General features: G+C 42.6%; 4 protein-coding genes across 5 annotated transcripts in view; 2 read left to right on the plus strand and 2 right to left on the minus strand.

The window, feature by feature from the left end:
• PARD6G (par-6 family cell polarity regulator gamma) overlaps positions 1-35109 on the plus strand; it is a 104110-nt gene extending 69001 nt beyond the window's left edge. The window contains exon 3 of the mRNA XM_030552567.1: positions 32296-35109. Within this exon, the coding sequence (XP_030408427.1) occupies positions 32296-33155 (860 nt within the window). The 3' untranslated portion in view covers positions 33156-35109. The remainder of the gene's footprint in view (positions 1-32295) is intronic.
• Positions 35110-50512: 15403 nt separating this feature from the next.
• On the plus strand, positions 50513-74339 carry BLOC1S4 (biogenesis of lysosomal organelles complex 1 subunit 4). Its single transcript, XM_030552570.1, has 5 exons — positions 50513-50786; positions 53560-53631; positions 57295-57396; positions 62679-62813; positions 73500-74339. The coding sequence occupies exons 1-5, from the start codon at positions 50598-50600 to the stop codon at positions 73599-73601; spliced, it is 600 nt and encodes a 199-aa protein (XP_030408430.1). The 5' UTR covers positions 50513-50597; the 3' UTR covers positions 73602-74339.
• Positions 74340-83714: 9375 nt separating this feature from the next.
• ADNP2 (ADNP homeobox 2) lies at positions 83715-115247 on the minus strand. 2 transcript variants are annotated; one of them, XM_030552568.1, is made up of 5 exons: positions 114960-115247; positions 113756-113901; positions 108108-108227; positions 102649-102738; positions 83715-89240 (listed from the first exon to the last, which is right to left on the minus strand). In XM_030552568.1, exons 3-5 carry the CDS (start codon positions 108213-108215, stop codon positions 86241-86243), a joined length of 3198 nt encoding a protein of 1065 aa, XP_030408428.1. In that variant the 5' UTR covers positions 108216-108227; positions 113756-113901; positions 114960-115247; the 3' UTR covers positions 83715-86240. The 2 variants fall into 2 exon arrangements, with proteins under 2 accessions (XP_030408428.1, XP_030408429.1); XM_030552569.1 differs by lacking the exon at positions 113756-113901.
• A 17597-nt stretch (positions 115248-132844) lies between these two features.
• LOC115645157 (nuclear transport factor 2-like) lies at positions 132845-136729 on the minus strand. Its single transcript, XM_030549540.1, has 5 exons — positions 136578-136729; positions 135531-135648; positions 134507-134578; positions 133300-133398; positions 132845-132998 (listed from the first exon to the last, which is right to left on the minus strand). Exons 2-5 carry the CDS (start codon positions 135627-135629, stop codon positions 132885-132887), a joined length of 384 nt encoding a protein of 127 aa, XP_030405400.1. The 5' UTR covers positions 135630-135648; positions 136578-136729; the 3' UTR covers positions 132845-132884.
• Between the last annotated feature and the right edge of the window lie 7450 nt (positions 136730-144179).

Raw genomic sequence — 144179 nt, forward strand, 5'->3', positions numbered from 1 at the left:
AAACTGACCTAATTTTCTAGTGTAAACCAGGCCTAAATCTTTAAACTTCGAAGCCATGGCAGGTCGTCCCTACGCAATTAATAGCCTAGCAATTGTTTTCTGTACAACCCATGAGGGTATCTTATTGCTAATCACAGTTTTGTTTCCTTTTTTTCTTAACAGCCCCTTTTGACTTAGCTCCATGTAGTTAGCCAATAACCTCCCTTACAGCAGTCAGACAAACATGGATCATATATAGACATCATACATTAATGCAGAGCAGCACTACGTCCTCCACCCACTGAACTCTAGTCAGGACTTCAGGTTAAGGAAGCCTATATTACATAAGGACTGCAGGACCAGACCTTTGGAATTCTTTAAGTTATTGAGTTAAGACAAGCACACTAAATATCTTACCATGTTACCACCTTTCAGGATTTGTATTCTAGAGTGACAGTAGCTGCTTATACCTATTTACAACCTTATCTACAATATATAAGGCTGACCCTAACTCGCTAACTTCCCATTATCGGCCAGACTTTCAAACTGCTTCCACCCCTAGCTTTCCCTGAAAGAAACCGATCTTTCTTAGACCTGTGCATTCTGCTTCTTATCCCACGATGATTTTCTGGGAAGATTGGTGACAATGGGACAAGGAATTTTAAATTGATGGTGTTGTGAAATGTACCTGGCTTCACTGGAGAGCTTTTCTAATTTAGGGGGACTTGTGTATCCAAAATGGCTTGGCCCGGAAATGCCACACTCTCTTGTTCTTGCTGGCTGTGCTGAGGAGAAAGCCCTTGCAGTACTGGTTGCAGGTATTAGTGGTGAAATTACATAATAAAAGGAGTTTGTGCTATCCCATGCTAAGATAGCCAGGGAAAGGGTTAGCTACAGCCTCATTGAAGCAGAGCTGTCAAAGACGCCGGAGAAATGCTTGAGGGAACAGCCCTGTGAATGGTGTGTGACTCAGCACCACTGCCTCACTGATCCACTGGATCTTTGTCCTTCGTAGCTTTTCATTAGAAGACAAAGAAGGATCCATTGCTGGAGCCACAGTCGCCAGCACTGGTTGATGAGGCAGGCTCAGGCTAGTGACTTAAGTCTTAAAGGAAGTAACTACTCTGGGACTGCTGCTTCAGCTGCTCTGCTCTCCATCCCAGTTTACACCTGACTGAGCAGGTGTGTGCAGGCGGGGCTCACCATAAAACCATCATCCTAACTAGAAAAAGATATAGGAGGAGCAAGTTCTCCCTTTAGGCTGCTTCTTGGCTTCATTGCTTGTCATGCTGGGATCAGGCAGGGGCCTGCCAGGGCTTGGGTTGCTGCTGTGCCACAGGAGGCCAGAGAAGCCAGCTGAAAGCTTGGCATAAATTCAGCCAAAAATTAAAGCTCAGTTGCAACAGAAATCTTTTTTTTTTCTTTTTTTTTTTTTAGGGTGTTTTAGTTCTTGGAGTGCCCACACCCTATGGGTGTTCGCTGTGGGTGCATATGCACTCCAGGCACCCACAGCAAAATTCTTCAATAGCAGTGTTGGTTGGTCCGTGCCCAGCTGCTGTCTCATGTAGCAAACCAAGGGCATAAATGGTGGTGTGGACCAACCGCCTCTTCAGTTCCTCTTCTACCACTCAGGCTCTGGGACAGGATTTTTCTGTTCTCCTGTATTCATATTTTCTTACTTCACTCGATGTTTACCTGTAAATAATTGTCAATGGTTATTTCATTCTTACTTTTAGATAGTTAATTAGCTTAAGTCCAGTTTGTGGATTTCAGGGGATTTTCTGGCACTTTATGCCCAAGATTCCGGCTTTCAAACCATGCCTTTCCTCGCCTGCCCCCGGGTTTTCCAAGTGAGTGACCCTCATGACACCTGCCTCTACTGGTTAGCGGTGTCACACATTTAATCTAAGTGAGGGATTTGCTGTTTTTCCCCCTCACACCAGGGAAGCTTGGGAGTTCCGGCTCTGCCAACACCTTATGGAACTAGCCATGAGACTGAGCTCAGATGAAGGCCCTCCCATTCCCTAATTCATTGGCCTGAATCACTGAAAAGTGCTACTCCAGTAAACTGAACACACAGTGAGAGTAAGGAGGAGGCACAAGAGGGCTGGGAAATCTGCTCCTAAATGCTCAAACAAGTGAGCAGCTTTGCCTCTTCCCTCAGATTAAAGTGAGACTCCATAGTCTGGACAGGGTTCATGTGGAGCTCATGGGGAGATCAAGCAAGCATTGATGGTAGCAGGAGTTTCTGTTGCTCTGAAACAGTCCTGAGTGGCACAAAGATAGTAAGGCGCACACGTCCTCTATGCCGGCAGTATCACACCACGTGCCTAAGCCTCCACTGTCGATTCTGACACAGACTCCAGGCAGCTCTCCCACAGAGAGTATGCCTGGCTCTTGGTTGGTCCCACCAAGAAATGTGCACAGCAATGACCATCTTACTAGACCTGAGCCAGGCTTTGGCGCTTCAAGTAAATCTGGGGAAGACCACCTTAACACCTACACGGACTATAGAGTTTAATGGAGCAGTTCTGGGCCCAAACCTGACCAGAGCATACTTACCACTGGACAGGTTTCTAGCCTTCAGGGACCACTATGCCCAAATCCACTTAAGACACAGTTCATTTCTGCCTGCTGCTGTTGGGACACGTGGAATCCTTAAAGAAGAAAGTCTCCTTCCCACTTAAATTTGAGCATCTCTCACATGGTGGGAAAAGGTGTGTGTGTGTGTGTGTGGGCATCTCATTCCCAGCCCCCAAAAACCCACTCACTACCCATGCATCTCTCTTAGGTTGGAGAGCACCCCTGGATGAACACATAGCATAAGGCTCATGGACTCCGCATGTGTCCCCATATCAATCTGGTTGTCTCTCCTATGGGCTGTCCAAGGCATGCAGACACTTCTACCCATCATTCAATACACTCATGTCCAGATCAGACACCATGACCACTGTTGATTATGTAAATAAGTAGGAAGGAGCAAGGTCTAGACCACTATGCAGGGAAGTGGTATGCATCCACTACAATATCACCTGCTCTGCAGTACATCTTCACTGAGTCATGAATTTCCTGGCAGACGGGCTTAGCAGGCGTTCAAGAGGACCATGATGGGAGCGCCACTCTTTGGTGGTCCAACAAATTTTATGACTATGGCGGTACCTGTCCTGGAACCTCTTTGCCATGCAAAACCCCCAAGAAATGCTGAGCTTTTTGCTCTCGCAATGGCCAGGGTCCAGACTCCAGAGGAGATGCTTTCCTGCTTCCATGATGAGAACTGTTAAGTACGCCTTCCCTCCCATTTCCCTTGGACCTCACATTCCCCAGGATATACAGAGCAACAGTAATTCTAATAATACCAAGGTGACCTTGTCAGTTCTGGTTGTACCTCTGGCGCAAGGACACCAAAATGGCAGCTGCCATAATTGGTGAAGAAGTGAGTGGGGATGACTGTGTGAAAGCTAGCAACTCCAGACTTCCACCAATCAGTTGGAGTGGGGAAGTCCACCATGGGGGTTGCAGTGATGCAAGTGTGCAGAGCCATTAATCGCCTCCTGCTATAAAGGACTGTGACTGGGCAATGCACATGAAATAGTAGATGGCTTTTAGCAATGGGATTCCCTAACTGGTGGGGCAGTAGATGGCACGGATATTGCCTTTTGGCCCCAGACCACCTTGCGACAGAGTAAATCAACAGAAAAAGCTATTTTTTCAATGGTATTGCAAGCACTGGGATACTGGGGTTGTTTCACCGACATCAGTGCAGGTGGTCAAGGAAAATGCCAACAGTGATCTTTGGAGACCCACCCTACCAATATCTCCTTTGGGTCATGAAGCCTTACACCAGCAACCTTGACTGCAACAAGGAGCGCTTCAACATGCTCAGCAGGTGCAGAATGACTGTTGAATGTGCCTTTTACTGCTTAAAGGGTCGCTGGTGCTATCTTTTTGTCAGGTTAGATCTCAGTGAGGAAAATATTTCCATGGTCAAAGTAGCCTGCAGTTCTCTGCATAACATTTGTGAAACTAAGGGGGAGATGTTTCTGCAAGGGTGGAGTGTTGAGGTGGATCCAGGTGTCTGCTGCTTTTGAGCAGCCAGATACCAGGGCTGTTAGAGGGGCTCAGTAGGGAGCTATTTGAATCAGGGAGACTTTAAAGGAGTATCTTGACAATGAGCCACAGTAATGTGGGTTTCTGTAATGCATTAAGCCAGGCATTCTTTTCTTGCATTGTAGTATGAACTTTGTAATGATTACTGTGTGTGCACTAATTTTACAATACAAATGCACCGATTACCATTGTCTATGAATTTCACCAGCAACCACCGTATGAAGGAGACAAAGATTCATTCTCTTTCCATAAGTACACTGTTATTAAACGCAGATGCAAACATTTCTATGTGTCTTCAAAACACACAAATCAAGAGCACATTGGCCAATGAGGCTCTCAGAGCTCGGGGTATGTCCAGCTGCCGTATTGAAACGCATCCCTCAGGGTGGAGTGCATGGTGTACTGCGATGGCCCGGCAACATGCAAGGAATGTGGACGGGGGTGGGTAGGGAGGGCATGGAAGGGGGCATGGAAGCCATTATGGGCTGCAGGGAGAGACGAGCACAGATGGGTTCTGCTTGAAGTTCAGACGGAGATTTCAGCATGTTTGTCTGATCCTATATCCTATATATATAACGGGCTCCTGACTATCCATTCGCAGTTTCTCATTGATAGCCTCTCTCCATGCTCTCTGCTCGCAATCTGAAGCAAAAGCGAGTTGCAGCATGTCCCAGAACATGTCTTCCTTACTCCTCTTGTTTCGTCTCCTTGTCAGCTGGTGTGCAGGAGGAGACCCTCAAGGGCACATCTACATATGCTAAAGAAACAATAGAGGCACTATTGTGAATGTACTTGCAGCCTTGATCCAAACAAGTTAGAAATACTGTACTACTTTCTCACCTTCCATTGGCAAGCATGCAACATGGCAAGAGCCTAAGCATGGTGAGTTTTGCCCAAGGGGAAAGGGGGCAAGATGGGACAAGAGGGGGTGGGGTTTCAGAAGGGTATCACTACATGTGCTTAGGGCCACTGTTCTGAATATTGGCACCATTTTCCACAGGCAGGGGTGATACCTCCTGCATGCATGTTGCTGCAGACGAGGTCCATATGCTGCTCGCCTATGGGTTCCTATAGTGCCCGTGGAAATAATTGCTGATTGGTACGGAAAAGTTTCCTACCGTGGGGAAGGAACAAGGCAGCCCTCCCAAGAAACCTGCAGCAGAGGATAGCAGAGTGCCTCCTGGAAAGTTTCTTAGAGATCTCTGTGGATGATTCCCAGGACATCTCGGTGAGCATAAACAAACTTTTCCGCAGGGCCCCCTCTGCATAGCTGCACAGGGGAATGAGAAGCAGATACAAACTGTGCCTGTGTTGGTTATTTCCATCCCTCTTCTACCCTGATTTTAAAAATGCAGGGCACTACCTCATGTCTCTCTGCACCATCGAAGCACAATGAGTACTTACCAGACCTTTCCTCTCCTGCATAAAGCGCACCAGAGCCGGAGTGCTAGGACTAGCTAGACCCCTCCAGAGGTCCTGGTGTGCCATGGCACCAGAGATCCCTGTTGTCTGTCCCCCATGCTCCTCCAACTCCACTTCCTTGTCCACCACATCATCCTCAGGGTTCACTTAACTAGCTGTTGTCTCCAGCCTCCTCTCCTCCTGAAGTGTCCATGGGGCTCTTGGTAGAGGTGGGGTTGCCATGGAGGGTGGCATGCAGCTCCTTGTAGAAGTGGCGTGCCTTTGGCAATGCACCAGAACAACTATTGGCCTCTCTTGCCTTCTGTTACACCTGCCTCGGCTCCTTGATCTTTGCACGGCTCTGCTATATGTCCCTATCGTACACTTTGTCCTCCGTTCCATGAGCAATCTGCCCGTAGGTATCAAACTTCCTATGGCTGCAATGAAGCTGTGACCTCTCCCCACAGTCCCAGCAGATCTGCCACCTCCAGTGTACTCCAGGCAAGAGCACGTTTGTGGCAGGGAGCTGGCATAGTCAGCTGGGCAGTTGCTATGTGAGCTCTCCACACGGAGCAAATAGGAAGAGGAATTTCAAAAATTCCTGGGGCTTTAAGAGGGAAGGGTGCATGCCTGTGTACCTGGCTGCAGGGCAGTGAAGTTCAAACTGGTGACCAGAATGGTAACGATGGGCGTTGTGGGACACCACCTGGAGGCTACTTTGGGTGACATAAGCAACTCAGTGTCTACACTGACAATGCGTCTCTCTAACTTCATCACAGAATGCTTGATGCCTCTCAACAAGGTGGTTTTATTATATTAGGTGGAGCAGGAGGGTTAAATTGGCAGGAGGAGCATTGCAGTGTGTTCACCTCCACAGTTAAGTCAACATAAGCAGTCTTATGTAGACTTAATTTTGTAGACAAGCCCTTAGTTCCACAGGGGAATTGGGTTTTTTTGTACATGTTTATAACATAGTCCCCCATTTGCTATGGCTTTTCTTGGCCACTCTTCCACCTTGTGTTGTTGTTAGCAGGCTTCAAATTGTTGTTGAAGGTGCAGCTGGTGCTGCATTGTTACCAATGATAATTCAAAACCTTTACCTCTCATCCTGCCAGTACATACAATGGAGTGGAGCATCACAGAGTGAATGGCGGGTTGCCAGAATGCAAGGATGGGTTTTTGGGTGGAGCTGGCTTAGTAAAGGCAAGGTGTAAGATCACAGTGTTGAGAAACTGACTCCATGTGCCAAAATGCTCAATTTAGGCATGTCCTATTACCATGTTGGATGTGTTTGACTTAGATTTTGTGTTTGGATGAAAAGGCCTCCAATAGTTAGCCAAAATGAGTCTTTAATGTTTTGCCTATATGTGTTTTGCCCTCTACTTGGGATCACCTCTTTGTGATCAAGCATGTTAAGAATCTCCAAAGAGTGGAGTGACTGCTGTGGCTTAGCCGATTGGCCTTGTTGTTTTGTTTAAACTTAGTCTCCAGCTCGTACTCTTTCTCTACTATCTTTGCACCAGTAGCTGGTTATTGACTGAGTATTCCCAGAGTTCTGTTTAAACCCTGTCTAAGGTTGTGGAGGCAAGTCATGTATAAAGCCATATAATATTAAGGTCATTCATTTCTGAGTGGCAACATAGGACTTTGCCAGTTCTTTTGTCACAGGTGGCTGGTGATAATATTCTGCACTAGGCTCAGTGAAATGGTCAGGCCCCACTCACCAGTGTGTAATGGGGTGGGGAAGGGGCGCGGGGTTGCTGTCTCCTCTATCCCAGCCTGGTTTGGAGGGGAGGTGCCAGGGGAGGAGGAGTTTGAGTGTGAGACTGCCCTGCACTCTCCCACAGCAGTGGTTCCTGTTTGGCAGGCCTAGGCCCCACTCCAGCTCGTTGGCTCTTGCCACTCACAGATTTGCTGTGGCAAGCTCCTCCGAATTGGGGGAGGGTAGGGGAGATGCGCTAGTGGTCTGACTACCCCAAGAAAACAAGGAGGAGGAGAGAAGGGTGGAAAGGGGCATACCCTCACATAACGCTCCAGAATGAAGATTGGATGCTAATACCAAGGCTATAGGGGTGAGAGGTCCTGTGGGGAAGTCCCTGGGGGAGACACAGGGGATGGGAGCAACTGAAGAAGTGGAAAGGAAGACGGTGCAGCCAGGAATTGGAGCCATTTGTGCTAATCTGTAGGGTAGATGGACTTAGGGTGCTGGAGCAGTGGAAAGGGGTGAAGGGGCAGGTTGGGGGAAGGGAAGTGGGGTTTGGGGATGGTGAGGAGTAGGGGAGGTTTTAAGAGGGGGTTAATTGGGGAATCAGGCTTGAGGAGTAGGGATGTGGGGCTCTGGGGAGTGGGAGAAGGGTTTGGAGGTTGGTATGGTCATGTTTTGTGGGATGTTTTTGGCAGGATGTGACAGGAAGTGAATTTATTTGGGAAGATGCAGGTTGGTGTGCTGGAGAGGTGGAATGGGTGGGGAGCTGTGGCATAAATTTTTGTGGGGGGCTGGGTTATGTATTTGGGGATGAAGTAACAGGAGATTGGATTTGTTTTAGTGGGAGGTGGATGAGGTGGGGCTCTGGAAGGAATGGGTTGGGGGCTATGGCAAAGGGATAGGCTGGGAGAGGTTGGTTGAGGGGCTGGGAGCTGTATTGCGGTGCCAGTGGCTGCAGCTGGATGTCTGACTCCCTCCTCTTCTCTCCAGTCCTTTCCTCCCTCTGGTCACACTTGCTGCCTCCCTCAGAGGCACTGGGGAGGGACTGACTTGCTGCTGCCGCACCAGGGATGGGGCTAGCTTACGGGGCGCTGGCCACACTCAAGACGGATTATGCCCACTGTACAGGGCCCTGTTGCCTTACTCCAGGGACTAAGTAGATCACCCTTTGTTTGATGGAACTAAGGGAAATCCACATGAAAAATAATGGACAACATTTGATTTTAATGGGAAACACCATTTCTCTCAGCATAGCATGTATTTTTCTCTTAAGTGTACATTTCTGCTGCCTTCGGGTATACAATGCAATTATCATAATCTAATGTTTAAAATGGTACTTCTGTCAGGTTTAATACAGTTCAATACATCTTAAAATAAGGGATGGGTGGTCACCTAAATCTGTGAAATAAGGGGCTGTCCCTTGGAATACCAGTCACCCTGTTTGTCCTGCCGGCCCTGATACCCCCAGAGGCAGAGCTTTGCCTGCTATGCACGAGGGCAGTGGGGTGGTTCAGATCTGGGAGGGGCTGAGTGGCTCTAGCCCTAGCACCCATGCCTTCTATAGTAATGTTTCAAGAAGGAGATCACCGCTCTTGCCTGCTTGGCAATCGTGGTAACTTACAGCTTACTGCTCCAGAGGTCACAATTGTTTTGTCTGAGGCACCTGTCAGAAAATGCTCCAGCCAAAAGCTCTGGGATCCAGTTAAAATGGTTTTGAAATAATAATTTATTGGCAATTCTACAGAAGGAATGTCATAAAATGAACTTTTATTGGAATACCGTGGAGAGCTTAACTAAACTGGCACCAAGTTTACTGACAGTGTTGAATTAGTACCTTCAGCATGGCTCCTCTTACTTGTCAGTGTCTAGTCTAGGTACCTGACCATGAGACCTTGTAAATATACAGGTGGGCCATGGGTTCCGGCAATTCAAATGTAAAGTCTAATAGCACGTGACATTATTACCTACCGGATCAAGATGACTATTTCCTTTTGTGGGAAATCCTCTTGTTAACAAGACACAAACACATTGATCTTCTAGTACCAGTTTAGGTGACTCATGTTTCTTCCTTCCTTAAATATGCCTGAATATTAAGTAATATTTTCTACCGATCCTATTCCTCTCACATTAATGGTCATTAGCGCATACTTTAATGATTCTTAACCAATTTTAGGCCGGTCTTTAACATATTTATTGGTGTAGGCATTTGATGTGTCAATCACTGTGGTATCCAGGTGCTACTTTTAGTTGGGAGGGGACTTCCAACTGAATTGCTGAGCTTAATAGTAAACAGGAATGATTTCCTCCCCCACCCCATCAACCCTACCCAACTAACAGCATGGTTTCCTCAGAGAGAAATTTATCTAGAGGAGAGATCAGGTCTCTGAGCAGCTCTGTATAATCCCTAGAACCAGAATCTGTTAACCATTTCTTGTATTGCTGGGACAGCTGTGATGGTGGTGCATGAATAGAACAGTAAATAGAAGCATTCAACTTCCAAGCTCCTTTAGACACATGGAAAGAAAAAACACGTGTCCAAGAAGAAACAGTTGATACAGTATAGATTTATTTTAGTAACTCAAAGGCCTTGCAGATAATTATAAGGGAAAAGGTCCTACTGCAGTCCTTTTAAATTAGCGCAAATTAATGGAGAAAGAGAGATAAGAAATGTTCCTTTCTTTACTCCTGTAGCACTGCCAGTATTCTACAATCTTCTACTGCTTTCGTAAATGTCATTCTTTAGCAGGACGGCTACCACTATGATTATGAAGTGTAAACACTGGTTCTGTAACCATTCCTCTGCATTGAGAATGACAGGGAGGATTTTTTGGCTCCCTGGAGAATAAAGCGTGTTTGTTAAGTGACCTGTATAGTGGGTGAGAAAGCCTAGTGTTGTACTTTGATCTATAAAGAGAGTCTGAGAGATTATTTGATCTATATATTGTGCTTGGATTGCTGCACTAGACACGTATGTCTCATTTACTTCAGATGACTTTATGGGCCACTGGAGACCTGGTGGAATTCAGATGTCACGCTATTAAGGAATCCAAACCTAACTGAAACAGTGATTTTTAGTCAGACTGTTTAATCCCCCAATTTGTTTCTACCACCTACTTAATTCAGTTCTATGACTGCTTGGGGAGAAAAGGGAGAAGTCTTTGTTAAGATTCATAAACTCTTCCACTTCAGTGGAGGGCTGAGAGAACTCCCAGTCCCCATCAGAGACCCCCAACAAATTCTCCAGCACAAGTAGGAAAGGCCAGCCCAGATATTCCTGATGTAAAAACAAACCTGGGGGTATGAGAGAGGAGTTTTTTAGAAGGGGAAGAGCATTGGGTCTCTTTTATACATCAAAGTAGTAAAAAGGGTACAAAATCCCTCTTGTCTTTGCATATCACCTTTAGGAAATCTGCTACAGGAGCTGCAGTTGTCATAGATGGGTTTTCTTTGTTAGAATGCCCAGGATTTGTGTTTATATTGCACTTTTATAATGAAGGATTCTGAAGAATTCACAAAACTGTACAAAAAATATTCAAATCCTCTCAGAATAACAGCAGCAAAGAATCCTGTGGCACCTTATAGACTAACAGACGTTTTGGAGCATGAGCTTTCGTGGGTGAATACCCACTTCCTCAGATGCATCTGAGGAAGTGGGTATTCACCCACGAAAGCTCATGCTCCAAAACGTCTGTTAGTCTATAAGGTGCCACAGGATTCTTTGCTGCTTTTACAGATCCAGACTAACACGGCTACCCTCTGATACTCAGAATAACAGATCCATCATAAATTAGCAGAGTGAAACTCAATCTAAGGACCACGTCTAATTAACAAGCCTTCTCTTAAATAACTGCTTTATAGTATTCTCATGGCTTCCAATATAACAGGAGTGACCAAATTTACGGACCCTCCGAGCCGCATACAATAATCTTCAGGAGTTCAAGAGCTGCAAGATACACACAACCTGCCCTGCGGGCTGGTACTTGATGAAGTGTAGGGCTTCTGCCCCAATGCCTCCCTGCTGGGCTAAAACCTCTCCTCTCCCCCCATTCTCACAGGGCAGAAGCCCCTAATCCCACCACTCTGCAGCGGAGCAGAAGCCCTGAGCGCCCACCCCCAGTCTTGTAGGTGGAGAACAGGGATGGGGGGAGGGTGACATGTATAGGAGGGCTCTGGGAGCCGCACACTAACTGTAAAAGAGCCACAGTTTGGCCACACCTGTAATATAATTTTGGACTTTCAGACTAACCCCACTATGCAACTGTTTTGGTTTTTGTGCTGGTCCCTTTTAACTCTTGGTTGTATTAGAGCTCCTTTAAACGGGAAACACATTTTAAGCTCAACTATTTCAGAGTTTTTTTTTCTAAGTGAAGTTTCTGCTAGTAGTTAAAATCTCCTTGTGTTTTGTACCTGCACAGCATCTTTCATCTGAGGATCTCAAAGATCTTCATAAAGATAAGAAGCTTTGCAGATGGGAAATTGAGGTACAGAGGATGAGAGACTTGCGCAAGGGTAAATAGTAAGCCTATCTCCATTGAGAATAGAACCCAAACTTTCTGACTCATAGTTCCTAGCTTTAGCTATTCTTGTACAATATGAATCTTCTTACCTGCCACCAGTTTACCCTGTTTTGCAAAGATTCTAAGGCCAGAAAGGACCATTGGGATCATCTAATCCAGGGGTTCTCAAACTTCATTGCACCATGACCCACTTCTGACAACAAAAATTACTTCACAACGCCGGGAGCCTGAGCCTGCCCAAGCCCCACTGCCCTGGGTACGGGGGCCAAAGCCCAATCCCCACTGCTGTTTGGTCCTTCCAGCCTAGAGCATAGGCTGAAGCTCAAGGGCTTCAGCTCCAGGCAGGGGGCCTGCAACCTGAGTCCTGCAGCCCAAGGCTGAAGCTCTCAGGCTTCAGCAGTGGGGCTCAGGCTTCAGCCCCGGGCCCCAGCAAGTCTTAAGACAGTCTAGGCACCTCCATTCAAAGGGGGTCGTGACCCACAGTTTAAGAACTGCTGATCTAGTCTGGTCTCCTGTATAACACAGACCATAGTACCTGCCCAAAATAGTTTCTAGAGCACATCTGTTAATTATTCAGTGTCCCATTTACTAGGATGTTCCCAGTAGCCCACTTTGATTTGCATTATATTCCGTAGATAAGAGCAACTGTTCCCAGAAAATGTCTCGGTTTACTTAGTTTGCCCTTGTATGAAGACAGTACTCGTTCCAAATCTGAATCCCACTATCACCGTCCGATATTGCTCAGCACATGAACAAGGCTCTACTGTCCCTCTCTGTATGGGGCCACTTTGGGCATGTCCTGTGTCAAGTCCCATAAATTTTCCCTTTTGGAGTAGTGTTCAATGGAGAGATTCTTTTGGTCAGCCCCTTTTGCGTGTTCCTCTAGTTGCCCAGTAACATGCCTGCCAGAGTAGACACATCAGTATCATTCTTAACACACGTCCAAGAGGAAGGATGTCTCAAGCCTAGGACCTGGGAGACCTGGTTTCATTTTCCAGCTCTGCCACAGACTTCATGTGTGAGCTTGGGCAATCCCTTAGCCCCTCTGTGCCTCAGTTCTCCATCTGTAGAAAGGGGATAATACTACTTCCCTACCTTATAGGGGTGTTGGGAGGATATTAAAGACTGTGCAGTGCTTTGAGATCTACTGATGAAAAGCACAATGTAAGAGCTAGCTATTAATATTATATTGCCATGTTTTCTGGATAACTTTAGAGTTGAGGGGTTGTTGAACTCGGACAAAGCTCTGCAGTAGTTATAAATTTGTTCCACTTAATACCTAGTATTTTCCTAAGGCATTTGCTTTCAAAGGCATTTAGATGTCTGTCCATCCAACTTCAGTGGATTTCCAGCATTCTAACCCACATATTAAGATGGAAATAACATTTGAGTTGAAGTTTCATAATCTGGTCTTTTAAGTTGTACATTTTCAATGAGCAAAACTTGTTTAAGCTGGTAAATGCAGCTGCCACTTTGCCTGTTCGTGATATTATTTTCTTCTAGACATCACCATTGGCTTGCACATTACTACCAAGGTATGTAAATTGACTCACTTGTTGTATTCATTTGCCTTCTGAAATAATGCCTCCAAAATAGCAGTCCTTATATTTTACCTCAATGGTAACGTTTGTGTCATCTGATGGTTATGATAGGAGTCTGTCCTTACTGGGAAGAGACATACCCATCTCCAGTAACTCTAGTCACCAGCCTGTGTGTGTTTTTTATATCAGATGGATTTGGCAGAGCTGGGTCTCTGTTTGGGAAACTTGCTTATTATGTTCTGTAGTATTTGGGAGGGTTTTTTTGATATCCAGCTTCTATAGAAAGCACCCATTGTGAAGGAATTATGGCTGACTCGTCAATATGACGAGTCTCCAACCCAGTATCCTCCCACGGTTTGTCAGACTAACAATGTGATGTTCATTCTGTGCATAGCACTGGAGAGGGAGTGCTGGGAGCTATTGACTAACATTATTACAAGGCTAGGAATCTCCTCCTCACTTCCTGTGGGCTGTGTAATATCGTTTTAATCAAATGCAACAATCCAAAATTAACTAAAGAGCAGAGCTCAGCTAAAATAGTTTCCCAGTCATGTGGGGAGATAGTAGATGTGAAGTCTGGCATGTTTACGTTACAGTGGCCTTTGACTGATCTAACTGGAGAAGCATAAAAACAAACAGGACTCCAGTGCTTTCCCAAGGACTGAATAGTTTTCCCCCAGAATAAATACGGTCTACCTCCCCCACAAATATTTTCAGAATCTATGCTCTGTGAAGCAGAGCCATGCAGGTGTTCAAAAAACTTCAGGAGTTCCTAAAATCAGGATTTTCCAGATTGTCTCTGTAAAACTTTCTTGTCCAGACAAGCAGATGATTCATAGCTGGAGCCTTTTATTTTTCGTTTTCTTATTTAAAAGTGCAGTATTCGTGTTTGGCATGCAAATACAGTGTTAATAGTTTAAAACGTTTCCTTTTGATTGAGCCCAGCTTTTGCACTGCCCTGGCCAAAGGCCAGACCCATTTAAAATGAACTGACGGAACAAAGAGATGCTTTTCTGTTGAAACTTTAACATGAAGCTCTAGATGCTATGATGTACCCATCCAGAAGAAAAACTGGACAGATGCAGATATTTATAGGGGGATTAGTGTATAAATAATAATAATAATAAGGATTTTATCCATAAGCAAATGGAGGCCCAGAAAACTCTTCTCCCTGTCTTTCTTTTTCCCATTGCAGCTGTCTGGATTTACATGTTGTTGGTTTCCCCCAGCCAAGAGCAAGTGTTTCGGTAGCTTTTTAAGAGACAGGTTTTACAGGTTTTTATGCTGTCTTCATCTGTTGCTCAAGATGGGAGGAAGTGCTCAGAGTAGGGCAACCTCTGCACATCTTGGAACAATCCAGTTCTTTTCTGAAAGACATCTGACACCCAAAGGGAGTGTCTACACTTCAATTTTTAGTTGCGTTTTAACATATAACTATGCTACACAGAATACTTCTTCCAGGATACACAGAAGCAAACATTTGTCTCAGGCATACTAGACTATTATCATGTTAAGTAATGTTAAAACACCACTAAAAATTGAAGCATATGTATATTAAAATATTTTAAAGAAAGAAATGAGTTGCAGAATATACTAACTTTGGTGTTTCTTAATCTCATTTTGCTGAAGATGGGTGTGTAATTAGATAAAATATCTTGCATCTGTCACCATTTGGCTTCCATTGTGGGAATTTAGTACAGAATTAGTGATGCTGCCTTATTTCATAAAGATTTTGCAATTCCTGATATTGTCAAAAAATATTTAGAAAGTGAGGTGAAGACAGACATGGCAAAGAACACTAGCTTTGTCTGAAGGGAATAAAATTTTTGTTGGTGGGTGGGTTTTTTTGTGGGGGGGTGGGAGAGGAAGGATAGAAACTTACAATTTCACAGAAGGAACCCACAGGGTAGGGCGCTGAAGAGGGAGGGGAGAAATTTAGTGGAGATCTGAAACTACCAATAGGAATTGACCTGTGGAATATATCTATATTTCAGTTAAACAGCTGTGCCTGGCCTGTGTCAGCAGACTCTCACTCTCAGGGCTTGGGTACTGTGCTGTAAAATTGTGGTGTAGACATTTGTGCTGGGCTGGAGCCCGGTCTCTGGGATCCTCCTTGGCTCATGGAGTCCCAGAGCTTAGGCTCCAGCCTGAGCCCAAACATCTACATGGCAATTTTACAATCCCGCAGCTGAAGTCCTGTGAGCCTAAGTCAGACCAGGCTGACACGGGCCAGTCATGGGTGTTTAATTGCTCTGTAGACACATGGTTAGACAAGGACATAACTGTATGCTGAAGTTTGTCTGAATTAAGTGTTGTCAATAGTGCTTAACTTTTTATAGTTTTAGATACTTTGATTGTGAGGGCTCAGGAAACAAAAATAAACTATTCAGCATAATTTGTCAATGACATTCTATATCCTCAGTACTGCATTGCCTTTAAAACCCCACAATCCTTCTCCATTGTTCAAAGCTATTGGATCTCAGACAACCACTTGTGTATTCTTCAGTTTTCAGCTAATTTATCTGTTGCAATACAAATTTAATCCCTGGTGCCCAGTACTTTTTTTTTTTTTTTAAGCGCTCGGAGATCTACGTATGCACAGTACTATGTAAAATGATTATCCCCCTGCTGTCAGCTGTGCTTCTTTCTAGTGACTCCTTACAGAGTTTACCTTAGTATAAATCATTTACTTTTCACCCAAAATCTATACATTTTGTGGTTTGGCTGGACTCTTTCCCTCCCGCACATTGTGATGAAAAGGCAATGATGTCTGCGCATAGTCTGTGAACTTACCTTGAATAGATGGATCTGTTTGTCAATGGGCATTATAGAGTCTTTGGAGATACTTTTAAGTTGTTTTATTTTTCCCTGCTAGTATGGCGATCCCAAGCATAATGAGTTATTTATAGTCAATTTTTGGCACTTAGCATTGTCTCTCTTGGGATAGGAGAGGCATGAAGACTGACACATGGAATTTCTGGTGACAGGAATTCCAGGTATGCCTGAGCCTTTGTCAAAGCCATGCAACCCTGGGATCTCCTTTTTATTCTTTCTTCATAGCTACAGTAAGCCAATGCATTGGACAAAAGGGAATATCAAATTTAGAGAGAGGATGAAGTCCAATTTCTCCATTTGGCTCAGTCAGACTATCTTAGGGTATGTCTAACTGCAAAGAAAAGCTTGCTGCTGGCCTGTGCTGGCTGACTCAGGCTTGCGGGGTTTGGGCTGCGGGGCTGTTCCATTGCAGTGTAGACTTCTGGGTTCGAGCTGGAGCCTGGGGCTCTAGAACCCTATTAGGTGGGAGGGTCCCAGAGTCCAGGCTTCAGCCCCAGCCCAGAAGTCTCCACAGCAATAAAACAGCCCCATAGCCCAAGTCGGCTGGCACGGGCCAGCCGTGGATGTCTAGTTGCTGTGTAGACATATACGCTCAATGTCTTTTGACAGACACCTAGACTCCCTTGCTTAGGGACTGTTCTTTGTTGTGGTACAGAGCCTAACTCAATGAATCCCTGACCTTTGATTGGGGATTCTAGGTACTACCTCAATAGATATAAGCAAGTGACCTAAACAATAGCAAGTAGCTTGGGGCCCCAATGGGAGGGAGAATGCACTATTGTAGAGGTACCAAGTATTGTTAGTGAATCATTGAATATATACTATGGAAACAGTTCTTAAATTGGGAGAGAGGGATGCTTTTTAAACCTATATTTTGCAACCTACCAGGACTTAGAAGCACTTGATTGGAAAACTGTCTGTGCTTTCAGGACCCATATGCTTTTTCTAAGATCCGGCTCTAGATTAACAATAGGAGACTGCATTTGTATATCTAGGAAAGGATCTGGCTGTCATACAAAATGAAGGAAAATGTACTTATAAAACTGGAGATAGGTCAGAACCCTTTCCATTAGCCTAGTGTGTTGACTCTGCAGCCTTTAGATACAGCACCGAACGTTTTCGAGAGCATCTACAGCAGGGCTTGAAAAGACCACTTGTCTGCTCATCCAGAATAAGTGGAAAATGTGAACAAGTGAGTGGTGAGCCATGTAGCCAGTGGGACTAATCTGAGAGTTGTCCAGGAGAACTGTAATCTCGCTTTTCTAAAAGTTTTCCTAAAGTATGTGGAACACTTGAAAGACGGGCAAAGAGCAGTTTAGATGGCAAGTTTTAAATGGCCTGTTGTCCCTGGGAAGATAAACTGGAAGGTTGGAGGGAATGAAGAGAAGTGCCTGGATATGCTCTAAGCACAATATATCCACAGCAGCTGTACCAAGATTAGTGAGTGTGACTGTAGCAGTTGTGGGGAGTTTGAAAAATCATAGTTTCACACGTGCAGTACTAGTCATCTGTCCTCAAAGTGCTCAGATAATACAATGGGTGCCAACATAAGCAGATAGATAAAGGGTCTGTTTTAGAAAGCATCTGCAGCATTTTTATCTCCAGTATCAAAATATTAGAGTAATCATTCAGACAATATTGGCACATCTCACCCACCTAGTTAGTATGAGATCTGATCATTCTGCTAGATTGGCACAAATTTTATGTAGAAATGGCACAAAATCCACAGAGCTGAACTGGGTCAGGTGTCAGAAAGCTCTCTGTATGTAAAAAAAAAAAAATTAAAAAATTAAAAATAATTGTAAATAATCTGAAAGGATATTGCTATTCTAATGTTTTGAAAGCAGTTAAACATTTTTAACTTTGTTCCCAGCTCCAGGGTCCAAGGGAGTGTCTGCTATAAGAGGAACACTGCTTTATTTAAAAGGTGAAAAAATTGCATTTGAGCCTTCTGTGAAACTCCCTAGGAAAAGAAGTGTTTGTGTTTCTGATGTCTCCCCCTATGCACAAGACCCCCCCATATACATCAGTTCAGATGCATCAGTTGTCATAGCAAAGGATACGAGTAGTACTTTGTAACTTGTCAGTCACATGCCATAGGAGGTGTCTCCCCATCCCTACATGTATTTATGACTTGTCACTAGCAGCTTTTGTGTGGAAATATTTTATTAAACATGTTTAAAGAAAAACAACACTTCTGAAGTAAGCATACGAGTGTATTATTCAGTTTCCTCCTATATCCAGCAGGATTTCAGTTTTACACACACACGACTAGGTTGTGTCTGGTCCCTAATGCAGGTATGCGAGAGGCACACCTGCAAGGAACAGTCCCCTGCATTGTACATGAAGTTTAGGTACAGCTGCAGTCTCTGGAGACAGACGGCCTACTGGAGCTCCCCAGTACACAGCGAGCGTGTACCTGCTGCTACATCCCTTTACTGGGTGCAGCATGCTCTCCTAAGCTGAGAGGGTGATGATGGAGGCGTCATGGCCCTGCCTCGTCATCCTCCAGTTTGAGGAAATAAGCAGAGTGCAACCCAGTGCTCCACACTGCCTCCATCACAGGGCTGTGCCTCTCCAGGAATAATTGGGCCCTGAGAAGAAAAAATGTATTTTTATACCACTGTATTTAGTCAGGAGGAGATTCATTTCTCATTAAGGAAATGAGTTCAATAGCTTTAGAATGTTTCACCAGTGAAGTCAGTCAGGACCATCTGATTTCCTCTGTTGCGTGAGGCAAAAGTTGCACCCCCCAAAAAGAAATTTCTGCCTGCGAGGAAATGAAATCCATATCCTCTTCAGGAGAGACACCCAAGAGAACTAGCCTTTGATTTGGTGGCACTAAACCCACTTACAAAAATTAAAATGTTAATGCCCCTCCTTAAACCACTTCTTTGCTTCTCTTGTGATTTAAATAAGTGGCGCATTGAGAAGCAATGGAACTTCTCTGTGGTCCTTTTACTTCGCCTAAGCAATGCTTTGAGGCACCCTCCTCTCCCCCAGGAGTCCCCCCGTTTCTTTGGGCCTCAGCATTCTTTCCTCTTCTGCTGGTTTTCCCACGCTCTACACACCTGTTTTCAAGGCACTGGATCCTACCAACTATTCTCCTAACTGCGGATGACTGGGTATGACTCCCTCTTGGAATTTATCAGTGCCACTCCTTATTCTGCCTGAGGGGTTCTTCTTGAATGATTCTGGGCACTCCCAACAGCCTTTGTAATGCTGTCATCTGGGGAACCAAGGGATTGGAAATGAAATTTGTCTCCTGTAAGTAACTGCAGTGTGTTCCTGTTCAATTATGATAAATGAGTCAAAACCTTTCTGCCAGTTTGAAGGGCAGTGCTATTTATCCTCTGGTGTGCAGGTGGAGGGGTTAGCCTGCCAGTTTTAAAAGGCCTATAGTATCCTGAACAGCAGCTGCATAGAACTGATTAGAGAGAAGATACAGCTGTGCAGACCCATTAGGCTAGAAGGTTGACCCATGACAAGTGTTTATCTTGTGACTAATTTAATTTCAGCCTGCAAAGTTTGGGAGGCTCCCAAAGGTCAGGACTTGAGAGAAGAATGCTGTAATTAATGTTTTATGCCACACTTAATTTAGAACCTTTTAATTCTGAGATAAGGGGTAGTGTGTATACATATGTGGGTTATAATCTGCCAGCTAATGGCAACAACAAGAAAAGGGCTATGTAAACAATGCAAATGTTAGCACCACATCGGAAGGAAGCAACAAAGAGTCCTGTGGCACCCATGCGTCTGACTAAGTGGGTATACGAAAGCTTATGCTCCAATATATCTGTTAGTCTATAAGGTGCCACAGGACTCTTTGTTGCTTTTTACAGATCCAGACTAACACTGCTACCCCTCTGATACTTGACATCTGAAGGAAACACCCATCTTCACACAATAGTTAAAATTGACCAAACCATTATTGGACATGTATCTGTTCTGTAGTGTTAGTATTTTTTAAAGAGAGAAAAAGAGAGAGAGAGAGAGAATAAAATGTAAAATGTGGCATTAAAGATGTCATTTACAACCACTTGAAAACGTGTCTTGTCCTAAAAAGAGGTGAGGCTTGGTTTTAGAAGCTTTAATCTTCGATGTTTAATAAGATACATTTGTTTTCCTTTTAAAGTATTTATTGATTTGTTAAATACAAATGCCCAATTTTTTAATGTATATATAGTGTTTTCTCTAAATCAGTAACCACTGAAGGAACAGGAAGCTGCCATCTTGGCTGTCTGAACTAGCTCGTGATGAATGAAGCATTACTCAGCAAAGGAATGCACCAGAGAGGCTGGCAGTTTTCCGTGCTAAGAGAAATACTGTTTACTAGAACCTCTCTCTAACACTGGTTTAGTGCGTCTGTCTCTGGTACTTATGTGGGGCCCCGCTACCATAGTTTCTGAGCACCTCACAATCCTTAATCCCCTACCTAAAAAGGTGTGAGAAGAACTATTATGTCCATTTTATGGATGGGGTGCTGAGGCACAGAGGGGCCAAGTGACTTGCCTGAAGTCACGCAGGGAGAGGACTTAATCCTGGTCTCCCATGACCTAAGTTAGTGCCCTACCCACTGGAGCAGCCTTTCTTTGCAAATATCACTTTCTACACAAACGTTACTAGTAAATAACAGAACTTTAAAACATCTGTGAAAGTCTATAACTTTTCTCATCCATTTATCTATCTATGGGTTAGCACTTTGTGACAAACTATGGAGCCCTGTCCCAAAGAGTAAAATCTACTTCAGATCGATCATGTTGCAAATGGAATTTGAGGGAGACTCACCATCTGGAAGGACTGGGCCTGATATTGGCGTGCTGCTCTTCCTCCTGGCAAGTACCACTACAATTGCAGCTCTCATTGAGATAAAGCTTTGCAGTTCTGGGAAAAGTTGAAAAGATTAAAAGAAGGGGAAAGCTCCACTTTTAACTTTCATGTAGATGTCTGTAGAAAAATTATACTGATTCATTCCAATACAGTCTCTTTGGGGCAGTTTAAACCTCTGCAGAGGACTGTAAATCCTCTTCAAATGAGCTACCTGTTTTTCCTCTCACTGCTTCCTATGTTGTCCAAGGCCCTTCTACTCCCCTTGCAAATCATCAATTGCTGCTTCAAAATCCCTCTGATATTAATAAATCCTATAATCTTGTTTTTCTCCCAGATCAGCCTTCTCCACAGAGTAAAAGTTCCCTGTTTGAGTACAAATTAAGAAAGATGCCGTCCCTTGATCATAAGAACGGCCGTATTGGGTCAGACCAAAGGTCCATCTAGCCCAGTATCTGTCTACCGATAGTGGCCAATGCCAGGTGCCCCAGAGGAAGTGAAGCTAACGGGCAATGATCAAGTAATCTCTCTTCTGCCATCCATCTCCACCCTCTGACTAACAGAGGCTAGGGACACCATTCCTTACCCATCCTGGCTAATAGCCATTTATGGACTTCACCACCATGAATTTATCCAGTTCTCTTTTAAACACTGTTATAGTCCTAGCCTTCACAACCTCCTCAGGTAAGGAGTTCCACAAGTTGACTGTGCGCTGCGTGAAGAAGATCTTCCTTTTATTTGTTTTAAACCTGCTGCCTATTAATTTCATTTGGTGACCCCTAGTTCTTGTATTATGGGAATAAGTAAATAACTTTTCCTTATCCACTTTCTCAATATCATTCATGATTTTATATACCTCTGTCATATCTCCCTTTAGTCTCCTCTTTTCCAAGCTGAAGAGACCTAGCCTCTTTAATCTCTCCTCATATGGGACCCTCTCCAAACCTCTAATCATTTTAGTTGCCCTTTTCTAAACCTTTTCTAGTGCTAGAATATCTTTTTTGAGGTGAGGAGACCACATCTGTACACAGTATTCAAGAATGATGCCAGATATCACAATTAATTATTCCAACAGTAGCCTGACAGCACCTACCATGTTTACCCATCTTGTTGTTACTTTCCAGACTTCAGAATTGTTGTTACAGGTATTTTCTGCCTTTTTTTAAACACTGGGGAAAGCAATTATATTTACTTCTCACAAAATCTTAGCCCTGGTCTACACTGCGGGGAGGGGGGGGGGATCGATCTAAGTTACGCAACTTCGAAGTCGACATACATAGATCGACTTACCATGGTGAGTTAACTGCTGCCGCTTCTCCCGTCGACTCTGCCTGTGCCTCTCACAGCACTGGAGTACAGGAGTTGATAAGAGAGCACTCGGTCAATTTTATCCCGTCTAGACTAGACGTGATAAATCAAACACTGCTGGATCAATCGCTGCCCACCGATCCAGCTGGTAGTGTAGACAATACCCTTAATTGTAGCTTTAAAACAAAATGTAAAGCAGGATGTTTTTTCACAAAAGGGACACTGACGTGTAGTTCACTGAGTCATTAATACATAGGGTTCACATTTTTGTTACGACTGGAGTTGGTTGTAGGGAACCATTAAAGTTTGATCTCTCCTTTAGCTTTGCTTCACAGCATAGTAATACCGTCCTCCCTCACTCTCTTGTTCTTCAAAAGGGTGGATTCTTATAGATATGCAGCACTTGTATGTGTCCAAATGGAAATAAAATGGTACATCTGTTGATTGGTTGATTACTTGGATGAATAAATGGCACCATACTGTATATTTGTGTTCCAGATCAAGACTCACTGGGGGACACAGAATAATTAAAGGCGGGACTAGATCAGAGCTACAGTTTCCACATTGACTGTTTACACACTGAAAAGAGATTGCACTTAATTATAGGTCTAGTGGGTATTTTTAATGCACCTTGATTTGAAAATGACTACTAGACTACCCTGCTAGACTACTCTCCCTTTAATTTCATCAGCTATATGGGATGTATTTTTCCCCCCCCCGCCCTTCTGGAATGTCAAGGGGCCGCCTGCATTCAGAGTACTATGGAATTTCATTTGTCAGGCTCTGGCCAGCTGGAGAACTGCCTGCAGCTGTGATTCTCCCTGCTCTACATCTGGTACCGGTCAGGTGTCAGCTCAGTAATGTAATGCTGCTCTTGCTAACTAGGTGATGGATTTCCCCCAAAGCAATCCGCTTGTTGCACTGGCTTTGCTGTGAATGGAGTAACAAATATGTGAAGGCTGTATTTGGAGAGGTGGGGAGAAATATAACCTTGAAACTTTTCATTCTCCGGGTAGGAATAATGCTTTTATTTAAAAAATACTTTTCTCTGCTTCAGTTGTTGCAACCTAGAGTTGTCTGACAAAATGGTCTTATGGGCTGTCTGACGGCCATAAAGAGAGAACGGTTGTTACTGCCTGTAATAAACATTTTTACAACAGCAGAGAACATAGGAGCTGCCATACTGGGTTAGACATGGGCCCATCTTGCTCAGTATCCTGTCTCTGACAGTGGCCCATACTAGAGTTTCAGGGGGAGTGTGCAGAACAGGGCAATTATGGAATGATCTGTCCTGTCATAGATTAGGGTTGGAAGAGACCTCAGAAGATCATGTAGTCCATCCAGTCCCCTGCTCAAAGCAGGACCAACACCAACTAAATCATCCTAGCCAGGGCTTTGTCAAGCTGGGCCTTAAAAACCTCCAAGGAAACAGTCTTTCACACCCGGCTTCTGGTAGTAAGAGGATTAGGGTCATTCCAAATATAGGGTTGCATCCCAGACCATCTTAGCTAATAGCTATTGATGGGCCTATCCTCTATGAACTTATCCAGTTCTTTTTTCAACCCAGTTATAGTTTTGACCATCACAACATCCCCTGGCAGTGAGTTCCACAGGTTAGTTGTGCTTTGGAAAAAGTATGTTCGCTTGTTTGTTCCCTTGTTGCCTATTAAGTTCACCAGGTGACTCCTGGTTTTGGTATTGTGGGAAAGAGTAAATAACACTTTCTCCCAACCATTCATGATTTTATAGACCTCTACCTTCCTTTAGTCATCTCTTATGTAAACTGAATAATCCTAATCTCTTGAATGTTTCCTCATATTCCATACATTTAATCATCTTTGCCCACCTCGGAAACTTTTCCAGTTCTACCATGTCCTTTTTGAGATGCGGTGACCAGAACTGGACACAGTATTCAAGGTTTGGACACACCATGGATTTTTAAAGTTGCATTAAGACTTTTTTTTAAATCCCTTTCCTAATAATTCCTAACATTCTTTTTGACCATTGCTGCTCACTGAGTGGAAGTTTTCAGAGAACTATCTATAGTGACTCCTAGATCTCCTTCTTGGATAGAAACAGCTAATTTAGACCCCATCATTGTATATGTGTAGCTGGGATTATTTTTTCCCCTGTGCATTACTTTGCACTTATCATTGAAGTGTGAAATCCAGGTCAGGGAAAGACCTCTTGCTTTGAATTCAAAATTAATAACCGCAAACTCCTCTATCTTTGCTTCATAAAAAGATAGCAAAAACTGCCAGAGGAGAAAGAAACTTAAACAGAAGCTTCTTTCTGGGCAAATATTTATCCAGTGAGAAAATGGACTGCAGAAAATCATTTTTTTTAACACAGCTGCACACCTGTGACAGCTGTGTGAGAGCACTTGTTGAGAGGAGGTATTGCATAGTGTCCACTCTACTGGCCACCTGCCTCTCCAGATAGCAAATTAAATTAGGCGTCAAATACCTCCTAGTCCTCTTGCCTAGGGAGCCCCAAACTGCTGGGCTGGAGGAGTGCTTTGCAGCCATTGGGCTCTGCAGGTAGGGAAAGCTTGAGAAGTATAAGACAACGGACCTGGCGGCGTACTTTTCATATTTCCCAAACCTCCAATTACATAGGGCAAGCTCATACAACTTATTCAGCCTGTGGCCATACTCTGAACAGACCCTGAGGAGTGGCGTGTACAGGAGCAGTCAGGGACTACACATTTGAAGAAGCACCAGGCCCTGCACGCAGCAGTAGACAAAATTATTCAGTAAGCAGAAGAGTGGCATCTGGTGGCCAGCAGCACCAACAGCAGGCAGCCCAGCCAGAACTTGTAACCAAGAGAATTCTCAAGCAGTCTTGGAAAAAATTGTGAAATTATTAATATCACAGTTGCTGCTGATGCTGGGAAAGGAAGAGAAGCCTTGAGGCTAACAGTTAGTTATATTTTGTCTTTGATAGCTTGCAGAATGATAGCCACTCTGAAGAGACTAGAATGCTTCACAGAGCTTAAATGGGATGGGGAGGGGGCAAGGGGAGGAGAAGGGAGAGACATGTACCACTTGTGGCTCTTCAGATTTTAAACTCTACAAACATGTTAAAGTCCATTTCATGTTTTGAAAGGTGAATAAATCCTTTTTAATATTGAATCGCCATAACAGATTGTCTTCAACAGAAACTGCTGTTGACCAGAATCAGCAGCAGGTAGGGTGACCAGATGTCCTGATTTTATAGAGACAATCCTGATTTTGGGGGCTTTTTCTTATATAGGCTCCTATTAGTGCGCCCCTCCCCCCCGTCCTGATATTTTTACACTTGCTGTCTGGTCACCCTAGCAGCGGGGCTACCAACCATACTGTTCAAATATAAAGTTTCCGCTTTGTGTTGTTATTCTATATGGTAGAACACATGTACTGAAGCATTTGCAGTTGTTGTTACTACTAAAACACGTTAGTTTTCAATTTCTATCCTATAAACTGTAAGATGCGTTGAGGTTGGGAGCGTATAAGAGAGAGGCAAGAATTTCAACACATTCTCCTGTGATTGTTTCTGTTTTATTAACTTAATGAGACTGTATTTGTGTTTGTCCTGTTCTTTGTTTGAAAACTCCTCTGTGTGGAGCACAGCTAAGACAGCCAGGTTACTCCTTCATCTGAAAAATAGGACTCCATTCTGTCCAGTTTCTTTGAACACATTGTACAGTATTATCAAAGGGGAAAAATTTGAGAAGTTACTTTAAATAGAACAGTAAGTACAACCAGTTCTTCATCAAACCATAAACTTAGCTCATCTGGGGCTTACTGGAGAAAGATTTTTTGTTTGTTTTAACTTCAGGATAATTAAAAGGTTCATTTGAACACTAGCTTAGTGCCCCCCCCACCCCCCCAATATTACTCATTCACATCACTGAACTAGACCTAGGAACTCACCTAAGCCTTTCACCTCATGTCTGTTTCCTTTTAATCCTTTTGCATGCTATCTGAACCAGATCTCATTTGGCTGAAGATGTTTCTCCTGCCAATCTGTGTTGCTTGATCATGTCACAGTACTCTTGTTTTCATTCTGTAGAGTTTATGGTGCAAGTGTACCTAAGCGTGTCTAAATCAACACTGTCAGTATATTTTACATAAACCACATGGTAAAATATATTAATAGTGTTTGTAGGCGGGTGTATAGGAGGGCTGAAGGATTAAACATAAGGTCTCCCGCAAACTGTTCTAGGACCTCTGCTTATTTTAACATTCAGTAATGGAGATCTATTGGATTGAGGGGCAACCCATTGCTATTAATGAGTCATTGGCCTCATTCCCAAGCTGCCTGAAGTGCTGCTCTCCCTAGTGGAAGTAATTTTGTCTTTGAAGTACTTTCCAGAGCTGTCAACTAATGTTCCACAGTTCCCAGAGGAAATAATAAGCCAAGAGTATGCACACTCTGAAAATGTAGAGTCTGAAATGAACTGTTCCTATAGGAGACTGGCAGTCTGCTTCTCTGTGGAATTCAGCTTGTTTATATAATCTTATCTGGCTAAGCTTTGGTATTCAGCCTGGCAGGCAGTTCCTATGAAAAGCAGCTGTCCAAGCAATGGGAGTGGTGCTCCTGGTGTTGCTTCAGAGGGTCTATAATTTCTTGTTTCATGTAAATTAAGGAAATGCAATACTTTTTTGGCTAAAACCAGATGTTCTAAGGAGTTTTCTTCTCCCTCATAAATAGCTCTTTAACTATGCTCCCCTGTGATAGATTTATTTATTTCTGAATTGATTATATGACTCCAGGGTAATATTCCCAATGGCCACTAGGAAGGTAAATATTTACGTTGTGTAAACAGTCAGCTTGAGGCAGAATACACATTTGTTACAGGAATAACTAATAGGTGCCACGACTATTTGCGCACTTGTTGTATTTTGGGATGATGCTTTCCTTGCTAAAAATGTATTTTTAGCTTGAAGTCATTGACAAAACTTAGAAGCTGTGCTGGAAAAAGTTTCCAGACTAGAGAGTGAGCTGTCAGACCAGGTTTCAATATTGTGGGACAAGAAGAGGTAGTTCCACCAACATAAACAAAATCCTGGTAATCTCAAATGCCTGAGGACGGGTTCTCTACAGGAACACCTGTGCAAGGCTGTGTCTTCACTGTTAAAATTAAGACATCTTTTTATTAGTGAGATACATCTCACTATAAAAAAAACACCTTTTATTGTTAAGGGAGGAGGCAGCCAAAAATATTTCAAGTATTTGTCCAACAGACTGCTCAGTAATGGAATTTTTTGTAAAATGCACTTAAAGTAAATGCCTTATGGGAAAGAGGCACAGTAATAGTAGGTGTCTGCAGAAAAATTCTGAGGTATTTCGGTATGTACAGCATTATGTTGGGAAGTGAGATGGGATGGAACTGACTAGTTCAGGAGCCCTTCTTTCTGATATTTAAAAATTTTACAGGAAATAATATTGTCAGCATAGTTAAAACTCATGTCTGAGTCTTCTGTATTTTGGTGATAGCAGTTTGATCCATCAGATCCTGGACACTTCTTCTCTTATCAGTCTGTAAGCACTGCAGTTTATGCTTGCCAGAGCTTCAAGCAGGCTCTTTATAACACTTCAGTAAGAAATGGATCCAGTGTTCGGATTCAGCACCCAGAAGTCTCGTTCAGGGGTTCTCAAACTTCATTGCACTGTGATGCCCTTCTGACAACAAAAATTACGACACGACCCCAGGAGTGGTGACTGAAGCCTCAGCCCACCTGAGCCCTGCTGCTCTGAGCCGGGGGGCCCCAAGTCCGAACCCCACCACCCTGAACAGGGGGGCCCAATGGCTTCATCCCTGGGCAGGGCCTGTAAACTGAGCCCTGCTGCTCATGGCGGAGGCCAAAGCCTGAGCCCTGGGTGGTGGGGCTCAGGCTTCAGCTTTGGCCCTGGGTCCCAGTCAGTCTAACGCCAGCCCTGGCGACCCCATAAAATGGGGTCCCGACCCACAATTTGAGAACCGCTGGTCTAGTTCTTCCTTCCTGTCACCTGTGAATAGCATCAGTCGCAGTTTTAATTTACTTTAATTCTTACATTGTTGCCATGCAGGGGTCACATTTGTTCTTATTTATGTAATCTGACTTTCACTGAAATACAGGATCTCTAGACAGTGTTCCCAGCATTGTGCAGAAGTTTGCAGAAACACTGACATCTTTCACCCACAGAGGGATCCAATTTTATTCCACATCAGAATGATTTAAGTAGGGTGGAGAATTCTGCCAGCTTGCCTTGTGTGGAATATTACAAGCTTTCAAACGCTAATTGTTCATCCTCATTAAGAACCAGTAATCAAACATGATCCACTCCATTAAGTAAAATGGAATTCCTGTACTTACTGACATTTTATGATGAAGAAACTCCAATAACTTATTCACTACTATATTACTAACCCCTGTTAACTGTGTACCTGTGTAATTAGCGCAGTGTCAGACAATTTGACTTTTGAACAGTTTTTATTGCGGACTTTCAGTAATAAACCACAGTTTGACAGACTTGCACACTAGGGCAGACTGGAAAAGAGAACTTTTATATGCAAAGTAACTTACTTAGCCAGGAAGTACTCTCCTCACTTCCACCCTCACCAGTGTTTTTCTGGTACATCCTGCACATCTGTGATTGACATCATTCTGCTGTCATGGAAACTGATGTCAAATTTCAGTGGAACTACTTCCCTGTAGGATAAAGCAAGAATATTCCCTTTTTAGAAAAAATTGCAGTGCAAAGATCAGTTGTTGCATGTATAGTTGTTGGCGAGACAGCAGGGCATCCCAGCAAAAGCTATGTCATCGTCCATCATGTATTTTTGTATTTGAACTCTTCCAGAAAACTTTAATTTGTAGCTTATTTGGATCTCTCAATCTCCAAAGCTAAGTGGCTGCCTTAGTTCCTGGGGCTTTGGAGTGACAACATTTGGTAATAACATCCAGAAATTAAACTTTAGTTTTCTAGAAATGAAAATGGTATGATCTTAAGAACTAATATTGCATGACTGGCCAGGGCTAAAAACTACTGTGACACTACCAGAAAAATGGAAATCCCAGTGTGTGCATGAGACATTGGATTGGTTTCTAGTGCAAGCTGGTTATGAAATACTAAACCCTAAAACAGTCAGTGGACCTGCAGTGAATGTAGCCTGTGTGATTTGTAATGTAAAGCCTACTTTATCCATGTTTGGAGGAAAAGAAAAACCATTTCTGTGGTAGGTTCTTTTTTAATTAAAAAAGGTAGCTGTATAAAGCTGCTCAGAGGTTAGGAATGTGGGCAGTCATCTCCAAAGATGGATTAGTAGGCTGAGTGCATGTGAGAAGGTCAAAAGAGCAAAACAAATTCAGGTCTCTGTCATCTTTCCCCCCGTCCCCCATAGTTGTGGAACCAAAGGAACTTGTTGCATGGATATCACTCTTCTTTAGTTGTGGCATTCATATTACCTCAGAACAATCTTGAAAATTGTCATATAAATCAATCCATGCACTGTATACTCCAGTGGTTCTGAGCTTGTGGCGCAATCAGCACAGAACTGCAGCCCATGTGACATCCTCAGGGACATACAAGTAACATGCGCCCCACAATAGTAAATAGGTTAGGAACCACTGGTCTACTCACTGACGTGTAAAGAAAATTAAGATATCAGACTCTTCTTAGCTAATTGGATGAGTAGAATTTTGCAAGTCTGCCTTGTAATATTAAAACGGAGTGATTTTGAAAAGCATTGCTTTTCGCCATTTATGTTGTGTCGATATTTTGAGTGAGTGGATGGTTAGGTACTCTGACTAGTTTGTTTATTGCAGTATGGGTAAAGTGAAACAGAATCTCTTTCTGGTTCTCATGAACTAGCATAACGGGGGGACGGTTCTAACACTGCAGAGGGAAAGTTCTAAATTAAACTGGTTTTTATGTATTTTAAATATCAATTAAAACATTGCTACTTAATCTTGGGTTTGACCAAAATCTGCACAGTTTAGTCATTTAAGTTTCATTGTTTTTCATTGAAGTAAAATAGTGCTGCTACCACAATGCTTTAGTTATGGTTGAGGAAGAACTTTTGATTTAAAATCTCTTCCACCACCCACCTCTCCGTCAGGCAGCAAGGTGGAGTTGGGGGGAGGCAAGTGTTGACTTTTGAGGTGGAGCTTGGCAGTGAGAGTCCATGCTTGTCATTACATCTACATCAAATTTCTTCAATTCACAGGGCTCACAATAAACTGCTTGTAAACTTTCTGGAATCTGAAGTCAATCTGGGTTCTTTCTGGCTCATGAATGCTCACCGGTGATGGAGATTCTGTAGATGAAATTTAGTTGACAATTCTGTCAATGAGGGAAGCAGAAAAGAGTCTAATTTCTGCTTAACAATTTTTACTGTTGGTCAGTAAAATAAGTGCAGCTCTGAATGTGCCTGGGCTGATTTGTTGAATAAGACAGTTATATTGTTACATTATCACTATCCTGGCTCTGGCCACTTCCTGGCAATGTTTCAGACTTTTTAATATTTGGATAATTTAAACATTTCAGTGTTAACTTTGCCAGTGTGCACTGAGTGGGGGATTGGGGTGGGTGGGGGGGAATGGTGATGCTTATCCTATGGGTTGCCTCTGGAGTAGTTACAATGCCACAGCATGGTGCTTACTAAGGTAATGTAGCAGAGCAGCTGGTGTGGCTTTGAGGGACCTGTAATGAAAGAGAACAGGGAGAAGCTTTAAATGTTGCAAACCTGCCCAAGAGGTGCCCCTTGCACTGGAGGTATTCTTGGGAGGGAGAGTCCTACAGCTACTTTGTGCTAACATAGTGCAAATGGGGTGCAGGGCAACAGAGAATTTGGACATAAATGGAGTGTTTTATGCAACTAGAAGAAAATACCATAAATGCTGCTTCTCTGACCAAGAACTTCAGTTTCTTTCAACAGCTGGATAACTTAGTATAACTTTAAAATCATCCTGATAGTCTTCATCTTCTAATTATTCCTCGTATAAATCTCCATAATCCTCTTGAAAAACTGATCAGAAAGGATCAGGCATAAAGCATTTCTGTAAAATTTGGTTCTAAACTTTGTTTTTTTCCAACACTTTTGGGTTTTGACTAAGTTCAGTAGAGAGAGAGATACCACTCCTCATCAAATACACATTGATACACCCAAACAGTTGGTGCTGTGGCAGGGAAAGAATGAAAACTTAGTGGTACTTATCAAAAATATTACTCACTGTTTACCACTTGTTATCTTTAGAGGCTTGTTTTCCAACAGTAGAATTAATCAACACTTTATTAATACTTATATCTGAGAAGTGCTAGCCCTTTTGAACATCTGAGGAAAGATCTCTCCAATGAATGCATGTTAAAATAGGATACCGTATTTGTACTGGGAACTAGGGTAAGGATTTTAGATACATCTGTTATTCTGTGGCTCTTAGAGCATTTTTCAGAGTCACTGCATGAACTCTTTACATAGAATATTTAACTTCAGAACATGTTTATGCATCTCTTTGCTGATTGGAATCAGTCACTCACATTCTTGGACTAAAACTGCAAAGGAAATTTAACCACTTTTTTAAAACATATACACAACACACTCTTCACACAGAGTAACACTCATTCCAGGTACCAACACACACTTACAAATCTGTAGCCTAGACATAAAATACTCCCAAGATTCAGATTTCAGAGTTAGGCATGTGTGGATAATTTGCATATGGACATCTGGTATTTGCACACCTGAGATGTATGCATAAAATACAAGTCCTTACCATTGAAAATCTGTCCATAAGAGTAGAACCGTGTGTTAGACTTGCAGTAGCAAGTATTCTCATGCTATAAAAACAGATAGTAAGACTGAACATCTAAAATGAATCTTTCAAAATATGATTGCAATTGGAAGTATTAATTGTAATTCAGTGAATTGTCTGAGTGAAGTGGTAACAAACATGAAATTAAATGAGATTTTTGGCTAAGCAGTGAACTTCATTGGTATTCATATATTGGGGGAGAGACTTCACGGAACCAGATCTGCTTATTAGGTGTACCTTCCAGATTGACCAATAATCCATAACATTGATATATAAGAGTATCTTCTCTTTTCCAGATGAAGTGGACTATAGTAACTTTGGGGCCAACACACTAACCAGGAAAAAGAAGGCTCTGGTGACCCTTCGCAACGACAACATTCGCAGGCGTCCCCACATTAATATCAGCATGCCTCAGGATTTTAGACCAGTGTCTTCCATCATTGATGTGGACATTCTTCCTGAAACACACAGAAGAGTGAGGCTCTATCGACACGGGTATGAGAAACCATTAGGATTTTACATCCGCGATGGGACCAGTATGAGAGTAACTCCTCATGGACTGGAAAGAGTACCTGGTATTTTCATCTCTCGTATGGTTCCTGGCGGCTTAGCAGAGAGCACAGGATTGCTGGCTGTTAATGATGAGGTCCTGGAAGTTAATGGCATTGAAGTGGCTGGGAAAACCCTTGACCAAGTAACGGACATGATGATCGCCAACAGCCACAATCTTATTATCACTGTCAAGCCAGCAAACCAAAGGAACAATTATAGCCGAAGCAGTAGGATGTCTGGCAGCTCAGGCCAGTCTACAGATAGCACAGCTAGTCACCACAGCTTGCCTTCCTCACATGTGCTGCAAAACTTCCATCCTGATGAGATGGAAAGTGATGAGGAAGCCGACATTGTCATTGAGGGAGGTCTGGACCCACAGCACATTCCCAAACTGCACAGCTTCCCCTCTAGTAGCCTCTCCCGAATCAATGGCAGCAGTCTTAGCCACAGACTTCAGAGAGACCTGGCTCTCAACAGTAACTCTGGCCGAGAAAGCAACGGCAACATCCACAAAATACTAAGCTCCTTAAAAACTGATCCCCGACATAGTTTGGTTATCCCCAGAGGAGGAATTGAAGAGGATGGAACTGTGATTACACTTTAGTGGCATTTCCTGTACTGAGTGTTTTCAGTCTTAAGTGCCAATTGGAACAAATTGGACTCTTGCAACCCCTGACGCACAAAACAAGAGAACCTACATTCATATAGACCCCATGGGTGTGAAAAATGTTACTTTCTAGGAAACATGATTTTGGGGATTAGATGTAAAACTGTTACTTCGAATTCTGAAAAATAGTATAAATATATAGTTTGTCCCTGTTTTAAAATGAGAGAGCAAATGGAAGCACCAAATCTAAAATTAATTTCAGTTGACACAAACTTCAGAAAAAATCCCATGAGCTAGGAAACGGCAGCGCTGCTCTTTTGGGTTTGGGTGGATTTTTGAGAATAGTAACAGATGTGTCAGTTTGAGGTGGGGTCTTTTTTTAAATTGGTCAGAGAAAAACAGTTTTCTTTTAAAATGTTAAAAGTTCATGACAATTGATCAGTCCTCCTATTATTACATACCGGTCTTCCATTAACTTGTTTACACAGATTATTTGCCATGTTATATCTAATCTGGACAAGCTCTATATAAAGTAGCAGTTTCCCACTCTGGTGGTAGCAGTGTTGGGGAAACACTGCATTTACACTTTCCAAACAAAACTTTGACCAAATGAGATGAGATATGTGTGTGTATATGTGTAATTTTTTTTTAAAAGTCTAAGTAAAAGGCATAGAGGAGGATGTTGATACCATCATTCCTTTTAGATCAGCACCACCTGCTGGTCAGTGGCAGTACTGTCTGAGTTATAACATTTTTGTATATTAGGTTACTGTATGTGAAAAGGAAAATAGATTTACCTAAAGGAGTTTAAACTGACTTCAGCACCATCACATGCAAAGCGTGTTATTTTTTTAAAATATTTATTAGACAAGAACATTACCAATTTTAGTGACTGTTTTCATCGTCTCCATCTCTTGGTAACATGAATAGTATGAATTTAGAGAACACAAGCCAGAAGGGCAACAAAAAATATGAATGACTTAAGTACATATTACGACCATGTCTCAGACTAGATCACTGATGGAAAGAGCTTTTTGCTGTGTTTTAGGGGCAACTTGAATCCACAAAAACTTTAGCTACAAAAGGCTGTCTGTCTACAGTACACTATTTGAAGGATACTAGCTGACTTCCTAGCCTGTCTCTGAACAGTTTGCTCAATATTTCAGACATGATGCATCAGAGAGGGATCTGCCATGTTGTTTAGGGATTTAAGAGCTACTAACTTGGGAGTCAGTACCTGGACCCATTACCCAAAGGAAGCAATTTTGCTCCCAATTCTGTTTCTTATCTCCAGAAAATGCCACAAATTGTTAAAATGGTCTAATCTAAAATATTTTGTAATATCAAAACAGTTTAAGGAACAAATATAATTGTCTTACAATGTATTTTTCTACTTTTAGCTGTCATTTTCTTTTGTCTTTTTTAACCTTGTAGTATTGTGTATTAAAGCTTTTCTGATTTTTTTTAATGTGGTGGAATGGGCATTTCTTTAATATTGCACTGGGTTTGAAAACTCAGACCACTTAAGTTTCTACAAGATGCAGTTCTGGACTTGGAAGGTGTATGTGGATTCCTTCTCACTCTAATTTTTAAAAATACGAATGAGCAACTGTTACTTTATTAACACAATGTTACACTGTTCACTGCCAGATATGCTTGAGGACATGGAATTAAATCTGTAATTTTTTGGATAGTTTAAAGCTTCTTTAATGTTTTTTTTTTTGTTTTTTTTTTAACATTCTCTCATGTTTTCTGTGTCAGTTTTAGAGATGTGTACCTGTTTTGGTCAGGCCAGCAAGAATGGCACATTGATCCTGTGACAATGACTTCATTTGTATGCTGGCAGAGAGAGTCATTTTTTGGCTGATGGATATTGGTGCAGTAGACTGTTTCTCACAGTTCCATTGTGTGCTTCAGTCACAAACCAGTTTATCAATAAAAGTAGTTTTATTTAAAGGTATACTGTTCTCTGAGTAAGAGGGTTTCTGTCTGGCTGAAGTTTTATTTTCTTCAGCGAATAACGATAGGTTGAGCAATGTGACTAGTCATGTATTACAAATCGTGATAGCTCTCTGCATGGCTTTTAATTTACATGTTATCAAAGCTGGTGCTGGCACTTGTTTGTAACTTGCACTGCACCCTTCTTTCCTCCCCTTTACTACATTTTTCAGTAGAAAAGTCTGACTCTTCAATCATGTCAGAACAGTCAGACTCTAGTTTCTGGTCACACTTTTGTTGTGTTTGGGGGTACATTTGTGGATCTGTTCCTCAGTGGACCCTCTGTGCTCATGTGGCCATAGCAGACTGTTTTGATTTCTGTTGGGTTGGGTTTTTCCTCAGAGATGACCTTTCTTTAATAAGGGATGCAGTTGTTGCTTTTCTGATTCCCCTGGAAGGAGAGTAGTTTGCTCTGTCCTTCATAGGTCTGTTTTCAAGTGGCATGTTTTCCCTATGGAGATGGGGTTGCTCTCACTTCCCAGAAAATACTTAAGACACACAAGTATTATATGATGCCATGGTGTAGACTGCTGCATGAGAGTACAAATAAAGTGCATTTGGAGAAACATCTGAAGAGGAGTCTTGGAGCCCCTCTGAGTAAAACAATACTTTGTCAAGGGTAGATGATGCTACAAGTAAAGTTCACTACGTTGTCTACAAAATACTAAAATGAAGGGTAAATCTTCCCAAATCTCTAATTATTCCTGTTTGTTAAAATGTATATTGGATAAAAACTTACATCAGGAACTTCCATGCAGACTGGTTGGCATGAGTAGAAGTACTTTGAAGTCCAGTTACAACTGCAGACTAACTGAATACTTCTGTTAAAATGGATCATCAGCACTCATATCTAAATTGTCATCAGGCTTTCAAGCAAATACCTCAGTGAGAAGAATGACACTTCCCAGAATAAAGAGAGAGTTTTAAGGTAGCTACAGGTCTGTGCTTCATTTGCACCAGTTATTATATGGCTGTTCTCTAACTTGATCAAAACACTTGCATTTTTAGTGTAGATGGGACTTTAGGCACCTGTCCCTGAATGGTGCTAAAGCTTTGGACTAATTGTACTCAATTTGCTCTAAACCTTAAGTTTACCTTCTCCTTAAAGATGAATGAGTTGGTGTGGTTCTGATTCCAGAAAAAACTTCTGCAAGTAGAGAAAGCAGACAAGCCACGACTGTGTGCTTCAATCTAATATTTTCAGCAAGTGGCCTCACAGCATAAAAGGATTCTATTACCTCTGAAATCTCAGAGATAACTACATTCTCCTTCAAGGAAGCTTCCACAAAATTGGATATACAAGAAGCCAGCCAGATTGACTCAGATGGAAAATCATATCAACTTAGTTGAAGGTAGTGCATAGTTCTCACAAGGAAAGTCATAGCCCATGTTACCTCATTACAGGATAAAATTTCAGTTCTAGAAGCTGAATCTGTCATTCCCATTTTGGGCTGTGAACACAGTTGAGGGATACTATCAGTTTGAAATCATTTAAAAAATGGAATTAAAAGTAGTTTCAGGTACGACTGCTCAGAGTTCCTCCCCATCACCAATGTCTGTAGTTTGTCATGGTCTTTTTTTAAAATAGCTTTTCCCTTCCACTGTTGCTCCGGAAGAGATGCACACAAATAATAATCTCAACTGTATACAAGTCTGAAACTGACTACACATCTGCCCCAATATAACGCAACCCAATATAACATGAATTCGGATATAATGTGGTAAAGCAGTGCTCCGGGGGGGTGGGGCTGTGTACTCTGGTGGATCAAAGCAAGTTCAGTATAACTCGATTTCACCTATAACACGGTAAGATTTATTATTTTGCTTCCAAGGACAGTGTTATATTGGGCTAGAGGTGTATATGTGAAATGCTAACAAATGTCCTATGTAAACAAAACTGGAAAAATAGAAGAAAAGACTTCTCAGCTTTCTGTTATACAAGTGTAAGCTGTTAACTGTAACAATAGTAACAGTTTTAGACAGAAGTACTTTCTCTTTAAATTGAGGATGTCCTTTTAAGCAAACTTGAGCTTAGTTGCTACTCTAATGGGAGACCTCTAAGGAAAACTCAGTTAATATTGGCCCAGTCAGTGGATGATGGGCAGGTTTGGCTTGACTTTTTAATAGTATGTCTTGCCAGTGAGAAGCCTTAATTCTATCCTTTACTAATATCACAGCCATCTTTTCAATAGTTTTTTTTTAATATTCTAACAGCTGTTGAGTGGAGCTTTTGTAGACCTTTCCATGGACAGTTTTGTGATAGCATATCAGTTGTTGAGAACAGGATGGAAACATCTGTGTCTGGGATACCGCATGAGATTGATGGCTCTGGGGTGGTGCTAGGTAGCTGGAAGCTTCTCAGTTTGATAGCCACTTAGAATTTAGTATGTTGTTATGTAAAAATAGCATGTTACTTTACATATCTGCACCCTGTGTCTTCAAGGTATGTCTGCTTAATTAGCTAAAACAAGTTTTTGTTTTTTTTTTACTTCTGTTAGAATTGAAGTGGCTCTTGCATATCCATACAGTATCTACAGTACTAACTGCTTCAGTGCTATCTGCTTCAACAACTCAGCAGAAATGCCAGTTAAATTCTAATTGATGATCTGTACAACTAATACTGACAGAAATGGCAGAAACAACACAGCTTGCTTTTTCACATATTAGGCTGAGTTTAGAAGTCACAGAAAAATCATCCTTTTGCCTGGTAAACTGATCAAACAAAATAAGGATGTCGGATAAGTGAATGATTAAAATAACTCCTCTCAAACAAGACTTTGAATTCAAAGATCCTAGCTAGGACTGGCTGAAATGTCATGTGTCTGTTAGTCTATAAGGTGCCACAGGACACTTAGTCTGGATCTGTAAAAGCAGCAAACACGGCTACCCCTCTGATATGTGACATCAGGATATATCTACTATTGACCTTGTTCTTGCTATTCAAAGTTACTGATGTCTGTTAATATTAATAATCTATTGCATATGCATATTACCGGATTCTGATTGAATCATCAGCCATCAACAATGGTGTGTTCCTGTCCCTTATCTCAAGTTTCAATACTGAATGAAAGGTTTTTTTTTTGTTTTTTTTTAAATAAACCAGTTGCTTAAGCTTCCTTTTTGCCCTGAGGTAAATTACTTGAGAAACTGAGCACATGTGTCTAATCTTTTTCTTTCTAGAAAGAATACTGTTTGGGAAGAGGTGGGGTGAGGAAGAAAAAAATATTGTGAATAAATATCATACAGAATATGTGAAATTGATTTTGTACCCTTTTTTGCTTTTGTGTGATGATGCATAAAGGCCTGAAGTTCTTTATAAACAAACAAGGATATTTATTAGTAAGTAGGACAGTTTGCCATCCCTTTCTTTTGCTGGAGGGTCTAGAAAAGTGGAGTAAGAGCAAGAGCTTCCTTAGAACTTAATGCAAAAGAACAGGAGAACTTTTATTTTGCAAAATGTTAGCTTGCATGTGGAATGGAAAACAATGCTATATTGTTTATATATAAATGAATCTGTGCAATACCTTCACCATCCATACTGTGTTTCAGCTGTGATATTACTGTCTCAAAAAGGAGTAACAAAAATAGAAGGGAGACAAAGACAAGTAATAAATATGATTTGGCATAGGACTGATTGTTTACATTGGAGAAGATAGAAGAGGGGATTATGAGTGAAGCTCACAAACTAAAGACTCCTACAGAGAAGCAAACTGGTTGCTCCTATTTACCTTTTGTCATAAGATAAGACTAACATTCATTTGGCAAGATTTAAACCACAACATGGAAATACTTTTCTACAAACAACGTATAGTGTGTGTAGAACCCACTGCTTGAAAACATCACTGAGGTGAAGTGTTCAGTAGGATTCAAAATGGAATCGGGCATTTATGAGTAATTAGAATGTCTATACTTGTTAGATAATGGGTTTTTTAAAAATATATATAACCATCATGTCAAACCATAAGTAAATCTCTACCTGGGCTGGAGAGACACCTCTGTTGTCCCTATTGGTGCCCCACTTCACGTGTGTGTGCATGTGCATCTGATTGGATATTGTGGTAGCAGTGCCGGTTTGATCTGCGTATGTGACCTAGCTAATCTCATGCCCTGTACTGAGGGAATATAGGGCAGTGTCGGACTAACCACTGTTACTTTTCAACCACCTTGGCCTGAGATGGAGCATGTTGCAGTGCCCACGTGTCTAAACGACAAAATTCTGTCAATGCAAGATACGTTGGCGTATAGGAACCAAATGTAGAATGTCACTCGTGTGCATCTCCACTGCGGTGCTTGCATCAGTGCTGCGTGCCCTCACCATGAGTGGTTGCAACATAAAATGTGGTGCACGGCAGGAAGATATCCCATTGTGTCCTGTGATGCTATCTGGCTCAGTGCCTTGTGGGACATTTTTGTAGTGCTTTGTGGGATGCCACTGGTTCACCCAGGGACTTCTGGAAGTTAAGGGTGAAATTCCACCATGCCACTTGGTTAATCCCATAATGCCTATTCTGTCCCATAATTTTTGTGCCATTTTTTAAAACTCACAGTCCTGAGCACCACTTTTAGGTCTCTGTAGCTCAGTGCAATTTTCATGGATGTGGCTAATACAGATGCATGATTCTCCTGTATTTGCAGAACTGAAGCAAGTACTATTAAAATGGGATGGAGATGATGGGGAGACCTTCCAGCACAATAACTGGATAGTAATATGACAAAAAATGCCAGGTTGCTCCTGCCATTCATGGAGCTGTTCCAGTTGATTGTTGCTCTGGCCCTGAGAAACCAGCACTGATTGGTGGGATATCATAGTCATGCTGGTTTGGGAATAACAAGCAGTAACTTCAGAATTTTTGCATGCAAAAGGTGAATTGCTGGATCTGTGTGGTGAGCTTGCCGCCAGCTCAAGGACACCAAAATGAGAGTCGTTATCGACAGCGGAGAAGTGAGTGGTGCTCGTGTTCTGAAAGCTTACAATGCTGGATTGCTATTGATCAGTGGGCAATCAGTTTGGAGTTGTCCTCCAAGTATATACAGCCATTAATCATCTGCTACCTAGGATTGTGACTCTTGGTAGTGTGCAGAAAATAGTGCATACGTTTGTAGCCACAGGGGGTTCCCTAACTGCAGTGGAGCAATAGGTGGCGCACACATCTGTATTCTGGAACCACCCCACCTTGTCACTGAGTACATCAAGCACTGGTGGATCACTCAGGACGCTTCACTGATGTAGAAGCTGCCCAAGTAAAGGTGACAGGCACAGAGAGCCCAGCGGCGAGTGGTGTTCCAGAGTTGCCCTGGCCACTATGCTGCTACCCTATTTACTTCAGTGATCCCAGCTAGTGTTGCCAACCTAAGTCCCCTCTAAGCTGCACAGCCACTGCCTATTAAGCCCCATGCAGGGGTGCAGCTCCGGGGGAGAGGTGTCCCTCTCCCGACCCCAAGCGGCTGTGGCAGAAGTGCCCCTCTCCCAGCCCCGAGCTGCTGCTGCTGCAGCGAGAGGGCTGGGGAGGAAGTCCTCTGTCCCCACTGCAGCCCCAGAGAAGCCTGCACCCCAAACCCTCACCCCTGGTTCCACCCCAGAGCCCCACCCTCGCATCCCAACCCTCTGCCTCAGTCGTGAGCCCCCTGCTGCTCACCAAACCCCTCATCCTGGCCCCACCACATGAATTTTGGTATATGCACCAATATGAAGGTGATATGTCTGTCACACATCACCTCCATATTGGTGCACATACCAAAATTCGTTCTGCACACATGTGGGAAAAACTAGAAGGAACACTGTTGCTAACTCTTCAGCGTTGTCCTGGAGACTCCACAACACTGATTAATCTTTAATTACAGGTTACATAATGTGGTGAAACCAGGAATATGTCCAACCAAAATTGGCAGTCCTAATCCCAGCTGAACTGATTGGAGAGAGGCAGAGGAAGAAATAAGGCTGCCATCCTTAAAATGTTTGGGAGGGGACTGCAGAGCATGTCCATGGAAGTTTCAAGATCTTTCGAGGACAAAAGGGACCTCCCTAATCTAAGTACTTAGCATAGTTCTCACTGTCAAGGTAAGAAAACCGAAGAATGGAGAAGGGGATACCAACTTCTACCTCTGCCAAAGCAAAGGACACTGATCTGGTATGAACTTCAGAATTAGACTTCCATACTATTTTTTGGAATGTATTCTCTAACCGTATTTTTTAACACTAATGAAATAATCAAAAGTCAACATATTTGGTCTCACTAAAGTTGTGGGTGGGATGGATGCCAGTTTGAAATAGCAAAGAGCAGTGCTGGGGGGCAGTGGTGCCAGAACTGGGGAGGCCAGGGTCCCTGCATTTTTTGCTGGAGTGGCCCCCCCGCCCCCCAGCCAGGGCAACGTGGAGCCTGGCTGGGAAGCACGGGCAGCTGTGGGAGCCACACAGACCCTCCACCTGCCTGTGGTGCAAGGGACAAAAGCAGCCCCCTACTTGTGTCCCTCCCCACCCAGCCCCTCTGCCCATGGCAGGTGGAGGGACCCAGGCACCCCACACCTACCCATGCATCTCTCACAGACCTAGGGTGACCAGATGGCAAATGTGAAAAATCGGGCCGGGGGATAATCGGTGCCGATATAAGAAAAAGACCCAAATAGCGGGACTGTCCCTATAAAATCAGGACACCTGGTCATCCTACCTCGACCCGGCTCCAGAGGGGTGGGGGCCTCAGAGTCACAGCCTAGCCATGGTAAGACCCATGCTGTGGGGAGCTGTGGACTCTCCACCTGCCCTGGGTGGGGAGTCAGGGTGTGTGGACATGGGCTGGGGGAGAGCAGCTGCTCTCAGTAGGCCCTCTTCACCATGGGCAGGTGGAGGGTCTGCTGCAGCTTCTCACAGCTGCCTGTGAAGCTGTTAGCAGGGCCAGGCTGCGGCTCTGTCAGGACGCTAGGGGAGCATGCCTCCTCTCACTGAGCATACTGTCACCAGGGCAAGAAGTTTACACAGCTTCAACCTTCCTGGTTTGAATGACCTCAGAGCATTCAGCATGTGCTTCCCACAGCAAGTCTGCCCAGGCGGGGCTCCTGGGGAAGCCAGAGGGCCCTGCACCCCAACTCCACAATCAGACGTGACTCTCAGCCAGCCAGCAAAACAGAAGCTTTATTATTCAACAGGAACACAGTGTAGAACAGAACTTGCTAACACAGAAATCAGTGACTTTTAGCCAAGTCCATCTTGGAGTCCTGGGTCATAGGCTCACATACAACATAGCAAGGGAATATATCCCCACTTTGTCACATCTCTCCCCCCCTTGCAACCAAAATGAGCAGAGTCACTTTAGCCAGGGACCTGGGGAAGTTCAGGCCCCCCTATCTGGGACAAAGCATCAGCTATAACATTTTCTCTCCCTTTAACAGAAACCACCTTCCTCTCATACTCCTGGAGGGACAGAGTCCACCTCAGGAGCTTGGCTGACATGAAGTTGGACCCTTGATCTGTAAGGACCTCCTTGGGGAACCTCACTCTACTGAAAACAGTCAGCAGCATATCCACCACCATGTCTGCCTTGACAGAGAGCAGAGCCATGCCTCTGAGTAACGGGTACCAAAATCTATCCCCACTAGAATGTATTTTTTTCCCTACTTGGGTCGCTTTGCTGAGAGGCCACACTAGGTCCATGGCCACCTTCTGAAAAGGCTCCTCTATGACAGGCAGGTGTCTCAAGACTGCTTTACTCTTGTCCCGAGCCTTTTGCACCTCTGGACAAGACAGCCCTGGTTGGCAGCTGTCCCACCCTGGCTGTGGTTCCCCACACTCAGCTGGGGTCTCCCATCCCCCTAGGCTCAGCTTTGCCCCTGCTGTCCCTGTGAGGGCAGGCAGTGAGCACACTGCTTTGCTCACAGCATTAGAGCCAATGTTAGCCACCTCGCCCCGTGTGCAGGGGGGCAGGGAGTATCTCTCTGCCCTACTCAGCTCCAGGGATCTGACTGCAGACAGGCCAGTATCCTGAGCTTAGCAGCTCCTCCCCATTGCCAGCCAGGTTATTTGCATTTTCACTGACTGCGTCAGGGCATGGCTACACTGGAGAGTTGCAGCGCTGGTGATGGGGTTACAGCGCTGCAACTCACTCTGTGTCCACACTTGCAAAGCACAGCCAGCGCTGCAACTCCCTGGTTGCAGCACTGGCTGTACACCTGGTTTGCTTGGGGTGTAGCGATTCCAGTGCTGGTGATGCAGCGCTGTTCATCAAGTGTGGACACCACCAGCGCTGTTATTGGCCTCCAGGGTATTAGGAGGTATCCCAGAATTCCTGTCCACAACAAACGGGAATGACTGAACTCCGATCTCCCCGTAGTTACTTAGCTAAAAAACAAACACAGCTGCTCTTTGCTCCAGCGAGCGAGCGGAGGCAGGGGAATTGCTTTGGAATGTTCACAGCTGTTTGCTTGAGCAGAGAGGGGAGGGGTAGTGTTGAGCAGCTGCTTATAGGGTCTAAAGACTATTTAGAAGTGCATAATTTGCATTTAGTGAATAAGAGATAGGTGGGGGAAAGGTCAAAATGATTGAAGGTAGGCACTGTGTATCTTCCAGTCCTTAGAACTTGCAAGGTAGGGAGCTGAGAACAGTGTCAGCTCCAAAAATCCACTCTCTCTATCTCCCCTATGCTCCCTGTCACACTCCACCCCACCCCCTTCTTTTGAAAAGCATGTTGCAGTCACTTGAACACTGGGATAGCTGCCCACAATGCACCACTCCCAACAGTGCTGCAAATGTGGCCACACTGCAGCGCTTTCCCTACACAGCTGTACGAACACAGCTGTAACTCCCAGCGCTGCTCATCTCCAAGTGTAGCCATACCCTCAATCTCAGCCGATTGGTTCCCTGGATTCAAATTCAAATCCTCAGCCATTACTGGAGCAGGGCCTGGATCCTGTCCCAAAGAGACAGTCATCCCCTAACTAGCAGCCAGCACGACGCCTCCTGCGTCTGCACAGGGATCTGAGCCATAGACAGGGCGAGTGGTTTCATCCCTGGGACCTTCACCCAGGTCACACAGTCCTGCAGCAGCTGGTGAGGCTGCACCACCTGGGGCCTGACAACAGTCCTCTCCATCCCAGGATCTCGCCATCCCAGGAATGTCTCCCCATTGACCACCACCTTTCATTCCCACTCGGGGGCTGAGGGGCCTGAGCACAGGAGACTACACGCAGACACATATGCTGGGGCCAGGAGTGAGAGCCAGTCTGCCACGGCCCCAATCTGGCTAAACGGCTCTATGGCCTTGGGACCCAGGAAGGGGGCTAGACACTGGAGCCCTTCCACAGGGCCAGCCTGATTTCAATTGTAAGCCTTCCAAAGGCCGTGAGACAGGCATCTATATCTTCCCCCCTGTTTAACCCAGGGCAGCAATTTAGTGTTCAGGTTCCCTGCAGAACTGGCACCCCGGCGTCCATCCCCAGTCACCCCTGGAGGGGTTCTTCTGCCTCTCAGCTCAGCCACCGCCAGTTCATGCCACCACTGTCTCTCCTGCTGTTCGGCTTCATGCCTTCCCTGTCTCTTGTGGTCCTCTTATGACAGATTTATGTTACCAATCTGCTTGGGGTATCAGGTGATCAGGCTAAGGCCGCAGGATCTTTTGGGGAGGAGATGAAGGAGCACACCAAGTGACTGAATTTTAAAGCTTTATTAACAAAATAATAAAATAACAGCGGTGAGTGTTGGGACTGCTCCCATGTCACTCAAAGGAAGCAAGAAAGCGTTAATACCCCAGCCCTAACCCACTTTCATACTCTCACACACACGATCCAAGGATGGCCAAGCCTGGGTGTAACGTAAGAAGAAGAGGGGGAGGAGTGGACGGGAGTTCTTGTCCCATACATGGGTCATCCAGGGTTTGCTGTAATCTCCGACTTGCTTTGGCTCTCAGGAGCGTTCTTAAGTCCGAAGTTCTTTTGGGGGTGTTTCGTTCAGGAACCTTTGCTCCTGCTGCTCTTTGTACCAGACCAAACCGGCTTTCTGTGGCCTTCTCAGCTTTCCCAAAACATACCAGCTTCAGGGACATGCCATCTTGTTGTCTCCCCCCGTTGGCCTTCGCCGTCTCGCTTGGTATTGCACTCTTCACAGTCCTGCTCAGCTTAGTCCTCCTTTCCTCATGGCTGGCTAGGGGTTGGGTAAGATGTGAATACAGCTGTAGACTTCTTGCCGTGACCTTGGACAGGGGCCAGCATCTTATCTTCAGACTGAGCTAGCTGAAGTGTCGAGTTAACCCATTCTCTGCTCTTTTCCTCTCCCCCCTCTTTGGCCTCTCACAACCTGCAAAGGAATCTTCCACTACACACTCATACCTTTAACCCTTCCCAAAATGCCTTGCAATGCTTGCAACAGCATTAGCAACATACAATACTGATCTGCCTCCCCAGGGGACCTGAGGGAGGGGGCCATTGGGTTGTGACACTCTGACTCCTTCAATCTCAGTTCCAGTTCCATCCATCTCAGATCCACCAATGGGGAACCCAGTAGAGACCCCCTGAAGGTCACGGACATGGGGCTCTAGGATGCCCGACTGCTCCCAGCCACTCCTGTGGCCCCAGTTGGTTTAGGAATGGATGCAGGCCCTGGGGGCTATCTGCTGTTCCTAGCCTCTCTCGCGCCCCCAGCTGGGTCAGGAACCAGCTCCTTAGACTGATCCTCCTCTTCCAACTGAGCAATCAGCTGTGCCTTAGTGAACTTTACAATACACATCCCCCTCTCTCTCTGCACAGCTCTACAATGTCCTTCTACAATGGACATCTCCATACTGTTCCCAAGTGGTCACAGACTCCTAGGCCTGTGCTCTCTCAGCTTCCCATGGTCCCTGGGAGGAACCTCTTCAGTGTGACAGCCCTTCTTGGGGGTCCACTCCCTCTTGGGGTTAAGCCATAGGCTCCTTTGCCTCCTGGGACCGCACCTCTCTGAGCCTTCAGCAAGTCTGTCTCTCGGCAATCCCCCCTTTGTTCTACTACTTCCTAGTCACTTACAGGATGCTTTGTCCCTGGGGTGCAGTTTATCCCACCCCTACCACCAGTTGTCATGAAGTAACCAGACAATGCTCTGGAACTATTCCATATGAAGCCAGTCAGGACTCTGGGGGAGCATGCCTCCTCTTGCTGAGCATACTATCACCAGGGCAAGAAGCTTAAACAGCTTCGACCTTCCTCGAACTGACCTCAGAAGATTCAGCCTACCCTTCCACACTGTGTGCTTCCTGCACCAAGTCCACCTGGGAGGGGCTCCTGGGGAGCCTGCACCCCAACTCCGCAGTCAGACATGACTCTCAGCCAGCTGGTAAAACAGAAGGTTTATTATTTATCAAGAAGAATGCCCCAATATCTTCATCAATGATCTGGAGGATGACGTGGTCTGCACCCTCAGCAAGTTTGCAGATGACACTAAACTGGGAAGAGTGGTAGATACATTAGAGGGTAGGGACAGGATACAGAGGGACCTAGACAAATTAGAGGATTGAGCCAAAAGAAATCTGATGAGGTTCAACAAGGACAACTGCGGAGTCCTGCACTTAGGACGGAAGAATCCCATGCACTGCTACAGACTAGGGACTGAATGGCTAGGCAGCAGTTCTGCAGAAAAGGACCTGGGGTTACAGTGGACAAGAAGCTGGATATGAGTCGACAGTGTGCCCTTGTTGCCAACATGGCTAACGACATTTTGGGATGTATAAGTAGCGGCATTGCCAGCAGATCGAGGGACATGATCATTCCCCTCTATTCAACATTGGTGAGGCCTCAGCTGGAGTACTGTGTCCAGTTTTGGGCCCTACGCTACAAGAAGGATGTGGAAAAATTGGAAAGAGTCCTGCGGAAGGCAACAAAAATGATTTGGGGGTGGGAGCACATGACTTATGAGGAGAGGCTGAGGGAACTCTGATTGTTTAGTCTGCAGAAGAGAAGAATGAGGGGGGATTTGATAGCTGCTTTCAACTACATGAAAGGAGGTTCCAACGGGGATGGATCTAGACCGTTCTCAGTGGTACCAGATGACAGAACAAGGAGTAATGGCCTCAAGTGGCAGTGGGGGAGGTATAGGTTGGATATTAGGAAAAACCTTTTCACTAGGAGGGTGGTCAAGCACTGGAATGGGTTACCTAGGGAGGTGGTAGAATCTTCTTCCTTAGAGGTTTTTAAGGCCTGGCTTGACAAAGCCCTGGCTGGGATGATTTAGTTGGGGATGGGTCCTGCTTTGAGCAGGAGGTTGGATTAGACGACTTCCTGAGGTCCTTTCCAACCCTGATATTCTATGATTCACCAGGAACACTGCGTAGAATAGAACTTGTTAGCACAGAAATCAGTGACTTTCAGCCAAGTCCATCCTGGGGAGTCCTGAGGCAGACGCCCTGGATTCCCCCTCTTCCAGTGCCCCATGGCAGACTGCCAGCTTCCAGCAACCTGACCTCAGACACCCTCATTGCTTTGTCTTGCTTCCCAGGCAAAGAGTCACCGGGTTGCATCCCCCTCCTGGGTCTCAGGTTATGAAGGGCACCGGTCATAGCATACGTGCAGACAGCTGAAGCAGCCTCACCTGCCCCAGAGGTCTCAGCCATTCCCACCACCGAGGTATTAGTGCAGCACACAGGGAAACTGAGGCACACACAGTATTAATGCAAAACAGTAAAACTCACTTAGGTTCAATAGTAACACTCACATAGGCTGACATACAACATAACAAAGGAAAATCCCCACTTCGTCACACTCCGAGGCCCCTCTACTTTGCGGAGTGTTGGAGAGCTGTGCGAGCAGCTATGGGGAGCTTGGGTCCCTCCATCTGCCCTGGGACGGGAGCCCGGGGGGTGAGGAGGGGACATGGACAGGGGGCTGTTTTTTGGCCCCAACTTGGATGTGTGGGGGTGGTGGGCTCCGCAGCCTCTCCCTACACACACACTTTTGGGATGGCTCCAGCACCCTTGTGGTGGGAGATAAGATTTCAGGGAACAAAATGGGGAAATTAGTATAAAGAATAATTCCCATACAAACTTACCTGAGTTTGCTTCTCCTTCACCAGTGGGCTTATCTACATGTGCCAGGTGAACTTGAGATGACCCAGGGAAGTTTCAAACAGCTCCTGGCTCATGGCATGTTTTGAATCTTCTGCTACATCACGCCTCCACTTCCCTCTCTTGCTCTTTATGGCAGGAGTTTCTGCCTCAGGTTTCAGCAAAGCAGGGTTCTGGTGTGATACCTGCCCTGTATAGCATGCAAGTCATTGTAAAAGAAGCAGGGCAGCATCACATTTCTTGTTTTCCTTCCTCACATTCTCATATGCCTGACATAGTTCCTTTGACTTCATACAGCACTGCGGCTGATCCCTCTCATACACCTTTGCCAGAACTTCCCCAGGCAATCTGCTTCTAGGGGTTGATGTTTCTGTGGCTGTCCTTGCAGTCTCTTTTACATACAGGCCCAGGAGAGCCAATACTGCTTGCCTGTCCCAGCCAGGAGGGTTTCTGGTAGCTGTGGGTTCATGAGGCTAGCATGTTCAAACGGTCAGATGCAAACAACAAATGTGAGGTGATGTGTGCTTGTCATGATGAACAATCAGGAAAAGCCATTTGAAAGATACATAGGTGTCTCTAAAGGGGTGCGCTTTTGGGGCCTCTGATGTTTGGCTTGTGGAGTCCAAAATTGACTGCAGCTGTTGTCCCAAGGTCAGAGGAATTCTGGTAGAGCAGCTGGTGGATGACCATTAGGCTTAATACAAGTCACACAAGGTCTACACATTCCCATTGTCAAGCTAAGTAGATCAATGAAGGCTCTAGATGGCAGGGAGAGGTGCTTCCCTTGCTGAGAGGCAAATTTTGGAGTACACTGTTGTGCAATTCCTTCAATGCAAGTCAGCTCAGGTGCACCTAACTTTGTGGCAAAGGCCAGGTTTAAACTTTCATGTAGGCTGGAAAGGGCTACTGTAGTATTGTCTCCCATGCACGTGCTGTGACTGTTAGGGAGCTCACTGGCCTGAGGTGGCATGGCAATTCCTCACTGCTACTTGTTCTTTTTCTTCCAGCTCATCTAGCTAGGTAACATGACCATGAACTAAAAGCTGAAATGCTTATAGCAGTGGTCCCCAACATGGTGCCCACGGGCAACCAGGCACTGGCCGGGGCACTTATGTGCGCCTGCCTAGTGCCCAGCAGGGGAGAGAAGCCATGACCCCATGCCTGACAAGGACAGAGAACTCCGGGGCTGCGGGCGCCAGTGTTCTCTGTCCTCACGGCTTCTCTCTGGATTCATATATTATGTAATATTAAACATGATGTTTTTCATATTATTTAATGTACAAATACAAAATAAGCCTTGAAAAATTGTTGGCATCCACCACTCTTCTGAAAACATGAATGTGCTACTGGCCATAAAAAGGTTAGGGACCACTGGCTTATAGTCTAATGGGGCAGTTCTCCTGCGTGCGTGGCTAGCTCTAGTGCAGGTGTGGCCAAACTATGGCCCACAGGCCACACCATGCAGCTTGGCCTCACTCCCGACAGGGCACTGGATCAGGAGCCGAGTCGCATGGCTCCCGGAAACTGTGGCATGGCTCTGTTCTGGCTCCTACATGCTCCAACGGGAGCTGCAGGGGCGGTGCCTGTGGATGGGGCAGTACGCATAACCACCTAGTGGTGCCTCCGCATAGGAACCAGAGAAGGGACATGCCACCACTTCTGGGAGTCACTTGAGGTAAGCGCCGTTTGGAGCCTGCACCCCCTGAGCCTCTCCTCGGGACCAAACCTCCTCCCCAACCCCGATCCCCTTCCCAATCTCCAAACCCAGAGCACCCTCCTGCACCCCAAACCGCTTCGCTCCTGCCCCACTCCAGAGTCCACCCCCCCTCCCAGCCAGAACCTGCACCCCTGACTCCCTTCCATCTGCCAAACCCCTTGGTCCAGCCCAGAGCACCTTCTTTCCTGCCCCAAACTCATCCCCAACCCCAATTTTGTGAGCATTCATGGCCTGCCGCACAATTTCCCCTCGGGCCAAGTCTGCCCATGACCTGTTCTAGTGGCTCAAAGCTCTTCCCCAGAGCCCTGGGAGGAGGAAAACCAGCAGTGGCTGCCACACCCTCCCTGTCCGACCCCTTTAAAAACAAAGCCACGAGCCTGAGGCAGCAGAAGGCCTCGGGCAATGGGGCAGAGACACGTGCCCCCACCTCCTGCACGGCTGCCCCCGTTTGCTCTGCGAGCGGCAGGGACCGGGCAGGACCTGCCCATGCTCCGCCGCAGCCAGAGCTCCCACCAGCAGCCAGGCGCTAGTCACGTGGCTTCCTTCCCACCCCGCCCCCCGCTGCTCTCACCGCCCCGCCCACGCCTAAGCCGCCTGCGCAGACTCCTCCCCTCGCTTGACGCTGCCGGGTTTGCGGTTGGGAGGCCGTTTGCGACCCCGCCCGCCCCCCACGTGAGCAGGGGCGTCCGCGAACGGGCGGGGCGGGGCAGGATGGAGGAGGCGGCGGCGGAGGCGCCGGGCGCTTGGCTCAGCGGGGACAGCGGTAACGTCTCGCAGAGCCCCAGCAGCGCGTCGGGCATCGGGGAGGAGGGCGGCGACCCCCCGGAGCTGCTGCTCAGCCGCGCCGCCGCCGCCTACTCCGCCTACCTGCTCCCGGCCGGGCTCGACTTCTGCGCGCAGGTGAGAGGGGGCGGGGCGGGTTGTCCCCTGCGCGCTCCCGTGTCGGGGCCGCGCGGGGGCGGGGGGCTGACACCCGCGGGCGGGCCGGGGGCCTAGGCCGGAACCCGGACTGGGCGCCCCGCCCCCACCCCGAGGCGGCTGTTCGTCCTCTGCTGGCCCCGGCCAGGCCCTCCCGACTCGCCCCTATGCCCCGGGGTCTGACCGCCCCCTGGCCGCGCCGTCCCGCTGGTGCCTGCGCCAGCAGCAGACGTTATACTGGGGGTGGGGGATGTCTCAGGTTTTGGACACTCAAATCCTGGGGGGGGGGAGAGAGAGAGAGACACACACACACACTCTTTGTTGAGTTTGCGGGGACAACCTGGATTTCGGCTGAAGCTGGGCCCGTCCGGGGCGGGTTTCAACTGGAAAATAAGACCTTTGGGGGCGGGGGGGGGGTTGATGGAAACCAAAATTTAGATAGAAACTCTAAAGCCAGCACTTACTTACTGATGGGCCCGTTGTGCTGGGCGCTGCACGCCCATGAAAAGTACCGCAGAACTGCTATTTTGAGAGCTATTTGGGAGCTTGAGTTCATAAAATAAAGAAATTCCTAGAATTGGACTTTTCAGAATCACCGTAGGTTGGGTGCAGGGGTTGCCAGTGCAGGGTGTTGCTTTCACTGCCCCTCAAAGCACAGCTGGGGAGGGACTGTCAGTGCCTTGAAGGCATCAGAATGTCAAGGGATGTTAACTTGTTTTTCATCAGCTCACGTTCATTATGTGATTATTTGTGTTCTTCCATAGACTGGTTTGTATAACTGGTCATTTGTAACGTTAGTGTTTGTACATTTGAAGTTCTGCTGTTTATAGAAAGTACATGTAAAGATGGGGCCTCGGTCTCAGAGAGAGTTTAAACTCACAATCTATGTTAGGAACCAACAAGCACTGGCCTTGAAGGTACAGCAGCACATTTCATCTGTCACTGTCAAGAGACCTTTACATTGCTAGTGTCACAACCAGTGTTTCAGATCTCTGTAATACTCCTGAGGGAATTCTGGGCCAAAACATTCTGAGCACAGTATTTTAATATTCTGCAAATGTTATTTGTCAGTAAATAAATGTGAAGGCTCCAGAATGGCAGTGAGGAGCACAGGCCACTGGTTGCACAGAGGTGGGAACTTACCCTGGAGCCCCCGTCCTCCCTCCAACCCCCGGACATGGACTCCGTGGTAAGGCTGCACCCTGTCCTGACACAGTGCAAGGGCTGGGCCTGTCCCAGAAATACCCTGGGACCCTGTCCCTCCGCACCAGGTGTGGGCAAGCAGGCTCAACCCATCTTGATGCAAGTGTGGAAGGACTTATTGTGAGGGAATCCAGGTTGGGGGGGAGAGGGTTCTTATTGGGGTATTCTGGATGTGAGTGGCTTGGAGGTGGGAGGTCTAAGTATAAGAAAGGGGTCTGGGTGCATGGAGGGCTTGTTGGGGAGTTCCAGGTGTAGGGACAATGGGACTCTGCAGGGGCATCCAGGTGAAGAAGGTTGGGGCTCAGTGGGGAGGAGTCTGAGTGTGGGGGGATGAGTGCTATGGGAGTGGGGCTTGATGGAGTGTGGATCCAGATGCAGCTGGTTGGGGTTCAGTGGTATAGGAGTCCAGATATGAGAGGCTTGGTGGGGTGGGGGATGCAGGGGTGTTGGTGGGGGGTTCTGAATGAGGCTCAGTGAGGTGTCTGGGTATGGGAGGGACCCCGATGCAAGGGGATTGGGCAGACAGGCAAGCAGGAGCCGGGGGTGCAGACATTCCTGGAGCTGAGGAGGTTTCTTGGGGTGGGCCTGACCCAAAGCTGGCCGTTCCTTGCAAGGGAAGAGCAGGACCTGTTCTGCCCAACCCAGTGCAGGGTAGGAATCACAAGCATCCCCTCCCTCCATAGTGATTTTCACTCCACCATTTGCTCTAGGCACCCAAAATAACACACCCGCACTGCTGGGGAAGAGCACGTGGCCACTCTTGCGCTTCACTTTGCTTTCCTGTCAGAATTTCTGCAGGAAAACAAAGAAATCTGGGGGGGACGTGAATTCTGCATACATGCAGTGGTGCAGAATTTCCCCCAGGAGTACTGTAACCAAGAGATTAGAGAAGAAAATGTTATTTCTCTGTTGTCACTCTGTTATTTGATTACACTTAGTCTCACCAATTTTACTGTTTCTCCCAAATTGTTAGTCAGTTTTCTCTGTGTTGGGGTTTCACATAGCAGCAGGGGAAGGAAGAACATTTAAAATACCAGCAAAAATGTGAATTTTTTTATTATTATTATTTTGGGACATTACTCTTTACTCAGTTTTAAAAACTGACTAGATTTCAAGGTGATTTTATCAGTAAGCTATTCCTCCTATAAGAGGTAACTATAATTATACTGACATATACTATATGCATGAATAGATCTAACATACAGAACTTGTGACTAGTCATTTGTGTGTAGAGGTAGTTGCTAAGAAATGGCAAAATATTGGAGTTTCACTGCGATGTATTTTTCGTTGTTGTGATCTGCTATAGCAGGGTTCTCAAACTTCATTGCACTGCAACCCCCTTCTGACAACAAAAATTACTACATAACCCCAGGAGAGGGGGCCAAAGCCCGAGCCTCACTGCCCCAGGCAGGAGGCCTGTAACCTGAGTCCCACTGCCCAAGGCTGAAGCTTTGGGCCCCAGCAAGTCTAAGCCACTTCAGGGTCCCGACCCAGAGTTTGAGAACTGCTGTGCTATAGTGTATTTTTCATTACCTGAATGTATTTTTTACAGATAGAAAGTTTAGACAAGAGTCTAGAAGATTTGCTGACCAGGGTTGATGAATTTGTAGGGATGTTAGACATGGTATGTATTGATCTCTATAACTTCCATGTGGGTACTGCCAATTGAGGAGGGAGGGCACGCTGAAAAAGTTGAGTGGTTTGGGGTGTTTTTTTTTTTTTTTCCCTTCATGGGAATAACCAGCATATGATTAACATTAAAGGTCACTTTTTTTTTTTTTTAAGTAGAGGTCTAGGTGTGCAAACAGTTACCATGCTTGCTTACCCAAAAATTATCCAGTTTGCCTAAAGTGATGAGATGTTTGCACACATGTAACTGCTAATGTATATCTGAGCATGTATCTCAAGTCTCCTTTATGAAAGTGTATTAGCCAATACAATGATAAATATTTGAAGGGACACTTCTAAGTCATATTTGGCCCATAAATTTAATAAGAATAAGTTTTTCAACCCCTAAAACTAATAGACATGTTTCTTTGAATTCTAGCAGGTAGATCAGGGGTGGGCAAACTTTTTGGCCCGAGGGCCACATCTGGATGGGGAAATTGCAGGCAGGGCCATGAATGTAGGGCTGGGGCAGGGGGTTGGGGCACAGGAGGGGTATGGGGTATGTGAGGGAGCTCAGGGCAGAGGGCTGGGGTGCAGGCTCCCTGCCTGCTCTGGCCCTGCTCCGCTCACAGAAGCAGCCGGCACCATGTCCCTGTGGCCCCCGGGGGAGGCGGGGCAGAGGGCTCCACACGCTGCCCTCGCCTGTGGGTACTTCCCCCGAAGCTCCCATTGGCTGTGGTTTCCTGTTCCCGGCCAATGGGAGCTCAAATGGCGGTGCCTGCAGGCGAGGGCAGCACATGGAGCCCTCTGTCCTCCCACCCCCCTTTTTCTCCCCCAGGGACCACAGGGATGTGGTGCTGTCCACTTCCAGGAGTGGCGCAGGGCCCACGGAAATCCCATGGGCAAGATCCAGCCCGCGGGCCTTAGTTTGCCCACCCCTGGGATAGACATTTATAAAAGCCAACATGCCCATGCAGTCTTTGCAACCTAAATGTTACAGTATTAGGCTAGTGCATGAAAACCGAAACATGAAATTCACTGCTGTTTGGCCGTTGACAAAAATGAGATGTTTTCACTGAGAAAGAAGCCAATAGGAAAGAGCATAAATATTGAAAAGTTAATTAGATTTTATTCTTAATTCTTTCAGTTCTAATAATATAAGATTTGCCTTGAAAAATGTTAATGAAAATTAATCTGCTGAGGCACAACAAGATAGTAATCCACCGTTAATATAATAATTGCAAAGAAAAATATTTTGTTTGCCTGTCCAGGAAAAAAAATCTTTTGGGGCAAGTAGAATTTTGACAGGCTGATGATCTAAGACTGTTTTTGATGATAAATAAAGGAAAGCTAGGTTATCACTTATTAACCTGGTGATGTTCTTTAATTAACAGTACCATATTGTTTTATGTTCCTATTTGACTTCAGTCACTCTTGAATCTCCAGACTTCATCTTGTTCATAATTTCAATTATCATAATAAATCATTATGAGTCAGCCCTACCGAGTCAGACCATGGTCCATCTTGCCCAGTATCCTATTGCTGATGGTGTCCCATACCAGAACTTTAGGGAGAGTGTACAGAAGAGAACAATTGTGGAGTGATTCCCTCCTGTCTTCTCCTCTTTGCTCCTGGAAGTCAGAAGTTTAGGGTTTCCCCCAAACCATCTTCACTAATAGCCATTACTGAATTTTTAGTGGTTTCTAAGAGATGCAGAGTTCATTTCGGACTATAAGATTGTATTGTGTGTTTACAGTATTGAAACAGACTTGCAGTACTTTTTTGCAACATGCTTGTTGTTATTAATTAATTTATTTTATTAATAAAATAGCAAGATGCAGAATTTTAAATATGTAACAATAAAAAAATTGCAGAATTGCTAACTGGATATTGTCAAGTATCCATATATAAATAATAAGGATCATACTTACGTGGAGTGATAGTGTATGCCAAAAACGTAAAAGAGATTGATTGTTTTTCAAATTCTGGGGCATACCACCCATCCTTTCCCTGCTCCCCTCCCTCCCGCATTAGCAGGTGTGCATGAGGCCCTGACCAGTTAAGAATTTTTTTCTTGTTTCTTCAGAGTAGCCAGTGTGTGCTAGTCCGATTCCTTTGGGTGCCCAGCTCCACTCTGTGTGCCCTGGGGCGTTGTGGGTATGAGGCTAATCCCAGAGTCCCTACTTCTAGGATTCCCGTTAGCATTAGCCATGCTGTGCCGTAATCCTGCTGCCAGCCGATTCCCACAGAAATCACACAGCCTTGTAAGAACTCACTCCCTTTCCCCCTCTTTCTGTCTCTCACAATCCTCCCTTCCCACCATGGCTGAATTAGGAATCAACATTGTGGCAGCGCTGCACAGGTGTTCTGGCCCCACAGCAAAGGCCTCACACCCAGCACATGGACGTATGTGAAAGGAGAGAGCGGAGCCACTATGCGCGCACACAAGTTGTCGCTCCAGGCAGCTGGGATTCACACAGTGTGTGTGAGCGTCCTTCCGGTATTCATTGTTTATGTGGGGATTCCACCCCCTAGCTCCAAACTCGGCACCAGCTTTCCCTGTGCTGTGGGGGGCATGCATGGGACATGAATCTCTGGAGAGGGGGTGCAGCATAAAAAGTTAGGGAATCTCTGACATAAGACAACTTCAGAATTAAATTCCTCACTCATAAAACCAAATGCCAAAAAAAGAGAACCACGTGCAGTGAGTAATAGCAGCTTGTCTGCCATGGACAGAAAGAATATCTAAAGATATCTCTTAACCACCCTCAGTGTTGTGCCACAGAAGAGAGACATCAGATTGCATAGCACCTTCTTCTGATTAAAAGTGCTGTACAAGTAATGTAGCCTCATACGCCCAATGTGATGTAGCTATTTTCCACATTTTGGTATTGCTCTTGTAATATCACAGAGCAAAACCACACATATGCGAAATATGTTTCCTGTCTATATACTTCTCCAAGAAAAGTTAACTGCAATAAGATGTTGCTCCAGTATACATATAAAAAAAATCTTGATGCAGCTTGGCATATTCAGTTGTTTGGGAAAGATGTTGTTTGGTTGTTGAGCTTAAGGGAAAGAGAAAGGAGCAAGTCAGAGAAGGGACAGAAAGAAGACAAAAAAACTTTTTAATAAAATAGGTTTTCCTTTATCTGAATGGCAGAAATCATACTACAGTCATGGGCCCCTTAGAAAAACTTTAAATGGGTGGAAATCTCTTGAAACTATGATAACAATTGCACTTGAACCTCATGCTCTTGACATGCGGTGGTTCTTTGTGATCTTGAATTGCTGTCTTTAACTTTTCAGTGTCTCCGTTTTCCCATCTGTCAAATGGGGATAATATTAACCTTTGTAAAGTGTTTTGTGATCTTCGAATGAAAAGAGTTGAAAGTGCAAAGATTTATTGTTTTATTATTGGTTATTACGTTTTGGCTTCTGTTTTAAATTAGTGGCAGTCCTATGTGCCATTTGGAAATAATTAAGAAATGAGACTAGCATATGCTTGCATATGTTAACAGACACAGTACCAGCACTGGTTTGTTTACAGCCTTCAAGATCCAGTGGCTTTAACTAGATGTCCACTAACTTTAGTATTAGAATATACCAAAGTTATTGTGCAGATTTAGTCACTGTAGTGTTCACTCAATGTGATGTAATTTGTTTGGATTGTATTTAGATTCGAAGTGAGTCTTCTCAAGTAGTCAATGAAAGGGTACCTCAGATTCACACAAAAGCTACAGAAATGAGACACATATATAGAAAGATTGACAAACTAGAGGTATGTATTTTGATGTCAGTTATTTGCATTCCTTTTCTCAAGGGGACAGTACAATTGCATATTTTAATGTTTTTCCTTAGAATTGCAGACCCCTTTCAGATGCTTCAAAAACATTTCTATGCTGAATGTAGCAAACATTTTTTTTTGTCTTTCCAGTTTCTCAAGGTGTCTTTTTGCTTCAAAGTGTGAACTAGTGTTTTCGCACACAAGATGTGATCTAGTACGTGTAATGACGTGGGAACCCAATATTACATTATTAATTGGCTGCACGTGTCAGTCACAAATGTTTAACTGTTGCTGTTGGCTGGATGCCAGAGCTCTACAGGAAGTGCGTACGCAACTTCTTGTGACCAACAAAAATGGTACCAATTGTCTAATTTTCTTAGCACACTAATGACAAGTACAATGCTAATAGCAAGTGGAAATATAGAGGAGCTAAAGTGTTTCCACTTACCTCATGGAAGTTTTTTAACGTAGCTCTTCTGAGCTTAAAAGCAGGGGACAGGGCAAAGTCTTTGCTGTCAATTTCACAGACAAGGACATAGAGGCCCAGAGATTCACTTGTTGCCTAAGTGTTGAATACACACCAGGAAATTAATAATTGTGTGCACTTCCAGGGCACCATGTGAAATGAACAGAGGTTGCAGCATTCTGTTCCTTCATGCCATTGCCATCTTGGATTTTATATTAATATAGTAACTGATTGAAGTCAAAGATATTCTGAAACAAATGTGTATGTACCCCATTAACTCCCCATTCATTTTCAGTTTAGAATCGTCTTTTTGGGTTTTAAAACAAGTTCACTGACTTTCAGTTTTCTTCACAATCCTACCCTCCTCTTCCCCCTTTCTCTGCACTGATCTCTCAATGAACGCCTGTCCCTCCACAGTGAGGTATAAGAGCTTTCTAATCCACAGCTCCTAGTATCTGAAACTCTTCCTGGATCTCTATTTCAAAATCATTTCAGATCTTAGCTGTTAATATTTTTCTTCATTGCCTAGGTGGGGTAACATTTTCAAAAGCATCTAAGTAATTTAAGTGCTTTTGTACCATTGACGTCCACTGAAATTTAGGCACCTAAGTGCCTAAATCACTTTTGAGAATAGAATTTAGGAGCCTAGGTCATGTTGGTGCTTTTGCAAATGTTATCTTGGATCTCAATTTTCCTCTCATTCTACTGTTTAACTCTGAATTGTTTTGGGAGACGCTCTGTATGAAAGATACTATCAAAAAGCGTTAAGTTGTACTACTGACTTGAGAAAGCAGGAAAGCTAGCTGTCTTGTTCCAAGCACTGAGCACCAACATAAACGAAGATACTGTTCAAGAAACCTGGTGCTTTCAGAAAATTACAAAAAAAAAAAAAATCTATTAGTTCCCCACATTAAACCTGTATTAAGATTTGGATGTTAGTTACCTTTTCTAGTTTAGTTCGCAAAATTTCTCATTCTCTGAGATAAAACATTAAGTAAAATAAGTTATAATACTGTACAGAATACATGTACAATTCTCAGATGCACTGTACTGGAATACTAATGTGATGAACCATACAGATGGATGGTGAACTGATTTATAGCAGTGAACTGTTTTTTGTTCCATTTATTTTAATACTGACTTACTGAATGCATTGAGACACATACACATAAACTCAAACAAATTTTGAATTAAAGTTATGAGAACTTCCATTACAGATGTTTTTATTATCTACCCTGCACCAAGCATCATGTAAAATGTCTTTCTAAATAAGGCTGAGGACTGCTGCTACTAACCTTGTAATATAAGAGAAAGGCATTTTGTAGATGGGGTGATGTGTGTGGAAAAGGCAAATTGGAAAAAAGCAGAGATAACAGTAGTTCTAAAGTTGGCCCACATGATTCTCAGTGATAAGGCTAGTGCAGATGCCAAACTTAGGGGCACAATATCAATTTGATTATTCACTAGAGTAGCAAACCAACTAACCAAAAATCCTAAATAAGGCAAAAAGCACACAAGTATACAAGTATTTTTGGTTAGTTGGTTTGCTACTCTAGTGAATAATCAAATTGATATTGTGCCCCTAAGTTTGGCATCTGCACTAGCCTTATCACTGAGAATCATGTGGGCCAACTTTAGAACTACTGTTATCTCTGCTTTTTTCCAATTTGCCTTTTCCACACACATCACCCCATCTACAAAATGCCTTTCTCTTATATTACAAGGTTAGTAGCAGCAGTCCTCAGCCTTATTTAGAAAGACATTTTACATGATGCTTGGTGCAGGGTAGATAATAAAAACATCTGTAATGGAAGTTCTCATAACTTTAATTCAAAATTTGTTTGAGTTTATGTGTATGTGTCTCAATGCATTCAATAAGTCAGTATTAAAATAAATGGAACAAAAAACAGTTCACTGCTATAAATCAGTTCACCATCCATCTGTATGGTTCATCACATTAGTATTCCAGTACAGTGCATCTGAGAATTGTACATGTATTCTGTACAGTATTATAACTTATTTTACTTAATGTTTTATCTCAGAGAATGAGAAATTTTGCGAACTAAACTAGAAAAGGTAACTAACATCCAAATCTTAATACAGGTTTAATGTGGGGAACTAATAGATTTTTTTTTTTTTGTAATTTTCTGAAAGCACCAGGTTTCTTGAACAGTATCTTCGTTTATGTTGGTGCTCAGTGCTTGGAACAAGACAGCTAGCTTTCCTGCTTTCTCAAGTCAGTAGTACAACTTAACGCTTTTTGATAGTGTCTTTCATACAGAGCGTCTCCCAAAACAATTCAGAGTTAAACAGTAGAATGAGAGGAAAATTGAGATCCAAGATAACATTTGCAAAAGCACCAACGTGACCTAGGCTCCTAAATTCTATTCTCAAAAGTGATTTAGGCACTTAGGTGCCTAAATTTCAGTGGACGTCAATGGTACAAAAGCACTTAAATTACTTAGATGCTTTTGAAAATGTTACCCCACCTAGGCAATGAAGAAAAATATTAACAGCTAAGATCTGAAATGATTTTGAAATAGAGATCCAGGAAGAGTTTCAGATACTAGGAGCTGTGGATTAGAAAGCTCTTATACCTCACTGTGGAGGGACAGGCGTTCATTGAGAGATCAGTGCAGAGAAAGGGGGAAGAGGAGGGTAGGATTGTGAAGAAAACTGAAAGTCAGTGAACTTGTTTTAAAACCCAAAAAGACGATTCTAAACTGAAAATGAATGGGGAGTTAATGGGGTACATACACATTTGTTTCAGAATATCTTTGACTTCAATCAGTTACTATATTAATATAAAATCCAAGATGGCAATGGCATGAAGGAACAGAATGCTGCAACCTCTGTTCATTTCACATGGTGCCCTGGAAGTGCACACAATTATTAATTTCCTGGTGTGTATTCAACACTTAGGCAACAAGTGAATCTCTGGGCCTCTATGTCCTTGTCTGTGAAATTGACAGCAAAGACTTTGCCCTGTCCCCTGCTTTTAAGCCTGAAAACCTTGCTTTGTAAAACAAGCCCCAACCCCCGACAAGTGAAAGCCACAGCATGGTGACTGAAAGGCAAAATAGACTAGAGTACTATTAACAGAATTAAAGTGATGGGATGTATGGGGGAAAGTTAACTAGACGTGCAGTTTTAATCAGGGTGGATAAAAAATAGATTTTTTTAAAATGGACTTTATTTTGTTTTGTTCATTATGTTATAATAAGTGTAACATTTTAAAAATAAACCTGTTTAAAATGAAATCTGAATTTATTAAAATATGTGAAGGCTTAAACTTATAGTCTTTTAAAATGGTTAAATAAAAAATAAATATGCTGAGTCTGTGAGCCTCTATCAAAAACGTTGAATTAAAGGCTGCTATAAAGAAAGAATCGCAGGAGGGAAATCTAACGTTTGAGGTCAAGCTTTATAAACATGCCACAGTAGGTGAGCCTGAGTAACTTAAGAGACTGTCTCAGGGCTTGTCTACACTCTCAGCACTGCAGCTGCACTGTTGTAGGGCTAAGTGAAAACACTACCTTCACCAACAGGAGAGCTTCTCCCTTCAGCACAGCTACAGCACCTCCCAGGAGAAGCCCTTCTGTTGACATAGCGCTGCCTATGCTTGGGGTTACGTTGGTATCACTACGTCACTCAGGAGTGTGATACCTGAGCAACATAGTTATACCAACATAAGTTTGTAGTGTAGACCAAGTCGGATTTTACAAGAGACTTAGGCCATGTCTACACTACCACTTATGTCAGCAAAACGTATCTCACTCAGGGATGTGAAAAAAAACACACCTCTGACCGACATAAGTTTTGCCAGCATAAGTGGTAGTATGTACAGCACTATGTCAGTGGGAGAGCTTTTCCCGCCAACATAGCTATCGCTGCTCATTGAGGTGGTTTCATTGTGTCAACGGGAGAGCAGATGTGTCGCTGTAAGCTTGCTAGTGTAGACATGGCCTTAAATGACACTAGAAACTTAAGCTCCAGTCTCTTTTACTGAGTTCTATTTGAACGTTTTCCCAGACTGATCTGAAATAATCAGTTTAATTCACTGACTGCAGTTAATCCCTGTATTCAATAAATCATTTAGTTGTAAATGTGCAACATGTTTTGATACATAAATTTCTCTTATCAAAACATTAAAATTGGTTTGTTTAATAAAAAAGTATTTTATATGCTGTTTTGTGTGTTTAGTTTTAATTAAGTACTGAATATATTGAAAATGTTTTGCCTTTGGGTTTTTTCTCATTTTTTAAACAAATGAGCTGGGGACATTCAGCGTTTGATTTCCGACAGTTATCATTCTTGTCCACATCTGAGAGAGCCACAGACATTCATGGTTATGGAAGGAATTTCAGAGCAAGTGCTATGCAAAACAATTAAAGACCTTGTTACAAATTAAAGTATGATAACATTTTGTTTACTGCTGCTCCCCAAGACAAAATCCCTCTTTATGTAAACAAGTGTTATAAAACCTTTCAATTAAATAAAGCTGTACACGTGTTGTCTCACTGCATTAAATTGACCTGCCGAATGTTAATATTCTTCTATATTCTCTTTTAAAAAATGGTCTGTCTTACTCTACTCAACTTCCAAATTACCAGTTTCCAGTCATATGGAAGGTTGCACAAATGGGTTATTTGTGGCACAGATTCAGCAACGGAGATGGCACAAAAATACTGTGTTTTGTGGTCTTTGCGGATTGTTACCTGACAATTATGTTTGTTTCTACATGATCTGAACATCTTCAGACCTCTTGTTGGGAAGTGAATAAATATAGCTTTGTTTTGTTTTCAACTAGGCCTTCGTAAAAATGGTTGGAAATAATGTGGCTGGACTGGAGGAGCAGGTCACAAAGGCAGAAACAGACCTTGGAACTTTTCCAAACACCTTTAAAAAATTCTTACACACTATCAGTGTACCATCCTTTCTTAACGTAAGTATGTTTCTGTCAAGGTGAGTGTATCTTAAAATGTGCTCATGAGAATGGTAGGCTTTGAATGAGGCTACGATGAAGTTCTGGAACAGCCTTCCAAGGAGAATAGTTGGGGCAAAAATAACTAACTCATTTCAAGACTGAACTTGATAAGTTATGGAAAGAGTGCCTACAATGTCACATGGCCAGTCCTTGATTACTATTGGCAAATGTCATGGTATAAACCCCGACTCTGAACCTTAGTATCCAAAAGATGGGGTACCAGCATGAATTCCTCTAAGCTTAATTACCAACTTAGAACCTGTAGCACTGCCACCAACCAGGAATTCCAGTGCCTGGTACACTCTGGTCCCCCCAAAACCTTGCCCGGGGACCCCCAAGACCCAGACCCTCTGGATCTTAACACAAGGAAAGTAAACCTTTCCCCCACCGTTGCCTCTCCCAGGCTTCCCCTCCCTGGGTTACCCTGGAAGATCACTGTGATTCAAATTCCTTGAATCTTAAAACAGAGAGGAAAATTCACCTTTCCCCCTCCTTCTCTCTCCCCCTCCCAGACTCTCCCTGAGAGAGAAAGTAATCCTAACACAGAGAGAAAATTAACCTTTCTCTCCTGCTTCCCTGCTTTCTCCCCACCAATTCCCTGGTGGATCCAGACCCAGTCCCCTGGGGTCTCACCAGAATAAAAAAACAATCAGGTTCTTAAACAAGAAAAGCTTTTAATTAAAGAAAGAACAAACAGTAAAAATTATCTTTGTAAATATAGGATGGAATATATTACGGAGTCTTTCAGCTATAGACACTGGGAATACCCTCCCAGCCTAAGTATACAAGACAGCTGCAGCAGCACAGGAGCCAGCAAACAGAGCTGTAAACAGGGGAGTTTCAGTGGGAGTTCTGTTGGAGGAGCAGGTTCTTGCGGATTGTAGTGTGTGTGTGTGTGTGTGTGTGTGTGTGTGTGTGTGTGTGTGTGTGTAGGCTGCTAGGGGCAGTGTGCTGGGAGAGCAGCGGAGCCCTGATTAGGGGGTGGGGCTTACCTGATTAGGGGTCCTATATAAGTAGCCAGCCAGTCAGGCAGCGGCACAGACAGCTGCAGCCAGCAAACAGAGCTGTAAACGGGGGAGTTTCAGTGGGAGTTTCCAGGGGGAGATTGCAGGGGAGACTAAGACAGAGGAACCGACAAGCAAGTCAAGGGGTAGGGTGGTGGTCTGGTGCCTGCTGGGGGCTTGTGTTGGGTTGACTACCACGCATCAGGTGTGAAGGCCATGACTGATACAGAGGCAGCAGTGAAAGACACAATGAGGATGACTGGATGTGGAAGCTGCAGCATGTACATGATCCTGGAGGGGGCGCCTGAAAAGAGCTTTGTCTGCATGAAGTGCCGCCTGATAGAGCTGATGGAAGAGAAGATCCGAGGACTGGAGATGCAGGTGCAAACTCTGGTTGAGTTCAGAAGGGGGTTTGAGCAGACGATGGAGCACAGACACGAGGGGGCTGAAGGGATAAGCTCAGATGTGCAGATGGAAGCAGGACCAAAGAATTCAGAGGAGAGACTGCTGGGGGAGGAAAGTGGACGGTGGAAGCATGTGACTAAGAGAACCAAGCAGAGGAAAAAACGGGCCAGTGAAGGAGAAATAGAACTCAGGAACAGGTTTGCAGAGTTGGAAAATGAAGAAGGGGCACAGCAGGTGGTCGCTGAAGGAAAGAGGGCAAGGAAAAAGAGAAGAGCTGATAGTCCTGCAAGAGGAAGGGAGGAGTCAATGGAGGCAACACCAAATATGAGCCCCAGGAGGATTGCAAGGGGGAATAGAAATCGAGAGGACTTGCAGCCAGTGGGTGCGGGAGATAGACCGGAGAAGCACACTGTCACCAGGAAAAGGCAGGTCTACATGATTGGAGACTCCTTACTGAGAAGAATAGACAGGCCTGTGACTAGAGCTGATCGGGAGAACAGAAGGGTGTGCTGTATGCCGGGTGCTAAGATGCCGGATGTGGACCTGAGGCTGAAAAGGATACTAGTGGGAGCGGGGAAAAATCCGTTGATTGTCCTTCATGTGGGAACGAATGATACGGCTAGATACTCTCTGGAATGTATCAAGGGAGACTATGCCAGACTGGGGAAGACGCTTAAGGAAATCGAGGCTCAAGTGATCTTCAGTGGGATTCTGCTGGTTCCTAGAGAAGGGCGACAAAGGTGTGACAAGATTATGGCAATCAACAGATGGCTCAGGCAGTGGTGCTATAAGGAGGGCTTTGGGATGTACGGCCATTGGGAAGCATTTACAGACAGAAGACTGTTCTCTCGGGATGGACTTCACCTGAGCAAGGAGAGAAATGGACTTCTAGGATGGAGGCTCGCCGACCTGATTGAGAGCTTTAAACTAGAAATTTGGGGGAGATGGTTGAGAGATGTTCGGGAGATCTCCACGCCAGAATTTAACCTGGAGAGGGAAGTAAACAAAGTAAGAGGGGATACAGCCATGGACAGAAGATTGGCATAAGGAGGAAGGGTAGTGTAGATAACAGACTAACAGGTGATGTTGGTGGTAGAATGTCCGTGCCTAACAGGGTACAGAATATGAGTGAAGCCAAAAGGCAAAAATTAAGATGTCTGTACACTAATGCGAGGAGCCTAGGGAACAAAATGGAGGAACTAGAACTACTGGTGCAGGAAGTGAAACCAGATATTATAGGGATAACAGAAATGTGGTGGAATAGTAGTCATGACTGGAGTACAGGTATTGAAGGCTATGTGCTGTTTAGGAAAGATAGAAATAAAGGCAAAGGTGGTAGAGTAGCATTGTACATCAATGAGGAGGTTAACTGTAAAGAAATAAGTGATGGAATGGACAAGACAGAGTCTGTCTGGGCAAAAATCACGCTGGGAAAGAAAGCTACTAGAGCCTCCTCTGAGATAGTGCTTGGGGTGTGCTACAGACCGCCGGGATCTGATTTGGATATGGATAGAGACCTCTTTAATGTTTTTAAGGAAGTAAACACTAATGGGAAATGTGTGATCATGGGAGACTTTAACTTCCCAGATATAGACTGTAGGACAAGTGCTAGCAAGAATAATAGGGCTCAGTTTTTTCTGGATGTGATAGCTGATGGATTCCTTCACCAAGTAGTTGAAGAACCGACAAGAGGAGATGCCATTTTAGATTTGGTTTTGGTGAGTAGTGAGGACCTCACAGAAGAAATGGTTGTAGGGGACAACCTTGGTTCGAGTGATCATGAGCTAATTCAGTTCAAACTAGATGGAAGGATAAACAAAAATAGATCTGTAAAAGCAGCAAGGAATCCTGTGGACCTCATAGACTAAGAGACGTTTTGGAGCATGAGCTTTCGTGGGTGAATACCCACCTCCTCAGATGCAAAATAGATCTGGGACTAGGGTTTTTTATTTCAAAAGGGCTAACTTTAAAGAATTAAGGAAATTAGTTAGGGAAGTGGATTGGACTGAAGAACTTGTGGATCTAAATGCGGAAGAGGCCTGGAATTACTTTGTCGCAGCTGCAGAAACTATCGGAAGCCTGCATCCCAAGAAAGGGGAAAAAACCATAGGCAGGAGTTGTAGACCAAGCTGAATGAGCAAGCATCTCAGAGAGGTGATTAAGAAAAAGCAGAAAGCCTACAAGGAGTGGAAGAAGGGTGGGATTAGCAAGGAAAGCTATCTTAGTGAGGTCAGAACATGTAGGGATAAAGTGAGAAAGGCTAAAAGCCAAGTAGAGTTGAACCTTGCAAAGGGAATTAAAACCAATAGTAAAAGGTTCTATAGCCATATAAATAAGAAGAAAACAAAGAAGAAGTGGGACCGCTACACACTGAGAATGGAAAGGAGGTTAAGGATAACCTAGGCATGGCCCAATATCTAAATAAGTACTTTGCCTCAGTCTTTAAAAAGGCTAATGGGGAGCTTAGGGGTAATGGAAGGATGACAAACGGGAATGAGGATATGGAGGTGGATATTACCACATCTGAGGTAGAAGCCATACTTGAACAGCTTAATGGGACAAAATCGGAGGGCCCGGACAATCTTCATCCGAGAATATTAAAGGAACTGGCGCATGAAATTGCAAGCCTGTTAGCGAGAATTTTTAATGAATCAGTAAACTCAGGGGTTGTACCGTATGACTGGAGAATTGCTAACGTAGTTCCTATCTTTAAGAAAGGGAGAAAGAGTGATCGGAGTAACTATAGGCCTGTTAGTTTGACATCTGTAGTATGTAAGGTCTTGGAAAAAATTTTGAAGGAGAAAGTAGTTAAGGACATTGAGGTCAATGGTAATTGGGACAAAGTACAACATGGTTTTACTAAAGGTAGATCGTGCCAAACCAACCTGATCTCCTTCTTTGATAAGGTGACAGACTATTTAGACAAAGGAAATGCGGTAGACCTAATTTACCTCGATTTCAGTAAGGCATTTGACACGATTCCACATGCGGAATTATTAGTCAAATTGGAAAAGATGGGGATCAATATGAGAATTGAAAGGTGGATAAGGAACTGGTTAAAGGGGAGACTACAACGGGTCGTACTGAAAAGTGAACGGTCAGGCTGGAAGGAGGTTACTAATGGAGTTCCTCAAGGATCGGTTCTGGGACCAATCTTATTTAACCTTTTTATTACTGACCTTGGCACAAAAAGCGGGAATGTGCTAATAAAGTTCGTGGATGACACAAAGCTGGGGGGTATTGCTAACACGGAGAAGGACCGGGATATCATACAGGAAGATCTGGGTGACCTTGTAAACTGGAGTAATAGTAATAGGATGAAATTTAATAGTGAAAAGTGCAAGGTCATGCACTTAAGGATTAATAATAAGAACTTTAGATATAGATTGGGGACGCATCAGTTGGAAGTAACAGAGGAGGAGAAGGACCTTGGGGTATTGGTAGATCACAGGATGACTATGAGCCGCCAATGTGATATGGCCATTAAAAAAGCTAATGCGGTTTTAGGATGCATCAGGCGAGATATTTCCAGCAAAGATAAGGAGGTGTTAGTACCGTTATATAAGGCGCTGGTAAGACCCCACCTGGAATACTGTGTGCAGTTCTGGTCTCCCATGTTTAAGAAGGATGAATTCAAACTGGAACAGAGACGGGCTGCTAGGATGATCCAAGGAATGGAAAACCTCTCATATGAAAGGAGACTCAAAGAGCTTGGCTTGTTTATTCTAGCCAAAAGAAGGCTGAGGGGGGATATGCTTGCTCCTTATAAATATATCAGAAGGATTAATATTAGGGAGGGAGAGGAATTATTTAAGCTTAGTACCAATGTAGATACAAGAACAAATGGGTATAAACTGGACACTAGGAAGTTTAGACTTGAAATTAGACGAAGGTTTCTAACCATTAGAGGAGTGAAGTTCTGGAACAGCCTTCCAAGGGGAGTAGTGGGGGCAAAAGACATATCTGGCTTTAAGATTAAGCTTGATAAGTTTATGGAAGGGATGGTATGATGGGAGAGCCTAATTTTGGCAATTGATCTTTGATTATCTCCAGATAAGTATGCCCAGTGGTTGGTGATGGGATGTTGGATGGGATGGGATCTGAGTTACTGCAGAGAATTCTTTTCTGAGTGCTGGCTGGTGAGTCTTGCCCACATGCTCAGGGTTTAGCTGATCGCCATATTTGGGGTAGGGAGGGAATTTTCCTCCAGGGCTGATTGGCAGAGGCCCTGGAGGTTTTTCACCCTCCCCTGCAGCGTGGGGGCATGGGTCACTTGCTGGTGGATTCTCTGCAGCTTGAGGTCTTCAAACCACAATTTGAAGACTTCAGTAACTCAGGCATAGGTTAGGGGTTTGTTATAGAAGTGGATGGGTAGGGTTCTGTGGTCTGCTTTGTGCAGGGGGTCGGACTAGATGATCACATTGGTCCTTCTGACCCTAGAATCTATGAATCTACAAATTAAAATCTTTTCAACAAAATACAAATTTGAACTCCTTCCAGCCAAATACACATTTGCAAATAAAGAAAACAAACATAACCTAACTCGCCTTGTCTATCTAGTACTCACTATTCTGAACTTATAAGAGCTGTATCGGAGAGATTGGAGAGAAACCTGGTTGCACATCTGGTCCCTCTGAGCCCCCAGAGTGAACAACAACCAAAAACTAATAGCACACACACAAACTTCCCTCCCTCAAGATTTGAAAGTATCCTGTCCCCTGATTGGTCCTCTGGTCAGGTAACAGCCAGGCTCACTGAACTTGTTAACCCTTTACAGTCAAAAGAGACATGAAGTACTCCTGTTAACTCTTACTTATCTGTTTATGACAGCAAATATCTCCTAACACCAGAGATGGGACACTAGATGGGGAGGGCTCTGAGTTGCTGCAGAGAATCCTTTCCCAGGTGTCTGGCTGGTAGGTCTCACCCACATGCTCAGGTCTAACTGAGCACTATATTTGGGGTCAGGAAAGAATTTTCCCCGAGGTCAGACCAGCAGAGGCCCTGAAGGTTTTTCAACTTTCCTCTGCTGTGTGGGATATGGGTCACTTGCAGGCTTGAACTAGAATAATCGGTGAATTTTATGTATCTTGAAGTCTTAAATCAAGATTTGAGAACTTCAGTAACTCAGCCAGAGGTTATTACATGAGTTGGGTAAGTGAGGTTCTGTGGCCTGCGATGTGCAAGTCAGACTAGATGATCATGATGGTCCCTTATGGCCTTAAAGTCTACTAATCTGTGAATTTATCTCTGAGCTTAAATCTGAAGTTTTTGCACATGGCACAAGCTGGGTATGGTCCACAAAGATAATCTTACAACAGAGGAACCAAGAGAATAAATTCTTTTAGGGGCCTGAGTTCATGCTCCAAAGAGAACTTGTGTGAGTCATGAAAAGTGCTACAAAACAAGCACTAAAAGAGCAACCCTTACATAAAAGGTCATTGAATTCTGACCTGAAGGCAGATAGGAGGAACCTGTACAAATTAAAAATGTGAAAGGAATGTTTTCAAAGTGCTACTTCATGTGAGAACATCGAAAGTGTTAAAAAGAGAAAAAGGTCACTGAGCCCTATGTTGTTTTAAAGATAAATAATGGTGCCATGGTCACATGATTTACAGTAAATTGATCACAAGGCACCTTGTTAGATGGCTTTCATACAGGAGAATAAAATTACTTTTCCTTTGTGGTAATGGGCCAGTTACGTGTTCAAAAATGAGAAGTACGCTACATAACCTGATAGAAAGATTAATTTTAACTTTTTAAGTTCATGACAGTCACTTGAGTTGTGCTGTCAAACCGTAGCATCAGAGTGGTAAAGAAGAACACATTGCTAGAGAGCTAGCATTGTCTCTTAGACAGCGCTGAGGGTAGAGGTCAGAAAACCTGTTCCCAACTCTGACACTAGCTCTGCAGCTGTGGGCAAGTTATTTATCCTCCTAGTGCCTCATTTTTCTTGTTTGTAAGAAGGGGGTGATAAAATACTTGCAGTTTTAAGAGGAAAAATATTTCATTCAATCCAGGGCTTGTTTCTAAGCCACTTAGCAATTTTTCTTTTTATATTGCAGTAGCATCTAGAACCCCCATTCACGGACCAGGACCCTACTGTATTCTTGTTCCCACAAAAGTAGCCTTTAACCCTTCTGTGTGTGCTGCTACAGAAGTCATTAAATGCAAAAGCTGAATTATACAATGTTAAGGTTACAAATTTTTATTCATAACCATGACAGTGCTGTTCCAATTTGTAAAAATGGCACTGGAGTGCTTGATTGTCTCTGTGGTGATCAGTGTTTCACAGTTCATTGGTTAAAAAGTGGTTATTTTTGAACTGCCAGCATTGTACCCACACACTGGGATTTGAAAGTCCAATTGTGTTCTAGCTTGAACATTATGCACTAGATGAACATTTATTACACTAGTAATAAATTCAGTAGTGGAAACTTAATAATTCTGTTGATGAACAAGCTAAACTAGAATCCAAGTGTCTCTACCATAGCTGTGCAGGTCATGTCTGACTAAAGTGAGTATAAAGCAGTATGAATATTTTCACTAACAATAAACAGAGACCAAATCTTTTAAGTACGGAGATGTCATTTCTACCAATCCCTTTTCTCAACGCAGTTTCATGCATAGGGTTCTCTGCATGCATAAAGTTAAGCAAGTACTTAAGTGTTTTCAGGATTGGGGCCATAAACAATATTTCACATATTATAGCAAGCATTTGGGAGTGAATAGTATAGTTAGTTATCTTAGGACTTTTGTCCTAGCTTTTTTCACCTAACAACTTTCTGGTAACCTTTCCTTTTTGGCCGAACTTCTTTGGCTGCAATTTTTTTCTCTTGCCAGGAGTTTTTGTTTGTTTGTTTTTACCTTTTGACCAGTCCTTGATGTGAAAGAAGTTTTGGCTGTTCTTAAATGATGTATTCACAGTCTCATTTTAAGACTGTCCCAGAAGTTCTGCTCCTATTGGGATTCTGGTCATGCCAAGGAGTAAGAATATACAGTTCTCCCACCTCCAAATGTCACTGAGGGGGCAGATTTTTTTACACTGCTAAAATTTGAAATGCCTACTGAGCAGACTCAAAACTAATTATCCTTATCCACTTAGCAGGACACTCAGTGTAAAAGAAGAGTAAAAAGTAGTTTCAGATACTGTGCCTTCTCAAGAGTTCTGCCAACTTTTATGGTCTTAATCATGTTTTTTAAATATTTTCTCCCATGTTGCTGTATGGAAAAAACTGATGGAAGCAGGGGAAACTGCACAAAGTAGAAAGATATTCTTCTCGAGAATTTTTCAGTTATAATCTTATATGTTACTTTTAACTAACTTTTTACTAGATAAAAACACAATTTCAGACAGAAGTGATATTTTTCTAACTTTAGCTAAGACTTTCTGTTGAAGGAGCAAGCCAGATACCAAGCTGCCATTTTTCACTTTATATGTTGTGAGCTGCCGATAAGCAACTTTCAGTTTACAGTTTTGTTCAAGTTTCTTATAACCCAAGTGTCAGAAGGGATTTTCCTCAGATTTTCCAAATAAAGTTCACTTCCTGGCTGAGGCCAGTTTATTGAGAAAGTGATGAGTATGTGAAAGCAAAGGGTAAAATAATTTAAATCTTAATGATTACAGCAGGTATAATAATGTAAATTGTCAAACTGCCTGTGGTAAATGGCACTTTAGATCTGTAGTGTTGCAATAACAATAGTATGGATAAGCTTAAGGAAATAATGAATTCTCCCTGGTTTAGTTGTTGGATTTATTTCAGTTATTTAAGATGAAGTTATGTAGGTTGTTACATTTAAGCTACCAAAACATGCAGAAATAAAATGTGTTTTCTGTGTTTTAAGAACATTCGGAAATTTGTCTGAGTATACAAAGAGCATCATCAGTCTTGCCTTTGCCTTCATCTTTGGCAAAAACAATTGCCTTTGACTGATTTAAAAATGGTTTAGAAAGAAGTTAAGTATTTGAAAATCGTTCTTATATACATGCACCGACCTTTTTGAACTTTAACAATGCCAGTATTTAATAGAGCTCCATATTTGTGTGTGAGTATGCAAATTGAAAAGTCATTACACTTACTACATTTTTGCATTGTATGGTCTTTTAAAAAAAAAAAAGGAAAAAGAAATGAGCAATTTAATCTTCTAACCTTTGGAAAATATAAATCATGAAGCCATATGAGTAGGCTTGGAATGCTTTGATTTTTATCAGTAAATGTCGGTAAACATTGGTTTCAGTGTAAACACACAAACTGACAAAAGATTTCCATCAATGGTCATCTAAATTTAGGCAAATATGAAAAATACTGCTTGAGAACTTAGTTTGACTTAAGGATACTTACTTCATATATTTTGACATGTGGTGTTGACAATTTGAGTTTTAATGGTTATAAAGCTTTAGCTCTTTGAATAGCAGTGTCTGCTGTCGTTACATCATTATTGTCTGGTATCCCTCGTAACTCCTTGCAATTTGAAAATTTAAAAGATGAAAACAAATTCTTAAACCCCATAATTTCATGTAACTGTGAATTTAAATAGATAAAATATTTTTAAAATTCTTAAAAGTAAACATTTTTTATCAAACTTATACAAAATAAAAAAAATAAAAACATATTTTGCAAAGCCTACATATGAGCTGGCTCAGTGCTTAGTGGAACTCTAGCTGTCATATGATTTCTGCCCTAAAGGAAGTAAAAGAAGTCAATGAACAGTAGTGTCTCCTCCTCATCCTTCACATATGGAGCATTCAGTACATCACTTTATTACAGTTCATATTTTTCAAAAATATTTGTTACCTTTAAGTTGCATTGTTGCTCTAGTCTGCTAGTCAGGTTATTTCTTCTTTTCTTTAATTATGTGCTTTCATATTATACTTTAAAATAAATTTCATGTACTAGATCAAAAAGTTAAATACTCAGTGAGAGAGGCAATATGTTTCTGGAATATAAAATAACCAAGTTTCCCATTTCATTTGATTATAGTGACTTCATTAACGTAAGGCAACCTTTAATTTAGCCAGTTAGATTGGCAAGCGTGTGTTTCTGTTTCCAGACACTGAGAATAGAAACAATGTAAAGTGGAAGCAATTTTTATGTGAACTATGCATTTTATATGAAGGAGTTCTTGTCAGTTATGAAGAGACAAAAGGCTTGAGGTTAATGTTTTATGCAAGTATAGCTCATTACATAACTGGTAAAGTAAGGCAAAAATCAAATAAAATGTTTCTTAATCACAGAAATCATCTTCCTCACGGCAACATCAGACCCTGTATGAGCCTCCAGCCCTTTTCAAGACTGAAGACTACTTTCCATGTCTCAGTGAGCCACCTTATTCATGATTTTGCTTTTGGGTTGACATGAATCCAGAAGAGAAAATGGCAAGTGAACAAAAGCAGTGCTCAGAGTTGCTGCATTTCTATGCATATCAATGGCAGATTGCCATCCTGACTGTGTGCCACTATCTGTCTTCAGACAGTATTATAAGCAGACTTCAACTATTTGTGTATAATATATGATTATAGAAGTCTTCCTAAAGCAAAGCTATAAACTTTCAGGTTAAGAGAGAGAAATTGGTAAGGGCACTCTTGCAATTGATTTTTCATTTTTAAATACTCCCTAGTAGGAAAATGGATAAATAGGAAATGTCCTTTTTCTCCCCATATTGTAATACTTTAATTCTGTGCTGCTACCAATATTAACATCTATACCACAATGCTTCTATTTTTTTTAAGTAGCCCTGTGGTAACTGAGATGAGAGAAGGACAAAGCTCTCTACGTTAATGTCCCCAAGGAATGGCTCGAGTCCTGGTCTTCAACATCTGAGAGCATGTATTAAAAATACATAGCAGTAAGATCTTCACAGTTCTATGAACTGCTAACTCCACCAAACTCTGTAGCATGAGAACAGGAATGTGATGACCGCTGTAGAATTTCAAGGGTAAAAGTCTAATCTTGGAAGTTCTGTTTGATACATGTATACAACCTTGACTTTTGTAAATGCCAAAATTCTATCTGTATGATTACCAAAGCTCTTGTAATTAAAATGATGTACTTAAAGTTGAAATAGTTTATTTGTATGGATTTTTCTAAGTGATTATGATTTGTGATCAAATGAGGCTTAAAAATTGCCTATGTTGTGTACATTTCTATGAATTTTCCACCTATTAAGGCTTTGAGCTGTATTCGCGTCGGATCTGTGAAGTTAAGCTGGTGAGACCTCATTGGTATGTGGATTGGAGAAATCTAAGAAAACGTAAGTGCTGCATGTGATATAGTAGGTGATATGCCTCTCTCTCAGCTGATAATGCCCCACTGTCTCATTGGAGGTTCTGTCTTTCCAGATGAGACAAAGCAGAGGTCCTAACCCACCATACGGCTGAGTTAAAGTGCAGTTCTGGTATGGACAATGAATTGTCTACATAGGATGTGTGTTCCCATATTTGTATCTCATCAACTTTCAGATCAAATTTTCAAATAGGATTTTTTTTTCCCTAGCAGTTATCCTTGAAACGCACACCAGGAACTGAAAAGTCAAGGTGTGTTCCTTCTTCCTTATGCATAATCTCCAGTAAGAATATTTAGATCAAGAGTCATCCATAGATGCGTTTTCACAACTCCAGTGAGGCTAATGGAGCCTTCCCATTTAGTCTGGTGTGAAGGGAAAGTATAGCTGTACCTCTAGCCCTTCCCAAAACGGAAGGGAGGGACAACCGTGGCTAATTCTTGGTGCTAGCCTCACCAATGGGTAATGCAAGGACAACTGCTCAGCAGAATCATGGATGCGCCACCTGTGTTCTCTGTCCCTTATCTCACTGGGCCAGGGCCAGGGCACAGTCCATCCCTACATATAGGAAAACTCAGCCTTCTTTGCTGTGTTGGTTTAACTAAATTAAATGTGGTTTGGCATCCCCCCTTCCTGTATATTGAATCTGGTCACGTTTTTGTGTTCCTTTTCTACAGATATCTCCCGTTTACACTATTTTGTCTTTCAATACTGAATGCCTCTTACAAGTCTAGCCATTGCATGCTTTGATTTCAACAAGGTCATCAGCTCCTCTAACCCATGACTCTCCAATGCCCCAGCATCCCTTGAAGTCCTCAACTCTGATAAGGGTAGGAGGCGGTGTTGGAAGAGCAGGTGCGCCTGAGGTAGCTGGGCGATTGCTGTCCTTGGTTTATGCAGCTAGGAGTAGGTGAGGGGCACCTCTGCCTGCTACATACACACCACTGTAGTTGCTCTGTTTGGCTCTCCTTCCCTGAGATGTGGGAAAATGGGGACAGCTAGCAAGAGGGTATTTCTCTGCAGACCTGCACTTGATACATTTTCCTGCTCCCCAGATACCTTCCCCAGCATAGATGCAGGACTGTCTAGCACTGCTGCAGCAGGAGCTGAGCTGGGAGTCCCTCCTGCTATTAGGTTTGGAGGGGACAGGGAGAGATGGGGAGCTGATATTGAAGCTCTGGGAAGCATGCAGTTGACCCCTCTCAATCTATCTTTGTGGATCTAGCCCCAGATCCTCAAAAGTATTCAGATGCCTGGCTCCCACATAGAAATCAGTGGGAATTAGGCACCTAAATATCTTTGAAGATTGGTCTAAATCCAGTGTAGCAGGGAATTGAACCCTGATCTCCCACATCCCCATCTGAGTATCCAGATACCTGGATTATCAGGCCTCTGTCTGTAACATATGAGCACAGCTGCAAAGGTCTATAAACAAAACTGTGTATCTGGGATTGGTGGTCTAGATCCACAAATATACTTAGGCACCTGGCTGTCTCCTTAGGTGCTTACGTCCATCATCTAGGTAGCATTGACGTTCTCAGAATGACCACTCAGTTACCACCCAAGGCTGTAAGTTACTAGATCCCCATAGACACCCACATTTCTGTTGGTGGACATGTGCAAAGCTACATACGTCCTCACATTGCCCCACAGCAAGGTCACTACTTGGAGCCCTTGCTCACACCCAAGTCCCACTGGTGTTCCCTAGGGCAGTCGTTCTCAAACTTACTTGATTGTGCCCCCTTCATGTCTGCAATAGTTTGTGACCCCACCCCTTCTGCCACACGCATACCCATAAAAAACCCAATATGCAACTCTTGCTAAATATTAAAAACAGTAAGGTATTGCTTCACACAGCACCTATGATCCATTGTCATAAAAGCAAAACTGATTGTGGTCAGTGCTTGCACTTAAATGTGCACACTGTGTTGTAGCAAATGGATTAACGTACAGATGGCAGCAATTTTGTATAAAGCTGTGCAAGTTTCTGTCAGAATGCACAGCACCATCTGTGGACCTGATATGTCTGGAGGAATCAGCTTTGCTAGGTATTCATTACTGTGAGTAAAATGTGTGCAGGAAGGTGGTTTTTCCTAAAGCTTCTCACCCTAGAATACATTCTGTGTCCCCCTTCCTTCCCCCAGTTTGAGAACCTGTAGGGCAGGGGTCAGCAACCTTTCAGAAGTGCTGTGCTAAGTCATTTATTCACTCTGCTTTAAGGTTTTGTGTGCCAGTAATACATTTTAACATTTTTAGAAGGTCTCTTTCTATAAGTCTATAATATATAACGAAACTATTGTTGTATGTAAAGTAAATAAGGTTTTAAAAATGTTTAAGAAGCTTCATTTAAAATTAAAATGCAGAGCCACCCTGGACTGGTGGCCAGGACCCAGGCAGTGTGAGTGCCACTGAAAATCAGCTCGTGTGCTGCCTTTGGCACATGTCATAGGTTGCCTACCCCTGCTCTAGGGCATTTCCCCCTATCTATCTTGCCTGATCCTGTAGGTGATCTGAGCACGATTGGGCAGATATATCCACCCCCAGAATACCCAATAGCTCTGTAGTTAGGGCACTCAGCTGGAAGTGGACCCAGATTCAAATCCCTGCTCTGCCTAATTTGGAGCAGGGACTCAAAACACAGGTCTCCCACTTCCCAGAGAGTGTCCTAACCACTAGGCTGTGGGGTATTCTGGGGTGGGGCTCTCAATCTCTCCTGTTGATGATTTTATATAAATAACCAACTAATCATTGCACAAGAGTGTCTGTGATGCTGTGGTTATGATGCTCATATGGAAGGCCCAAGTTTGAGTTCCTATGCCAATGAATATTTCTTTTGAGTGACTGCATATGTCAGTTACACTAAGTGCATGCCTTATGCACCGGGGCTGGAGAGTTTTTCCTAGTAGTACTTGTAGGGGTGGCCATGCCTGTGCCCTGGCATCTCTCATGCCTCAAACCGAGGGGGAAAAGGGCAGAGCCAACCCACACATCCTTCAGTTCCTTCTTTCCATCGGTGGTCAGCCCATATTGTGCTTCATCTTATTCCTCCTATGAACTTTTCCTTATAGCAAGTTGTTAGCCTAGTTTGTAGTTAGTGGTACTTGTTTTGGTCCCTTGGAAGTCCTTGTCTTTCTTTCATTTTTATTGTCAATACCAGACTCTGGGCTCTGCCCAGTATCCAAAGAGCTTTTGCCAAAGTCTCCTGGCTTCAAGCCCTGTTCTGAATGTCACAGGCCAATGCCAATGAGTGAACCTCCCTCTACCAGTGATCAATGTGTGGGTCAGGTCTGGGACAGGTGTCTGATTTGCTCGGATTTAAAAACTGGGACACAGACACAAAGAGAAAAGCATCTCAGTTACATCTGCAAGGAGGTTGCTCTTTGCCCAGCCTTGACACTGGCTCAATTGGATTGAGATCATTTGTCAACCACCCTTTCCAAACGGTCTCACTGGCTTTATTGGCAGACAGAGAGTTCTCTCAATGGCTCAGTACGTCTTTCCTTGATTGCCTCAGTGTCTGCTCCAGCCTACCAGAAACATACCACCTCAGTATGTGATAGCAAGGAAGCTCCCAATGTTGTCATCGATTTTGCAGTCCCGTCATAGATCACCATCCTGATGATGCCATCCTATACCACCTGACTCTGGCCAGGTTCATAAAAAGGCCTAGAAAGTGTCGTCCCACTTATCAGAGCCCTGACTCCACAGTGAGATTTGAATCTAGTGTAATCAGCCTTTATAGAAACCTCTCTAGAGTTATTAAAAAAAGTCACTTCCACCAAAGAGCAGATGGCTAGCAGCTCAAGAAGGAGACTGGGGGAACTACGTGCCCTGGTAATGCTATACACAGGCTTTTATGTGGACAAGGCACCTAAATATCTTTCAGGATTGGGTCTAAGTCCAGTGGAGCAGCGAACTGATCTCCCACATCCACATCTGAGTATCCTGATACCTGGTCTAGCCTGCCTCAGGCCTCTATCTGTAAAATATGAGCATGCCTGCATAGGTATATAAACAATATAGTTGAGCTGGGATTGGTCATCATTGGTGGGATTTAAGCCACAGCTTGTTTCCCACCATCCTAATCAGTCAATATATTTAACTGATCCTCTTTCCATAGATGCATGCTCTCAAAGATGACCAAAAGCTCCATGATGTTCACCAAACTCTGGCTTTTTACCTGGCAGAACAAAGTGCTTTGGGGTTTCTTCCCAATTTTTCATCTCCTATGCAGTAGGAATGATAGGGCAGCCTGTCAAAGTGCACCAGCTTTCCAAATGGTTCACCAGTTGTATTGTCAAATTCTATAAGGCTAAGGGTGTTATGTCCCTCACCCCCCGAGATACAGTGTGATAGGGCCCTCAGGGGCCAGGGAGTCTAGTTGCTAGATCATTGGTTAGAGTGGCTGTAGGGAAACTTGACCCCCTCCTTCTCCTTGAGGTCCTGGTCCAGGGTCCTACATCGCTCAGCTCCTAAACAGGGGCGATGGCTCTTTCTCCCAGCCGTGGGGGGGTTTTCAGGGTCTGATTGCCTGGCCTGCTTCCTCTGCATGTACTTTTAGTTTGGGGCATGGCCCCTCGCACCCCCCACTAGTCCAGTTGCTCCACAGTTGGAGCTTAGCTGTAAGTTCCCTTTGGCCGGCAAAGATTGACTTGTCTCCAGTGGCTGCATTAGCAGGCGGTTGCTGGTCTGTGCCTTCAGGCAGGCATACAGAGAGCTCCTGTCTCTTCACTAGTCAGCCCTCGACTGAGCCAGGCTCCCTTCATTTCTCTCTCCACCAGGCCTGGCACTGGCTGCAGTAATAATGGGGCGGGGCTAGCTGAACCCACAGGTGTTCAACAACTCCTGCTGTGCCTGGCTGCAGTCTCTGCTCCTTCATAAGCAGCTTGGCATCATCTAAGGTTAATGGACCTATGCAAGCAGGCAAAGACAAAGAAATGATTACTTGCTGCAGGTAACTGTTTTTCAAGATGTTTTTCGTATGTCCATCACACACACACCCACCTGCCCCAACACAGTGGAATGCAGCATATAAGATTCCAGTACAAAGGAACTGAAAGAGGGTGTGGGGGGGAGGGGCTCTGCTCATTTTACCCTCAGCTTGGTGTACGCTAGTCACCAGGGCACAGGTATTGCTACCCCCTCTGGATACTGCTAGGGAAAAATGCAGACATTGGTGGCCCAGGTGCTCACACATGCAGGGGTATGGACATGCACAACGTATTTCAAAGAACAACAATTACAAAACATGAGTAATTGTTTCTTATTTATACAGCATGGCCACCTCCAGCAGAAGTGATTTTGATATACCCAATAGCTTGGTGAACAGTCAGGGTGCTATGATAGGAGGTGAAGACCTGGGTACAAGTCCCTGCTCCAAAAGCAGCAATTTGAAAACAGGTCTCCCTCATCTCTGGTGAGTGCCCTACCTGCTGGGCCCATGGCTGTAATGGAATGAAGTTGTAAAGGATGGGTGTCTGGCTCTGATTTTTTTCAGGAACAGGTGGCTAGCCTGGCATCTAACTCCATGAGAGGGGTCACACCTGAGCACCCTGAGCTGAGATGCATGCTTCCTTCTAGCCCATCAGTGATGACTCCTGGTCATATGCCACCTGATGCACATTGCGCATATGCTAAGAAGGTACATTTTTAAGTACCTTTGGGGATCTGGCCCTAACCCCAGCCCCTTTCCTCTGCATTTCACTACTAGCTAGTTTAAGACAGCTTACCACATCCCATGCTGGCTTCTGTGGATCCTTCCCAGGCAGCTAACTCTCTCCATGCATTGTTTGGGGAGCATGCCCCTTCCCCCCACCCCCCAGCTCAGGCTTCTACTACCCACCAGCTCACCTAGGGGGCTTTTGTGGAGCTAGGAGAGTGCAGGTTGTGAGCGCAGTCTCAAGTACACTAAGGACTTTCAGACACCTGCTATACGTGGTGCCAACTCAGATGCTGAAGGAAAAGAATCATAGAATTTCTAAACATGACATCTATACATAGTTGCCATTTTACCTACCAGGAAAGCAGAAGGGAGGCAATGGTAATAGACATTGATGAGGTATCATTGATGAGGCACCAAACTCTTCTGTGCAACCCACCCACAACTTTCAAAAAAACATTTTGTTTTTTTTAAATAGCCTTCTGTGACAATCAGGGCCAAGACAGCCCAAAAGGAGAACAGGGAGGGTTGAACCTCGAAGAATAAGCAGTAGAATTAACTGATTGTTCACTATGTTATTTTACTAAACTAGCACATCAAGGATTTATATACAAGCTTGGATTGTTCTGAACTTTAGTGTCACTATGAGGAATATATACAGACTGTGGTTATAAATTTGTGTATCTGTAAAACTGTGCTCATAATTTCTGCTGCATTCTGCTCCATCTCAGTGGGGTCCTGGTTAGACAGACAGGGAGAGGATGCGTCCCCACCCAGCTAACACTAGCTCTAAGTACTTACCATTGTACAACTCAGAAAAAGGCAATGGATAGGCTGTTACAGTGAATGGAACTATCCCAGCTAGAAATTCCTCAAGCTGCATAACCGAGAGTCAGCATAGCCTGAGAGGAAAGGGGGAAAAAAGGGGAGAGGACATTTGACCTGATGAATATCCAGAAACTGTCTGTCAAACGCTGGGTTTTCTCTGTGGCATGGGATATGCTGGGACAATGTTCAGAGGCAATAGGTAACCTGTATTAGAAAAGGAAGTTTAATCTAATTTGCGAATGTAAACCCTGTTTATTTTCTGTGTAACTTCTCTGTTTGCTTCCCTTGCTATTTCATCTTTGAATCTGATTTTTCTGTCAACTTTTTTTTTTTTTTTTTTTACCCAAGCAGGTCACGCAATTGGTGTGAACTGTAGGTGCCAAACTGAGCTGATAACTGGGAGGAGCACAGCAGGGTGTGGTTTCATGCCTTTTGGGGTGAAAAGTCTTAGTAGTTAAAAACTCCAGGACAGATTTGGGGAGACTCAGGAGTGGAAGGGCTACTGGAAGCCAGGATGAGACTCTGTTTGTGGGAAGGCTATGGCTCTGAATCACAGCTGAACAGCATCCAGACACCTCAGGTTAGACAGAACCCTTTACTGGTCTAGGTAGTCCCCAAAATATCACATGCTAAGAGAATATGCATATACCCAACTTTGAAAAAGCACTGGTTGGAAGTCTGAATGTTTGAAAACTGCATGGTCACATACCGTAAAATATTTTTGAGTTTAGGAGTTTTAATTTCTATATTGAGATACACTGCAGCAGCATTTGTTCAGAGTGCACATTTTTAATCCTATTTAAAGGCTACTGGCTGGTGCATCTTATATTAGCTAGTAAAAACTTTGCTAAGAAAGCTTGTGTACTGAACATTCTTCTCCCATTACTAGTACTCCCCTTCCTTTTTTATGGAAGGGATTAAACCCCTAGGAAATAAATTGTCAACTACATTATGAAGACTTAGCAGAGTTTTTTTTAAAAAAGGCATGCAATACAAAAGTTAAGTTCCCACTGCACCATTAACTAACAAACCCATTTCATGTATTTTCTATCCTTCCACATAGTTAATATAAATCAAAACATATGACAAAGTTACATTACACTGAATCTTTCATACTGCACTTCCTGATTACAAGTTGTATTATGCTTAGTGATTTTCTAATGCGTCTTTTCACTTTTAAAAAAAGATACTACTAAACTATTATCCAAAGAAAGCATACTGTAATGAATTGAGATACCTGTTCATAAGTAAATGAAATATCTTCAACCCTCTGAGCCAATCACTATTTAGTTATCCTTTTACGCTCATAAAAATTGCTCCCGTGAGCAGACAGATGGCAACTCATCTGGCAGGGTGACTCTTAAGATGTGACAGCCAGTTTCTTTTCGCAAAAGGAGATGCTAAAGGAACTAACTTCTTTAAATGGGAAATTCTGCAGAAGCCAGCCACAATGACTATACTCAGCACATGGCAATAACTTCAAATAGAGACTAGCACCTTCCTAAGCAGCTGGTCTCACACTTTGAGACAGCAACAGCACAATCTAATTTAGGCTGAAATTGGTAGCTTAGTTCACCTGCATTGTTTTTATTTTAATAAAACCTCTGAGTTTTTCCAAACCAAGCCCCGTATCCTCTAAAAAGCCTTACCCTATATACTGATACATATGTAAGAGTTGTGATCTTCCCTAGATCAGTCACTTCTGGCTTTTTGTCTGTGACTGAAACAGTCAACTTTAAAGCAGGCCTGCACAACTTGTAAAGTGGCGAGGGCCACATTACTCCAAAGAAAACACCTGAGGGCCAAATGCCTCCGCCCCCCCCCCCCCCAGCACCTCCCGGTCCCGCGAAAACACCCTACTCCAGCACCATGCAGCCGTGCAGAAACAAACTCTCCTTCCCCAGTGCCACCACACCAAAACAGCTGTGGGCCAAAAAGGAAGGTTGGGGGTGGGGAGGTGATACTTGATTTTAAATCAACCAGGGACTCCCAGCTGAAGAGGTGGCTGGGAGGCCTCAGGAGCAAATTAAAGGGCCCAGGGCTCCGGTGGCTGGGGGAATCCGGAGCTTTCCGGGGCTGGGGCAGGAATTTAAAGGGGCCAGAGCTCCTGCCACCGAGGGGAGCCCAAGCCCTTTGAATCCCAGCCCCAGCCCATCTGCTGGAGCCGTGGCCGGGATTCAAAGGGCTCTGTGCTGCCCGCAGCGGCAGGGAGCCCTGAGCCCTTTAATCCCAGCCGCAGCTGGGAGTCAAAGGGCTCTGGGCTGCTCGCAGAGCCCTGGGGGGGGGGGGGGGGGGATTTAGAATCCCCCACGGGCTGCACAGTGAGGCTCCGCGGGCCGCAGGCCGTATGTTGTGCAAGCCTGTTTCAAAGGCTTAGGCTTTAATCCTGCTCCTACTGCTATTAAAGGCTCATGATCAAGACTTTGGACTCAAATCAGATTTCAGAGATGAGGTAGAATGTACTTTTATTACAAACTCTCTTGCAGTGGTGTCCTCTTCCCCTGCCCTCTTTTGAAGAGCTGGAAGATCTAGGTCTTTATTTCTGTTTGCTTAAGAGATAATAATTTGGATTCAAAATAATCTAATTTTTCATGTCCAGTTCTCATTCAGAATGTTAACGAAACATTACAAACTCTCAAAGTCTAGTTTTTAAAATAACCATCCATATGCACACACCTAAAAAAAAGTTAAAAAGTTGGTTTATTTGAAACTGTGAAATCAAAGGCCAAATAGATAAAATGTTTAACATTGTCCCTGGACAGCGTATAATAAAGAAAACTGGTAAAACTAAATTGTTTCCTCCACCACCATGGCAAGAATCAACTCTTAATATCACCTCTTAGTTCTCTCCCAATAAGAAATATTATTTGTAATATATGAACAGTACCTTAAACCACTCATCTTAAGCTGTCTTGTAGATCTATAGTGTCAAATCCCTAGTGTAACTCCATTGACATGAATGGAATTACACCCGAGATGAATCTTGCCCATAGTACGTTCTTTTTCCAAGTCGAGAACTAAGTATTTTTTTAAATCCCCCTAAACTCTCCAGACTGGTTCATAAACTAAACTCAGCCAAATCACAAGTCAGATTAGGATCCTGTAATATCTTTTAGGAGACATCATCAAATTTTTCTTATTGGTTTTAGGGTCCTGTTGATCTTTTCTCCCCCCTACTCCTCCTCTCAAAAATATAACAATCCCTTACAGGATTTTAGGTCAGAGTTTGCATTACAAGACTAGGTTCAATTTTATTGTGGATTTTCTTTTTGTATTTTACAATTTAAACAAAAAATTACTGAAATAGTAAGTATATGAGAACACTTCACCGTTTTTTCAAAAACAGGAAAATGCAATGCTTTTAATCCAAAATACAGATATTTTAAAGTTTGTAGAAGCTCAAATAAGGCAGCAGCAAGCTTTTCCTTTGATAGTTAGGGTTACAGTAAGTCATGCCCTGTTATACAACTGCTTGAAATGTTCAATGTAGTCACATTTACATGCAATTTAAAAAACACAAAACTCTGGTATGGGATGAAAATTGCTGACTACGAAAAGACTGACTTTTTTATTACCTAAGTTAATCACACCAAGCACATTATTCTTCTTGCCTTTGTTTGAAGTCATCAGTACAAGTTCATGGTAGGACAGACCACTTGTAATATTTGCTTTGAATGGCCTGTTACTGGCCTTGTTTGGCAAAGTAATTTTAGTGATTTTTGCAAGGTGCCAAACTGACAATCTGATTAAAACCAAAGCCCCCCATTTATCCAAATAGTAGGTATAGCAGTGGACTGGTAATGCAAGTGGCCACAAATCACATCCCTAATTCATTTTAAAGGTAGGTTAATCACCAAGCCCACTCAATTCTTTTGACTCTCACTTACCAAGCGTGGCAGTTCTGGAGGGTTTTGGGTTTTTTTGTTTTTTTTTTTGTGATGTAGATGTTTGTTCACTAGAAACTACTTTGAGACCAATTAATTTCATAGAAAGCATTAACTATTTGTCAGATGGCAAGAATGTGTACGCATCACATATGGGAGTTCCATTTGTATCAATGACATAGGCAAAAGGTGCCATATTACCATTCCATCCACTAGCTTTAGCTGCTTTCTGACTGTTTATCAAAGGAGAGTGGTTTAAGCTACATTTCTCATTGGTTATTAGAAGGGGCAATGTGTTCACTGAATACCCTAACCAACACACAGAGTTGGCATAGACACGTTCCCATTGACTTCAGTGATGCTTGGACTGAGCTCTCAACAAGTAAGAAAGGATATGTGAATAAAAGTCACATTATGTCAAGATGAATCAAAGTAATTTGATACTTCTCTAAAACTACTTTACTGTTTGTAATAAGTAGTCAACAGGCTTTGAAATTGTACAAATTTAGCAACTGAAGAGTGTCCCATATCTACAAAGTGACAGTAAACAATCCCTTTAAATTAGTTAATTTTTAATGGGATAAAAATCACAGCCAGTGTAAATCACCTAATTCCAGAGCTTAAGAGGAACCTGCCTCCCTCCCAAAAATATATAGATGACATTTAGCTACTGTGCATCACTGGAACTGTAATTAGTACACATACTCTTCTTTTGAGGAAAAAATTGCTGCATCCATTTTATTATTGCTAACATAGCTTTTTTGGGCAGGTTATGAGGAGGAAGTTAAATACCACAATCGTTTTCTTTAGAGGATAAAAGAAAAAAATAAAATTAGGAGTTTAAAGAAATTTAAACCAATACTTTTAATTCGATCTATTTTCTCATTTAGTTTGTCTTGATATTCTAACCAACATTATGCCCCCCCTTTTTTCCTCTCTCTCTTTAAAAAAAAAAAAAAAGAGAGAGAGAGAGAGAGAGAGAGGGGTTGACATTGCTGACAAAAAATAAATTTTAAATCAGGAAAGACAATACATGTGGTATAAAAGCCTAATGAAGAGAGGCAGGCAGGGAAAAACCTACTCGACAAAAGAAAAGAAAAATAAAGCTACAACAAATTCCGGAGCTGAAAATTTGAAGGATCTACCTTCCTCAGTTCTACAATCACTGCTGCTTTTTTCAACAAGTCAAATCTGAATGAGGCTTTGCGTACTGCTGTAATCCTGCAAAGGTCAGTCTGTAAGTTAAAAGAAATTAAACCAAAGTAATAAATTGCTAAACTGAGAATTATGCAATTATGATTCTTTTTAAAACTATAAAGCATTTTTACAGATCCTGCGGTTTACATTTTAAACTCAAACTGTGCTTTACATTTTTAAGTTCAGACATACTGAAACCCAGAAGCACAGAGGGCTGGCGATTTTTTATCGCTTTTAGGCACACATGTCGTTTTTTTCCAAAAAATGATGCAACATCCGTTTTCCATACGCACAGCATTGAGGACAGTAATTCCATCTCCTTTTTTGTAGGATATGGCCTCTTGTGAAAGTAATCTGCCAGAAACTGCTTTCGCGCTTCATATGAACTGTGTTCATACTGTTTAGGATCTAATGCTAGACTATGGAGATCCTCACTTGAAGGAGGTCCTTTCATTTCAGTCCTGCTCTCAACCTTTTGTCGCTTGACAGGCACTACCCCTAGATTCACGTCTTTATCTGGGGCTAGAGCTGTGCCAATATTTAAGGACTGAGGCTGCTGTTCTTTATTCCTTTGGTCCTCTGCAACAGAGCATAGATCAGATTGTTTTCTTTTAGCAGACTGAGAGACAGAATCGTGCTTTTCACCATTCACAAATGATAACTCTTTCTTCTCATTGCGCTCAAGCGGCACTTTCATACTTGAGTTGCTGTCTTTGGGAGCACTTCTGCAGCGGAGCAAATGCACAGCAATAGCAGTCAGAGTCATATTTCCAGTGTACACCCCACAGCAATGGATGCACTTGAAAGCAGGGGACTTTAAAATTGTGTGTACGGTTGGCATGATATGATGCCTCTCTTTCAAATGCATTTCATAGGCTTCTTTGCTAATGAAAGTACCAAAACAAAAGGGGCATGTAAATACTTTTTTGCTGCACATATTGTTCACTTCAGCTGTCTGAGGCTTCACTTTGATGTACACAGGTACAAGGGTCCTCGAGTTTACCCCTGCAAGTACTGCCAAGTGTACTTCCTTTTCACCAAGTTCTTCTTTTGGTAACATTGTACTGAAGTCAAAATGTGGAAATATAATGTCACCATCAGCATCATTATCTAGTTGAAATCCTCTGTTGCTGTAGTCTTCATGTAACTTCTTCTTTCCATTATGCACAGTCTTATTGTGTTCCACAAGGCTTTTTAGATCACGGAAAGTATATGTACAGAACAAACAAGCTAAACCATGCATCAGTAAATGTTTTATAAGTTCTTCCTCACATAGGAAACATTTACAAGAGAAACACCGGACAGTCTTCTCTTTCATCCACCTCAAAAAGGGTGCACAAACTGCAAGCTTGTCAGGTTCAAGAGTTTCCTCTGTTTTTACTGCATTGTGCTTATGAGCCACTTCCATGTGGACCTCATAGACATTTGATGGGAACAGTTCATTGCAAACAGGGCACGTCTTCCATTGCTTAGCCTGTTTGAGGGCTTGGCTTGTTTCAGGAGCAGGTGGAGAAGCCTGTGCAGACATATTGTGGGAAGAAGTCACAACAACAGGAGGAGAAGGTGCACTAGCTGGAGAGCGAGATATTTGAGTTACTGTGCCAGACGGCATTAGCTGAATGGGCATCTGTGGTGGCGTAACAGTTGCTACTCCGCCACCAGGTGGAACAGGCAAAGTAACTGAAACTGGTGCAAGGGTATATGTAGGTATCCCATTAACCTGCTTACCAGTTGGAATTAACTGTCTAAGTATAGGTCCTGCAGTCAGGAAAGTGGTATTTTGAGAAACTCCAGGTCTGATGGGCTGATTTGCAGGGAGAACCCCTGAGGTAACAGGTTGATTAAGCTGGAGAATCCCAGGTCTGACGGGCTGTCTTACAGGAAGAACCTCTGATGCAACAGGCTGATTAAGCTGGAGAACCCCTGAGGTAACAGCCTGGGGCACAGGAAGAACCCCAGGACCAATGGGTTGATTCATATTCCCAACAGGTCGATTTATAGGGAGAACCCCAGGTGCAATAGGCCTAGTTAGTGGGAGAACTCCAGGCCCAACATGACTATTTACAGGACCAACAGGCTGAACTATTGGGAGAGCCCCAGGTGCAACCAGACTATTTATAGTCCCAATAGGCTGATTAACAGGAAGAAGACCAGGCCTGACAGGTTGACTAAGTGGAAGAACCCCAGGAGCAACAGGTCTATTTATGGCCCCAACAGGTTGAGTAAGGGGGAGAACCCCAGGCCTGACAGGCTGATTAAGAGGGACCTTATGGGAAACAAAGACAGGTTGTGGAACTGGCGGTTGAAGATTAACATTCTGACCTACAGGGAGCGGACTGGATACAAGAGTAACATGTGGTGGAGTAATAACTGGAGCAGGAGATGTATGTGTAAGGCTACCAGAGGCATTTGAAACAGTGTTTTGAACTGCTTTCCCCTGTACCATGGTTTGTTTTTGATTATTCTGAGGAAATGCAAGTTGAATGCAAGCTGGAGTAGTAACTGAGCTTGATGGAGCAGTGGTGGGCATTAAAGATGGAGCAGCTATAGTTGTGGGAGGCTTGGGAGCAATATGCATTTGCCTCACAAGTCCTGTTTTCCTAATATGTTCTGAAATCACAGATCTAAGTTTATTCTCCAGATCTCTGTGCATATCAGATGTTAAGACATGATACATTAAAGAATCTTGGCTGTTTGCAGAAGCATTACATTTCTTACAGTAGTGCTCAATAAAATTCTCTTCAATTTCATCTGGTCTCTGGCCAAAATATGTGCTTATTAAATTTTGAAAATGGTTCATCAGTACATGTTTCTTCATATTGTAGTACAGTGTGTCTGTAAAGTGACATTTTAGACATGTGAAGTTTATAATGTCACTCTTGAATTGTTTCATGCCACCTAAAATGCTCTCTGTGCAGTTCTGTATTTTCCTATTAGAAGAGTGAAACATCCGGATGTGTTTTCCCACTATTTTTGAATCAGAAGCAAATGCACATTTTGGGCAAGGAACCACCAGCTCTTGGTCCATTTCATCTTCATGGTAACGGTGCAAATGATTCTTGAATGAAGTAAGAAATTTTGAGGAGAACTTGCATAGGCTACAGCAGTATGGCTTTGTTCTGTATCTCTGCAAAATAAATAAAAAAAAGTTCAAACAATACCTTGTCAAAAATACACCAGGATTCTATAAACTGCCAGCTGATATCATGTGCCACAGAAAATGCCTCCAACAGATGTGTACCCCCAAGAAACAAGTTCAAACATCTTTACAAAGATGTACATAAAGATGACGTGCATGAGAAAACAAAGTATTTGGATTTGAGCCCTTTTTTGCTTCTTTATAATATATAAAGGCGGTCTGAATGGATCTTTTTCCTCACTCTGGTTAAAAAAAGTTAGAAACTCCAGTTCCTTAAGGATTCTAGGCCACCAAAGAGACTGGAACAATTAAGACAACACAATACACAGGAAATGAAACCTGGGAAAATCGACAGGGAAGGGATTTTTCATTCAGACGGTTTAAAGCTTTACTTGTATGAACTAATGCACCCCACACAGACACTAGGAGAAAAAACAAAGATTCCAACACCCTGTCCTTCAACGGATGGGTGAGAAAAAGCTCTCAAACCACTTTTCAGAACCCCTAATCCAACCAAGTCTTTCAGCAAAACTAGGAAAAAACAGACACTTGATATTCCTAAGAGTAAAAACAAGCCAAGAAAATGTTAAGGGAGAGGGGAGGGGGAGAGAAGAGATTGATAAACCTTTCAGACCTCCTTTAAACATAAGGAAAGAGCAATAAAAATATACAAACCCATTTGTTTTCCTTTGCAGTTCAGTTTTAGAATACCACTTGTATTACACAGCCCATCTCCTCAAACCAATATTTAATTCATAAAGCATTTTTACTCTAAATATTTTTAAACACTTTCTTTAAAAATGCCCATTTAAACTGACTATATGATTCTTCTCTAATTTGATTCTGACTAAAAATAAAATTCAAAACTCATTCCCTCTCCAACAAAAATCATTGTATTTGTTTTCTCCATCAATTGCACTTCAGCTGAACATTGTTAGTTTTCACTCTGAATTCTCACCCATCAGTTAAGTTACTCTTCATTCCCACATGCAATAAATCCTGTTATAGTCTCCAAAAGACTATAAGGGCCATTTCAGTCACAAATTTCCATCTTTCTAGGTTTTGATACTGGGACTCGTGAATTATCCTAGAGTTCCTAAGAAATGAGCCTTCATTTCTCCAAGAACTACAGAGCTTCCAGGCAGAGTCAATGTCATAAGTTTGCATTCATAAGGTAACTTCTCAGCTCTGGGAAAGGACCTTGAAACACAAACCTTTACAACAGGACTAATAGGATGGACAGGCAGTCTTGGACTCCCAAGAGGTGATGCTGATGCTGATGATCCCCATGTAAGAAAAGAGGATTTTTCTGTAATATTTTTCTGAATGATATGACAGTGGCAGTGACTGACATTAAGTTGAGACTGTAGCCAGTGGGTGCAGAAAGGTTAATACACTACTTGGGCAAATCAGGAGACATGAAGTGTTCTGGGCACATAACTGTCTTGGATGGTATGAATGGGTCATTAAAGGATTGATTGAAACTGACTCATATCGATGGAAGAGCTAGAAAGCCAAAGGAAACCCCAATGTCTGCAAAACTCAGACCCAGCAAACAGCCAAAAGGAAGGAGATTTTCCCCCCACCTCTCTGCAGACAAGCAGAGCAGAGACCCCAAGCTGAAGAACAATGGGAAAAAATGTAAGGTGGCTGTGTTTAAGAGCTAGCCTGTGGAGAAACACAGCAGCTCTGACCTGAGACTGACAGTGAGGCAGAAACAAAGGAAACCAAGATAGTTCCTGGAGCAGCATGGCTTAAAGCAGTATAGACTATGTTTTTAAATCTTTGTTTCTCTATGATAACCCAAGGACTTTCAGATTCTTTATTCCAGATGGCTAATAAATTGTTACCTTGTTTTGAAAAGGCTTCCTGGTGTGACTGCAAATACTTGCTGAGGTGCACTGATCCCTGGAGAGGACAAATGAATCTGAATACAAGTTTGTCTCAGCTTGAGTTGCTGGAGAGAGCTCACTCACAGAGAGAAGCAGTGCTGGAGCAGAGGCTCAGTCTGAGAGGCACTGAGGCTGCATTACTTTAAGGAAGAATATAATCCCTTGAGAGTCTGGCACGCGTAAGGGACTGTTTAAAAGCTGGGGCAAAGCACAAATCCTGTGGATCCATCACACCCCATCACCACAACATGGTTGGGGATTAGATTCAATCAGCTGCTCCTCTTGCGGCCTGTGAAGATGAACTCATGAGCAGGGAGCAGGAGTTAGAATGAATTAATCAGTTTGCTCCTCCCCTGTTTGACAGCTGATCTCCAGAGAGCAGGGAATTGTTGCCTTACACAAAGCAGATTCTCATATTAATAGCCATGCCAAGTATTGCCTGATCTCAAAAATTCTATTTTTTGGGGTACATCAGTGTAAACTGAATGGTGGATTGATGCCAGTAACTTAGTCCCCCCTCGTTCACTTCAGAAAAATGGAAAAAACCTCTGCTAATCTTCTTAGGGCAATAAAGAGAGGCCAGAAAGTACATGATGACAGTGCTTGATTTGTTAAGAAGCCTTCAATCATAAACCTTTAAGTCTTTCAAGCCCAAAGATGGCCTCCATCAGGCTCCTCAACCATGTGGCAGAGTATGGGACCAGAATTAAAGGCTGAGGACATGATGAAGTTCTCACAGTTGATAGAGTGGTGTTAGATATCTGCCTCCACCGTAAGTAGTAAGCTACCCTCTCCACCTCATTGTAGATCTCTCTGACAAATACTGCTTCCACGTCACTTTTACAACCAGACTAATCTCTTATTTAAAATATAAGGCCAAGCTCTTATTTAAGCATTTCTCTCCTTCATATCTGAACATCTTCGACCCCTTCCCTCACCGATATGCACCGGGAATCAATAATCTGTGCCTTTGTCTCCCAGAGGCTTAAACTACAACAATAAAATGAGACTGAGATTGACTTTGAAAGTCACCCAAAAACTCTTGCAAGCATCTAATGTAATTGCCCCCTTGAGAGGTACTGGGCAGTAATATACTGACACCTTGCTCTATTTCTCTGCACTGGTGCTAGTTCACTTTCAGATGAAATTCAAGGTGCTGGATGCAACTCCAACCCTTATTTGATCATCCTGACAATGCAGTTCAGTGACTCTTTTCAACATTCACCAATAAATCTGGATTTTAAGCGTACACCAAAAGAAAAGATTAAATTTACCAGGGTTAAGGGAATCCCTTGGCTACCTCTCTACCACTGTCTCCCAAATTTCATTTATAGATGCCTACCGTCTCCAAAGGATGGCGTGGGAAGTCGGCTCCCTGCTCTTTGCTGTAACATCATTTCCCAACAGTTACTGGTTTCCATTTTCTCTTGCTTCACTTTCCGTTTTCCATTTTTTTATGTATTTTTTTTCACTTTTTCAGTCTTGTTCTGTTGTGGTTTGATTTTTGCCAGTTTCTTCCCCTCACCAGAAGAAGCCATATGTTGTTTGGGCTGCAAGCGTCCATTGCCAAAGGGTTTCATGAAGCACTGCACCCTTCCTCTTACACATTGATCCTCTCCTTCCTAAACTTGTTCAACACCTCTTAGGTAAGGAGACACCATTCTACAATACTGAGTAGAATGTTTCAAGGCTGTCTCATTTGCTAGCCTTCTCCATTCCCTTCACCAACTTGTGTGTGATGGGGAAGGGAGGGTGGTGGTAAAATTGCCACTGTTAGCACCAACAATCTCTGATGGAGATAAGGGGAAAAACTGGTGGAGAAAGTATTCCAGCCTGGAAGTGGGTAATGCATGGATCATTCAGGACCTCTGACAAGAAAGGGGACAGTCCAATGAGCCAGAAAGGAATAATCATTTCTCTCCACTTTTGCTACCTGGACACCCAAGCTCAAGGAGTCCAACAGGATACCATGATTCTGACTTGATGATATAGGAACAAGTGTTTTTTATGGAAGAAGAGGTCGGTGGTTTGGCTAATTCTGCAGAACTCTTCCCTCTTCTCTCCAGCCTCAACCTGGTCTGGAGCCAATTTCTCAAAGGCTTGGTGACATTACATCTACTCTTCAGCATACATGCTCAAAGTGGAGTGTCAGTGTACTGACAGCAGAGTTCATAGTATCTCAGTTTCCTACAAGAAGTGTCATGTTGATACTGATGGTTTCCCATGCTTAATAAAGATGAATTCAGACTGGAACATGTGCAGAGAAGGGCTACTAGGATGACCAGAGGAATAAAGAAAATACCTTACGAGAGGAGACTTAAGGAGCTTGACTTGTTTAGCCTAACAAAATGAATGCTGAGGGAAGATATGATTGCTCTCTATAAATACATCAGAGGGTTACGGGGCAATGCTGGCACAAAAGCAAATGGATATAAGTCGGGCAACAAATAATTTTGGCTTGAAATTAGACTAAATGTTTCTAGCCATCAGAGGAATGCAGTTCTGGAACAGCTTTCCAAGGAGAAAGTGGGGTCAAAAAAACATAACTTGTTTCAAGACTGAGCTTGAAAATTTTTGGAGGAGAAGGTATAATGAAGTTGTCTAGAAGGACATAGGGACACTAGACGGAGCTACTACAAAAATCCTTTTCCAGATATCTGACTGGTGGGTCTCGCCCAAATGCTCACAGTCTGATTGCTGTATTTGGGGTTGGTAAGAAATTCTTCACCAGGTCTGAAAGGCAGAGACTCTGGGGGCTTTTTGCCTTCTTCTGCAGAGTGAGGTTCAGGTCACTTGTTGATTTGAACTACAGTAAGTGGTGGATTCTCTGTTCCTTAAATCAAGATTTGAGGACTTCAGTAATTGAGCCAGAGATTATGGACCTATTATAGAAGTGGGTGGGTGAGGTTCTGTGGCTTGTGATGTGCAGGAGGTTAGACTAGATGAGCATGATGGTCCCTTCTTGCCTTCAAGACTATAAAAGTATTAAGACTATTGATACCTGTAGAACATCACCTGCAAGGTCTCTTGGGAAAGGGCAGCTGTCAATCACTACGCCAAGCTCCTTCTGAAAGGAATCACTGAAGCCACTGTAGTGCTGCACTGTCTGCTCCAAATAGATCATATAAAAGGGTCAGCTGCACTTCATGACAGACTGGAAAAGGCTACGGAGACCTTGAGTTTTGACATTTCATTATAGTGATTATTAGTGGCCCTAGAGCAGTCTTCAGGAAAAGTCCAAAACTGAAAGGATCAAAGAAGTTAAGAGGCCAGGTCTCACTGGAATGATGTCATTACCTTAAATAACTTTGCCTAAGAAATGGGAAGACACCAAGGAGTGATAACTGGGACAACTATAGCATTCTTCAAAGACTGAAGTTTTCCATCCCACACTTAGGGCACATGGACCATGGGAAAAATAATAGAAATGGCACTGAAAGCAATTGAATGTACATCCTGGTGAAATAAACACTGCCGTGTCTTTAGGAACTGCTTCATCACTGGATTCATTTTTTCTCCTTTCATTTCTGTGATGGCAGGCCTAGTTGCTTTTCGCTAGCCTTCACAAACTGAGAAAAGAATAAATTAATTTCTCAAGTAGTAGGTCCTACCACTCTTTAGAAATTCTTGCAACTCCTCCTGTGATGGGGCCAAACCCAGAGGTGATTTCTGTTCTCCATTTTGGTCCTGAGTTTCCTGCCCCAGCAAGCTCATCTAGTACTTGCCTGAACTTTTCTGTCAAGTCTGATGAAACCTCTCCACAGCATTCAATGCTCCAGTCAGTATTTAGATTATGCAGGCCAGGCTGATTAATTGTATCATTATTCTCAATAGTTCCCTTAACCATGATTTTAAAGCTGTGATAATGAAGGGGTTTTTTTGCTTCCTTTATAGCAGTGGCATATTTCTGCAAGATGCTCCCCACTACAAACTGTACAATGGTAAGACTAGGGAGAAAAATTCTTTATGCCTCCTCTAAGCATTTGTTTGTTCTGAAGACTTAAGGTAAAATTTTCAAAAGTGCGTAACAGTGATTTAGAAGCCTAAATCCCAGTAACTTGCAACTATACCTCTACCGTGATATAATGCTATCCTCAGGAGCCACAAAATCTTACCGCATTATACGTGAAACCGCATTACAGTAAACTTGATTTGATCTGCTGGAGTGCACAGCCCGCCTCCTGGAGCGCTGCTTTACCGCGTTATATCCGATTCGTGTTATAACGGGTGGCATTATAAAGAGGTAGAGGTGTAACTGGCTCTATTCAGCTCTATTTCTTGTACCCCACCACAAATAGTTGCTATTTGTCAGAATAGAAAAGTAGTTTGTTACTTGATAAATTCCCTCTGTAGGGTTAACCACTCCCCTAGTTCAGGCCAGCACATCTTTCTGCAAATATGAAAAGCTGTTCAGACTTGTCCATAGACTCCATTGCTTGTCCTTGCTCCTTCCACCCACACAGTATTTTCAAACTCGTAGGGACATAACATTCTTAGGAATAGATTAGGATCTAAAACTCCTAACACAAATGAACTACAGTATTACTGTTAACTGTATACATGGAGCCTGAAGAGGCCTTAGAGACACATTCAGGACTACTCCAATCTGCCCTGCTGGACAAGAATAGGTCCCAGAAAAGAATTTTTAGTAACGATTTTTCCATTCTGGACTTTGACCTTTCCCCAATCTGAGATATATGAGAAATAAGTCATCAGGAAAGAGTAAGGAGGGCAAGTAAAACAGAAGGTGGTAGTTTCACCATCCCTAAAATGAACATTAATCTGAACCAGACAAATTCAAATTATAAATAAAGACAAAAAAAAATTAAGAACAAGTAAGGATGATTAATCATCGGAAAAAATCTCGAGGCCTTCAAATCAAGACTGGATGCCTTTCTCTAAGATTTGCGTTAGTCAAACCAGTTATTCAACTCAATACAGGAGTGAAATTATATTGTCTGTGTTACACAGGAGTTCAGACTAGATGATCTAGGGGTCCCTTCCAGTCTTTAAAAAAAAAAAAAAATCTATGAATGTTTTGGGACTATAGCTTGGAGCAACTTTCTGCCAAGCACCATTCTGGAAATGTTCAAGATTGAACCTGTAGGGCTTTAATTTGGACCAGGTGGCAGCTTTGCACATATATTCTGTGTCAGTCAACATTATTTTTGCCAGAGCAGGATGCCATAGAACACGGCAAGTGAGCTCAGGTATAAAAAAAGATTTGCTCATCTGTGAGCCATAGCATCTGCTCCCAATGATCTCTGATGAAGAAGAGGCGTTGTTTTTGCATTTTGTCTGCATGTGAATAAATCCACCCAAGATAACCCAAAAATGTTTCAGCTGATAGACTAAGAGGCAACTCTAAATTTTCTATCCACAGATGAATTAGCCAATCTGCTTTTGTATTCCAGGATCCTTTTACAGTAGAACCTCACTTACAAACACCAGAATTACGAACTGAAATCAACCACACGTCGTTTGAAACTGGATGTACACAATCAGGAAGCAGCAGAGGCCTCTTTCTCTCCCCTCCGCCCCACCAAAAAAGAAAAAAGCAAATACAGCACAATATTGTGTTAAACTACTAAAAAAATAAAGGGAAGATTTAAAAAAGATTTGACAAGAAATGGTTCTGTGCTTGATTCATTTAAATTAAGATAGTTAAAAGTAGCATTTTCTTCTGCATAGTAAAGTTTCAAAGCTATATTAAGTCAATGTTCAGCTGTATCAGAGGGGTAGCCGTGTTAGTTTGGATCTGTAAAAGCAGCAAAGAATCCTGTGGCACCTTATAGACTAACAGACATTTTGGAGCATGAGCTTTCGTGAGTGAATACCCACTTCGTCAGATGCATGTATTTTGGCAATTGATCTTTGATTATCAGCAGATAAGTATGCCAAGTGGTCTGTGATGGGATGTTGGATGGGATGGGATCTGAGTTACTGCAGAGAATTCTTTCCTGAGTGCTGGCTGGTGAGTCTTGCCCATATGTTCAGGGTTTAGCTGATCGCCATATTTGGGGTCGGAAAGGAATTTTCCTCCAGGGCAGATTGGCAGAGGCCCTGGAGGTTTTTCGCCTTCCTCTGTAGCGTGGGGCATGGGTTACTTGCTGGTGGATTCTCTGCAGCTTGAGGTCTTCAAACCACAATTTGAAGACTTCAATAACTCGGACATAGGTTAGGGATTTGTTATAGAAGTGGATGGATAGGGTGTTGTGGCCTGCTTTGTGCAGGAGGTCAGACTAGATGATCATATTGGTCCCTTCTGACCCTAAAGTCTATGAGTCTATGTAGTGGAAATTTCCAGGGGCAGGTATATATATGCAAGCAAGCTAGAGATAACGAGGTTAGTTCAATCAGGGAGGATGAGGCCCTGTTCTAGCAGTTGAGGTGTGAAAAGGGAGGGGAAACTGGTTTTGTAGTTGGCAAGCCATTCACAGTCTTTGTTTAATACTGAGCTGATGGTGTCAAATTTGCAGCTCAACTGAAGCTCAGCAGTTGCTCTTTGTTCAGCTGTAAACTGTTGAAAGAACAACCACTATGTTTTGTTGAGTTACCAATATTTCAGAGTTACGAACAACCTCCACTCCCAGGGTGTTCGTAACTCTATGGTTCTACTGTATTTGGTTTACCCTGATGGATGTTATGTAATATCACACCCACAGTAAGATCTGCAAGGCTTGTATGTGTTTTGATTTGAACCATATGTCCCCCTCATCATCTTATGTGGTTGTGTTGTCTGATGGGACAACATGCTCTTGCCTCAGTTGAGCCTGAAACTCTCAGAAGGCAAGATGGTGCACTTATTTCTAGATTGGTGCTTTGAAGCCAACCTCAACCACACAATCCAAGTGGGTTCCTAAACCTGACAGCCTAGTGTTTTCAATCAGACCTTGAAGTACAGACTAAGGGAAGAAACTTGCTGTATAGGCTTCCTGCTTCCACAGAGGGAGTAAGTTAGTTGGGGGAGAATTTTCCTTTTCATGTGCATTTCTTGCTGGGAATAATTTCAAACCTGAAGGAGAAATCTCATCTGTATATTCATCCACGGGATGATCTCTCTGCAGGCAACTAGAGACATCAGGCCCAGCAACTGCAAGGAAAGATGAATGGACTACATATGGTAATATAAGTACTGTGGAGATCAGTGTCTTTGCTGTATGTCACAAAAAGACTACAGCTCTCCTTGTGTTCCCATCTCTCATGCCAGTGGTTTTCAACCTTTTTTTCATCTGTGGACCACTAAAATATGTCAAATGGCAATGTGGACCTACTTTGTGAATCTTAGATGTAGTCTGTGGGACCACAGGTTGAAAAATCACTGCCCTAGAAGGACAATGCTCTAAGACCAGACCAGTGAACTCTTCTTTGGATTTACGATAAAACTTTGTGCCTGAAGCATGGAAAGTGTCCCAAACTGTTGCCTTTAAGATGCTTGGGGAGGAGGTTCTGATGAGTATATTACCTAGAAACAAGAATCAATGAATTCCTAGAGCCCCTTAGCCTATTTATTATCACTCAATTCCTTCACTGACTAGGTCAAGCAGAGTGGACGCCAAAGATTAATGTTTTGTATTGATAGTGGCGATTTCCATAGGCAAACCTGAGAATTATCTAGGACAGGGCATTTGGGAATATGCAAATAAGTTTGCAGTTCCACTGAAGTGATTGTAGAAGCTAAAGTCTCCATTATTAATATAAATTCTCTTCATCCATCTGTTCAGCTTCTTGATGTCTATGCTGGCTCAATTTTTTTAAAAAGCTAAACTATGATAATTAGGGAGTAAAGGCCTGAGCCCCCTAAGGACAGATGATTGCTCTTAATTGTGGGTGGTGTGAAATATCAGGATAAGTGAATGCTTCTGTGTCTCTCACAGTTCAAGAGAGTTTAAACAAGAGATGTGGAGAAACTTGGTATCCACGTGGCACTCCCTAGCGCTCCATCTCCAGTCCGAAGAATGGAAATCTATCCAGCTGAAGCTGATTGGATCTGTTCACTTGAATAAGAGAGTATCACTTCCAGCCATATTTCTGGAAAGATGTAGACACGGCTGCAGTCATGCTGACTATTTTGATTGGAAGGAGATTTGGTTTCCACACCTTGGTATCTGTGGGTTCAAGTTCTACCCCAGAATAATTAACCCCTTCACCAACACCTTTGTTGAGGATAAGAATGAAAGGAGCTTCTCCCCTTGCAGGTGCTTTGTAGTTTTTGGATTTCACTAGAATGGGCAGGTGTCTTAGGAGAAATGCAGAGGGATGGCAAAATATACCTTTGCTCTGGATGGGAGCGTTCTCCCTTAGATTTAGTTCATTCATCCTTTTTTCTAGTTGGATCTTGTTGATGGTCACCACTTCTTCCCTGCTGTTTCAAAACATGTTTGCTGAGGAAGAACGTTTTCTGTTTTTCTGGCTCAGGGTTATCTTCCAACATAGTTATCCTTCTTTGATAAGAGCTGAAACATGCTGAGGACAAAGAACAGGCATACGTATTTGCTTCTTGCCCTTCGTCATTACATTTTCTGGCCAACTAAAGGACTTTTGGGGGGCTTCTTACAGTGGAGATTCTCATCCCCATTAGACCTGCCCCTTTTCCTAGTTCAGAAAATAATCAGTGGTTGGATCCTTGGTGTATTTCCTTATCTTCAGATATACAAATAAGGAGGTAATGTAGGGATAATTCTCTAAGAATTCACATCCTGCATCTTGAGAAAATGGGGAGTCAAGTAGCAAGCCTCTCTGTCATGATGTTGTGAGAGAGGTGATCCCATTCATGGAACAGAGCCCAGAAAACATGGTTCCCTGAGGGAGAGTTTGCTTGCTGCCGCCGCCGTCAAAAAAACCCAAAACTTTAAAAGTGAGATTGCTAATAAATAAGGTATAAGCCCTGAATTACAGCTCTGTTTGCATTACAGGATGCAAAGAATCTAGCATACAGGCAGAAATAGTGGCATCAAGCCCTAGAAGCCTCAGGTAAGTTTGAGCTACCTCTGGTATTTGCACAAAGAGACACAACCAGTCTCCAACAAGGAAGGGAGGAAAAAAGTTCAGGAACCAAAAAGGATATGATAACCCTTTCAGCCACATGGCCCTGCAATATCTCTCCTGTTGACTTAAAAAGGTGTCAGACCACTAGGAACCTGCTTCTGGGCTGGACTCCTTAATATTCTAGCTAACTCACAAAGATTCAGTTAGATGCAAAAAAGAACTTGTTTCCATGTTAATACTAACTTCCCAGCAATTCCACTTCCCTGCATCAAACCTAATGCCAAGTTATATGCAGGAGTTTTTGATGGTCAGCTCTCTGTTCAGTATCTGAAGGAGGAACAGATTTTAAAATAAAAGTTTGTATTATTAGTCTACATATTCCAATTTAAAACATAAAACATGTTACGTTTCTGTTCATTTTCAATTGGCAACTCTTAAAAAAATAATGGCTTGATACTTCTGTAATACACTTTTACTTGAAAAAAGCCAACCTTCCTCAGCCTATGTTTCTTTAAAATGAGTATGTATTCAGTGGTCTACAAACTGATTTAGAGCTTCACAAAAACTGTAAGATGACAATACAACTATATTCTCTATTAAATCACAGGCAGTACAAATCATTAGCACCATAGCCATAGACACCTATATGTTCAGCATTCCAAAAGAGGTGGCTACAGAATTCTCCCACAGATGCTATGTAGTTACAATAACCTTTAAGCATAATGAAAGCATGCCACAAAGCAATTCACATAGTAACACACGAAGCATTCTTAACAGTCCATTTCAGAGGGGGTGACGAGCGGCATTCACTATGGAGGAAGTCATCCATAGGAGCAATCCATACCAAAAACACAGTTCAAGTAATGCTGAAACAATATCACACGAAATCAGATCTTTCGAGGGGGTTCAAAGGAGGTTGTCCTTTCTTCCAGGAACCTTCCTGTCCATGTATGTCTGTAGTTTTACATTGCATAGGGATGAATTTATTTAGCCTCTAACAGGACTTGTATTTTATTTGCATCACCCCGTCTCTCTTCCACTGTTCGCTTTGCAAGGGATTCCCTTTGCCTGGCTAACTAGACACAAAGGGTGGGGCTATTTCACTGTGTGCTTTTCACTGCAGCCCATTCCACACACAATTCTCTCAGCTTCTCCCTCAGCTGCCCACATCTATCCATTCATGTTTTCTATTGCTTTACAACTTCCATAACCTTCTGTGTTTCTTGTTACATCACCCTATTCTATCTACACAAGCAATAAAGAGCTCAACTGACTTTAAAGAACTGACTTGCCTTTAAAGGAAGGAGAGGAGGAAGCATTAAGGAGGCACATCTAGAGCTCCCTAGCATGCAGGGAGGACGACTATTGCCTCTGGTATCTGTCACAGGGGACACTGGCCCTTTAAGAGGGAGCAGGGTCAGTGCACCTTGACTCATCAGCTGACCTAAACGGAGCTTAAAAGAGGACACCTGGGAGTCAAGAGAATCAGCCAGGAAAAGGGACAGATGAGAGATGCCTGGGAGTCAGAAGACTGGTAGCTTTCCCTTCCCAGAGATCACAAGATGGAAGGAAATCTACAGGAAATGGCGCTCTCTGAAAAGAGGGAGGAATTATCAGGAAGCCAATGGAGAGGCTAGTCTGCTGACCTTCCTGAACCAGAGAAGGCTGGAGAGGGTTGAAAGCTGAGAACAGGTAAAAAGAGATGCCTGTTGGCTCTCAGAGCCAGAGGGCTAAAGCTTGAGGGCCAGAGGGCTAAAGCTTGAGGGAAGAGTCATGAGAGATGTTGAAGCAATACCTAGGGGAAGACTAAGGAAGAGAACAGTGTGGCAGACAACATCAGACTGTGGTATGTGCTACATTGACTGACCAGGTGGCATGGGATTTTAAAGATTACATGCACAGGAGTGATAAATGGACTAGGTTTCAGGACTCCTGTTATGGACTATTTGGCCACGTTGTCGTAATAAACATAAGCTCTAAGAAGGGGTAGTCATGAGACAAGAAAGCTTATGTAGAGATACTGGGGACTCTGAAGGAAGATAACTGAGGTTGGCGCATCTGGCATGGTGTGGCCTGATGCAGGAGAGCACTCCAGATGGGGCTGCCCTATTACAATACCCCTTCGGAAGATACAGTGTAGTCACGCCTCCTCCCTATCCTTTTGTGGTGGCTAATGTCATTAGCCAGTATCAGACTTTGTATCTGGGTAACATAAGGAGTGAAATAGGGATGGGTCAGGCTCCTGTATTGCCCTCACTTTGTGCATCAGTGTAGGGACACTTAGAATCTGGCCCTTACAAACTTACAGCTCCCCTTAAAGAGCTTTTCTGCAGAAATTCTGTAGGTTTTCTTTATTATGGAGAAGAGGAATCCTTGAAGCCAGGAAACCACCTCCTTTCATCCTATGTAAGAGTATTACACTCTCACTAGGACTTTATCTGAATCCCACCCTCATCCCATCCTTTGCAACAACATTCAATTAAATTGCTGAGACCATCTGACGCAAGCATACATACCTTCCTTTTGCCCACAGACTCCCAAGGAGACACATCACTCCATGAAGTGTTACAAAAATATTTTTCTCCTGGATCATAACCTTTAAGATTCTAAAAGAAAGAAAAATATATTATGTACACACACAATTTATTTACAGAACAGTTTATGTACAAAATATGTATTTAAAACAAGGGAAAAATTCAAAATATTCAAAAATTCAAATAAACCAATAGAAAAAAGTCTAGGTTGCCGAAACTCAATATTGTGTATCAGGATGTAAGAAAGCAACTTCAAAAGTTCCAAAATGTTAGGGTCCAATATTTCAAAATGATCTTACTTTTTCCTTATTAGGTTATTTTTAACTGAACTCTCACCTCAAGTTATTTAATATAAACAAAATATTTAAAGAAGAGAATCCTAAGTGTTCAGAATGATCTGGGGGCTACTCTTTATTCCATTTGCTTCTATGCAAGTTCAGGAATCCTTTAAGGAACAAACTCCCTTTTTCCTTTAATCCACATCACTTCAGCATTTGCCTCCACTCCTCTCCTTTTCCATTACCTCATTTCCATCTCCTCAGCTCCAGAAATCATTTTGCAAAGGGACCCAAGTCTTTTTACTCTTCAGCAAAGCATCTTTATCACTTAATCTGCAAAGACCATGCATTCGGGAACTAGCTTCCTGAAATAAAGCACTACATGTCCTTCAAGTTGTGAGAACATGTATTATTGTGTCTGCAAGAAACATAACTCATCAGCAGGATAAAAGAGTATTGTAGCTGAGATTAAGAACAACCTTCCTCATTTAAATGGGTGTTTGGCACTGGTTCCCTTAGAATCCTCCACCCCAAAACTAGTTCACCCCATCCTCTAAGTTTACATTTGTCTCTTGTTCTCTACATCCATAGGTTCAACTCTGTTCCTTTCCGCTCACCTCCCATCTCCATCTTGTATGCCAATCCTTCTTTTGCAGCTTCTGCTACATGGCAACTATACTTAAATATACCATTAGACTTTGGCACAGAGGAAGATATCCACCAATCTCACATGCCAGTTTGACATTCAAAGAGTACCAGAAACTAGTACCAGAATACTCTTAGAAATTTGTGCTTTAGCCCATGGTATTAAATATTTACCTTATGAAAGAGCATATAAAAAGAAAAGGCCATGTTCTGCTTTGCAGAGCATCCACTTCAGACAGAAATACCTGTGGCCACAGAAAATTACTGTACATACTTCTCCCCTTCTGTGATGACAAAAGGGCCCATCCTTAAGTTTTTAGTCTGCTTTAATTTCAAGCAGCTGCTACTAAAGTGACTCTTCTAGAGTACAGATTTTACAGGTGAAGATTTCCAACATGGATAAAGATAAAAAGGGGGCTCAAGTGATCTGTTATGCAGGCCTTCAGCTACCCCAATTGCCCTATAAGATAAAGGAAGGCCAAAAGGCAGCTTTAGAATTACACCTCTACCCATATATAATGCTGTCCTCAGGAGCCAAAAAATCTTACAGTGTTATAGGTGAAAACGCATTATATTGAACTTGCTTTGATCCACCAGCGCGCCCGCCCCCCCCCCCCCCGAAGCGCTGCTTTACCGCATTATATCTGAATTTGTGTTGTATTGGGTCACGTTATATCAGGGTAAAAGGTGTATATACTCAAACTCACACCATAGTGAGAGTTTCTGGTGTAAAGATCTATTTTGTTAGCCAGGTTTCAAAAAGGAAAAACTACAACAGAGCATCAAAATAAGAAATCCAGAGATAGTGGAAATAACTCACGAGAACTCAAAAGAGCAATTCAAACCCAGAGATGTTTCCTACAACCTAGAAGAGACAAGAAAAGAACTCTCTCCCTCACTTGGGAAAGCTGCAAAATGTCTCTGGGCAATAAACGGAAAGATTCTAAAACAGCTCCTACCCCTCCCCACCAATCCCTGAAGAAATTCTAAAGCTGACACTTAAACTTCCTCAACAGCTTCCCACCAAAGCTCATGATCCCTGCAGACAGCATCTTAAGATAAAAGACTTAATATGAGCAATCCTATAGCCCCCCCCAAGAGTGTAGTTCATGAGAAATCCTAAGGTCCCAGTTTTTTCTCCCAAAAGTTAAATGGATAAGAAAGTGGAAAAGCTTGTCAGACACTTATTGACCTAACATTTTGCTAGCTCAGCACTTATATTTGTGGAATCTACATAGCCTGGTGTAATCAGTTATAAAAGAATCCAAAGAATGTCAAGTTGTCCTTGAATCTGTGCAACTTTTTAACAATATTTACTTTCTACAATGATGTACCACATGAATGAAAAATACTCCCTCACTTATAAAAAACAATTACCAGAAGGGCCTTAGGCTCAAAAATCTTGAATGTTGCCTTCTGCTTTACTTTTTAATACTTACTGCAGATCCTAACCTGCTAGTGAAGAGTTAAAATAAGTTGCCAATACATCTAGGAAGTCACACTAGGCGCACTTAACATAGTATTGTTCAGGACAGACGGATTTAAATCAAAGTGATTAAAAGCAGGAAATCATTTAAATCATTGATTTTATTCTTGTTTTGCATTGGTACTTTTCCTAAAGCCAATCTGATTCTCATTGATTGGTAACCACAAAAAAGGTAAACTGAAACTAAATATAGCCGTGATACCAAATTTGATACTACTTCCTGCTAGCCAGGAGGATATAGTCCATCTATATACATTTATTTAAGCAATTATTTATCTTAACACACATTTATTCAGATTTAACTTTCACATTCATTTATTATGTTAGAAAAATGATGAATGATGCATTTCTCTTTCACTAGATTTATTTTAAAAACTTATGACAAGTTCTATTTGGTGAAAAAAGTCTTAAAATGAATTCCAGTTAAATAAACTACCTTAGTATGGATACAGAAGGGGAAAAATTAGAGCAAAACATGTTTTGCTCTTAGAACTAATCAATTTATTAAGCAAATAAAGTGTTATCAGTAGTTAGTAAATTGAACAGATTGTTTCTGGTCACTATGTCCTTCAAGATTTTAGAACTAGTAGATCTATCCTCTCACACCTAGTTTTTTCATAGATTTGAAGAAGCGAGCGAGCTTCCCTGCTTTCTCTACTCTTAGTTGGTTCCTTAACTTTGGATGAATTAGCCATTGAAGTGAACAGTTGAATAAAGGAAAAGGAAGAAAATATTCTCTCTGCACCCAACAGAAGAGGCTACTGCTGTCTTTAAAAGCTGGTTTAGCATTTCTACAAGCTCTGGTTCCATGTGCTTAGCCAGGGACTTCCCCCTGCTTAGTGGTTTCATTTTCTTTAAAGCTTTGGAAGCAAATAGGTAGTTTAATAAAATAAATTAAAAAAATATACATATTATGTTTAGGTCTTAGCATATATTGTCCTCATTTCATGCTGAATTTTAAATAGATTTTTTGAAGTAATTTAAGTTTTAAAAAAGGATTTTCTTGGGGGGAAAAAAAGATGATTTAATCCACCCTGATATGGTCATACAGTAGATCCAACCATAAATCTGGAACAGAAGACCCATGTCATCCTCCCAAAGGAGAGCGTAAGCTGTTAGCCAACAAATAGGCCCTTTTAGTCTCCGGTTACAAAGAAAGACCAACCTTCAGACGTATCTTGCCTCCGGAGACAAATGCCAATTATTATATCTTACTAGAAACTTCCTTTTTAGGAGGCCTGTTTCATAGTTACCTCAGCTTGGTGGCTTAGTTCTATAGTATTAGCATGATAATGATTATGACTACTGGATTTTCCTCCCTCCCCAAGAGGAGTGGTGTCCAAAATTTCATCTAGATACAGAGAAACTAAGCTACTTCTCACCTATTAAATATCAACACTGGTCAAAATGTTTTAGCGATTGCTAAAAGTCACACTATGCTGCATTGGAAGAATGCTGAACCCAAGAAGTCTAGAAACCATCATCCCAGTTGACAAAGTCTTTCCATACTTAACAGAAACAGGTGCAGCTTATCTAGAAAGCCAAACAACAGTAACTGAACTTGACAAGGGACTTTATATCCAATAACTCAATTTGCTGCGCCCTTTCTCTACCCACACTCACCAAATCTCCCCCCCCGCCCATGATTACCGTGCTTCCTAAAACCTATTTAGGCTTTGAAGAGGGTCTTAGTCATGAATCCTCTCTCAATTTATTCTATAGCGCAATCTAAAAGTTGACTTTACAATAATTTCCATAGCAAGAAATTGCCATCACACCAAGATTTGGACTTCAAAGGATCTAGGTGTAAGAATTTAGGAATGAGAAATGCTCTGATTAAAATAAAGTATTAGAATAGAAGGAATATGCAAAATACTGGACAAATACAAAACTGTTCTCTCGTCAGGTTTATTAAAATGCTGAAGTCCCTCAGCCAAGATTTAACTAGAATGAACAAATGTCAACACTGTTCCAGGATTAGTGATGCATAGTGATCCAAAGCATGTTTCTTTTGTGTGCAAGTCTTAAATGACCAATTTCAAATAGTAGTCAAACTACTGTAAAAACATAGCAAGATTCCCTACAAATTCATGCTTTAGTCCTCTTTCTTCTATGAGCATGTCACGCCTACAGACGTCATGTAAGTCCTCAGCTGGTGATGAAGTAAAGTCATAAATATACTGAAAAGCCAATGAAAGATCATATTTAACAACTGGTCAAGTCAAGGCTACCATTTAGTAGTTTATTTAGTTCCTGAAAAATGATTGCATTGGCAGGTTTTGATATTAAGTTCTCTATTATGTTGGTGCAGAGTCTCTTTGCTTGTTGCATGCAAGTGTTTTCCCCAAAAAATGACAGTCTCTGCTCAACAAAACGATGTCACATTTGTCTTCATAGCCTCAGTGCACTTGATGGACTGCTTTGAATTTGTGGAGATGCAATACTGAATTGCCACACAGTTTGATTCCACCCCCCCCCCTCCCAAAGTGATCTTGAGTCAAGTTTCTAAAACCCTACAACAGATTGTCTCTCTTTGCTTGGTTTATAAAATGTTGACAGTTTGTATATCCTTTAGAGACTTCTTCCTGATATGTCAAGGCAGAGCTGTTTGTCCCTTTGTGTTTGCTCACATCTTCATTTATTCATGGTTTGGTTGTTTTTTTTTTAATTAAAGAGTCCCATACAGGAAAGCACTCATGTAGTAAACAAGCAACATTTCCTTAAGTAACCGTGCTTTCCTCTGTTGCAATACTACCAGTAAAGAGTATGCAGCACCCTCCATTTCATGCCTTTCTAAAAATCAAAATGTTTCAATAACTTATGTTGCAGGAAACTCCCAATTCCAGGCCTATAATAGATTGATTGCCTGAGTCTGGCAAACATCAAAGTAAAGATGCAGTTCTTTATTGACCCACCCACATTATAAATTTCTAAGACAGATTAATAGTATATATACACTAAACTGTGAAAGATTTTCAAAAATTTAAAATTCAAGTTTCAGCAGTTTGTGTTATGTTACTTCAATTCTTTACCTGCAATAACTCCCTGCAGCTGTCAAGCCCAATATCCACAAGAATGCCCTTCACCTTTTTTCGAGACTTCCTGATATTATCAAGATTTTGAACAGGAATTTGAAACATTTTGCACTTTTCCTGAAAGAGAAAGACAAAAATAATTTGATGGAACATTTGCACATGTACACTTATGCTTTGTAGTGTTATAGCAATAATTTATATCAGGGGACTGCTTCCCTCAAAAGTCTACTTTCCAGCATGAAAAGCAAAATGCTTTGAACAAGGAACTGTTCTTCATTAGTATATGATCTTATGAGATCACTTCCTTATTCTAAAACAAAACATGCATGTTCTTATGTTAACCCAAGATTTCAAAAAAATTCAAATTCCTCCCACCCTGACTGAAAATTAGTCAAATTCTATTCCTCATTCCTGTTTGGTAGCTATATTGTGAATCTTCAGCACGGAAGCCTGAATACTTGAATTATGCTAACTTCTGACTATATTTAGAAAACAACCACCACTTCACCTAGTGGAGATATAACATGGAAGTGAAAATGTGATGCTATTTCTGTCTCCAAGGAAACCGCATCCTTTTTGTGTGTCTGTGTGTGTGTAGGGGGGGTACTTTTTGCCATGTATATGCTCAGATATATTTTAAGTACAGTTAATGAAATCAGGATTTCCTGCAACTGCTACTATCAACCACCACCTTGCTTAAGTGACATGGAACCATACATTGCAATACAAGAATAATGCAGTTTTCCAACCTGCAAAAACTCCACCACTTCAAAACCACGGTGGACAGCTGAAGCCGCAAATGTAAGCTGAATTTTAAAGATATTTGTAAATAATTGTATGGCTATAGTAGTGCTTCTCAGCAAACGTAGGTTCAAATTTCTTGCTTGGTAAAATCTGTGTGGATTTCTAACACTGTAGAGATTTTTGGGATGACTATATCTCACTATCACCCAGTTACCCAAGCCAGGCAAAGGTAAACCTATGGATGAGGAAAAGCTGGCTGAAGTTAAATCCCAGCAAAACAGAGGTTCTGCTGTAGGCAGAGGGAATTACTTCTTAGAGACCACCACCACAAGCCCCTTTGTTTGAAGAAACACACCCACTGATCATCAAGATAAGTAGGCACTTTAGGACTTCTTCTGTGCTTCCCATTAACTCTGGCCTCTTGTACAGCCGCATCCAGGAGAAACTCTTCCTACCATCTCCAGCTGACCAGAAGACCGCATCCCATCTTCGATGACCTAGCCTTGATAATACACATCTTCATCAACTCCTATTTGAATTCCAACAATGCAACTAATTTGAGCTTCAAAGCATCAGCCCTGAGAAACTGAAACCAGTGCAGAATATAGCAGCATGCCTACTCAGTAACACGTTATGATGGAACAGAGAATTGGGTGATATGCTTACACACACAGTTCTGTGAGGATCCAGAGAAGGTCTCAGTCCTGATTTCCAAAATCTAAGTAGTCTGGGAGCACATCACCCAAAAAAACCCTGCTTCACCTTTCAGAATCTCAATTGCCCTCAACAGCGCCATTTCTCAAAACAAGAGAGCTGTCTGTCCCTTACAAGAATAAAGCTTACCTCTACAGAAGACAGGATTTTTGGGGGGAGTCTGACCCCCAGACTGGAATTCTCTCCCACAGAAACTATGAGCTATCACAAACCCAATCTATAGCCCAGTCCAGATGGAAAACACACTTCTTCAATCTTTAAATTCCTTCCAAACAAATAAGCATCTTAACTTTTGTACACAAAACCACCTGCTATTTTTTTCACCTCATCCTCCATGGAAATGCTAGTCTCCTTGGTTTTTTTTTGTTGTTGTTTTTAAACAAACTCTGGAAGGCATTCGGATACTATGGGAATAGATAAATCTTTATTCCAAATTAAGATCAAGTGGAAACTTGGACACTTTAAAGTTCTAGTTTATAACCAATGCTACTATTGTATCAAATTATATGCACCGGACTCCATGGTCTACTATACAAGAATACAGTTGATAAGATGCCACTGTGATCAATCCAGCCACGAGGAGATACAGGTTCCAAGTCCACTGGAAATATTTCTTCCACCATTTGGGTGATCTTCCTTCTCATTCAGAAGCATCAATGTATCAATTAGATGAAGAGAGACTTTCCATAAGAAGCAAACTATCTAGCAAGATAGAACCATCAGTTTACTAAGACAGCACTAATAACTCATGTCCATACTTTTCAGTCCTGTTTTAACAAATCAAATGTCTTCTAAAACCGAAGTTCAGGATTCTTAATCCAGATAAAACAATATTCTTGAACATAGCTGGCTTTATTATATTCCAATTTTCAAGATGCAGTTCTTCAATCCAAGAAATGTATATTCCACAAGTACTAAATATGCCACTGGTCTTAACACAATGCTTGGAAGCAAGATTTCAAATTATCAATCTACACTTCGATAATCCATTTAAAATACACAACACATTTTCTTCTATCGTAAGTCAGGAATTCCAACTTTCTGAGCTTGTTTTTCCAAGTCCTCAGTTTTATTTTCTCAATTCACAATATTCAGTATTTCACAGCTAGAATAATGTATTATCCATCCATTTTTATTTTCATGTCATTAGTTGTTTTGGTTTTTTAGCCTTCAATCTTTAACCAAAACATTCTATTTGTTGCATCCTAAACTACTGCCAATCTTTTGCTAGCAACCACCACTTTCTTGCCAACCAAAGCCAACACTAGTCCAACAAAGCAAATTCAGTAAGATACACTGTATGAAAATGACAGTTTGTCTTACCATTTTGGCTACTGGATGTTTGGGAGCAGAGTGACAAAAACTATTACCAAGCAAAGTTTATTTTAGTTACTTCTGGATGTAAACAGCTCCCAAAAATTCATAATTCACATAAGTTTCCAAAAGTATTCCATTATTAAGTGCAAAATCCAAACAAATCATTATCTTAATAAGAGATTACAGTACTTGCTATCTTTATTGCTGATCATGCAGTCTTGACACATGAATTGTCCTTAGATCATTCACATAGCCCTTAGTGGTATTTTGTCCATTAACTTTTTTCCTTTAAATATTGTCTGACTAGAAGAATACTTCAATAACAGTATTGTATTGGACCTGAGTACAGCATGAGGTTTTCTCCACTATTTTATAGCGCATGAACAGTAATTCTCCATATTAAGTCATGCAAACATGATCTGCTTTTCAACCAAGAGAAGACACCACCAAGACTGCAGGCTCTTCCTACCAGTACAATGTTTACTATTGAAACACTGTTCCAAGCAACATAGTTCAAATACTATATTATGAATGAGAGAAACACTTAACCAAAATTAGTATGCTTGAAGACTATTTCTGTGCATCCAAAAAAATTAGCTGAAAATTAACAATTTCACCCCTTGAAAAAAAAAAAAAGGTGACCTGAGAATGAAGAACAAATTGCACGTTTGATTTATGATCTACAGAGAGAAGCTGAATGGTTTAAGCAATTTTTTCTCCCTGCTTGATATTTACATTGGAAATTCGGCTTCTGACTAGGCTAGAAGGTATACAGAACCAAGAGCTGAGCAATTGAGGAAAGAATTTTTAGTCAGACAGTTAAAGAAGGTATGGGGATTTTTTGTTTGTTTGTTTTGTTTTTTTTAAAGATTCCCCACCCATTTAAAATTTTCAACAACTAACATATTGGAAAAGAAAGTATTTCTCAACATCTCAACCCTTCAATTAATATGTGAGCTAACAATATTCATCTTCAGACTCTCTACAAGTCCTCCAGCAAAATAAGGACAGACAAGAATTGATATTCCTCTTATTTCAAAAGGTAAGACAGAAGAAGGGAAAAATAGCGACAGCAAAAAAGGGCATATACACAACTGTACAGAAAGTCTTTTTGCAGGTCACCTTTAAAGTGTGCATGAGCTGTTGGAGATATAGATGTGGCAAGTTCCATTCCAATTTATATAGACTAATATAAAGAGGCTCAAATAAGATAGAGCACACCTACTATACAGATGACAATTGCAAAAGAAAACGCTATTTTGTATAACCTCCACTCTTTCCCCCCTTCACATTTAAAGCAAAAAAGCGGATAATCAAAAACTATAACTGAAGTTCGCAAAGTCTGATTTCTTCAATTAACTGTATTTTCTAAAAGTGAACTAGCAGACTTTTGGAAAAATACAAAAATTGGAGGGAGGGGAGGTTCGGTCATTCTTTATAGAACCTGAAAGAATATATGTCAACTCCACAGAGTTTAACACACACACTTGAATTCTAAGAAAAATATCTGGGGACGGACTCATTCTCTTTACCTGTGAGGACTTCAGATCAAGATTTTGCATTTACCCTGAAACTGCTATCACAATGTCAAACAATCACATCTGTTGTACTCAACTGTCACAAGGAAAATGCAGAATTTTGCATGTTGGTCCTGATTTGTAAATAAAGGAAAGATTTTTCCCATATCTTGCTTTAGAATGCAAGTGTACTTGTAATTGTCAGTTGATTTTATATATTTTCACTGTATTAGGCACTTTTTTTAAATTACACAAGATTCAGTTCACATTTGAGCTTCAATTTTATCCAGCTGAATTTTTTAAGTTGAAGGAAAAAGAAAGTAAGCATTAACTTGGTACTTAGGCAATACATAAAAATACTTAAAAGGAGCTAAAATAAGTTAACTTGTAATTTTACTAGCATACCCCTCAAATGAGAAACAGTTTTCCTTAGCTAAGGAAAACAGCAAACAATTTCAATACTAACAGCTGTTTTATTGGAAACTAGTCATAACTTAAGACAGTTTATACTATATTCTCAAGCAGTAAGTGATGAACATTTTATTGGAATACACATCAGTCTAAGAAATTGATTAATTGGAAATTGTTCCTTTAGTTCTGAAGCATGGAGAAGAAATCAAATTTAAACTTTCCTGTAAAACAACTACTATTTAAAATTATAGCTGTGTTATTCTGGAGTGTATATTCCCTTAGGGTTACTCTCTGTATGATAAACTAAAGAGAACACCATGAGTTTCATTACACTAACTTTGGTTTCCTGTCGTATTCTAAACACGGAAGTCTCTCCCTAGCTCAAAATGCAGCTCTCCAGATAAGAGAGGAGGAGGGAAGAGACTTTTAAAAACAAACTTTTAGGGCTTCTATACACAAGGAACTTGACTAGTATTGCTATAATGGATAACTATTCCAGAATAACTTGCTTTATCGACACTCCATTGAGTGTCCATATGGGAAGTTATTCTAGAATATCTTCAGTGTGATAGTTATTCCCCTATAGTCATGTTAGTCAAGTTCCCTGTGTAGAGAAGCCCCAAAGATAGATGAATATTTATTTTACTAGATATGCCTATCAATTTCCCACACAGACAGGTCCTATGACAACCCTGATTTATTTACACATTAGCTACGACTCATTTTCACATTACAAAACTATGTCATTAGAATGTATTTGAAACCACCAAGTTTACAGATGGGCTCCGCCTACTCCCTTCCACTATTCTTAGAGCTGTCCTGAACAAAAGTACAGGTTAGGGTTGGGGAAGTACATTTGCATGGCCCATACTCCCTCAATATTCTGGTTAAAGAGGAGATTTGGTTTTGGAATGAGGATGTTGTCCTTCCCATCTGTGTTACCTGAAGTCTGACGGCCAGAGGACTTCACAGTCATTATGGAACGTGCACAAGAGGCAGTACACTCTGAACAAGGCAGCCAACTAACTCAATCCTTTCATCTTTCCTTTAACCTCTCTTCCTTCTCTGGATGATGTGGGTTTTAACTACTGTGAGTTTAAAACAAAAACAAACAGATCAGGTGACAAGTGTATGTTGAGATTCAATCCTGCCACTGCCCGCAGGAGTGTTTTTCAGTACTGCACACTCCCTGGGTTTAGAAGTACTCTGCATCCCTTCTATTACCTTGTTAGAGTTACACACCCCATGCACTTTTCTATACTACACTATGGCAGGAAAGCAGGGGAGGAGGGGACAGGTAGGACAGAAGCAGGAAGAAAAGCTCTAACTCCATGCAGGGTAGGGTACCTAGGAAGCACCCTCCGCCTCACCTTTCAGAACTTTCTAGACAAGCAGATCTACTGCACATGCTCACACGTGCTCAGTACCAACATTCCAGGCATGCTCACTGTCCTCATTTGCCTCAGAGTTACAACCGCCTAACCTTTCTCCTACTTTGGTTATTTACCTCAGCTGACCTCTTCCCTACTTTTGTACTACACATGCTCAGAAATAGCATGTGACCTGATGTGACTCTGGCTTATTCAAAATGGAGGTCAAGAATGCACAATGGAATCTAGGGAATTTCTCTGGTATCAAGTCCATGCGGGGTATCCAGGAAGCACCCTCCACCCACCTCCCAGTGGGTACCAGATACTCAGCATGTAGTGGATGTATCCCACGCTGAAAGTCCCAAGGAGTTTAAACCTTTTGTGCCCCCAGGGGAGCTGGGGCCAGTGCAGACACCGCCCCCCCCCCGCCCTGGAGCGAAGAGTGGTGGGTTTGTGCGGGGGCATCCCCCTCACTGTACTGAGTATGGGGTGGGGGTGACGAGTAAATGGAGCAGGTACAATGCACGCTGGGGCAGGATGCTGTGGGCTGGGGCGGTGTATATACATAGACACACTCGGAGCGCCCTAGGTTGCCTGGGCCGAGCCGCCTCCCGGGCGCCTGCCGCTCCCAGCTAGGAGGCATGGCCAGCCCGTGCCCCGGCGCGCCTGGCGGAGCACGCCCAGCCTGCCCGAGGATACAGTCGCTGCGCCGCGCCGTCCGTGTCGGGCGCTCGGACTAGCCCTGCCGCGCTTGGGCGGGCGCTCCCTGTACCTACCCGGCCGGGCTGTAGGGGGAGCTCGCCCGCTCCTCGCCGCCGCCTCCGCCTCCCCGGTGCGTGGGTCCGCGCGGCAGCCTCCGCCTCCCGCTCCTCACAAAGCCAGCCCCGCAGCCGCGCCGCCTGCCCGCCCTCCCCGCCGGCTCCTCCTCCCAGGGCCGCCCGCTGCGCCCCGCTCTCAGTCAGAGAACGGCGACGACGGCAGCATCACCAGCTCCTGGCCCGCCTCAGCCCCTGCGCGGAGCCCCCAGGGCCCCGCTCCCATCCATCCGCCTCCGCCGGCTCCTTATCCAGCCCAAACCAGAAAGAGAAAATGGCGCTCGATTTATCCCAGGAAGTGACGTTACACTCATTTGCATACCAGGCAGCAGACCAATAGGGAGAGGGTCTGCCCAAGGCTCCTATTGGCTCCCTCCATCAGCTCCCTAGGGAGAGGCTAGGTACTAAAGGTGCAAGATGTTGGGGGGCTGAATCCTACATGGGTCCCCCTGACTCACCTGTTACCTCCTTTCCCTTCCCCTCCTGTTCTGGTCCTTCTGAGTGGGCACAAGGGGTGGCTATCACTAGGTTTTGAGCTAATCATGTGACGTCATCCTGAAGAGGGAGGGCTCTGATTTCACTCCCATCAATAACACCACGTGGTCACCCAGCAACCCTGACTTTATTTGCATGGGATGTTGGGTAAAGCCTCATTTGCATCTGCAGGATTATCAACTGCCCACCCACATCCAGCAGCCAATAGGATTATGATATGTCAAGTGACACTGTTTCCCATTGGAGGAGAAAACTAGTGGTCCAAGCTCTTTAAGTAGAAACTGTTTCCACACATGGCTTACTCTCTGCCTGAACTAGTAACCAGGAACCCAAAAATATGGTTGCCTGGTACAACTCATTGTGCAAATACTATGTAACTAATTCATAGTGTGATATTTCCTCCCAAAAAAAGAATGCATGGATAAAGTTGATTGGCTGAGTCCACTTCAGGATAAAAAGTCTGCAGCAAATTAAAAGGAAAGTTCACAAGAGGCTATTCTAAACTAATGGGAGACATTAAGAAATGTGAGGAGAATTCAATGTGATGGAGACATCAAACTATGTAGTAATACAGTGATTAGAGGTGAACGGCAGCACAGAGGGGGATCTATTATTGTGTAGATCAACTGGCCAGGAAAATGATTTTCAGCATTCTTACTCTTTGATAGTTTGTATGCTTAACAATTTTAACCAAATAGGTGATTTTCCCTGCCCATGTCCACATATGCTCTTGCATCAGCTATGGTCTTCCCTCAAGTCTATGATCAAGCTTGTTTTTTTGAAGAATATGTGACCTATCAGAAAAATATATCTTCTTCATAGATATCTCTTTTGAGGTAGAGATATGCAGTATCTATTTGTAAGATACAGACATACATTTATGAAGACACTATTATAGTTCCTGCTATTACAAGAGATTTTTTTTTAAATGAAGTTGAAACATAGAACTTACATCACCATCAACAGTACAGATGTCACGGATATTGCTGACTGACTATATTGAAAATGACTTCCAGAGGTTTGAAGGGAAACTTAGCGAAGACCTGGATACTCTGCCTACTGACTTTTAGCAATGGAGACTAAGGGCTTGTCTACACTATCTCTGAAAATGATGTAAATTATGTCGCTCAGGGTGTGAAAAAACCCACCCTCCTGAGCGACATAACTTACCAACTTAATGTGGTGTCTACACTGCGCATGTTGGCTGGAGATGCTCTACCGCCAACATAGCTTCTGCCTCTTGTTGAGGTGGACTAATTACATCAACAGGAGAACGCGTTCCCATCAATGTAGTGCATCTTCACCACATGCACTAAATTGACACTGCTGCATCAATCACAGAGGTGCTGATTTAGCACGGTAGTGAAGACAAGCCATAAGTCTCAGTGTTACCAAGAAAACGGCAACTACTTTCTGTCAAAACAATTGTTTTGCCAATCAAGCTATTTTGACCTATGCCCAAGGTCAGCTATTCCCTCCAATTGTCACATATTTGGGAGTATAACTTGACCTAGCCTGACATACCAGCCCCACCTGAAATACCTGATAAAAAAAGATCTCTGCCTGTAATGCCTTGATACGAAAACTATCAGGAGCCTCCTGGGGAGCAGACCCTTCATTCCTTCATACATCTATCTTGACCCTCATGTTTGGTCCAGCTGAATACTGCTCTGAGGCTAGGGGTGCAGCCATCACACTCAGCTTGTCCACAGGGAGCTAAACTCAGCCATTTGTATTATTAGTGACTAACAGAAGAATACACTAACCTCCAGTCTGTATGTTCTTGCGCAGATAGCACTGCCAGACCTTCAATGAGATGTCATTACTGTTAAAGTTGCTTGGAGGGCTGTAACAGATGGAACTAGCTGATTATATCTCCAGCTAACAGATGCCACATTCTCAGATAGGAAACAACACACAGTACCAACTCTAAGGTCTGTTGATATTCGAGGGAGGAATCCCACTCCTGTGGACCAGGTGTGATAGCATGGCTGATCTCTTGACACCCCTTTGCTATGGTAGCTCACGCACTTTTAGATGCATGCAGTGTGATCAGCACTGCCAGCAGCTGAAAACTATATCTGTACAGAGAGGACGCTTCTGTGGAAAAGAGAGTAACACACCAAGTAAACTGAAGAGTCTTCATTGCATCTGCCTCCTTTTTCATTTGATTGTAGATCCTGGACCAGGCTCAGGCCACTCTCTATTTCATCCAGAATTGCTGCAACTATGCTCTTGCTTGGCTTGGTTTCCTCTCCACATTGTGATCATGGAACACTGTTGCAAACAATAATTCATGTGGAAGAAGAGTTCACAAGACAACTCCCACCTTTTCATGCTCTCTGTATGTGTATATATATCTCCTCACTATATGTTCCATTCTATGCATCCAAAGAAGTGGGCTATAGCCCATGAAAGCTTATGCTAAAATAAATTTGTTAGTCTCTAAGGTGCCACAAGTACTCCTGTTCTTTTTGCAGATATAGACTAACACGGCTGCTACTCTGAAAGTTGGAGGACGGTTTACAATGACTAGCCTCTCCACATACGGAGGACATCCTCTGGTTATGGAACTTGGACATCACGCTCTGATATCTACACACAAGAGAAGACATCAATGTGCAAATAGATAATAGCAAACAAAGGCAAGAAATACTCAAAGAAAAAACTATAAATATGATATTATTCTATTAGAAATAACAACACTTTGACTTACTGTGTATCACTTTCATCTTCAACTGCTTTACAAATTAATTAATATAAGTAGGGTGTTTTTTTTAAATATACCCAAATGGAAGAAATTATGGCCCCATTTAAGTCAACTGGAGTTCTGCCATTGATTTCAATGGGGCTGGACTTTCACTCAGTGCAGCTATAGACAGACCATATACAAATCTGTTGGTTGAGCAAGTCCTATAAAAAGTTGTCAAAGTCTAACAGGAGTAGACAATGAATTCATATTAAAAAGTAAATACTAATAAAATATTCAGTTATTTACCAAAATTGTTATCAGTCACTTTTATTTAAAAAAAAAAAGGTAAAGGAAATTTATGATCTTCATATTCAATGTTCCAGTAAGTACACTATCACTTTATTAGTTTGAAAACTTATTGCGATAACATTTTTAGACTAATAATTTCTACTACATTGCAATTTTGGTTGATCATCTATTATGTATATTTTCGATAATGGTGTAGAAACAAAAAGAGGTCAACAACGGACCTTTCCATTTAGGTGTAAAGGAAACAAGCTAACAACAAAAGGAAAATGTATCATACTTGGTAAAGTTATACCATATCTGCATAACAAAGTCTGTTATTGCCAATACCAGAAAAGATGAAATTTTGTAACTGATTTACATTATATATTTATAGTCAAACCACTGACTACAGTCTAATATTTCATAAAAGTCAATAGTAAAACACTGTAGCTGCTTAGAATCACAAACTTTTCCAAAAGCACAATGGCCAATAAATCCCACATAACTAATATTTATACATTATGTTGTAACAAAGCATAATAGAACAAATAGTACCTGGTTTTCCAAATAATTGTTGTGTTAAACTATAAAATGAATTAGAAAAATTACCTTAGTTGTCTTCTAAATTCACCTTTAGGCATTATAATTGAATTGCTGAGTTTGTCTAACCTTCAGACAATATTTTATAGTTATTGCACTCAAAAATTGGACTATTTACAAAGAATCTAATTAAAATTATCTATAAAATAGCTAGTTGGTACATCCTTATAGTGTGTTTGTCATTTCATGTGGAATCCTGAAGTGTTCTGAGCACCCTCAACTCCCATTTAAAATAGTGGGAGTTAGCACTCATTACCTTTCAGGAAGTGCTTAGCTTAGCACCCTGTAGAATCAGCACTACGGCTTGGATTCTGTAAAGATTGTAAGCATGTGCTTAACTTCATGCACTTTGAGCAGTCCCATTGACTTTTAGCACATGCGTAAGACTTTGCAGGATTGTGGCCTAAGTCTATGTGTCTTCTTCTGTGCCCTAGCCCTAAAATTAATCTGACTTTAAAAAATAGAATAGCAATTAAATAATGAGAATGACAAGAAAGCGTAAAAGTGGAGGATAAGAAAAAGGGAGAAGTTATTTAGTCATGAAGTCATTTTCCCACAAATCACCAGTGATGTCACAATTACCCTTCTCAGAAGTAAACTGCTTTTAGGACAGCAGCAGAAGAGGGAGTAAGGGGAAAAGTTGCAGACAGATGAAGAAGAGAAGAGGAAAAGGGGAGGAAGGCTCCAACTTCATCAACTATGGATTTTTCATAGATATAAACTACTGTTTTGATCACCTGAATGAAATGGGAGTAAGACCATTTTTCTTTGCTAATGAAGGACCATTTACTTTTATAATAACTGATGGTAACAACAAACAGGTTTATTTTACGATTTATGATTATGAGCCAGATTCTCAACTCCAGTTCTGTCCCTTTTGTTCTACTTGAGCAGTGCAACGGGAACATAATTTGGCCACAATCGTCTAGCATAGAATTCTCTCAGTAGAGAGAAATTGTCAGTTGGTGTAAAGCCAGCAGAACCATTCTTACACATACCTCCCCAGTCTTGGCATAGGATGTGCGTTGGAGAAGGAAGAAGCATGTTGGGGTAGAGTGAAGCTCCACTCTTCTATAGGAATTCCCAGGTAGTTTGTGCTCCCTTATGGATGATAAACAGCTGTTGTAATAATACAGTAGTACTCAGTTGCTGACATCTGGATTTGTGATGCTTGCAGAGTTAACAAAACAACAGGTTGCTGTCAGTTTTTTGAGACTAGCTAGGATGTCAGTTATATTTTCTCCTTCTCTCTTGTTTTACTAAGTGAAACTGACACCTCTCCACCAGGAACTGTATTTTAGAAGCCCAATTTACCCCAAATACACCAAGTAGTCATAATTTATATCACTGAGGTCATGAGTGAAACATAAGTCTTTCAGGACTTCAAATTTCTCTTTTCAGCTTCCAACTATGGCTGGGAAAATCTATCTTTTTAAAAAAGCAAAATATTTTCAAAGTTGTTGGCATAAAAATACTGCTGCAGCCTTTGCAAACGGCGTTCAAAATCCTCACCTTTTTTTATCCAATTGCAAAGTGTCCATTTTTCCACACATGCCATTTTTATCTTTCTTTTTCTTCCGTTTAAACCAAAGAGCTCTTTTCATTGCTGCTGCACAGGTCATCTTGCTGTTTCAGATTGGACCCCATCAAAGACATCCACTTGGATTTTCTTGTAGTGGGTCCCAAAATCCAATAATCCAAATATGATTTAAATAATCTATAACGAGCTTAACTGAGTTAGAGCAACAGCAACAAGAAAAATAAGTTAACACCAAAAATGAGTCAAGTTAGCAAAGTGAGAGGGGGTCTTCTTCACAAGCTGCATCCAGCCCCACGTCATTCTTGAGTTCACTCTCCAACCCAGCTCCACCCACAACTGCTTCCAACTGCCAGTTGTTTAGAACAATGCCAGCCCAATGTTCCAGACTTAAAAGTGCTTTAACCACATAAATCTTAAAGTACCACACAACCCACAGAGAACAGTAGCATACTTTAAAAAAAAATAATTGGCCACATCTTCAGCTAATATAAATCATTGTAGCTCTATTCAGTGGAACTACATCAACTTGCACGAGGAGAAGTTCTGGTCCATTGTTATATTATTTAATTACACAGTAAAAAGTTCAATATATGTATAAAGTTAAAGGCGTGTAATTAAACATTACAAAAATTGCACAAGCCAGTATTGAACATTTTAATATATAAAGAATTTTTTTTCACTCTTAGCAATAATTGTAACTTATGTCATCAATCTATTAACATTTTATGTCTTTTTTTGAAGTTTATAGGACCCCTTTTCCTAATTACCAAAGATATTTGATCTTCAGAAAGAGTTTGTGCTCTAACCCAGCCAGATCCTGAATCTTTATTGAGCAAGAATATTGAGACAGTATAAACATTGCTATGCTATCGGATTAATAAAAAGTCATGCCCTCCAGAAATTTGACACATCCATTAGTAAAGGCTACACGGGGTTTGAGTTAAAATTAGAGATAAGTTCTGTTCTCTTCCCTCATCAATGAAACCCAGAGCAACTAAGCAGATCTTAACCTAAATCATGAACCATAGAGCATCAAAGACTGGGAAAGCGATGGAATACACATGGTTGGCTAGCTATTCTGTCAATAAACTTTTCTAACTGATTTAGAGATCAAAACTATCTTTAACTGGCCCAGACTTCCCTGGTACCAGTACTTTCAAGGCAGGTTATATGTTTTTCAATTTCTAGTAAAACCTGTTTTATACAGAAAGCTAACTTTAATAGAAGCAGTGAGTGGTAAATTAGGAGACAAAAAATTGTATCTAATTTTTATCAATCTTTGCAGACAGCTTTTCTAACAAAAAAAGTCCATATGTGGCACATTGGGGAAAGGATGTTGATAGACAAATTACCACCAGAATTATGGGTTTGATCTGGAAAAGAGGACCAGCAACCTCAGTCTGTAGCACAATAAAATAAAATTTCTTTAAGATACTATTTCAATGGTACCTCACACCAGTCAGGTTAAAAATCTATCTATAGACTGAATGGGTATAAATGTTGGAGAAATTGTGGTGAAAAATGAGATTTTATGAATATATAGTGGACATGTCCAGTCATTAGAGAATACTGGGATGCAATCTGTAACCAAATATCACAAATTGTTGGATATTTATTACCAAATGATCCTTTGATAACCCTTCTGGGGCTTCCTAGTGGAAATGGTCACACCAAAGGAAACGAAGAATTAAACTCTCTCCTGCTAGTAATCACTTAATATTGGTAGCCTCTCACTGGAAAAAGAAAAATAGCCCAACCATTGAGGAATGGTTCAAAAAAATATGGAGGTTATTGTGGAAAAATTAACACATGGATTACATATGCAATAATATAAACAGAGGACTGTGATAAATGAAGGGGGGTAGCTACCTTTTATGGACACCCACCTAACCAGTAGTTATAAAATCCCTCTTAGTTTCTGTTCTCTAATTGCTCTACCCGTAAAGGGTTAAAAAGTCTCACTGCTATGCATAGGTAAAAGGAAGTGAGTGGGAACCTGGCCAAAAGAGCTAATGGGAAGGCTAGAACTTTTTAAAATTGAAAAAAACCTCCCCTTGTCTGTTTGTGGTAGTTCTCCCAGAGAGAGTTGGAGAGGGCAGCAGCTATGCTGTAAGAAGCTTGGACCAGGCATGAAAAAATCATCAGTATTGTACCTAGAAACTACTTATTTTCAACCCCAGATATGTAAGTGGATCAGGAAATGTCTAGGAAGACCTGATTAGGATTCCTCCATGCTAACCCCAGGTGCTTTTGTTTTGCTTGTGACCTTTAAGATTGACCTCAAGAAAGCTATTCTTGGTGCTTGATCCTTGTAGTTGCTCTTTTAAAATCTAGCAATAACCTGAGTTCCCAGATGTATTTTCTTTCTTTTTTTTTTATTAATTAAACTTACCTTTTTTAAGAACAGAATTGTATTTTTGTGTCTTACGAGGTTTGTGCACATGTTGTTTAATTAGCTGGTGGCAACAGCTGATTTCCCCCTCCTTTTTTTTTCTTTCTCAGCTTTTCCCTGGGGTGGAGGAGGGTAAAAGGGCTTGAGGGTACCCTACAGGAAGGAATTCCCAAGTGCGCCTTCCTGGGCTCTCAATGGAGTTCTGCACTTGGGTGGTGGCAGCATCTACGAATCCAAGGTCAGAGAAAAGCTGTAACCTTGGGAGTTTAATACAAGCCTGGAGTGGCCAGTATTAATTTTTAAAATCCTTGCGGGCCTCCACCTTCTGCACTTGAAGTGCCCCACCATTGAGGAATGGTTCAAAAAATATGGAGGTTATTGTGGAAAAATTAACACACAAATTACATATGCAACAATATAGATGACAGATATAAACTTTGATATTTGGTTACCTTTTATTCAGAACTCAGACAAAGTACATTCACCTGCAAAGAAATCAGCATACCTGGCCAATTTTGTTTTTGTTTTTTACTATTACCATTTAATAGATATACTTGGATTATTAAATATGTGTACTTAGAGATTTCACTCAGTTTAATAAAATCACTAGAAATGACATAGGTATTATAATGATGTTCACTGCATAGTATGTTAACCCCTGTTAAATAGAAAGATCTGATTACTATATTCCTGTATTATGTCTCTTGAAACAAAAGCTAAACTGTTGTAATGATTGTTTTATTTTTGATATTTAAATGGCAAGGATTTGTAAACTTGTTAAAACTTGCTAAATATACAGTTAAATAAAGAGAAGAAAAGAGTTTGCCCTTTGTAAGCCAATTTCTCTTCCGACTTGTTCTTGATAGACTGATGTAAGTTCTTTGGAGCTTTGGGATAGCAAAGAGTTTCTCAAACTTCATTGCACCACGACCCCCTTCTGACAACAAAAATTACTACATGACCCCAGGAGGGGGGACTGAGCTTGCTCAAGCCTCGCTGCCCCAGCTGAGGGAGACAAAGACAAAGCCCGAGCCCCACCTCCCCAGGCATTTGGGCTCGGGCTTCAGCTTTGGCCCTGGGCAAAGGGGCTCAGGCTTTGGCCCCAGACCCCAGCAAGTCTAAGCCAGCCCTGGCGACCCCATTAAAACGGGGTCACAACCCTCTTTGGGGTCTCGACCCACTGTTTGAGAACCGTTGGAATAGTATATATGCGTAAAAATCCAATTGTTTAATGCAGTGGCTCTCAACCTTTCCAGACTACTATACCCCTCTCTGGAGACTGATTTGTCTGGGGTACCCCCAAGTTTCACCTCACTTAAAAATTTCTTGCTTAATAAAATCAGACATAAAAATACAGAAGTGTCACAGCACACTATTGCTGAAAAATTGCTTCATTTCTACCATATAATTGTAAAATAAATCAACTGGAATATAAATATTGTATTTACATTTCAGTCTATAGTATATAGAGCAAGTCATTGTCTGTATGACATTTTAGTTTGTACTAACTTTGCTGGTGCTTTTTATGTAGCCTGTTATAAAACTAGGCAAATATCTAGATGAGTTGATGTACCCCCTGGAAGACCTCTGAATACCACCGGGTACATGTACCCCTGGTTGAGAACCATTGGTTTAATGTACATTACCAAGGTTGTTTTGGTATAGTGCGGTAACAAACAGGACCTTTCAGGGTTGTATTGATGACAGATTTAGACAACTTAGGGCTAGTTTACAAACATTTAGTTAGCAAAGCAAGATAGATCAAAGCTCACTCAAGAACGATTTGTGCGTATCAGCTGGAGCCACGCAGACAGTTCATGGCTAGCTACTACACATAGACTTGCCACAAACTAAATGTTCGTGTAGACAATTCACTTTGTAAAATCAAAATATCATTTGCAACAGAGAGTCTCTCTCTCGGAAGGCTTTTCTTTCTTGTTTAACATAAATGTAATATGGCTGGTATATCCATTTCATCATCATTTTTTTCTGTTTTAACACTCTGCTGTGAAACTTTGTTATTTCTAGATAGCCTGAGTTTTAGTTTAGATTTTTTTTCCTTGTCTTCATTAAATCTTTAAGTGAGAACTCATTAAAATGTAGACTCTACTTGGGTGAAGTGCACAATGGAACTTTTTGTCTAAGTCAATCAGAATAAAACAGATAAATAATGGTATAGTGAGTATCTGTCAACCTAAAGTGCCAGTATTTATCAGTTAATATGAGTAAATCTAAACAATTAATTTGGTATATTAGAAATAAAGTCATTAGGCCAAATTAACTCACCCATTATATTTATCCCTAGATCAATTGTTCTAGCTTTGGAACTATTTTGACATTACCTCTGCATTTATGAATTACTAAGAGATCATTATCCTGTGACAATCTTTTCTTTCATTCAGATTACCTCTTATAATAAGTTATATATAAGAAAATCAAATACTTCTCTCTTTCTTAATCTTGTATTACTTCAGCATAATGTAAAGTTTTCCATAAAAAACCCTATGTTGATCACTATTAATTTATGTGTCAGATATACCAGTATCAACTTCCTTCCAATTTTTTCCCAAGAAAGATAGATTAAAGGCTAATATTGTCTTTAAATTACCCTTATATAAAAAATAGAGAGAGACCATTGGCTCATGGGAATTAGGATCACATTGTATAAAGGATTAACCATTTCAAATAACACTTAGTATTAAGGGTAGGTAACAAGAAGGAATGAATAGACTTTCAGAACTACCCATCTGTATATATAAAAGATGGGAACTAATGGTGCTATTTTAAAAGAGTCTGTGAAGAGATGGCCTGACCTTTAGAATGCCCAGATATGGCTCAAAATAAAAAGGACATCACTCTGAACAAGTTTCGTTCTGTCAATGTAATAAAGAAGTGGCCTGGATACATGTTGCGTATATAATTTATTTTCTCCTAATGCCAAGTGCGGCTTCAGGAAGAAGACAGGCAGGCTGATTGATTGCTTTAGATAAAAATCTGAGAGCATCTTAAAAATTAACTTTGTGAGGTCTTAACACCACATTGTCCCCATGGTATGTCGTATAGAAGATTTGTCCATATGTGCCTGAAGCTCACTTATTCTTCTGGCTGAAGTGCTAAACACTAGGAAGATCATTTTCGGAGTGAGGTGTTTATGCTTCATTTAGATTAGCTCATGTATCACAAAGTGACTGTCCCCTTAAGAATAGTAATGAGTAGTGGTCAGTCAACATCTATACATTCTGGGATTTTTTAGAGTGGAGGGAAGGCAGAGTTAGGTGTTGACAGACAGAAAGATGGTCCCGGGAGAACAGTTAAGACATAGACTGTGGTTTCTTTAAGGGCCAGCAGAACGGGTGGGGCAGAGGTCCCTTCTCTCCCAACCAATTGGGACAAACTATGGGGAAAAAGAATGAATATACTCTGTGCCTTCCCTCAGAATGGGAGGCAGCAGTAGGAGAGGGTCTGTCTGCTGAGCCTTCCTAGTCTGGGGTCAAAAGGACTTACTGGGGAATAGTGCCAGCTGGAGGAGAAGTGGGCTGAGGCTCTGCAGCTTGTCTAAATTACAACTTCAGCTCTAAAGAGGAGAGCTGGGGATGGAGGGACTGTTCAAAGTATAAGCCTGCTCCAGGAGGAGGGCTGGGGCCTCCTGAACAGGGGAATGAAACTGACCAGGACTCTTACATGGATGCAGAGTGGGTGTGAGCTTGAGCGACTAAAAAAGTGAGTTACACTCTGTAAAAAAAAAATTAATAATCACATTCAAAAAAGGGCTATATGTTTGAACTAATCTGGTCTGGATAATTAACTGAAAGAACCTGAGCAGGCACTAAGGCAGCGTACTGCAAAGCCATGCCTGGCTAGCAGGGAGTGGTATAGGGCAGGCTTTCCCTTTTACCCCATCACAGGGTGTCAGCGTTTAAACTCTGAGGGTTTGGACTCTGCCATGAGGTGTGGCTAGCATGAAACACCTCACCCCTCTTTGCTGTGGGGAAGGAGGGGAGCTAGCAGTTGATCGATTTCTGCTTTTTTCTCCTCCACTCCCCACTTTTGAGATAAAACACTATGCCAGAATTACAGAGCAAGCTGTCTGCACTTGGTCTCTGGTAGCCAGTCACCCAGCTAAGGAGAGGCCTGAAGTCTCCAGTGGCAAAGTAGTGAGCCTTGATAGAGATTTATAAATATCCTCAGAACTGTAGCTAGTCCACAAAGAGCATCTGAAATAAATAGCAACTCTTCCCTATCATGAAACAAGATCATTTGTGAGAGACTGTTGGATTGGATGTGAAAATGCTGGATTGTTAAATGAAAGTCTGTTCTTCAAAAACAAGGTCCTGGACTCAGTCCTGGTAAAGGAAAGAAGTTGTTTACCCTGGATATTTTCTAAAATACAGTTCCTTAAGAAAACCAAGTTTTGTGAGAACAACCTGTTAAGAATCAAGAAGCAGTTGGAATAGAAGCCAGTTCTTTGCAGATCAGATGGAATGGGTTCCATTACTTCTGCAACAATGAATGAATCAACATCTTGCTGAAGCAGAATTGCATGATAAGGTTGCTGAAGGAGGATTAGAAGGGTTAGGGAGAAGGATACAAACTCTTATTAAGTAATAATATATAGCACTGAGGAGTCAGAAATGATCCCTATATGTTGTAGGCAAACCTCAGAAGGTAACCACCAAGCAGCAAAATCTAGATCTGAGTTCTCTACCTATCCCTGAAATAGTCACTGTCTTTGTTTGTGACTCTTGAAGAATTCAGAAATCAGAGCCTATCTCTCCTTATGACAGTGAGAGTATGGCTGCCACCATACATAATCTGTAGCACCTATTTTAACTTAGGTAGGGTGATCATAGACACAAAAATAGTAATGTTTCTTTTTACTGAGAAATCTTTAAACTGAGTAACTTAAGACCTTCAAATGGAAGAGCCAAAACTAGTAACCAAAAGTAGAAATGTACAATCACAAACATCAACTGATGTGAACAGTTAAGACCACAGAAACGAGCTGTCAAATCAGAGGCTTATGAAGTTACTTAAGCCAACCCTAACTGGATGAAAGAGGTAAAAAGATCACTTTTATTCTCTATATGGAAACTGTCTTATTGTCACTGAAGTTGTAGCCATCTCAGTCCCAGGATATTTACATTCCTCATCTTGTCTCTCTGTTGTCACTGAAGTCAGTGACAAAACTCAACAGGGACATAGGGCGGGTCATGGGATCCGCTCAGAGTACATATCAAAGAACCACAGTTACTGTAGGGTAAGTAACTGTTATTTCTTTTTTGAGTATGTGTCAGTGTGGATCCCACTGTAGGTGACTGGCAAGCAGTATCCCCTCAGGATGACGAGAATGAGGAGTTTTCAGCTGCGTCAGTTGCACAGTGATTGCAGCACTGCTCTCCTGAGCTTGGCATTTGACCTCAAAGTCCTAACATCTCTTCCTAAACAAAGGGCTGATAGCATATATCCTGTTGTGATTTAGCATGTTGGATTGCTAGAAGTAACAGTACAATCAATTCTGCAGTATGAATGTCAAAAAATGTATAGCTGTAATTAGCAGGTTATTTATACTTGCTTTTCAGTAATTGTTGTTATACTTCAGGTCAGAATTAATTCAGGGATCTATGATCCTAAGACATGGAGCAGTGTGTCTCTGTCAGCCTTTCCAGTATATGTCTGAGCTGTGTACATTAAAGACTGAGACTTGTTTCTGGTGTGAGGACAAGCTTCATTGGGATTAGGTATTACCAATTTAGTACAGCTGTGTGAGGTGGTGAGCAAGATTTAATGTTTTTACAACCCCTTTCTTACAGGTATCCTTATCAAGGGTTGACCTAATTTTAATAACCACTTGTTTAGTTGGGGATATAGCTCCAACAGAGCTCTGTAAACTTTCCTAGGTGCGTTGGCTTCATATTTTATAGTTTCTATTGCTGTATGTTTTCTTGTTAGAAAAGAGAAATTGTTTTTGTTTGACTCATAGCTTCTGTGCTAGTGATATTGAAGAAAGACAATCTCCAGTTTGACAGTCTTTTTTAATATGACAAAAGGTCATAAGAGAGCCTCTAGTTACTATCTGGGAATAATAAAATAGAGCATTCTTGGAGGTTGTCAGTTAGGGTGTTTTTGTTTTGTTTTGATTCATATTCAGGATTGTCCTATATGTAATGCAAAAAGGGTAAAGTTTCCTCTTACAGTGCAAGTAATAGTTAGCTTGCAGGTGCCAAAAGCCAATTTAAATTTCCTATGTTTTTTTTTGTTAAGTGTGACCTCACTTTGTGCAGTTGGTTTTTTTGATAAATTATGCTCCATCTGATATCAGAACATATCTAAATATACATTTTTATTGTACTTATGTATTTTATATGTATAAATATCCATTGGCCTACTACTGATCCAATATATTAGGGTTCTAAACTAGAGTGTAGGAATACACCGAGTATACAGTGAAACTCAATATAATTGAGACCCCATGTAACAATTAGTCCTATGTTATGTGGTTGGTATCCCGCTCCGCAAGCCCTTCTGCCCCTCAATGCATGGCTAGTCCAGTTCTCTGATGCTTTGATTGCTTAAGTGCATAAAGATGGCAGAGGATGGTGAGAATAAAGAGTAGGAGGAGAATGTGGCTCTTCAGAAGTCCTATTCGCCCCTGCCTCCACTCCAGGGTCCCCTGCAGTTTGCCGTATTGAGTTCCTCTGATGGACAAGAGGGGAACTCTTCATGCTGCTCTCACCCTGCTGCAAACAGTTTCCTCCTCCACCTCCTTCAAACCTACTGCCATTGAAGACTGGATATACCTCTTCTTTTCTACCTCCATTGCAAGTAGACTGTGATAGTAACTAGTTGCCCCATTGCAGCCCACCCCAGCAAATGCCACAACATCCATCACATTAGTCTAATCTTTCTGTTAAAATGGTAATAAGTGAAATAGCTAATGAAGTGACATGTTAAGTTCACTAGCTGTCAGAGTTAATGCTCCATTGACATGACTCTTAGTAAAAGCAGCAAAGAGTCCTGTGGCATCTTATAGACTAACAGACATATTGGAAGATGAGCTTTCATGGGTGAATACCCACTTCGTCGGATGCAGGATGACTCTTAGTGTTCACCCAGCATGGAACAAAAACTCTAAGGGAGACATTACCGCAGTGGTTTGCATTTTAGACACATTTTTAAAGTTACCTTCAAAAGAACAATGTCTGGAGACATTTTTAAGTTAAAACTTAGATTAAAAGGGGGGAGGGATGGAGTTATGAACAAGGCCATGGCTGTAATTAACTAGCAGACATTCTGTTAAGGGATTCTAGGGCAGGACAGTGTTGGCATTACTAAATGAGAAATATATAGTACAACAAAAGAATTAGTTTCTTCAGTCCCATCCTGTCCTATATCCAATGAAGGAGGGAATATGTCCTAGGAGATAGAGCATAGGCTTAACTCCTGAGATGTAGGTTCTATTCCCAGCTCTGCCCCTAGACTATTGGGTGAGTTTGGGAAAGTCAATTCACCTCTCTGTTCATTTTACCCCTATCTGTAAAATGGAGAGACTACTGACTTGCGTTGTGAAGCCCTTTGTCACCTACTGATGAAAAGCACTCTGTAAGAGTTAGGTTGTATTATTATGAGCCCTACTACATTCCATTACCCCATCCTGGGACTCCTGGTTACTCATCCCCATCCTATGAAGTGACTTTTGGCCTCACTATTTTCTTCCTATTTTAAAAACAAAAAACTATTTTTGTTGTCACAATTCCTGGCCCCACTGATTTAGCATGCAGGTAAGGGGAGTAGATACAAGCAGATGATTCACATCTCCTTAAGATTAGCTCTAGAATAGGAGAATAAGAAAAGTCATGGCTTGGTCTCTTCTCTGGAACTGATATGCCCTCTCAATATCCAACTCCAATTTGTTGTCCTATAACCAGGCTCTCAGAAGTCAGAATATGGTAGGCTACTATTGCCACATACCTTTGATAGTGCTATGTGTTAAAAGATGTCCTCTGATATGGGGCTAGATTCAGCCAGGCTTACACACAGTAAGTAGTACTCACTTGTGCTCCTTGCTGAGTATGGTTCTCTAATCTTTACTCATGTTACATAGCATCTTAGTCTGCCAAGTAGTTCCACTGAAACCAATGGGGCTACTAGCAGAGTGAATTACTAACTCAACATGAGGAATCAGGGCCTGAATCTATACCTAACTTTTAGGCACCAGGAGAATCAAAGGAACAATGGGATTCTCAAAACCTGAGTTAGGTATGTAGGCTCCCTGTACAATTAATGGAGAAAAGTAGGTGCCTCTGAATGGGGGTAGCTGCCTAAACTAGCCAATGGAAGATGTTGACAAGAGGGGTGTGTTCTAAGGCCTGCCCCTCTCTGGGAGATTAGCAGTGATAGGTGCCTGTTATCAGGAATCCCTCTTGGAGTCCGGTGGTTTACACATCTGTCTTCTTTTAAGAGAGTGAGGTGGACACTTCTCTCCATGCAAAACAACTAGAGGAAGCAATTCTCCCCTTAACTTTTAGCCCAGTGGTTAGCACAATCACCTGGGATGTGAGAGACTTGGGTTCAATTCCTCCCCCCATCAGAAGGGAAGACCCTGTTCAAATCCTCTCTCTGAGGGGGTTCTAACCACTGAGCTACAGGATATGCTGATATGAAATGCCCTCAACCTCTCCTGAGAAATCTACGCTGCTGTGTGTAAGTAGTCACAGGAGCAAGGCAACTGGCCCCTGGATCTCCCACCTCCCATGCTGGTGCCCAAAACTCCAGGCTAGAGAAACTCTGACTCGATTCAAGGTATTTATCCACAGTGGAACACAAGAGCCTCTGACCATGCCTACCAGATCAGGCCCCGGGGATGAAATATGTGCTCCTTCATCTATCTTTCCCTGGTTTGTAGAGCTTAGGTGTCTAGATACCTAAAGTGAGGCAGCAGTGGGCATGCCCAGAAGCAGCAAGGGAACATGTACAGAACAAATTTAGACACTGAGTGAATTTTGGTGACTATGTGGTTGAGTGGCTCCTGAGTGGGGATTCTGCTAATCACAATGGTGCCTAAAAACTAGGACTTAATTACTTTTGTGGATCTGGATCCAGGTCCTAGTGTTTAAGGAAAAAGAGGACAACCAAAATTTTAATAAGACTTGTGCCTATCAGCCTTATCAGTCTGTCTGAATAGTGTGTCCCACTGCCATTCTCTTCCTCTGTTTTATAGAGTTCGCTGCTTCCAAGTGCATACATGTCTTCCTCTGTGTTTGGAGAAGGTCTAGCATACTGTGAATGCTCCTGTACACTGAATAATTAATCAGGGAACAGAAAATGGGAGGACTGACTTTAATTTGTGAAAGTGCTTTAGGTGCTCTCTCCTCCCTCTTGTGCATATCTATATGACAAGGAGGGAGAATATGGCCCGAAGTTTGTAATGGGAGCACTTACTGCTACTTCATATGTTCATATACAAATTTTATAGCAAGTTGCACTACTTTCACATTCTCTGAAAGTACCGGATTTGAAGAGTGCATTTCATGAGATACAACCACTAATCATCTCAAAGCGACAAAGTGCTTACATGGTGTTTGTGCTGCCAACTCTTTTCTAGAAAGCTATAGTTCATATATAGCAAGTTTCTGGAGGCTACAATTTACTATCATTATGATCATATAGAAACAATGCACATTTCTGCTATCTACAATTTACAAGCCAATATTACACCAAGATATGGTTAGGCGAAGGGAAGAGACGCACAGGCTAGCAAGTGCATGGTCTTTTGATCAACAGACTGCATAAATCACCACAGAACAAGTTAAACAACAATTTATTTATTTTTGTGTCAGATTTGAAAGTGGCAATAGAAACAGACATTTGAGAACAGAAAATTCAAGCAAAGTTGTACAGGGCCAGTCTAAATATGTCATTGGTGCAAACCCAATTGTCACTAATATTCTTGAGAACAAACAGCTGGTGGAACCCCATCACTGGGTCATTATCTACCTAAACAAATAAAATAAAAATGTTAGTTAGAAGTAGGAAGTCCAAGCCAAACCCCCTCAAACTACTCAGGTCTATTAGCATAGCATGTATCAATTAAATATCCAATGCCTTTGTTTTCAAGTCTATTCAACTGACATCAAGATACAGCATTAGTTGTAGTACCTCAGGCTCAAACAGGAATTTTTTAGTTAAAAAAAATTAAATGCAGTAGCAGAATGCAGTATTTCTAAATGGAATATTTCTAAGACCAACAAGCTTCTCCTTATATACTAGTCAAAGCATTACAGTTTGCTAGTCTCACCTTCAGCTGACCAACCACCATACTAAGTATACAGTTATCAGGTGCTGGTTGGTGATCTTGAGATGTTATGCTGTGTTGGATTTTTTGGAATGGAAGGCTCTGTTTAGGAGGGATTAAAAAAGAAATTCAGAAACTAAACATATTAATGCAAGTATTTCACACCATTAATATTTCTGCTCCAGCAGTGTACTTGGTACTGTACATGGTCCCTGATCCAAGGCAGTTAGACATACAATGTAGCTAATACACAAAATACTAATTGGCGATATGAATGTCAGATCTTAATAGTGCAAACAAAAGCAAATCTGATGGAAAAAAGTCAACATTTAGTATAGTTAACTATAATATTGTGTTTTAGAAAAGTATATTGTGGTAAGTGAGGCAACAGAAATCCCTCACCGCTGCACTGTACAATAATCCTGCTCAATGATCTTGCAGGGAAAACATTTTCTAAATATTTCTTTCCTCATATCACAAGACAAGCAATTTCCATAAGGTCAGCTGGCATAAAGATATATGTACCATAAAGATCTATGTACAGTATGTGGTTCTTTAACAAAAAAGAACAAAAAAAGCATCAGATATTAAGAAAGTCTTAAGTGTTTAAATATGCTGCAGAGTAACACTTTTGTACCATGTACTCTGAAACTAAAAAGTGACTATTGTAAGAAATGGCACCCTCTTACTCAGTTACTCTTATTTCCCATGTGTATTCAGAACCCTATCTGCTGAAACTTACTGACAAGTTTACTATGTTTAATTCCTGTTAGCAGAGCAGACATAAGTTGGATTTTATACTGCCTCATCCATCAGCAGAGCTGTTCATTAAGTTTCAACTACAGTAACAATAAAGTTTATCAGGCATAACAGAGGGCTGAATTCAGCCTGCAAAACATCTTATTTGTGATAGAGGAAAGAACACTGCTTAACTTTGAGGTGCTGGCACTTTGAAAAAACATATTTGACTTGTAAATTAAGCAGATGTTATTGAACAAACATGGAACCTTATGATGCAATTTTAACAGCAGTTTCATTGCAGCAATCAGATTTTTTTGAACTCTGAAAAGTTCTGCAACTCAGGCACAGGTGTTCTCTCTACTACCTGTAATCACATGGAAGCATGCGGGGTTTAATTGTTTTTGAATCCTGAGACAAAGCAGTTCAGAGATTTTTTTTTAAACCACTTTTAATATAGACAGAAGTGTACCATCAACTTTTCCATGATGGCTGTTTTTCCTTGGAACTGCTGTCCTTCCCAGGACAAGCAAGAAGCATCTGTCTGAAAAAGAGAACAAAGTGTCCAAGTCATTCATGTCTATGCTACAGATATGAGGTAAGATTGAAAGGTCTGAGGGATGTAGCCTAAAGCAGTGTTCTCAACCTTTTTGATTGTAAGTACCAGTTTGCTGCCTTCCTAAACTGTGTCAGGGAGATCTCCGGGACCAGCACTGGTCCATGTGAAACACTGGCTTAAAGAATCCTAGAGATACACGTGAAGCGTTCATTAATCTAATTTAGTCACTAGCAAATGAGTATTTGTTACAACTGGAAGTTATGCAGAACATGACTAATAAGTTATCAAAAATGGTACAGCTTGTGATCAGAAAGGGAGATATTGGCAGAGTCAAGCAAGCTTTCAGGAAGTAGACCCACCCATTCTATTTTTGGCCTAGCTTGTGCCATCACTTACACTAGGGTTTTCATATTCAATCCTCACCCCATTTTAGAACTTCCTCCTGTTTCCCCACAGAGATCTTAAGTGGGCCTACAGTTCATATAGAAGAATGGCAGAATCAAGTAGTTAAGAAAATTTTTTTTAAAACGGCCAAAAATTTCACCACTTCCCCTTTTAGTTTTTGATGCTTCTTCACCGTGACAGATTTCTCATAGTTCAAGTTCTCCAGCAAGTGAAACAACTCCCACTCCTCAACCCTAACATTTCTGCTACTCAAAAAAATGGATTTAAAAAAAACTCAACCCCACAATTGCTGACAGAAGAGAGGAATATTTACCAATACTCATAATTTATAGGGTAAAATGACAGTTTAAGGAATTAGAATTGGTGGGGGATAGGTACTTGCTTCCATTCTATCCAAGACAGAAACATTGCCTCATACAAGCTACTGTCTTTATAGCGGAAGTGGAAGCAAAATACATCAAGCTGATAACCCATCATTCAAAATGATCAATGAGGAAGTTAAACGTTTGAGCAACGTCAAACTGATACTTACATAGAGAGCACTTAGCTCTACTCTACTAGAATCAAAACGCTGGTAATAGAGATGCACAAAACTTGTTCCAACTTGCTCCCACATAGGTCTCTCTGCCATTCGTGCTCTTTGTCTAAGTCTGTCAAGAAGGCAAATGTGTAGAAGTTTTAAGTCTAAAACAGTGATACTCAGACTGAGGCTCACAAGCCACTCTTTAATGTGTGTCCTGCAGCTCTCTGCAGCACAATTAAAACACTGATTTAACTAACCAATCAGGATGCTTTTACTATGTTATTAACCAATTGTAGGTAAGATATCTATCTATATCTACACACAAAATATTTCCCCTGCCATATTGTTTAAATATGAATATCTAGTACTACAGTAAATGAAACAATGAATTCACACTACTGTGGCTCTTCGGGTAATGTTGATCTCTAATTTGGCTCCAGAACCACTGAGGTCTGAGTATCACTGGTCTACAATCCTAAATTACCAAGGTAAGTGAAAACTGCAGAGAAAAGAGGAAATAGAAGAGAAGAGAACATCTCCTTTTCTGCAGTACACTTGGTGAGTGGGCACAGCATTCATTATGTATCATTTTAATTACTATTTGAAGTAGAATCCCATCATAAGATTCTTTAAGGCAATTCAACTGCCAGTTTCAGTCCCAATTCTGCAGCAAGTTGCTTGTGGGTGCCCCCCTGTGCAAGTGTACAGCTCCATTGACTTCAATGGACATCTGGTTGCACGGAGCTCGTTGCAGGATTGAGGCCTTAATGCTTTCCCGTCTTTTGTCGTGGTCTTGTAAACACATTTACAGGTTTATTTAACTTCAGTTTTGGAAAACAGCCCTCTTACACACCCACAAGCCCATCTCAGATGCTTTCATTTTTTAATAACTTTATTTCAAGTTTAGCTCACATCTAAATTTTAAAAAGCAACCAGTCAGTGGGTTGGCGCGGGGCAGCCGAGCGCACGTGCAGCCAGAGACCTGAGAAAGGGAAAAGCAAGGGGCACACACCCTGCACCAGCCACCACCCATCCCGCCCCCTGCCCACGACTAGCCTGCGGAAGAAATTGCGCTGCTGCTGCTGCTGCACCGCGCTGCTAACGCGACTTGTTCCCAGGCTCCGCTCAGCGCAGCCAGCGGCTGCCGCTCTGAACCCGGCGCGCGCTGTTTTACCGCCCGCTGCTGCGCACGTGGTACTTGGGGCCCGGCTCGCGAGCCGGTAGGTGGCGTCCCGGGGCCGGGTTAGATTTGTAATCGAAGTGCCCCGGGTGGCCAGCGGAGGCTCCCTCAGCTGCTCCCGCTGAGAAGGGAAACTGCTCCCGTCTCTAGCGCCGCTGCTGGGCAAGCGCCGCTTCTGCCCCTCTTGCGAGGCCGTGAGTATAAGCGCTGCAGCTGGTGGGGGGGCGAGTGCAGCTATTATCGACACGAGAAATTGAGTTTACAGTTACTCGGCCGCTAAGGGCTTTGTTGTGACTGGCAGGCTGCGAGGTCAGCAGGAAACCTGTTGTGGTTCCTGCAGAACTGCCCCCATATGAGAGCACTGGAGGCACCGACGAGAGATGCTGTCCCTGTGCTACCAGCGAGGCTCGGGAATGCATCTGCTGAGGCATGGGCTGCCGTAGGCGCTTAGGCTGAGGATAGACGCCCAGTCCCTGCAGATAGTTGTATGGCGTGTCTTTGCCAGTCCGCGGGGATTAGCCCCGCATACTGGAAACAGGGACCTCCCTCTGCGCTATTGCCCCCTTTCTCAAAGGCTTCTGGAGGTGGGTGCATGTGTCAAGCAAAGCTGCTTGTGTGGGGTTGTCTGCTGAGTAGGTGGCACTGTTTGCTCTCTGAATGAGGAGTACTTAATATCATAGACTACCAGGATTGGAAGGGACCTCAGGAGGTTATCTAGTCTAAACCCCTTTTCAAAGTAGGACCAATCCCCAGCCAGATTTTTGGCCCAGATCCCTAAATGGCCCCTCAAGGATTGAGCTCATAACTCTGGGTTGTAGCAGGCCAATGCTCAAACCACTGAGCTATCCCTCCCCCCTTGTGGCACCTTAGAGACTAACACATTTATTTGGGCATAAACTTTCATGGGCTAAAACCCACTTCATCAGATGCCTGCAGTGAAAAATACAGTAGGAAGATATATACACACAGAGAACATGAAAAGATGGAGGTTGCCATACCAACTCTAACAAGACTAACCCAGGGTTGTGAGTTCAATCCTTGAGGGGGCCATTTAGGGAAGTGGGGTAAAAATCTGTCTGGGGATTGGTCCTGCTTTGAGCAGCGGGTTGGACTAGATCACCTCCTGAGGTCCCTTCCAACCTTATTATTCTAGTCAATTAAAGTGGGCTATTATCAGCAGGAGAAAAAAATATTTGTAGTGATAATCAGGATGGCCCGTTTCAAACAGTTGACAAGAAGGTGACAGTAAGGGAAAAATTAGCATGAGGAAATAGTTTTTACTTTTTTTCCCCATGTTCTCTGTGTGTATATATATATCTTCCTACTGTATTTTCCACTGCATGCATCCGATGAAGTGGATTTTAGCCCACAAAAGCTTATGCCCAAAGGTGTCACAAGTACTCCTCGTTCTTTTTGCTGATACAGACTAAGGCCTTGGCTACACTTGCAGGTGTGCAGCGCTGGTAGTTACAGCTGTCTTCGTACAGCTGTGTAGGGCGAGTGCTGCAGTGTGGCCACACTGACAGCTACCAGCGCTGCAGTGTGGCCACATTTGCAGCATTTGCAGCGCTGTTGGGAGTGGTGCATTATGGGCAGCTATCCCACAGAGCACCTTGTCCCATTTTGGCGCTGTGGGTTGTGTGAAGGGGGCGGAGGGGGCAGGTCATTCTGCTTCCTGTCCCAACGCCCTGTGATGCATCGCTTCACATCCCAGCAATCCCTGTTTTTCCATTCACGTTTGGTGCCATCTTGACTCTCTCAACGGTTTCTGTGCAGCGCTATTTCTGTGGGAAATGGAGCCCGAACTGCTGAGGAGTATGCTGACAAGTCTCGCCAGCACATCACGTTTGGCAGTTGAGCTATTCCTTAGGATCCAAAGTGATGAAGAGTCCAACGATGGTAGCGAGTCGCCTGATGTGTACGACACAAAATTGCTTGTGGCATTCACGGAAATGCTCAGCACCGTGGAACGCCGCTTTTGGGCTCGGGAAACAAGCACTGAGCGGTGGGATCACATCGTCATGGAAGTCTGGGATGATGAGCAGTGGCTGCAGAACTTTCGGATGAGAAAAGCCACTTTCATGGTGGGACTGTGTGCTGAGCTCGCCCCCACCCTGCGGCGCAAGGACACGAGATTGAGAGCTGCCCTGCCGGTGGAGAAGTGGGTGGCTATTGCAATCTGGAAGCTGGCAACTCCAAACAGCTACTGATCGGTTGGGAACCAGTCTGGAGTGGGAAGGTCAACCGTTGGGATCGTTTTGATGCAAGTTTGCAGGGCCGTTAATCGCATCCTGCTAAGAAGAACCATGACTCTGGGGAACGTGCAGGACATTGTGGATGGCTTTGCACAAATGGGTTTCCCTAACTGTGGAGGGGCGATAGATGGGACACATATTCCTATTCTGGCACCACCCCACCTAGCATCCGAGTACGTTAATCGGAAAGGGTATTTCTCTATGGTTCTCCAGGCGCTTGTGGATCACCGTGGGCGTTTCATTGACATTAACACAGGCTGGCCTGGAAAGGTGCATGATGCACACATCTTTTGGAACACTGGCCTGTTCAGGAAGCTGCAGGCAGGAACTTTTTTCCCAGACCGGAAGATCGCAGTAGGGGACATTGAAATGCCCATTGTGATCCTTGGAGACCCTACTTACCCGTTAATGCCTTGGCTCGTGAAACCGTATACAGGGAAGCTTGACAGGAGCAAGGAACGGTTCATCTACAGGCTGAGCCAGTGCCGAATGACTGTGGAGTGTGCTTTTGGCCGTTTAAAAGGGTGCTGGCGATCTCTGTATGGGAAGCTAGACTTGGGGGAAAGCAGCATCCCCGCAGTTATAGCCGCGTGCTGTACCCTCCATAATATTTGTGAAGGGAAGGGTGAAACATTCAGTCAGGCATGGACCTCTGAGGTTCAACGCCTGGAGGCTGAATTTGAACAGCCAGAGAGCAGGGCTACTAGAGAGGCCCAGCACAGGGCCTCAAGGATTAGGGATGCCTTGAGGGAGGAATTTGAGACTGAAAACCAACAGTAATATTTGGTGCCTTGCACGGGAGTGAAGTGCAGTGGTTACAATGTTAGTAGGAATCTGTTTTTCCTAAGCTGATTTGCAGTGGCTGTTTCTTTCCTGGGCTAAGGTATCTTTTTACTTTCTGCAATAAAAAGACTGTTTTCAAAGCCAAGAATTCATTTATTGAAAAGAAAATAACTTTATTGACAGACACACAACATTTTGGGAACCTAAAAGGGCAGGGGGGTGGGGTGGGGAACTGTACAGTCACAGGTTTGAATATGTCCTGTCTGGAGTGCTGTGCAATGACTGCTGCACTTCAGGGTGCCTATACTGCATGGTGATGGAGGTTGAGTGCAGAGGGTAAGGGTCGTAGTTCTCAGAGCTGGTTGGTGAACATACAGGTGTTGGAGGAAGCTAGTGGTGGTAGTAAGAACCTGGATGCTGGGGAAGGGGGTTTTGAGCTGACATTGGGACACAAGTAAAAAAGCTTTGGCACGGGGGGGGGGGGGGGCACGGCATGGTAGTGCTCTGCCTGAATGTCTACGAGCGCCTGGATAGAGTCCGCTTGCCGCGTCAGGATGCTTATCAGCTGCTTTGTGCTTTTCTTCCTGGCCGCTGCGTTTCTCTGGTGGATCCTGCTTTCCTTTTCCCTCCAGTCCTGCAGTTTTTAATTCTCTCTGGCAGAGTGATTCATAACTGTTTGCGGCAGGTTGTCTTTGCTTTTTTGCGGCTTCTTCCGGAGGTTTTGGAGTCTTTCAGCTGTTGAAAATACGGGCATCCGAGAAGTCAAGGTTGCTTGTAGAAAGGCAAAAAAGGCAACAGTTAACAGAGGCAGCATTGTTTATATCTCAGACAGTTATTCCCACATAGTGAAGGAGTTTACCGTCTTCACAATAGCATAATTTTCTCATGCCAAAGAGAGGTCACATAACCCACAGGAGCCTTGAAATGGTGAGTAAGGGGGACTGATTGATTGCTTCTGGACTGTACTGGGGTTTTTGTGCATTGGGGAAAGCAAACAGCTGCAGGGGGCACCTACACTGAACAGTCTCCCAACATTTTCAACAGGAGTTGATGCTGCAAGATATCTCGCTGCTGCGAGTCACCTGGGAAGGGGGAATGATAGCTTCTGGGCTGTACTGGGGTTTCTGTGCATTGGGGAAAGCAAACAGTTGCAGGGAGCACCTACACTGAACAGTCTCCCAACATTTTCAACAGCAAGATATCTCGCTGCTGCGGGTCACCTGGGAAGAGCAGGAGGGTCTTCTACAGCAGTGCAGATTCCACCCTGGCCCCTATGCAGCTTGCCTGTGTGCAGCAATGGTCCCCCCACCCCTCGCGGCACAGTGGCGTGGACACGTTAGCCTGACTGGGACAAGGACCACAGTGGCTCTCCCAATAAACTTGCGCAAGCGCATTGCCCATGCTCTGGCTGAAACTTCTGAAGAGATTACTGACGCCAATTACTGCGACGTGATAGACCACATCAATGGGCTATTCCACATCTAGGCATGCATGCATGCAGCTCTAACCCTCCCTCCTCTCCCGAAACATTTCCATCCTGAAAATACAAGCCGCTTACCAGGAACCCACTCCTCTGCTTGTCCTTCACCAAGTACCGGCTGCTGCGACTGGCTACCTTCCTTCTGTCTTGAGAAGAGCTCCTGGCTGCATGCCTCCAGGGACTCCGGGGTGTCTCCCCCCATCCCAGTACCCTCACTCTCGGTTTCCTCCTCCCTCTCCTCCTCCGCCTCCCCCCCCTGCTCTGAAGTGTCCAACGTGGTCCTCGGATTGGCGGTGGGGTGTCCCAAAGCATCCAGCTCTTTATAAAAATGGCAGGTCGTGGGGGCAGCACCAGAGCAGCGGTTTCCCTCACAGGCTTTGCAAAAGGCACTCCGCAGCTCCTTCACTTCACATCCCGGTCATGGCCCCTTTCCATCATATCCCTTGATATCTGCCCATAGGTATCGTAATTCCTACGGCTGGGACTGCACAGCTTCCTCCCCCCCAAACACTGATGAGGTCCAACAACTCGCCATTGCTCCAAGCTGGGGCTCGTTTGGCGTGTGGAGGCATGGTCACCTGGAAAGATTCACTGATTGCACTTCACACCTGGCTGATCAAACAGGAAGGGGATTTTTAAAATTCCTGGGGCATTTAAAGGGTGGGTCACCTGAGGCCAGGGCATTAGAGTTCGAACTGATGAGCAGAGTGGCTGAACAGGCATTCTGGGATACTTCCAAATACCTCTGGAGGCCAATAACAGTGCTGCAGTTGTTATTCCCCAGGCAGAGGTAGAGTACAGCCAGCACTGTATCCAGGGAAATACGGCACTGGATGCAGGGCCAGCGCTTCCATTTAGGTGACCTAGGCGGTCGCCTAGGCTGCTAGGATTTGGGTGGGTGGCATTTTGCCACCCTCAGCGGCAATTCGGTGGCGGGGGATCCTTCCTTGCTCCGGGTCTTCGACGGCAATTCTGCGGTGGGTCCTGCACTCGCTCTAGGACCTGCCACCAAAGTGCCCTGAAGACCGGGAGCACAGAAGGATCGCCCTGCCGCAGAATTGCCGCCAACGACCGGGAGCGCGGAAGGGACCCCCACCTAGGGCGCCAAAAACCCTGGCACCGCTCCTGGCTGGATGTGCCTTGCAAGTGTGGACGGTGTGTTAGTTGCAGCTCTGTAAAGCCACCACCAGCACTGCAACTCTCCAGTGTAGCCAAGCCCTAACACGGCTATCAGTCTGAAACTTCTCTCTCTGTGTCACTATTGAATCTGTTTCCTGCGTTGTGCTGTTGACATGCCATCTTTTGTATTACATCTAAAACTGACCCTGACCAGTTTTGTTGTTAAAGATCCAAAAGCACTCTTTACAAGAATAAAGGTGTCAATCCCCATGACCTGATTGCATATCATTATTCATCTGAAATTTAAACTAGGTAAATTGCTTCTGCGTATTCTTTTGGATATCTATATTCAGTCATTTTGTTATTTTTGTTTATTTATTTATTCCTAAACTCTTACAATTCCGCTGGGCACTGTTAATGTTTTCAGTTCACAAAGTTTTTATATATTTGTGCTTTTCTGATACATCTTTAAGCTACACATATTGCCCTGTATAGATTATCTTAATTATGTAGACAAATATGCCTTTTATGTAAAAGATAAACTAATTTAAAAACCATTAATTCAAACTCATTAATATAAAGAGAAAAAGTAGCATTTTTTTACAGTTGCAAACATCGTGACACATTAAAAAAGCATAGCTCTTATGTAGATAAGGTTGAAAGATGGCTTCTTATGTAGTCACAGTTATGTATCCATAAAACACTATTTTGTTTGTCTTAAAAGAAAGTTATAGATTTATCTGTAATTACAAACAAAAATTTGTATTAAAAGGCTTTTCAGCTTGTCTTTATTAGCTAAGATCTGAGTTTAGAATTCTTTGTTTCTCTGTGATGATTGATGATAGGTACGTTCCCTGCATTGTTTTAGGTGTTATTGTCACCTGCTGTTGTAGAGGAAAACTAACTTCAGAATTCAGGTTAGTGGAATAGGAGTAAAGAAGGGCCTAGTTTGCAGCTGTTCTGTTTTTTAAATTGCTTTGCAATAGAATTTAGCTAAAAGGATAGATTTAGGCAGTTTTCCATCTAATCCTTGCATTTGGTTGATTGCTACACTCAACTACTCAACTATGTAACAGAGCATATAGAGTCCACCGCTGATTCCTCTCCTATCAGCATACTTATTTGCTAGCACAGAAAGCAATACAGTTCCAGGCCCATGAAAATTACCTTCAGTATGTCTGAAGTAAAAAGTATAAAGATAAAAACATTGCTCAGTATACTGTATGGTACAGTCATTATATTCAAAGCTCCAAAAAGATAAACCAGCACTGAAAAAATTAACCACTTTCCTCTTATTAGTGGCTTCTGCAGGGCAGAGCATGAGACTGCGAGTGATTAAATGAGTGCTAGTTGGAATCTTGTATTGATTTTTGCATCATGAACATGGGGAAAATAAGACTGAGTGGCACATCTGCATTTCTTTGTGAATTGGCATAACTGTTTCATCTTCCTATTCTATAGTCTCATCAGCTGTTTTCCTCCCTCTGTTTCTGGTTTCATTTCTATTATGATGTCTGAATCCATGACCTCATTGGCAGATGAGTGTGTCGCAGGTCAGCACGTATATTAAATATTTTGGGTGTCACTCTTGTTGATGGAGAGATGTTATCATCTACACCACTATTCATCATTGTTTTCAGCTCAGCTATAAAACCTACACTTAAGGAAACAGTGAACAGTACAGGTCTGAGAGACAGCTCCCTACACAGCAATAATCATGTGAATGGTATCTAGCATATTAACATGTCTTACAACCTCCATGACAGAGTGTCACCTGAATCGGTTCCTTTTTGCTACAGAGGGAACAAAGTTCGTGTTTCTTGGATGTTTGTATTATTCAC

The sequence above is a fragment of the Gopherus evgoodei genome, chromosome 2, assembly GCF_007399415.2.
Source record: "Gopherus evgoodei ecotype Sinaloan lineage chromosome 2, rGopEvg1_v1.p, whole genome shotgun sequence".
Taxonomy (NCBI): Eukaryota; Metazoa; Chordata; order Testudines; family Testudinidae; genus Gopherus; species Gopherus evgoodei.

Coding starts and splice junctions, on each gene's coding strand:
- BLOC1S4 (XM_030552570.1), top strand. CDS start 50,598: ATGGAGGAGGCGGCGGCGGAGGCGCCGGGCGCTTGGCTCAGCGGGGAC. Junction 53,632..57,294: donor TTGTAGGGATGTTAGACATG/GTATGTATTGAT, acceptor GATTGTATTTAG/ATTCGAAGTGAGTCTTCTCA. Junction 57,397..62,678: donor GAAAGATTGACAAACTAGAG/GTATGTATTTTG, acceptor GTTTTCAACTAG/GCCTTCGTAAAAATGGTTGG.
- LOC115645157 (XM_030549540.1), bottom strand. CDS start 135,629: ATGGCAGAGAGACCTATGTGGGAGCAAGTTGGAACAAGTTTTGTGCAT. Junction 134,579..135,530: donor TAGAGCTAAGTGCTCTCTAT/GTAAGTATCAGT, acceptor TCTCTTTTTCAG/ACAGATGCTTCTTGCTTGTC. Junction 132,999..133,299: donor TGGTGGTTGGTCAGCTGAAG/GTGAGACTAGCA, acceptor TTATTTGTTTAG/GTAGATAATGACCCAGTGAT.
- ADNP2 (XM_030552569.1), bottom strand. CDS start 108,215: ATGTTTCAAATTCCTGTTCAAAATCTTGATAATATCAGGAAGTCTCGA. Junction 102,739..108,107: donor GCTGCAGGGAGTTATTGCAG/GTAAAGAATTGA, acceptor TCTTTCTTTTAG/AATCTTAAAGGTTATGATCC. Junction 89,241..102,648: donor AGTCTGTGGGCAAAAGGAAG/GTATGTATGCTT, acceptor TTTATTTTGCAG/AGATACAGAACAAAGCCATA.